We start from the raw sequence: 144,179 nt of genomic DNA on the forward strand, positions 1-144,179 counted from the left end.
AAGCATGAACGGACCATCCCTGATTGCATAGCTGTTACCATGCTAAAAAATAAACGTCTTTTGCCAGACCTGGACTCTATTGTCAAAGTGTATATCCATTTCTCTCGTCAGCTTTTCTCTCTTCCATTGTTTTTTTTTTTTTTTTTTTTTTTTTTTTTTTTTCCCCCAAATTGAACAGGATGGGTGAGAGGTCTTGGATAATGTCCAGTTTGGGCAGTTGCCCTCCAGGTTTCTCCCTCTCTTGGGGTCAGATGTGAGGGGCCAGAGCCTACCTTTTCCCCAGAAGATAGGCAAGCACATGTCTTCACCAATTGAGAGCAGGCCATTCCCAGGACCACAGGTTGCTCACCAGTTTGCTAGATCCCAATCCCCATTCCAGATCCTCAGCAGAGTCTCCAAGCTTAGCTCTTCCTGTTAAGCCTGGAAGCAGAGGGAGTTCTCAATGGCTCCCAACAGAGAGGCCCAGGCTGCATCTTCCCCAGAGGCCCCATCCGGAAGGAGGTTTGAGACCAAATCACAGAATTTAAGCATTGAGCAGTAGACACAAGAAGGCTGCTTGTTTTGGTGTGGTTCAAATAAAGTGAATCCCAGCTTTGGTTTGATGTGAAGTCAGATGGACTGCAGTGAACCAGATGTTGGTTGGCATGGGTAGTTTGGATGAGGACACAAAGGCTGGTGGCCTCTGGGAGAAAAGTCCCCTATGGGAGTAGAAGGGGAGGAGATCTTGAGGAGAAGGGGCATTAAGGAACAAGGAGTATACAAGAAGGGGGCAGAGGATTTAGGGAGTTGGAGAGATTCATTGGTATCACAAATCATAAATGTACATGGAGCCAGCATCGGGTGTATAATTCATGGGGTCTGGTGCACAATGAAAACATAGGGTCTCTTGTTCTACAGGACTGTGAATTTCAAGATGGTGACAGCATAGAGTTAAACCGAGCACATAGTCCTTCTGAGCACAGGGTCCTGTGTAGCAGCACAGGGCACCCTCTGTGAGACTCTAGAAAGAAGTCAAGCATGAGGAGATCATTCTTGAACCTAGAGTGAGCTCACAGCAAAACACTGAAAGAGATCAGTACCCAACATATGTGTGTGCGCGCACACACACACACACACACACACACACACACACCTTATAGCAAAAACAAACAAAAATCTCCATGGGCATCCAGAGCAGGTGCTACTCCAGGTCTCTGCTTGAGGACCAGGGGTGGTTCTGGGTGGTCCCAGGTGGTCCCAGCCCACTTGATGCAAGATACCATTGGGCAGAAGAAACACACAGGGAATTGTCCACTTCCAAATGGGCAAGAGATAGCCACACCTGGCAATAACACTGTATTAGGCAAGGTTCTTTGGCAGCCAGTTTGGTTTACAAAACCAAATGGCAGGAGGCCAGAGAAGGAGGCAGCATTCACGACTGCGAGCTCCGCCAGGTGTTTCTTGTCTGCTTCCCTTTGATTCTGCTTCTTTGATTTTTTTTTTAAATTGTCTCTTTCTAAGCTTTTCTCTACACAATGAGAGTCATTCTGCAGGCAGGATTAAGCACATGTCCTTTCAGCTAAAGATTCAAGAGGCAGCCTTGACAAAATCCTGGGCAAGAGTTCTGATTGACGTGATGTGAGTCTTGTACCTATCCCCAAACCAATCACTGTGGGAGAAGGTGGTAATGGCTCCAGCCCGGACCTTATGCCCACCTCTGGCCAGCACATGGGTATAAATTGTGATTGGTAGTTTCTTTATGAACCTACAGGGTGGTTAGACACTGGAAGGAGGTGAGAAGATTCCTCAAAGATGGAGGACCATTGTCTAGACCGATGAAACACATGTCCATAACTATGTTCAAAGCTGGGGATTGGACCAAGGCTTAGGATGCCCCCAGCTATCTCTTGTCCTACTGGGTGACCCTCACATCTGCTCACCCACAGACAATACAGGCAGGGGGAAGGAGGGAGGTCTCCTGCAACAGAGCTTGGAGTGCTACCCTGGTCATCAAGCCAATTCTGGGATCAGAGCCAGACAAGTGTTTTGGTAGACCACCATTAAAAACCCCTATGGTTGTGGAAAAGGTTCTTTGGAGTCAAAGGCTGACCTCGTTCCCACCAGCTTACGTTCTGAGTTGATTTTTCAGAACTCACAGAATTCTCACTGTCACAGCAGCTAAGTGTGATGGAGATGGGGGAGCAGCTGGAAACGAGGGGCCATGGATCTGACCCCATTGGGTAATGAATTTTTGTTGTGGGTTCCTGGAGACACCTCTCTGTCCTCATGGAGGGATGATACCCAGGCTGATTCTCAGAAGCAGAAAAGGTGCTGAGAAAACAAACCAAAAAGCCATGGGCAAGTGCTCAGAAATCAGCTGAACGCCATGCTGAAGTCTGGCTGATGGGCTGCCATTGTCTGGTGCTGCTTGACAGACAGATTGACAGACACCGAGTCACCACCCCAGTGATCTACTAACTGATGGCTTCTGAAACTGAGAATCACTGACAGAGACAGATTGACATGGATACTATCAGGCACCGACGCCTTGACTAAACTAATGTCAATTCACTGACAGTGACTACCTCATCGACTGGTTGACAATAGGTGCCTGACTGACATTGATGGTGACTGACTGACAGAGAAAGACAGATGGATAGATACCTGTTCTGATTCACTGACTGGCTTATATCAGACGATGACTAACATTGACTGGCTGACATTGATTCATTGATCTGTGGACACTGATTATGACTTTCTGACACTGAGTGACTGACATTGATTATGAATGCCTGGCTGACACTGAGTGACTGACATTGATTATGAATGCCTGGCTGACACTGAGTGACTGACATTGATTGTGAATGCCTGGCTGACACTGAGTGACTGACATTGATTATGAATGCCTGGCTGACACTGAGTGACTGACATTGATTGTGAATGCCTGGCTGACACTGAGTGACTGACATTGATTGTGAATGCCTGGCTGACGCTGACCATGACTTCCTGGCTGGCACTGAATTACTGATGCCGACCATGACCAACGGTCTGATGCTGCCTGACTGGTTAGACAGTCGGCACTCATGGCTATTGAGGATGACTGCTCCAACAGGTCACCTCTTCATGATAATTCTGATTTTTATCTGCAGTCAGATTGACTCTTGAATATGGCATTTGTGTGATTATGATAAGTCACGTCAAGCTCCAAAGTTAGTTCGTTTCTGAGAGAGGCAGTCAGAGCGCGTTTTCTCCACAACGCTTAGGCCGTCGAGGAAAGGAGCAAGACTGTTCTTGCACAGAGGTTTCATCCTTGCGGCCTGCGTCCCCCTCTCTGCCCCGTCCCCATCTCTCATTTCCTCCAGGTCTTGCTTTGCTCAAAACCATCCGCTTGTGAGTCCTCTGGGCTCCATGCTCGGCTTGGCCATGGCTCCTTTGCTCTCCCGCCTTCTTCTGTCTCTCTCCCCTCTTCACATTTCGTGATTCTTCAGAAACCCTCTCCACGATTCCCTGGCTAACCAGCACTGGCATCTCCTCAGACTCTCCTCCAAAGCTAATCTTTTCTGGATAGCTTTCCATTTCTACGTGACCTCACAGCTTCAGGGCACCCCGGATGGCTTTGTTTTGAAAGGCTGCTTTTCTTTCATGGCCTCATCTTTGCAGCTGGGCCGGACTTCCCTGAGTAGGCCATGCACACTCAAAGGGGTGGGTATTGCCTGACCCTGGTCTCCCAAACAGCCTGGTCAGTCAGGAGAAGGAACGCAATGTTCCAGAAAGAACAGAGTTCTGAAGTTCCCTGAAACATTGGCTCTAACTAGTTACACCACTGTACTTCACTTCCTGGGCTGGGACAGGGAGGCCGCTTCTACTGAGCTCGTGGAAGACACACCCAGAGGATGCCATTCCTGACAAGCCACCTGTGACCACAGAGAAATGGCGATGACCTGAAAACTCTGAAGGATGGAAGGCATAATGAAAGCACAGTTCATTCACCGAATGCAATGTGGTGAATCATTAATATTGTTTAAAGGCACTAACGATGGCCAGGGTTACCCATATATTGTGAAGTTAGAAAAGTAGAATCCTTAAAAAAGAAACGTATTACATATGTGTGATGTGTTTCGGGAGGATGGCATTTCCTTTCCCCAGTGTTCTTTGAGCTGATTCAACTCCAGGGAAGTTTTTTTTTTGTTTTTTTTTTTGGTGGGGGCGGGTGGAGTGGGGGAAGGGAGCTGTTTTCAAAATGATTCTTCACGATCTCTTTGTTGCAAAGGCAGTGACTTTTGGTGTTGTAGAACTCTGATATTGGCCAAGCTCTGCCTGGAGCTTGGCTGAGGTTTTTCTTTGCTTGTTTACCAGAGTGATTTAGGAGCTTCTGTGCCAGGAGATTCCATGTTTCTCTCACTAGAGACCTGATTCCCTGAACTCGCCATCAATTCAGGCCCAGGGTGGGGCTCCTGTGACCCATGTAAGAGTCCCCCAAAGAGACCCCCAGGGCTGCTGTTCTCTGTGCCCTGTGTCTTACCCCCTGACTTCTTCCCTCCTTTTAGGCCCCCGCCCCTCTACTGCTGAGTGGCTGCGGGTGAGCGGAATGCATGGTTATTCCTTATCCTAGTTGTTATTTCTACCGATGGATGGATGAGCTTCATTAGAACGCCTGAGCACAGCCAAGGCCTATGGTGCCCTGGAAAGCTGGGCTGGTTTGTGGGGCAAAGGGGTTCATGGGGCAGTGTGGGGAGGGGGAGCTCTGAATAACCCCGGGGCTCCTTCTTTGGGCCTGGAAGGGACTGTGTGACCAAGTACTTTCATGACATGTTGGAGTGGAAGGAAACTCTGAGATCTCAAGGAGACTCCCACCCAGGGAGGCCAAAGCACTTGCTCAAGGCACAGAGGGAGTGTGTGATCCCAGAGCCTTTCCGTTCCTTGGGGCTCTCTAAAGAAACAATCCACCCATTTTTATCTATTTATCCAGGACATGTATCATTCACGATCTCAGCTGTGTGCCTGAGGTTGTTCCTGGCGCAGGGGGAAGTCTTTCCTTCACAAAGCCTCCTTCCAGGTGAAGGCAGAGCTAACGTGCACCACAGAATGGCCAGTCGACCCCTCACGTGCTGGTCAGTGCCAACCCATTTGCCATCACTGTCACCTTTGGGAGGCTTACTGTGAGGAGGAAGTGGAAACACAGAGAAGCAGCTTGCTAAATGCCAACTGTATTGATTTTATAATTGACATCAATTTATAAACATTTTCTTCCTTTAAAAACAATGAAGTGAGCCAGGCTTAGTGGCATATACCTTTAATTCCAGCACTTGGGAAGCAGAGGCAGGAGGATCTCTGTGAATCTGAGGCCAGCCTGGTCGACACAGTGAGACCCTTTGGTTTAGAAACAAACAAAACCCCAAACCCAATTAAGTGTAAATGATAGTACCTGCACATAACCTCACCCAAAGATGGCTGCCTTAGCATGTGAAGGTCTGGTTGGGAATTCTCTCTGCAGAGCTGGCACTTCAGAAGCTTTAATAATGGTCACAGGCACACAAGCCAGGTGTTGTCAACTGTTTTTATTATTTACAGTGGCTGCCCCTTAAGCAATGGTCGTCCTAACCAGAGATTGTAACACCCACTGCTACCAGCAGCAGTTGAGCTGGAAGGGCTGCAGCCTGAGGGGATTCTGTGCCCTCAGGCACCAACTCTTTCAGAGCTACTAAGGGAAACTTTATCCAGATCTCTATCCCTCCGAAGAACTCACGATTCAAAGGTTGAGGTGGAATTCTGTTCACTCAGAGAGGCTGAATAACAAGTAGGTAACCTTCTCCTTTTGCTGGCGTCTTCCAGAAAACCCAACCATCCTTCTGCTCAGCCCCCACTTAAGAACCCTAGCTACATGTGGTTCCTCCCTACCACTTCCTGTCAGCTGGTTGCTGACTCAGCCTCCAGCTTGCAGGTTAATTTTATTAAATCAAACAAGTGCAACATATCTTTGCATTGTTAATAAAGGAAGTAGGAAAAAAAATACAACACCCTTTTAAAATAATATTCCACAACACCAGAGCCATTCAGTCACCAGAGAAGATGTTAGAAACGATTGCTTATTGTCCAAAGTGCTCCGCCCTAGCAAGCCTCAGGCCTCGAGCTGCTTACACAGCCTGCCAGCGATTCTTGGCTCCTTTGCTTTGCTGGGGGCTCAGGAGGCAAGGTGGAGGGCTGCAGCACTTAGATGGATTCTCCCAGATTTCCCTCCCTCAGTAAAACAGAAATCCCTTCCAAGCCCATTTTTTTGCTTTTCTCATGGCGCCATACCTTAGGGCGGTGATTCTCAACCTCCCTGACGCTGCAATCTTTAACGAAGTTCCTCATGTTGTGGTGACCCCTCCAACCATAAGATTATTTTCACTGTCACTTCCTAACTGTAATGTCGCTACTGTTATGAATCATAATATAAATATTTTTTGGAGATAGAGGTTTGCCAAGGGGGTTGTGACCCGTCGGTTGGGAACCACTGCCTTAGGGAACCTAGTACTTTGCAAAACCAGATTCAGCCATGACTGTACTGTGTCCATGTAGAAGCAGATGTGATGTGGAGCTGTGGATGGAGGTTTGTGCTTCTCACAATTTATTTACTTGTTACTGAGACCAAGTAGAGCGTTGCCATCCTCTTCCATCCCCAGCCCCTCTCCTGCCTTCTCTGGAACTTGGTGTGAGGAGGGAGAAGTCAGACAATCCTTGGAGACTTTCTGATTCAATGTATACTCACCTGCTCTAGTTTGCTGTTGATTTTTTTTTTTAAAATTTAACACACTAAAAAAATCTAATCAAAATGGATCGTAGGCCTAAAAGTGAAACCTAACACTACTACAAAAGCTCCAGAAAGGCATAGAATGCAACCTTGAGCTAAAGATTTTAAAATATGACACCAACAGTATAATCTAGTAAACAAAAAAAATGACCTGGCCTGTTCTCTGAAAGACAGTATGAGGAGAATAAGACAAGCTGCCAATGGGAAAAACATTTACAAAGCCTGTATCCATAAGAGGACACACGTGCAGAATACACAGAGCTTGTAGCCACAAGAGGACACATTTAGGCGGAAGTTTTTGTCCTGCTAGCAACTCCAGATACCCAGTAGCTGCTTCCCAAATTACCACACAGAGGCTTATATTAATTATAAATGTTGGCTGGTAGCTCAGCCTTTTTACTACTAGCTCTTACACTTAAATTAACCCATAATTCTTATCTATGTTTAGCCACATGGCTTGGTACATTCTCATCTTACTTCCTCTGCATCTGGCTGGTGACTCTTTGACTCTATCCTCCTTCTTCCCATCATCCTCAGTTTGGATTTCCTGCCTAACTTCCTGCCCAGCTACCTGCCTGTCAGCTTTTTATTAGCCAATGAAAGTAATACATATTCCTAGTATAGAAAAGGATTGTTCCACAGCAGACACACATGCAGAATACACAGAGGACCCCTGAAAACCAATCACTAATAAAAACTAATGACAATATGGACAGCTTTATCTTAAAAGATACTGGAGGAGGGAGGTGGCTCAAGGGTTAAGCTCTTGCTGCTCTTGCAGGGGACCTGGGTTCAGTTCCCAGCACTCACATCAGGTGGCCCACACCTGCCTATAACTCAAACTCCAGGGTGCCCAATGCCCTCTGGCATGTAACCGCACATAAGCACACACATACACACATAAATTTAAAAAAAAAAGGGAGACTTTTAAAAAAGATACGAGGTTGGCAGAATGGCTACCTCAGGGAAAAAGTGCTTTTCATGCAAATCTGGTGTGAGCTTGGTACCTGGAACCCACAGAAAGGAGGAAGGAGATAATTGACTCCACAAAGTTGTCCTCTAACCTCCACAAGTATGCTTGGGTATGCAATTCTCTTCCATAATAATAAATAAAACAAAAAGTGAAAAGCTGTGGGTGATCAGTATGCGTTTGAAAAAGTGCTCAATAGTCTTACTTTCTGATAGGATACAAATGAGCTGTTACTATGTAATGTATCAGCGAACTTAAAATTCCAAAGATAGCTCATATGAAAAGACTGACTTCCTCAGTCTCTACTGTTATTTCTAGGGTGTTGGGGTTGACTCTCACGGCCGAGTCTAGCTGTCTCCAGGCCCTGCTGAAACATCTCACACCAGCAGCCCAAGGCAAGGGAGAGATCTAAGCGGGACACCCGAGTCCCCATAATCTCCACCTAAGCCAAGTCTTCCTCCATATCTGTGCTCAGAGATGTCTGGGGTGGGGTGTGATGGTTTGGGGTGAGAACACCTCTGTGGACTCAGGAGCCAGTTCTGTCTCTCTAGAAGATCACTGGAGCTGGGACCAAGTGAACCCGAGGACTGTTACATGTGTGACACCACAGTGCCCCGTCCTCCCCGGTGATCAGACAGAAGCCGGACTTTTTCAGCACCCGTACAGAAACAAGAGCCAACGTCCGGCTTTTATTCAGAGTTGGACCTATTCAAATCCCCCCCTCCCCCATACGAGAGTGTGAGCAAGCCTGCCACAGTGCGAGTGTGAAGTCAGACAGCTTGGCAGGGCTCAGTTTTGCTCTTTCATGGTATGGGTTCCAGGGAACGAACTCACACTCAGTGTCCAGCACCGTCACCTTCTCAACCATCTCGCCAGCCCTAGTTAATTTTGAAAATATTTTATTAATTTTTATGTGTGTGGGTGTTTTGCTTGTGTGATGGAAGTGCACCACGTGTGTGCACACCCGTGGAGTCCAGAAGATGGCGTTTCTGGAGTTGCAGAGAGTTGTGAGCTGACATCTGGGTGCTGGGCCTGGTACGCAGTTCCTGTGCAAACGCGCTCTTTATCGTTGCTAAGCCGTATCTCCAGAACACTCCTATTTAATTTTTCAGAAGAGAATTTACTGAATATCCTGGTTAATTTTTATTGTCAGCTTGACCCAACCTAGTGTCATCTGGGAAGGGCTGTAGACAGATTTTTCTTTGGGCTGCCAGCTCACACACACACACACACACACACACACACACACACACACACACACACAGATATGGAGCCAGGCAGCGGTGGCACTCGCCTTTAATCCCAGCACTTGGGAGGCAGAGGCAGGCGGACCTTTGTTAGTTCGAAGGCAGCCTGGGCTACCAAGTGAGTTCCAGGAATGGCGCAAAGCTACACAGAGAAACCCTGTCTTGAAAAAACAAAACAAAACAAAAAAAGATATGGAGGCTTATTAATTATGAAAGCTTGGCTTATAGCTTAGCCTTGTCCCACTAGCTCTTATAACTTAAATTGACCCATTTCTATTCATCTATGTGTTGCCACGTGGCTAGTGGCTTTTACCTCTTCTTCTGCATGTCTTGTTTCCTCTATCTGGCTGGCGACTCCTTTCTTTTTCCCAGAGTTCTCTCTGTCCAGAAGTCCTGCCTAGCTATTGGCCATTTAGCTTTTCATTAAACCAATCACAGCGGCATATCGTCACACCGTGTAAAGGATTATTCCACAACGAGGGGCATCTGCACTGATGAACTGCCTCCATCAGACTGGCCTGTGGGCATGTCTGTGGGCCATTGTCTGGATTACTAACTGATGGTGAAGGGCCCAGCCTACTGAGGGCAGCCCCATCCTTAGGCAGGTGGTCCTGGGTGGCATAAGGGAGCCAGCTGACCACAAACCAGTGAGCAAGCCAGTAAGCAGCCTTCCCCCGGGGTTTCTGCTTCAGATCTATAAGCAGTTAATATTTCCTTTGTACAACGTCTAGTTTCCTTTCTGTTTCTCTGATTAAACAGGACCGAAAGCAACCGAGGGAAAGAAAGCGTTTATTCCGGTTTAATTTCCAGGCCACGGTCCGTCTCTGCGGGGAGTTCGTAAGAGGCTGTGGGAGGAGAAAGGCTACTTTGTCACACGCGGTGTTGACTTAGGACACATTTGTCCGGAGCATAGGACTAAAAGTGCTACTTCTAGGTAGGCACGGGTGCTCCTCCAGGGCAGTTCCGGACACCTGATGCCCTGTTGGAGAGCTGGTCACGTGAACACCAGCCCTGACTCAAGCCCCGTTCATTCCCAGAGGGTCCTAGCCATTTCGCTGGAAAATGGAAAAAGGGAAGGATGAGCGTCACCCCATGCAGACTCTTCCTTCAATTCCAGAATTAGTTCCCCCGCTCAGTTCTCACATCAAACGTGGGGTCCAGGACTGTTTTAGAAGGGTCTCAGACCCCACCTTAGTATTGGCAGGGTGCTGGGAGGAACCCCAGCCTAGTACCGACCTCAGCGACCTAACCTTTAGAAGGAAAGAGAAAACCATAGTCTAGAAGCTTCTCTGAAACGATGCTGTTCTTACGGAGTGAGGCAAGTTTGCTATGGCTGAGTAAGAAACCCAGCATCCTGCAGTTCAGGTCCTCGGTCACCAATCTGACTTTTAGCGTTTGGTGGGGTGGTCCCCAGCCCCTTTCCAAAACCCATGCGCGTCCCTCCTGAGACCACTAGGTGTCACTGTTGCAGCGTGACTGATTGACCTGGGGTGCGACAAATTGGGATCTGATCCACTGCTTTAGACTTCCAGCATCTTGGGTCCAGAGGCTCCTGGGGCCAGTGACCACGGGGCGGTTGATGATTGCACACCACAGGTAAAGCTGCATCGGCCATCTGGCAGGTACAGTAACAGTGTGGACATCAAGGACCACTAGAAAGGCGAACTGAAGAGGTTTTCATTTTATATCTTAAAAGTCAAACTACACTATTTCAAACATACAGAGAATATCGTTAAGTGCTTGAATGGAATCTTAATATCTTCCAGGCTTGATTCAGTTATTTCATTTGATAATAATTTATAATTTTCTGTAAACAGATATGGATGCATATTTTAATGAAATGATTCTTGGATACCTTGGCTTTTATGACTATGGTTGTTCGTATCCTTATTATAAATGTGTCCGCTGTCCTTCACACCTTTCCACTGTCTATTGTTCATGCATGATTTTTGTTTGAATGAATCTTGGATTCCAGGCTCAGTTGATCACTGTTGAGACCTCACCCTGGCTGTCAACTCGACCTGCTTGGGGAAAAGGAATAATGCAATTAAGAATTGCCTTTATCAGACTGGCCTGCAGGCATGTCTATGCGGCATTTTCTCAGTTACTGACTGATGAAGAAGGGGCTGGCCCACCGTGGGTGGTGCCACCTCTGGGCAGGTGGTCCTGGGCTGTGTAAGAAAGCAGGGTCAGTAAACAGCATTCTTCCAGGGTCTCTGCTTCAGCTCCGGACTGGCTGCTCTTGATGGGTTAGAAAGATGAAATAAGATGAAATACACTCATTCCTTACCCAAGTTGCTTTTGGGTCATGGTGTTTATCACAGCAACAGAAAGCAAACTAAAACAATCATACTTCTTTCATCCTTTAGGGTGAATTTTATTTCATACATTCATAAACACACACACACACACATTTACTTTTTTTTTTTGGTTTTCATTTTTTCGAGACAGAGTTTCTCTGTGTAACTTTGTGCCTTTCCTAGAACTCACTGTAGCCCAGGCTAGCCTCGAACTCACAGAGATTCGCCTGCCTCTGTCTCCTGAGTGCTGGGATTAAAGGCGTGTGCCACTTTTTTTTTTTTTCTTTTGAGACAGGGTCTCTCTGTCATCATGGCTAGCCTGGACCTTACTACGGAGACCAGATTGTTTTGAACTTGCCGAGACCCTCACCTCTGCCTCCCGAGTGCTTGGATTCCAGGCATACGCCACCACACACGGCCTCACAATTTCGAAGTGCCGAGCCATCTTTGCATATGGAATATGCTGGTTAAGCTCCTCCGTTGGCACAGAAGACAGAAGTTTCTGCAGTGATGGCATGTCCCACCCCATTCCCGGGGGTGGGGGGTGGGAGGGGGACACCATGGCTACATGTGGTTAGTGTGACTGAAGGGCTGAGCTTCAATTGTGATTTAATTTTAATTAATTATACACATCAGCAGCCACATGCAACTCAAGGCTGCCGTGACTGACAGCGAACGTCCCTGCAAAGCCCAGCTGTGTGCTGCACGCCCAGCTGCGTGCCGCGATGCTGGGGATTTTCTCCTAAGTTCTCTCAGGCTCTCTGCTGGTGGTTTACTGAGCCCCCCGCCCCAGGTTTGGTATTTCTGTCTTGGGAAATACAATAAAGAAGTCAAGACTGCATATTCCCCAGGGAAATACAGAAAGTCAGTGGTATTGACACAGCCTTGACCTTGTGAGGATGGCTCAGCCCTCTGTCACATGTTGGGTGTTGGAGCATCGACCATTCCTTGTCTGCTTCCTGTTCCTTTCCTAAGAGAAATTACACCCTCACTGTCTGTGTACCTGGAGCCACACACAGCACACAGTTAACACTCTAATGAAAAGCTCCCAACATTCATTTGTCTTTAGAAAAAAGAAAGCATGCATTTGAATATCAAAGCAATACCATGGCTAGCAAGATTGCTTCATGCGTGAAGGTGTGTGCTACCAAGTGGGATGAGTTCGATCCTCGAGACTCACATGGTGGATGGTAAGAATCAACTCCCGGATACTGTCCTCTGACTTCCACACACATACTGTGTCCTGGGGGATGAGGAGGAGGCTGGACAGACAGAGCCCTGGGCTCTAGGTTTGTCTCACTCATGCTGCTGTATATATTGAAGGCTCAGATCTGTTTGGAAAGAGTTCTGTTGCTAAGAAGATATTGAAAACCGTTGCTGCGCGTCAAAACTGGCTGGCGCCTCTTATCTGGCTTCGTGTGCATTTCTAACCAAAGACACAGTTTACAAATGGGCAGAGTCTTCTCGGCGGGGGCTTCTGCTCCGACTGGTCCAAGTCTGTCAGCCAAGTGGACCTGGAGTTGTTCTCTAGTGGTACAGGAAGTTAATTTACAGAGCTTAAGGAATACTGCCTCACCTTTGGTGGTGGCGCACGCCTTTTAATCCCAGCACTTCGGAGGCAGAGGTAGGCGGATCTCTGTGAGTTCAAGGACAGCCTGGCCTACAGAGCTAGTTCCAGGACAGCCAAGGCTACACAGAGAAACCCTGGGGACCTGCACAGGTTCAAGCCAGACATGGTCCCAGTGCTGAGAGTGAACAGGAGCTCCCATCCCTAATTAAGAAGCTATCTCCAATTGACATCCGATTGCAAAAGAAAAATGAGTTTTCTCCAGTGGAGTCTTACTGGGTGTACAAACCACACTTAAGGTAGAGGTAGATGGCCAACCCAAAACAAACTCAGTGGTATTTTTTGTAGATTTTTTTTGTCTCACGTTGCTTTATTTAGCTGTTAAAAAAACTTATTGGTCTTCTGTTAGTATATTATGGCTTCTGACTTTGTGTTTTTATGGGTATTGTTTTTGTGTGTCTGTGTGTTTCTTGTGCTTTTAAAAAATCTGTTGTTATTATTATTTTTTAAATTTTCCTGTTTTGTTTTTTTAAAGAGACAGAGAAAGAAGGTATGAAGTTGGACAGATGTGGAGGTGGGGAGGACCTGGGAGAAGGGGAAACTATGATCAGGATATAAACAACGCTGTGGCCATCTTGAGTCCTAGTCTCCATGCCTGTTCCCAAGGATGCTGGCTGAGCTTTCTGCCTATGGTTTCTAAGCATATTGTAAAGATAGGCAAAACCATGCGTGGAGCATGGAGCTCTCTGTCGGGACTGTGGTGCTGGCCCTGCCAGATGTGAGCTCCGAGTCTTTGGTGTCGTCAGCTTCCAATAAACCAGGAATTCCAGCTGATGTGGTTTCTTGTGTCCTGAAAGTTCTTGGTGTTGACCCTTCTGCCTTCACTTGCAGGGATGGGCTGGTGTTGATGCTACTAAAGACGCACTTCCGCCAGTAGGTTCCCAGCACCCACATGGTAGCTTAGAACTGTCTGTAACTCCAGTTCCCCTGGGTGGGGTTGGGGTGGGGGGGTGTTCGATGGCTTCTTTTGGTCTCTGTGGGCGCCAGGACATTACTAGTGCATAAACATGCAGCCAAAACACCCATATATCACCACCACCGCCACCTCCATCACCACCTCTTCCTCCTCCACCACCACCATCACCACCACCAATACCAACAACAAGAGTGCTTGTTGCTCTTTCAGAGGACCCGAGTTTGGTTCCCAGCACCCATGGATTTATATGTAGGACACGAAGGTGGAAATGAGGGAAGGCTGTGAGGGGCAGGAGAGACCCAAGGAAAGGGGAGTGGGAGACAGCGGAGGCGATAAGGATGAGTGTCTTGAAAGCAGAAGAAGAATGTGGACACTGATCACGTCCCTCCCCAGAATGCACAAGGGAGCCCACGGCCCTCTCCCCAGGGATCTCTTCCTAGACTCAGCTGATGCTGCCTTTTGGAATGGATCAGCATGGAAACACTCTGCTCTAATGGTTTCTTTTGGACCACGGCAATATCGATCCTGTAAGGCCATCATCGTTCTGGAGGCTAGACTGGGAAGAGCTTGCTCAAGCTCTTTTTCTTTCCGTTTTTCCGGCTGAGCGATGTTTTCAAACATAAAATGTTCCCTTGTAATTATGCTGTCTGTATTTGAAATCCGCCCGCCTCCCGGGTCCTCCCCGACTTCAGTTCCGTTTAGTCAGCAGTTTCGGGGCCCGGCCACAGATCAAGCCACTGACTGAAGACAGCGTCGGGTATGTGTGTGTGAAGCGAGGACTTAGAGTCTGGAGGAAAAACCCAGGCACCATTCCCTCCCCATCACTGAATTTGATGTGGAAGGGGACTGTGTTTTTGAGGTGTCTTCTTCTCCCCATCCCCTGTTCGGGGGCATCCAGACAGCGTGGACGAGAGAGAAACAAGCAGTGACGTCAGCGGTAGGAATCCACTCGACGGAACCAGAAGGAAGGTGAATAGGATCTGGCGAGCAGAGCACAGCTTGAGAGGCAGCCGATGCAGGATCTGGGGCAAAGCTTCCAGCCCTCCGGGTACTGAGACACCCCCAACTTTGCATCTGCTTATGCCTCTTCCCAGCCTATCTCAACTACAGTAACATCAGCAGGAGCTGCTGCAGGAGCATGCAGCTAAATAAAATCAGTACCAAGGTGACTTAAGACCGAATATTTGAGTATTTAGTTATGAGCACAAAAGATAGAAGCCAGAAAAGTATGAAAGAGGTTCCGGGTTTTTTGTTTTTGTTATTGTTAAAAGGACACACACTTAGAATTTTATTTGTCCTCTGAATTTGAACATATGCTACTAAAGAGAGAACCAACATGAAAATATTATGCTTATTTTCTGAGATAGAAACGTATGTAATCTAGAGTGGCCTCAAGCTCCTTAACTAGCAAAGGCTGACTTTGAACTCTTGATCTTCCAGCCTCTATATCTCCAGTGCTGGGATTACAGGCATGTACCACCACGGCTGTGTATACAATGCCATTTTCAAATCTGGCAATACAGAGAGGAGGCATCTCATGAGATAGGCCACGGTGTAACCTCAACCCTGGGCCAAGAGGGGTAAGCCCAGGAAGTGACTTCATGTTTAGTGTCACAGCCCTGGGTCCCCAGATGCTGTAACTCTGAATGAATCTGCAATGCAGGTTCTCAGTGAGAGTTTGACTTAGAATGGGCCCGACCATCCAGTCATGGCTGGGGACCTGCTGGGCAGGGCCTGAGCTACTATTCAGGGAGTGTAGCCAGGGGCATTTTAGCTACAAAAGATTTGCCAGATTTTTGTGTTTGAATGGAAGGCCCTTGGAAGCAGAACAACCAAAGGCAAGGGATGACTTTGTGAAGAGAACGTTCACACCCCAAAATCCAAGCCTGTGCCACAACATCGCTGATGTCCGTATCCCTTAGGAGAACACTCGAGGCTAGCTATGTGGGACTATGAGGCTCCGTCCCCCATTCGAAAGAGAGAGCCCATAGGAGTGGAAGCTTAAGATGCCAGGAGGGCAGGGACCTGGGTATCTGCTGCAATATCCATGTGGACAATTTCAGAACCATGATACAACCTGCAGTGAAATAGAGGAGGGACTGGTTTATATACTGTTATACTGTTATATATTATTAATACAAGTAAAGTAAGATCATGGCTGTTCTCAGACAGGAGGATGGCTGCGTTTTCCAGTTGCCTATGGGATGGGGCCTTATTTTCGATTTGCTGATTGCCATGGGGTCTCTGCTTGGTGACTTGTATGAGTCTGAGCCGCTGCCTCCATGTACCTTTCTCAAGTTTGTTCTGTGTAGTTAACACTTTTTTTTTTGCCAAAGCTTCTTTTTTAAAAAATAACTTTTATGGTTTTAAATCTCTACACATTATAGACTAAATGTTTGTGTTCTCATTAAGTAAGCCAGGCTTTGAAATCTAATCACCAGGGCTCGTTGGGGACCTCTGCAAGGTGACTAGGTCACAAGGGCCCAGGGAACAGGACCATGCCCTTGTAAAGAGGCATGGCCGTGGAAACACATAATCCTAGCACTTGGCAGGCTAAGGATGAAAGTGAATTTGAGGCCAACCTGGGCTATGGAGGAAGACCTACATCAGCAAAGCAAAGCAAAACAACATAAAAGAGGCCCCAGAGGCTGACTTCTCTTCCTCGCTCTGAGGACAAGGCACAAAGAGTTTATGATTCTGGGATGATACTTCCCCAGCTTGGAATCCACTGCTCTATTGATCCTGGGTTTGTCAAGCATCTAGAACTGTGAGAAATTATTGAATATGTTAAGACTGATGGGATGGACTCTCTATATAATGCAATTCATTTAATGCAATGCAATACAGTACCAATGCCAACTGTATGGTTTATATGCAACAGTATGTACCTATCATGAGGTTTAATTTTTTTAAGTTGCACTTTGTGTGTGTGTGTGTGTGTGTGTGTGTGTGTGTGTGTGTGTTTGGTGGTGTGCACCTGTCACAGCGTGTGTATGGAGGTCAGAGGACAACTTTCAGGAGTCAGTTCTCTTCTACTTTGGGTGCTGGAGACAGAGAGCAGGTTGTCAGGAGCGGTGGTAACTACCCTTCCCCACTGAGTCCATGAGTGTTGATAATGATACCCGTTTGTGAGACCTCACCCCGGTGAGCATGTAGCCCATTTCTATGACCCTTAAAGTCTGTATGCTCCCCTTTGCCATGGGCCCTGGTCTACTACCCTCTGCCTGCTGTTACTGCAGATTGCTTCTGCCTTTCCTGTGGATGGTTCTAGACAGGATGGAGTCTTCCGGACCCGACTCCCTCCATCACTGTGATGTCCTGGACACCCAGCCAGGTTCTATCAGCCCCGCCCTTCCCAATGCTGAACTGTATCCCACTCTCCAGATGTTCCAGAGTCCACCTGCCTGTCTCCTGATGGACATTTGGTTCATTTCTAGTTTTTAGCTGTGAGTAAAGCTGCTATTAATGTTTGTGTAAGTCTGTGTCTGAGCTGACCTCTTCCTCTCTTGGGCAGTGTGTTCTCACTTTCACTGAAGGTGGTGTACGCCAGTTGTTGAAAGCAGGACTAGAGGAAGTCACTTGATTGTGAATTCTTACCCAGGTGCTATATTATATATAATATGCATATTCTATATTATATTATGTATGTTATAGCTGTGTGACTGTGGGCCTGTTCCACAACCTTAGCCTTTCTTTGCTTCAGCTCTGTCTATTGTCTGCTCTTTGAGTTCTGAGGCTGCCGTGAGCTCCCATTTGTGAGGCATGTACTTCAGTGCCTGTGGCGGTTTGAAAGAAAATGACCCTCATAGGCCCATGGGAGCAGCACTATTAGGAGGCGTGGCCTTGTTGGAGTAGGTGTGGCCTTGTTGGAAGAAGTGTGTCACTAGGGGGCAGGCTTTGAGGTCTCAAATGTTCAAGCCAGGTGTAGTATGACATTCACTTCCTGCTGCCCACTGATCCGGATGTAGAACTCTCAGCTCCTTCTCCAGCACCATGTCTGCCTGCAGGCCATCGGACTTCCCGCCATGCCTCCTCCATGATGATAACGGACTAACCCTCTGGACCTGTGAACCATCCCCACTTAGGTGTTTTCCTTTGTAAGAGTTGTTGTGGTCATGGTGTCTCTTCACAGCAATAGTAATCATAACTAAGATAGCAGGTGACACAATTCCAGTCAGTGCCGAGCTTACCTGCTGTTGAGATCTTATTAGGCTGATGTGATTGCCTTTGGGGGAGAGAGAGGTGTGTGGGATGTGTGGGGTCACTTCTGCTTGGCATTTTCACTATCAAGCAAATGAGACCGTAGCCACTTAATAAGTGGCCCGCCTCTTGACATGATGTCACCTACGAAGTTCACCTTGAGAACTTCAAAATTGCGTTACCAAAAAAACAAAAACAAAAACAAAAACAAAAAACAAAAAACAACAACAAAAACCACCTAATGCTTTGAGTAACTTTACCATTTTGTGCTGGGCTGCATTCATAGTGATCCTGGGGTTCATGCAGCCTGCAGGCCCAGACTGGACCCACATGCCTTGTGAGCAGCTCCAAAGCGAACTGAGATGCAGAGCTATTGGGCATCAATCTCAAGACTGTGGCTCACTGCCTGTGACACAGGAAGCACCCTCTCTGCTCAGTTCCCGAGGGTGACACTGATAGAGAGGAAATCCACGCTCCAGTAAGTTGAGAAGAACCCCTGCAGGGTGGGATCGTCACACCAGGAAGAACAAAGTTTCATCGAAAACGTTAGGCATATGATTAAATAACCTTGAGGGAAATAGCACTGATAAGAAAAAAAGAAAAAAGGAAACAGGAAAAGAAAACCACTGGACAGGGTAACTGGAAGTCAGCTGGGATCAGAGCACCCCAGTGACAGCCAGCAGGACACTGTTTGATGACCCCTTGGTGGGACTGTTCCAGTGTGTTCTAGCATGGATTCAGAAGCACATGTGTGCAAGTCCACTTCCCCAGTGAACCAGGACACCCCAAATCCCTCTCTGAATGGTACTTTATAAGACATGACAGGGGCACCTGGGCCTTCTTCAGAAATGGAGAGTGGATTGTATTAGAGAAGACAGTTACTTTGTCTAGAGAAGAAAGAGGGAATATGATACCACTAAATTATATTCTTGGAGGATGAAAAGGGATTTTTTTCCTTGGACTCTCAGTATCCTGCCTGTTAGAACCCAAGAGAGCAGCCAATGAGTCATTACATAATAGAACATCCCATTCACCGAATGGTGGATGCTAGGAACCAAAGCTCTGCCCATGTCTGATTCTAGGAGTTGTAGTTTCTGTGCCAGAGAAACGCAGTTGGGTTTTCAGAATCCGAACAGGAAGGCAGCACACTCACTTGCAAGTGTCTTAATGACTAGGGATGGAGAGAGAAGAGAGGCTGTGGATGACAGGGATACAGGAGGGAAGCCTTAAAAGTGGCTGTGTTCTGGCCATTAGAAACTGAGTAACCATTCGGGGTCTTTCAGCACCATTTACAAAATGCACTTGCTCTTCACCGGGGTGAAATGCTTCTCTTTAGCTCGGCAAAGCCTGGCCGGCTGGACTAGCAAGTGTCTAACACATACGTGCTGCTCTGTTCCGAGACAACTCTGGCAGCTTTGCACAAGACCATGGGAAAGACTTATTAAAACCACAAAGGTAGTAATTAAGACTTCAAGCCAACTCCTATAATAGGACGCAGGTCTGTTTCATGTCACTTATTACACGGAGTCTTGGTTACATGGGCTCAATTTACAAATACATGTGAGGTTGCGACTCCCATCTGAAACCTGTCTTTCCGCTTTCCCTGGGACACAGGAAGACAGGATTATCACACACTTGGCATTCAATTTTTCCCTTTCCTCTTTTCTCCACCAATTTTCTTTGGAAAAATATCCTCTCATGTCCCTCTCTGTTCCAGTTCTCTCCCCCTCCTCTTTAAGACCCTTATCGTATCCAAGATCTAAGAAGCCACTCAAAACACATATCCACAAAAAGGGCAAAGTTTCAGCTTTGAAATAAAAATTAGATGTAACAAAAATCAGGGACCTGGATTTCAAACACCAGTTTTTGAGTGTTTTAGAGTATCCACCAGTTCAATCCTCCACCAGAACAAGACCACACATTATTAGGTAACGCCATTGTTACATTTAGGGATCTCAGCAGTATTTCACTTTATTTCAGCATTCCATCAGTGGTCTAGCCTGGGAACCTATCATTTATAAGATTGCTACTATGGGAAAAACATGAAATTCCAAAGGCTGTACTCACTGGTGAGGCTGAATAGATGTTAGAAACATTACTTGGCCTTCAGATGAAGAATCATCACCATCAATAATTACTAATCTCTTTGTCCCCTACCCGATCCATGATGTCAGGGAACAAATCTAGGGTCTTGTGTGTGGTGAGCAAGTGCTCTTATCACTGAGCTACATTTCCAGCTGATCCCTTCTTACCTTGCAAGGGGGAGGGGTGAGTACCCTGTCAGAGTACATGTATATGGAGAGCAGAGTAATAAGGAACCCCAAGTTGGCAAAAAGCATTGAAGGGCTATGAGGGAAGGTGCAGTGTACAAGGGCCTCGCCACCCTTTAGAAAATTAAAGAAATATATTTTATGTGGTGTGTGCGTGCACACACACACACGCACGCACGCACGCACGCACGCACGCACGCACGCACAGGGCATGCATGGCTGTGTGTATGTGGATGTCAGGGGAAAACTTGGGGAGTGGGCCTCTCTTTCAACCATGTGGGTCTCAGGGACTGCGCTTCAGTCATCAGCGTTGGCAGCAGGTGCCTTTACCCACGGAGCCGTCTTGCTAGCCCAAGGCCTTCTTCATCTTGGCCTTTATCCTTGATAGGTTAAACTGAATTAGAGAGACGGGGCAAACGGTGGACAACAGTACACTGGAGGACATGTGCAAAGTCTCTCGGGGAAGCCATCAGGCCAATTCGGATGTCAGAGGTGTCTATGGAATTGATCCCGCAGAGAGAGCAGGGTGAGCACAGTGGATGCCCGAGGACAGGAAGGGCTGCCGGACAGGAGCCCGCAGACCAGGCATTCTCTCCAACGATACTGTGACATACTACAACGCCAGAGCAGAGTAAGAACCAGGAAGTGGAGCTGGGTTCCCAGGTGGGAGTTTTTTTCTAAAAAAGTCCATGGAAAAGATACTAGTGCTTATTTACAGAGCCATGGGGACCGGTGCGCTTTTGGAGCAAAGATCAGTAAGTGGTGATGGAGATGACTGGGTAGCAAGGGGATCGAGAGGAGGAGATCTTCAGAGGGAGGTACTGTGGTGCTCAGAGGGTTTACTTTTATTATTATTATTATTATTTTGGTTTTTCGAGACAGGGTTTCTCTGTGGTAGCTTTGTGCCTTTCCTGGAACTCTCTTTAGAGATCTGCCTGGCTCTGCCTCCCAAGTGTTGGGATTAAAGGCGTGCTGCCGGCACACCCCCCCCACCCCCCCCACCCCCCGCCACCGCCACCACCACCACCACCCGGCAGAGAGGGTTTATTTTAGGCCACACAAAAATGCACATGGGCAGCCACCAGAGTCAGTCTTTTGAACACAGCATTTGTTGTCCTGGAGAAATAATTTGTTACATGCAGTCAGCCTCTGACATTAAAAAAACAAACAAACAAAAAAACCAAAACAAAAAACCCCACTATGTAAAGCAGGCGGAGGTGAGAGTTGATGGTAAGGGTTTCTTTGCAAGTATGAGGCCTCAAATCAGCCTCCCAAACCCCCACCCACAGCTATGGGAGGTGGCCTACGTTTGCACTCACAGTACTAGAGAGGCAGAGGTGGGCGGATCTTTGGGTCTCCATGTGCACGGCCACCTGCACACACGTGTACTCCTCCACATACATGCCTTTGTAAAGCAACCCACCTTTGACACTGAGGGGACTTCAGTCTCCATGACTGAAACACCAAAGTCTGCTCCATGGAGATGTCCTCAGAGCAACTGAGAAAAGAGCATCTCTCCTGCTAATTATGCCGTGGAGATGAAGGCCTTAATATAGCTTAATATAGAAAAAGGTTTGGATCAGTTATACACCCGTGGTGCGAAGCTTTTAATCCTCTACCCTACCCCTCTGAACCAGGCTCACGTAAGGAAGAAAACCTGAAGTAATAAATACCCAGCTAGAAATGTCCCCACCCCCTTTTATGTGTGTTGGTGTTTTGCCTGCATGTGAAGGTGTCAGATCCCTTAAAACTGGAGGTATAGACAGTTGTGAGCTGCCATGTGGGTGCTGGGAATTGAACCTGGGTCCTCTGGAAGAGCAGCCAGTGCTCTTAACCACTGCGCCACGTCTCCAGCCCTCAAATGCTGTTTTCTTGATGAGACTTTTCTTAGTTGCTCAATTGTGTTTTCAGGTGGAAGCAAAAATAAAAATGCAGCAGTATCGCTGCATCTTCAAGTAAAATGGATATAACATTGTAGGTTCAAACAAAACAAAAAGCTGGCATCAGGGCTTCCGCTCAACTCACCTAGCAGGTACCTGGTTGTAACATAAACCCGATAGATGAGCTCCAACCTCAGAAACCATGCTAGGACCAACTCCAGCAAGGGGTCCCCTGCTTACACATATGCTGTGGCGTGCGTTCACACACACACGGTGGTAGTTTGAATGAGCTGTGTCTCCTACAGTCTTGGGGACTTGTAGACTTGGTCCCCAGGAGGTGGCATGGTTTGGGGGAGGTTAGGTGGTGTGGCGTGCTGGAGGAAGTATGTCACAGGGTGAGAGGTGGCTTTGGAGTCTTGTGCCCACTCCAGTTGGCTGTTTCCTGCGTGTGCCACAATGTCTGCTGTTTGCCACTATGCTGGACTCATCCCTCTGGAATGTAAGCCAAAAGAAACTCCTTGCTTAAGCGGCTTTTGGTCATGGTGTTTTATCACAGCAATAGGATAGTAAATACACACACACACACAGGCACACACACACAGACACACAGACACACACACAATAAAGTAGAAACTGGAGCCCAAAGCGTGTTCACTTGTAGAGGAATATATTTTGCATTATAACAGGGAGTTATGCTAACTGTGAGCAGGCATTACTTCTGGAAATGGTCTCTGGTACAAACACTTATTTTCCAGGCTAATTCAGCCATGGACTGATGAGCATTCTTTACCTCTGAAACTTCTATCACTCACTAAAATTTCCCATTAGCATTAAATTGGGGAAGAGGAAACTCACAAAATGTCAGTTAAGTTTGATGTTTATCAAGGCCTTATCAATTTAGAGTTAGGAGCTAAAACAGTTCTGTACTATGCTAATACAATTTTATGCATGATTTCAATTTTTCAGTACAAAATTATTTTTATAGAATAGACTGGCTGCTTGGTCATTAAAAAAAAAAGAGGCTGGAGAGCTGGCTCATCAGTTAAGAGCATGTCCTGTTCTTGCAGAGGGCCATATCAGGGAGCTCACACTGGGGACCTACTACCTCTGGCCTCTGTGGACACTACTCACACACACAAACCCACACCCAGACACACATTACATATAATTTAAAAAAGAAAGTAAATGGCTAGATATGGTGCCAAAAAAACCTATCATCACTGTACCTGGGAGGACAGCCCTGGCTACTACGCAGTTAAGACCAAACACCTAAAAAGTAAAAATGGTGATTAAGAAAAACAAATCTGATTTTCTTCATGAAAACTGGCAACCTGGGTCTGTGTATATACTAGACATAGTGACAGTGACTGGTGTGTTGTGTTTGTACATTTATTTGTGTGCACACATGGCAAACCCATGTACAGCAGGTAAGAGAACTGGGAGGTGGTTGTCTCTTCCCACCATCTGAGTTCTGGGCACTGACCTGCCTGCTGAGCCGTCTCTCTGGCCCTGGCTAAGGTTCCAGAAAGTGTCCCCATGTTCAGTTTATATGACCTGCCCACTGCCATCCCTGAATAGTGTGGTGGTAATCCCTTCTCTGAGGGGTGGCATACCCTTCTCTGAGGCTTTAGTAATTTCTAAAGGTAGTTTCCAGACCACCATCTTGTGTTCAGAACTCCTGTTCTTTGGCAAAAGTTTTTCTCCCACTAGGTCTCGAAAACTCACTGTGAGTGTATCATGCCTTCGTGCACAGACCATGTTAGAGACACTAGCAAACACGGTGTCTTTTACTTTTCAAGCTCAGAAAAACTCTGAGCCTTAATGTTTTGAAAAGTGTGACTGAGAATTTTCTTCAAGAGAAGCACCACAGTACACTCGGCACCAATGCATCATGGGACTTAGCAAACATGGACTGACTAGGCCAAAGAATCCAAGACGTCACATTTCTTTTGAACAATAGGGTAGAATTTTAAAAATTAAAAAGAAACGAATAGTTAAAATACACCATGAGAAGAAGCCACTCTCCACTTCCTTCTCTGGCTGAAATCTGGTTGCTTTGATCAGTTAAAAAGCCTGGCAGCCAGAAACAAGGCATGCCTAGAACCACTGGACGTGGGAGGCTGAGGCAGGAGGATTGCAAATTTGATGCTCGCCTGGATCACATAGTGAGATCCTGTCCACAAAAAACGAACCAGCCAGCCAGCCAATCAAGACACTCCAAAGAAACCGACAAAAATCCACAAACCGAGGGGAAGCTGGGAGCTTCTGAGAAGGCTCAAGATGAGGTGCTGTACTTTCCTGACTCCAGTTAACCAGGGAACATTGTGCAGGGCACAGACTGCCTCACAAACTTCAAAAACAAGTCACAAAATCCACGTTAGAATATAAGTTTTTTAATTTTTATAAATAACTTATCTGTTACAAAGATAGTTTACCCAGCTAAATCACAAAACCATCAACTCAAGATATCCAAATTACGTTTTATTAATAAAACAAGTAAAAACTGATTTACCAATCTTCACATAGAACTGCAGAGGAAGCTGAAAAACAAGGCCTACTTTGAAAACAAAATGCATCAAATGTGCAAGGATTGGGGCCTGCTGTCAGTGACCTAGGATTGCCACATTTCTTTCCATATTCACGAGGCAAAGCCTGGAGCCAAGGCTCTGACCCCTAAAACGCTCATCTGCGAGAATCCTGTTTAGTGAAAACAGCCACTTGTGAACCTTTACAGCGGGACAATCTACATGACTCCCCATCTTTTGCTGTATTTCAGCACTTCCCTAGCCCCATTCTAAGCACTGATAATTTCATAATTCTTTTTAAACGCAGTTATTTCTTGATTTTATTTAGTTATATACATTCCTGATCGTATGAATAGTTACTTTCCTTACAAAAATATATCATCAAGATAAAGAGATGTCTGAGGTTGTTTCAGTGTTCAAGTCTGCTTGTTTTCTTTCTTTTTTCCAGCTTGTCTTCAGTTGTCTAAAGATGACTATGTTTCATAAATACACATGAATGTCACCAAGTCAGGTTAGAAATGGACTGTCCCAACAGTACAGCAGCTACACTTCTTTCCAAGAAGAAAAAAGGCTGCTGCTACTGCTGCTGTGGCTGCTTCTCAAACTACTTTCCCAACGAGAACCTCCCGTGAAGTTCTGGGGACACCACCCACTCGTGGGGCAAGATGTCAGTGGGTGTCAATACTTGTTTGCTTTGGTCACCCAGTGCTGAAGTCGGTGTACAGTGTGACCTACCGACATGCCTGCAGTGTTTTCTGCAACTTCCATGCAGCAGCACCTGCTATCTTCTCAGAGCACTGGCATCCAAGGGGACGAAGGACAGGAGCAGGAGAGGGAAGTTATCTGTGCATAGTTTCATTTCATTAATGCTTTTTTATCTTATGGCATTGCTTTTCTCAGTAAGGCTTAAAAAGGAACATGATTGTGCCTACTAAAAGGGAAAAAGAACATTAGTTAACAAAAGTCTATTACACTATACATATAGAAATATAAGAAAATAATGAAGAGATCCTTAAAGCAGACGCGAGAGATCTGTACAGTAGGGAAGCTTTGGGGCGCTCACTGTGGATTTGTACAGACAATGCACACTGCTTTCCTTTTCATCACCAGACCCTAGATGCTGGCTTCACAGAGACGTCTTCAGAGAAGACAAAGACAAGGCCAAGAGTACCACAGATTGTGACGTTTGCCCGCATCCACTGGCACTATGCGGCAGCAGAATTTTTACATAGTCAAACCTTGTTCCTTCTCTTCGTGTATGTAGTGTTTCACCAAAAGCTTTAAAAACACAAAAAGCTATCATCCTATTCCTTCCTCCTGTCAAGATCAGTAGTGACAGGAGGGAGAAGGACTGGGGACGCCGAGGCACTGGCGGGTTGAGAATGGTCCATTGTGGACAGTGACACTGTACATGGTCAGGCAGCAGGCAGCCCAGTCTCTCGGGTCATCTTTCCCGTGACGAACCTCTACTGCCCATGACGTTAGACTGAGGTATTATTAGCTCTGTGGACTGCCACTGAACACAGCAGGCCACCGTCTTGTCACACCTGCAACTGGACCAAACCCTATGTAGCAGTGAAACGTTTCCCCGACGATGACGACAGATGACTGTCTTGAATTTCAGATGCGGCTGTAGAGGACACGGGGCCTTTGGCTCAGAAATGCCGAGGCATCTCACACTGTTCACAGCGGATTAAGGCCGGGTGATTCAGAAAAGTACAGGCAGTGCAGTTCCACTGGGCGCCCTCCTCATCCTCGGGGTCTTGAGTCTTTGGTGCTTTGATGGTGGGCCTTTGATCTGCAGGGAAGCCAGAGGAAGAGAAGAGTTAGAGAAGCAGGAAAGCCCACCGAGGGCACCAAATCCCTGGTGACTGCCCGAGGTTGCAGGCCAGTGGTGAACTAACTCCCGTGTGCTTTCCCTGCGCTTCCCTCTGGGAAGAGCCACTGGACGAACACCAACACCTCCACAGCCTCACGGAAAACACAGCCCCCCAGTCCTAACGTCTACCAGGAGAAAGGACACTCACTCCTTACAATGTCTGAGTGTCACGGTAGCCCATGAAAAAGGTTCCTGTTGAGAGTAATCATGAGCTCCATTTCCCATTCAAGTAGTGTTGATACTTGTTTTTTACTAGGAAGGGAAGTTTCCATGAAATGCATTTTTTTTTTAATCTACTAAGAAAGTAAGTCTTCAGGAACTGTTTTATTTGAGACTGTGTCTGCCCATGTAGCCCAGGCTAGCCTTAAGTTCCAGCAATCCTCCTGCCATTTTAATCTCCTGGGTGCTGGGGTTTTAAGTATGTGCTATAAACCTTGTTTTTAAACAACAAATTCCTTCCTTCCTTTTTTCTTCTTTGAAACAAGGGTTTCTCTGTGCAGCTTTGGGGCCTGTCCTAGAACTCACTTTGTAGACCAGGCTGGCCTCAAACTCACAGAGATCTGCCTACCTCTGCCTCCCGAGTGCTGGGATTAAAGGTGTGTACCACCATTGCCCGGCCTCAACAACTACTTTCTAAATGTGTGTTTACACTTATGTCAATAACAAATGCCGAAAAAGTAAGCCCGTGTCAAAAAATCATCACATTTTCCTGTTTTATTTTTTTAAAATTAGACATGGTATGGAAGAACACTGAATCTGGATTCAAACAGCAGGGAGCCTTTTACACTGTGTTCAGAGATCCTTTGCTATGCAGCCTTTTAGCTGTCACAACCGAAAGTCACCATCCTCAACAATGACAGGACATTTTTATCTAGCCAGTTTCCTATTATATTTAAATTGTAATCTAGCCGATTGTTTTAACACTTAGGGATTTTGTGTATGTACATGTGTGAGTGTGCACGCATCATAGCATGCGTGTAGAGGGAGTTGGTTCGTTCCTTCTACCACGTGGATCCTCAGGATTGAACACAGGTCATCGAGGCTGGCTAGTACCAAGTGTCCTTACCATCACCACCCTGCCAGCTCCAGCTGAGCTGGTATGTGCGTGTGAAGTAAGGTCGGGGTCAATCCCATTATTTGTATACGGAGCTTTCAGCCTCGCCAGTTTCATTTACTGAAACACTGTTGTGTGTTTCTGGTCCCTTATCGAAAACATGCTGGTTTCTGCTCTGTTCCACGGGTCTGGTGTAAGGCTGTGTCTATATCTGCACTGACTGTTAGGATTACTGGAGCTCTGTCCTCTATTTTGAAAGAAGAGTATGTTATCTCCAGCTCTGTCCTCACTCCAGATCACTCTGGCTACTTAGAATCTTTCCTGTCTGAATTTTAGGATATTTTTCTTATTTTTACATAGAATGACATAGAATTTTGAGAGTGACTACACAGAATCTGTGGACTGGAGCTGAAGATGGCTCAGCAGTTAAAGAACATTGGCTGCTCTTCCACATGACCCTGGTTCAATTCCCAGCACCCACATGACAGCTCCTAACTATCTACCTTTAGTTCCAGGTGATCCGACACTCCCAGATACATGCAGGCAAAACACCAGTGCACATAAAAATATATCTGTAGATCATTTTGGGTATCTTAGATATCTGAACAGTACAATTTTTCCAATCCATGAACATGAATTTTTCTGTTAATTTCCTTCTTTGGTATTTATAATTCTGGTATAAAATTCTTCTGCCTCTTTGGTGAAGTTTATTCCTAAGTATTTTATCTTTTTGATTATCACTGTGAATGAAATTGTTTTCTTGGTATCTATGAGCTTCTTTTACATAATTGTACAAAGAAACATAAGACTGATTTTATATACTACAATATTAGTGAATTCACTAAGTAGTTTTAATAGTGAATGCTTGAAACCATGGCTAATACTGACCTTGATAAATGCTATGTTTTTTCTTTTTCTTTTTGGAGCTGAGGCTCGAACCCAGGGCCTAGCAAGCGCTCTGCCACTGAGCTAAATCCCCAAAAATACAAACACCTATAAAACAACTTATAAACTAGGCACATTAAAAGAGTAATATCTCATAGTAAAACAGATTATAACACTATACTAATAAATTCTATCTAAAATTTATAAATTATTTCTGGAATATTCCACATAGCGTTTTTAGAATGTGATTAACTGGCTAACCAATTAATAAAGAGAAACTGCAGCTGGACATAACCACACGATCATATCTTCTGCAATTAGGGGTAATTCTGTTTCCTCTTTTCTGATTTGGATGCCTTTTTGTTGTTGTTGAAAGAAGTAGAGATGGTGGGCATTCCTGTCTTGTACCACGTTAGACGAAGGCTTTCAAGTTTCCCCCACTATGATATGATCTGTGTGGTTTGGACAAGTGCCCTTCTTATGCTGAGGTTAGGTTCCCCTTTGCTTACTGACTCTCTTTATTAACTTGGTGTGTGTGTGTGTGTGTGTGTGTGTGTGTGTGTGCACGCATACCAGAGCACATGTACACAGGCACAGAGTTCAGAGGACAACTTGAGGAGTACACTCTCTCTACTGTATGGGCTCCAGAGAATGAATCCAGTCCCTGAGATCTCACAGGAAGAACTCTTCCCTGCTGCAGGATCTTGTACTTTATCCTTTAATCTTTGCGGACCGATTTCCATCAAATGCTCTTATGTGCCTATTGACACGGCATGCTTTCTTCTGTTTCTACATGTACACCACGTACTCTAATCTGTCTATGTCGAGCAATTCTTGGATATCAGGGGCAGTTCCCACTTGGCCATGCGATGGACTTCCCAGAGTGTTGCTAACAGTGCAGTCAGAAGCCCCACATCTGTGTTTGCTGGTATCTGGGCCGAGAGCTTCCCTTTACTTGCAGAGTCTCTGCCCAGTCTTGGTCCCATCAAACACCTGCAAGTATTCCTTTTCAATTTTTTTGGGGGGGTTATAATTTTAGTTTTTCAAATGTTTTAATGGATTTCCTATTGTTTTTAAACTCTGATTTATGTTTAACCTTCCTCATTACTTTTCTCCTATTAACTTTGGGCCTACTTTCTTATGCTAGGTCCCTGAGGTATATAATCAGGCCGAGTTACTGGTTTTAATGCAGGCTTTATCTATAAACTGAACATCTATCTGTATTGCTTTTGTTGCCTCTCACAGGTTTTGGTGTTTGGTTTCTGTTTTCTTGCAGATACTTCTGTGTCAAAAGCAGGGTTCTGGCATCAAACCTCAGGCCTTGGACTTGCCTGAGTCCCCTGTCAGTGAGCTACATATCTCTAGCTCATTCTCTCCTCAAAGACCCAGTGAAGAGTGGAGAATGTGTTGCTTACTTTCCATGCATTTTCTGGTTTCAGTGGACTGATTCAAAGATGGCTGAAATGACTCTGATCTTAAATTTGTTAAAACACGTTTTAAGATAGCTCTGTAAATGCTTGTGTCTTCCTATTGAATATATCCTTTTATCATATACATAAAATCACATTCTTTGTCCTTAGAGACAACTTTAGACTTAAAAAAATATCTTGTCTGATTAATACAGCCACTCATGATTTCTATTAATTACCGCTTAAATAAAACACCTTTTTGTATCTCTTGATTTTTAGTCTCTATGTCTAAAATGAGCTTCTTGTAGAGAGAGCGCACTGTTGAATCCCGCTTTAGGATTCACCCATTAGCTCTCTCAGCTGGTGGTGAGTTCACGTATTTCCATGGATGGCGCTCATTTATTGCTAAATGCAGACTTGGCATGGCCTCTGTTCCTTCCTCCTCCTCCTCTCACCTTTCCATCTGTGTGTTTCCTTGTTGTTTGATGATTCTTGTGTTTCCTGTTTTTTAAAGCATCTGTGTACTTGTTAATAGTATGTTTCCCCTACTTTCTGGTTGCATGGATATCTTTCATTACATCTTTCTATTTTAAGTTAGTTGATGACTTAATCTCAATCCCATGCAAAAGCTACACTTTCACCAACTCTACCTTGCCAAATTATGTGTTCTTGTAGTCAAAATTTGCTCCCTTAATGTCTATTTACTCTTTTTTATTTAACTTCTCTTAGGGCTAAAAGAAAATTATGCACCATGAATGATTAACAGTGTTATAGTGACCTAAATGTATGTGCCTACATCTTTTACTGTGGTCAGTCAGATTTATGCATATGATCTTCATTTATATACATATTCTCTTGCCTGGCTCAAATACAGACTTATTTCAACATGTCTCAGCCTGGTGCACACATATCCTGTGACTGTCAATGCTGTAAAATGTTACTAGATGATACGTTCTGAAATTCACCTGGAATTCAGGATATATTACTCAGAATTATACAAAACAATGTTCTCAAAAAACTGAATTTCTCTACAGTGACTTCCTCAGCATTGTTTAAAAATTTAAGGAAAATAACCCTTTGTACTTTCTGTTTTGGGAGTACATAGTGGCCACTAAGGTTTCAAACATGACTCTTAAAAAGTTAAATACATTACATCTTAGCACCCCCACCGACCCCAGAATGTAAATGAAAATAAACAAACACCTTCCTAATGAATCCACTCCGGAATGCCAAAGTTGGAAGCACTTCTAAAGTGGAAGGTTGAAAAAAAAAAAAATTAAAATTTTCTAAGATTTTGCTTTTCAAAATGTAACAGTTTTCACACTTAATGGATACACTAACCTTTGGGTTTTGGTGGCACAGGACCTACAAATCCAATATTGTCATAAAAGTTATGAATAGCGCTGGGGTTAAAATGTGGTCCTGAAATATATAAAAAGTAAATATATCAATATTTATAGCTCAAAAATACTTAATTTTATTTTTAAAGCAAGCATTTCTTTCTAAAAATAAACAGAAATGCTTTAAATTGTACCCTCTTAATTTCAAATTATATGTAAGATTTCAAAAACATATCTCAAAATATAGGTATAAGATAGTATTCATAAACAGGCAAGTGGTAAACTGGGAAGAAATGAAATTAATGCTTGTAAGAAAGAATTAGAAGCAGACCCCTGGCTCTATGTGACAAGTTAAAATGGTAGCTTATTGTCATTTAAAATCAATTTAAGCAAAATCCATCATCTTTCAGTATAATGGATGTTAGACTACACACAGAAGTATAATTTAAGACTTCTTTGTTAAGTTTCCTTTGCCTCTTTTTAAATTTTATATATTTTTGTTATTTCTCCAACTTCAGAATTAGATTTCAGTGATAAAATTTTATTTAGGTTTTCGATGGAACTGAATTAAATATAAGTACTTTTTACTGCAATAAGAAATTATTGCTGGTTACTAACTGCTCAAAAAAGTATAAAACCCTATCATGGTTCTAAGAATATATAACTCTCTTTTTATGTCCTTTTCCATTTTATCAATTAAGACAGTGCCAGTGAAATGAGGACATGCAATTCTTGAAAGGTAAAAGGAAAAAGTTACAGGGATACATCCCTATTAATAAATCCTGTTAACAGACTCTATACGTCTGGAAGCCAAACCTCTGACCATGCAGCTAGACCTACAATCACTGTCTTCCCTTACCACAGGGCTACAGCCGATCTAAAGGCTACTGAGTGTGTCTGGTTTCTTGAACCAACTACATATTTACTGGGGAGGAGTGGGCATTAAAAAGCCAATTGTTCTTTAGCACTACTTGGCTCCAAAGCTGAATACTTTGAGACAGTGACTGGTAAGCCTATTCTCAGTCACGGGAAAAGAGATCAATTCAATAAATTTCAGCTGAGTATGCACTGAACTTTACCTCGGGCTTGAAAAAGGTCAATTTCTTTGGTTAAGCAGTCAATGTCAATCTGGAGTTGTCTATTACAACTTCTCAACTGCTGCATTTCTTCGAGCTGAAAAATAATTCCATGTAAAGAAGGTTTGTATTGAATTCTCATGTCATTAGTTAAGAAAGAATGGAGGTTGGCAGGGGAAGGCAAGGACAGAAAAACAAGTATGGATTAAGAGCATGTGCAGAGAACTAGAGCAAGCCTTTACACTATGGCAGCCAGCCTACTCTCCTGTGCAAGCGCAGAGGTCACAGCAGTTGGGTAAGACTTACTGAAGGTATTTGGGATATGGAATTCGATCTCTTCAGGCGCCTTCGAGTTAGATTGTTTTCCATCTCATTGACCTCAGATTTGAGTTTATCCAGCTTTTTCTTCTGCATCTCGAGCTCTCTTTGAAGCCGCTCCATCCTGGCCTTCTGGTGCACCAGCAGAGCTGCAACAGGACACAAGGGTGAGACCCACCCACTCCAGAGGCCACCCTGAGCAGACACGACAATGGAGACCGCCAAGCATTTCTGTGACAGTCTGCCAAGTATCCCAGGGCTACATTAGAACAAAATATTGTTAAGCACTCAAAATTTCAAAATTCTTACTCTGGAAACTGTCTCAATTATTTAAGCAAATATTCTACACTTAAAATTTTTATGGTTTGGATTAAACCTATGTTCTGGCTGAAGACAGTGTCTGTAGTTCACATTTGACTTTTGGAAAGGACAAGTCTCTCTCCACTTGCATGATACACTGGTCTGTGCACGAGATATTCTAACATGACAATTTTACAGATATTTTATAAGGGAATATGAAATGGAGAAAATACATTTTGATGTATGTAACAAATGAGAAAACCACATGAATATTAGCAAACTGTTCAAGCTGCAAATTAAAACTGCCATTTAGATAAACACTTTTTCTCATTCTCAGACTACATTTTGTGAAACTATTTTAGCAGGGTTTCTAAAAGAAGCAATAAATCTTGCAGCATAAATGCTGAGCGACCCAGAAAAGCTTATCAAGCTGTCAAATATTGGTGTATGTCACTGGGAGCCAGCCCTGGGAAATGGGAACTTTGTCTTTTAGGACACTTGATTAGAAAGACACCTTGGGATGATACTACCCAGAGAAAATAAGCTGATGGGAGAAAGTACCTTAAGCCCGCAGTATTTTTAGTGCTTCCTATGTTTAGAAATGTTTGGATACACAAGTACTTACCATGGTATTCCAACTGCTACATGGTAGTGTCCATGCTACACAGGCTTACAACTTACAGTCAGCAGGCAAACCAGGGTTTAGGCATGAAGTAGCATTACTGTTCAGGTCTGGAAACTCCATGCCGACTGCATGGTGAGTGGGGTGGCTACACGGAACAGTTTCCAGACTGAATCACTTGGTAAATGTTGTATAGCTAGCTGTACATTTAAAAATGAATTCCCCGGGAAGACAGGGAGTATGGAGAAAGGTCAAGATCTGAAGGATAATGGTTAAAAATGTCCACAAATTGAAGAAAATAAAAATATAATTCTAGAAGATAATGGAACAATTTGTTCACCTAACTAAATTATCCAAGAGTGCAGACGAAGAAACACACTTTCAAAGTCTGGGAGACTTTCTCAATGACAGGCAGCTGCTGAAGTCATTAAGAAAATTAAGATGGAATATGATGACAAACAAAAAGCTGAGTCTAAAGCTACAAGACAATTGTGGTGAGTGTGGGAGGATGGCAGGGACTGCTGAAAGCAAAGCGAGACTAACATACCAGGAAATAAAAAGACTTAGGAAGTCCAGAATCTGAAGTATACTATGGTCTTGTATACCAATGCCCCAGAACATCTTCTCCTGTGCTTCTTTGTAAGGGCTTCAATTTACATGAAGACCCATTCTCATATGCCAACACGCTAACTGTTTAGGAATGACCAATGAGAGGAATGAAGGTGCATTTCTAAACAAAATACCCAGTTTCTAAATGAAAATAACGAAGAGAAAAATAAAGAACATGGTTAAACCTAGTAGGCAAGGAAAAACACAAAAGACACAGAAAACAAAAAAATTTGACAAGGATAATTTAAACTATTACTAGTGACCACAATAAGTGCAATCTTAAATAAATGTATTTGTTGAGATAGAGATAAGAAAAAAAAAAGATTCTTAAAAATATCTATTTTAGCCGGGCGGTGGCGGTGGTGCACGCCTTTAATCCCAGCACGCACTTGGGAGGCAGAGGCAGGTAGATCTCTGTGAGTTCGAGGCCAGCCTGTTCTACAGAACGAGATCTAGGTCAGGCACCAAAACTACACAGAGAAACCCTGTCTTGAAATACAAAAAAAACAAAAAACAAAAACAAAAAACAAACAAAAAAATAAAAACAAACAAACAAACAACAACAACAAAACCCCAAAACTATTTTATTTACTATGTATTACTGCTTTGCCTGAATGTATGTGTATTTCTCACGCCTGCAGAGGTCAGGAGAGGGAGGAGGATCCTGTGGAACTGGAGTTATAGATGGTTGTGAGCCTCTCCATGTGGGTGCTAGTAACCGAATCCAAGTCCACCATAAGGGCACTGCTAAGCAATCTCTCCAGTTCGCAAAGTAGATTTAAATAATTCACATTTATGCTCTTTATAATAAAACATTCCACTCATCCATTCTTTTAATGAGCTGAGAGGCTACTACATCGTAGGCAACTTCCTCACCCTGTGGAGTTTACAGTAACAGGGAGATCAGGGCAAGAGAAGACAGCAATATCAGGACTCTTTAGGGAGCCTTCATCAGATGGAAATGGGGAATTACAAAACCTAGCATGTGCCTCTTAAGTCTTCTTTTTGCCAAAATTAAATTAATGGATAAAAGTAATATAACCACGCACCCCTTCTGTTGTGAAGACAACCACAAACTGGAGTGGTTAATTACTAGCACTGCTTCTGGAGTCTAGGCACCTCAGAGAGAATGCTGCCTTGGTTCAACTTCTGCCAGGTTCTGATGGACACACATGTTTCTTAATTTTATTAGAAACTGTAAAAAGAAACTTCAAGTTCTAGATGGTGTTAGTTTTAATATTTTTAGGCACTTTAAATAAAGCCTAGTTCTTCCAGAAACATAAAACTCAAAACTATTAGAAGAGAATCCACTTTAAGACAATCCATTGTAAAATGTACTAGGTATTGATGGATGTAAAGATTTTAGAATTATTGGGAAAAAAGGTATTTTTTGCCACTAAATGTAGTACTCATTTCTCAAGTCTTAAATTTATATGATTTAATGTGCCTAAATTAGGTATATGCCTAAGTCAGCTTTTAAAACAAATCTAAATTCTTCTAGAGTTCAACAGGGCTGGCAGCGCAGGGTGTATCTGTTTTATATATTGCTGTATTACTACTAGACATTTATTTGGTGACTGAATCACAAAAGATTCAAGACAGCAGCTTTTAAAGCATCCTGTTTTCATCTGTTTTGCCATTTTTAAGGCTAGTTGAAATCAGATCTTGCAGCAGGGCCTGTAATTCAAAGAACAGATACAAGAAAACTGAGGCTAATGTGGATCTCTGTACCTCAGACATCCACATCATTCACACTCAGTACTGAAGAGACCTGTGCTGGGCACTACCTAGTTGGCATTCTTTGTACATAACTAAGATTGCATGCAACTTACAGCATTAGGTACAGACACTGTCTAACGCTTACTTCAGACACTAGGATGCTCACAGCTTAGACAGATCTCTCCTTTAAAAGGAGACAGCAATCTTCAAGTTTGTGACGGAATGTCATGAAGCCAGTTCAATGTGGTTTCAAGGAGTATCACCATAACTAAAGAGAAACAGCACAAGATTTCTGCTGTCTGCCTTTCCAAATCATGGAGCTGGAAAAGGTTTTCTAATTATGATACAAACCCCAGAAACCAGAAGGGGAAAAGACCTGCAAATCTGAACACACAAAAGTAAAGCATTCAAAACATTAAGTGAGCATAGTCACTGCATGTCAGCAACGTAGACTCAGCACCCTTCAAAAACAGGCATGTGCCGGGCGGTGGTGGCGCACGCCTTTAATCCCAGCACTCGGGAGGCAGAGGCAGGAGGATCTCTGTGAGTTCGAGGCCAGCCTGGGCTACCAAGTGAGTCCCAGGAAAGGCGCAAAGCTACACAGAGAAACCCTGTCTCGAAAAACAAAAAAAAAAAAAAAAAAAAAAAAAAAAAAAAAAAAAAAACAGGCATGCTCACAAAGTAAGAAATACCAGTGTCTATAAGACACTCATTCATCTTCACTCATAAACTCCAAATGATACATCTGTCTGTCTCAGAACAAAGACATGTTTTCTTTCCAATCACTTATTCACTTGATAGAAGGGCAGAAAAGTTCTTGTGAACACTGTCAAAGTACTCTCTGTTCACAAATGGTGTACACAGATTAGTACAAGAGGCCTAGGAGCCTCTGTGCAGAAAGCAGCCACGTTTACTGTAGCAGGACAGGGTGGGATGCAGAATTGCAGTTTACTCTGACCTGGGTGTGGCTAGAGACCTGCTTTACCCCAAGAACTCCGCCTGCAGAAGCTGGGGGGTGGCTGATCTGCTAGCATCTTTCTTGTCATAGAGCAGAGATGGAACTTGTTCCTATCTGGTTCTTGGGTGGGGATGATACAGAACAGAGCCTACCAGCTAATCTGTAATGACAGAGTATGACGCAGGGAGACCATGAATTCAAACTTATTTAGGGATCACAGAAAGGCCCTATCTCACAAAAAAAAAAAAAAAAAAAATTAGTATTTGCATATAAGCACATCCTATATGTACTTTAACTAGGCTCTGGATTATGTTATAATACCTAATACCATGTAAACATTAACTATATAGCTGTAATGCTAGCTTGTTTAGTGAATAAGAAAGTCTGTATTTGTGCAATACAGATGTAATCCTGACAGGTTCAATTTATCAATATGTGGTTAGATGTGATTATCTAACCGATGTGTTTACAGATATCCATATGCATATAGTATATACTAAAATGTGCTTATATGTACATATATATAGTCATATGTATGTATATTTATATATATGAGTGACTATAATGAGAAAGATTAAAAGGTTAATAAAAATTATATTAAATAGTTAAATGGTTAGAGATGGAGACATATTTATCTTTTTTTTATTTTTATTTTTTGGGTCAGGCCTTTTTAATGATTTACATATAACTTCTATAATGCTCTAAGACACCAGTTGCTAAGCAGAGCTCTCCAAAGATGGGCTGTGCCCCTAGGAGGCAGCTATAGAATGGACTCACAGTTGCTGGAGCTCCTGTATCATGGCGGTGGGTGGGCAAGTGCACTGGATAACCCTGGGTCTGGAATTCAGCATGACTTAAAGAGTCTCTTTTAACTCTAAGATTGAAGCCAAATTAAAAAGTGGTTCCCGTAAAAGAGAGGGAAGAGCCAACAGGTAAGAGACTCATTTGAAAAAAAAAAAAAAAAAAAAAAAACAGAAAAAGTGAACCAGAAAGCAGCTTGGTGTCAATTTGTAATTACTGAGGTAATTTAATAACACGATTATAATAAACAATTTAAAACTAAGTTCTATAGGAGACATTTCTAAACAGCAGCTCACAAAATTAAATCAAGTTCCAATTTAAAAATATAATTAATTTAAATTATATTTCCATTTGAAACAAAATCACTTAATTTGTATCACAACCAGAATTTTATTACATCTCAAATAGAGGTGCTATGATTTGTACTGGTGAAGGATGTACTGATGAAAAATGACAAGGAATGAGAAACACAAAAATCTATAAACTTCTTTTCAACGCATAATTTTTCTAACTTGAATATCTATTTTAGGTTCACAGTTAAGGCTATTGCTTAACAAAATCAAAACTTCTGTTACTATTAATAGGACAATAGACTCACAGGTATAAGCCGAGACAGGATACTAAGTATTATTAAAGTAACATTTTACACATGTATGTTTGTAAACAACGAGAGCAGTCTCCATCTAACCCGCTCTTTGGAGAGGTTTCTGGAGGAGGAAGATGGAGAAATCATCTTGGCAGCTTGACTACTTTGCTGAGCCTGGCTTTTCTGACACATGTCATTTCTTCCACCACGAAACCTGGTCTGAATGAGGAACTATTTGATTCCCTTCATTTATCAGAGTGGCCAGCCTGACTAAGGGCATGCCACTCTGGGGGGAGGACGAGGCGGCGTCTGCTGCTCAGAAGCCGTTCTCTCTGACAGTCTCAACAGGAGGGAAGAAGAGCAGAGTGGGTCCCAGGAACTGGAAAGAGCAGGAAGAGCAGCTAGAGAGGCCCGCGGGATGCCTTTCTTCTTCTATGTAAGGAGCCTAGGAAGGCCGGTGGGGCTGCACACAGCAAGCAAGGTAGTGACTGGAGGGAGAAAGCAGGCCAGCGCGACGGCTCAGTGGGGAAAGCACTTGACACGGAGAACCTGATAACCTGAGACTGATCCCCCAAACCATGTGAAGGGAGAACCTGATAACCTGAGACTGATCCCCCAAACCATGTGAAGGGAGAAGGAGAAAAACCAACTTCGAGTGTGTCCTTGACCTCCACTCAAATGCTGTAGCAATCCATTCCTACCCCCATATGCATGTACACAAGCATGCATGTGTGAACATAAACACACACAAACACGTACTCATACTCTAAATCAATGTAAAAAAACTTCAATAAAAGTAAAGTCAAAAAGTAGACGAGGAGGGCTGGCAGGCACGTACGGCTTGAGAGCTTTTCCTGTGCAGAGACTTCCTCACCAGCTGTTACCTGCACAGGGACAGCATCTGATGCAGTTCTGATCAGCATCCTCCCGGCTGCTGAGCTGCACGGAGACCACAAGGAGGCAAGGGTGAGAGCAGGTGTGCTGCTGCACTCATCTCAGGTGGTGGCGTCAAGAGAACAGGGACTATGTGGATGGAGGGACAGGATTCTGGATATACTTGGAAGGATAACTGACAGGATTTTCTGTCAAATAAGATGTTGCTATGAAATAAAGGAGTCAAGGATATTTTAGAAAAATAAGTTGCCAGTAACTGCCCAAGGGGAGAATAAACTGGTGGGAAGGCCAGAAGCTGTTTTAGGATTTAGTAAGTCTGAGAACCCCATGGAATAGTCCAATACAGGGACCACTGTGCAGATAAAGTGCCTTGAACTCAGGAAAGAAGTCTGTTTAGGGTATCAATTTGGGGTCATGAGTATATATATAAAATGTTATTTAAAATCAAGAGCATGGTCGTAGAGGCCCTTAATTCCAGTACTTGGGAAACTGAGGCAGGAGGATTTTGTCTTGGGCAGAGCTGGACTATAGAGGACTATCTTGTCTAAACAAACAAACAAAATCAAGAGACTAAACGAGACCACTCAAAGAACACACAGCAATAGAAAAGAGGTGAAGAATTGTGCTGGGTGAGAGTCAGAGAGACAGGGAGAACCAGCACAGGAAGACAGTGAGGACACCTGAAGTGAAATGCACAAGGTTCCAGAGAAGGAAGGTAAGGTTCAAAGATGACTACTGAGTGTGTAACAATGCCACCAAAGACCTAGAGAGTAGTTCTGGGTGACTGCACTGGGAAAAACCTGATTGGAGTAGATTCTAGAGAGAATGGGAGGAAAAATAAACACGGAGATAGTGTACTTCAGGAACAGTTTGTTTTCTTCAGTTAAATACAAATAACTTTAATATTTATAATGTCCAGTTAAATAAGAATGAATGTCTACTTTGTTTAAAAAAAATTCCATTATCATATTTTATCTTCATGAAAGTGTTCTTGTACATTTCAGAATCAGCCAATCCTAGCCTGCCATTCTCCAGGAGGGGAGAACAAGACTGCCTGAAGGAGAATCTAGTGTTGGTGGGAAGTTGGTAAATCTACAGAAACTCAGGCACTGCTCCAAGTAAAGAAAACAGCTCCATTAGTCACAGGTAGTGGGATAGCATCAGTCTTCACGTAACTTCTAGTACACGCAGAATCATCTACAGTGCTCGACAATACATGTGTGTATCAGCTCACTACATCAAGATGCTAACTGTGAGTTCAACCCGGGCCCTGGGCATTTGATGTTCTGACATCTCTATAGAACTGGAAAACGCCACAGCCTAGCATAGATAGAGTCACTTAGTATGTATCAGTTTAAAACAATATGAGACCAAAGAGTCAGACCCCCTAAGAAACTTAGTCATAAAGCCAGTGTATCAGCAAAGGATGAGCGGCTAGAGAGATGGCTCAGTGGTTCAGAGCACTCCTTGTTCTTGCAGTGGGCCTGGGTTCAGTTCCCAGCACTCACGTGGTAGCTTACAAGCATCCTTAACTCCAGGTACAGGGGATCTGATGATCTCTATAGGCACCAGGCAAGTACATGCTACAAAGACATACAGGCAGGCAAAACACTATTCATACATATAAAACAAAATACACTTTAAAAAATACTTTAAAACAAACAAGCCTAAGTTGATATTCTGAAGAGCTAATACTACTACTATAAAACTCCAGATTATATGATCATAAAATTGAAATTAAAATTTATATGACTACTTTCAAATATTAAAATAATATTATTTGAGACATCTAAAGATGGAAGTTGGGCCAGGAATACAGCTCCAGTGGAAGAGCACTTAGTTTAACCAGGCTAGTACTGCAAAGAGAAGAGCAGAGCAGAGCATAGCAGGCACAGTGACGCCCATCCCTGTTGTGACACCACATGTCCAATAACGGCAGCATTCACTGAGAAACTGGAAAGGAAGGGATGATCCCTCCTTTAACATTAGCATTACCTTGCGTGTAGGCAGCATCATCAGATCCCATACTCAATTTCCGTGCTTCACTGATTCTATCCACATGTGCTAAAGTAGGGTCCGTGAGGTGCTGAATATTCTCTGTCTCTACATAATGGTCAGGATGATTTAGAAGATTTGTGAGTTCAAAGGTAGGGGACACCACCCCTGGGGAAACTGCAGGGGGTTTGTTGGGAGAAACGGTAATTTTGAAAGTGTATTTTGTGTTGGGCTGAGTGACCACCACTCGAGGAGATGTTGCAGAGTTACTTCCTAATACTCGGCTTTTGGGAGGGTGGTGATGGATGAAGGCAGGGCCCATGCTCACTTGCCCAGACATGTTCCTGGAGGCCGCAGATGGCCCAGAGTTTGTGGATATGAAGAGTGTAGGTTGATTGCGCATGCCCTGCTCATCTCCTGTGGCGGCATTGGCTGAAATATAGACCTTAGGTTGACTACGGGAGAGCATCTCCTCAGTACTCGGAGGACTGGCAGCTATGTAAACAGTGGGCTGATTTCTATTTAAGGTCTGGCTGTTGACCAACGAGGAAGTGCTGGCAGTTCGAGGTCCAGAAGAACGTAATTTTGAAGAACTGTTTCTTTGTGGGGGTTCAAGTTTGATTTCGATCTGGTTTTTTCGAGGTCCTGTTGAAATATTCTGAATGTTATATTGGCTATGGGCAGAAGACTGTGAGCTACCAGATGAATGAATTGTTGGCGGTTGCGGAGTAGTTGGCGAACTGATAGGCATGTAGACATGAGAGGTCTGATGGCCCTGCTGATTTGGCTGCTGGGTTGAGGTATGTGGCAAAGGATTGGACGTAGGATAAGTAGTCCAAGGAGCAGGCTGAGAAGGCTGATAGGCTTGCTGAGAGTTAATGGGATTCAACTGAGATACCCAGCCAGAATGTTGTTGTGTCTGCCGAGCTGTACCACTAGGAGTTGTAATATAAGGCCTAATATAGATAGAATTTCCCTGTGGACTGTTAAGTACAGGCGGAGGTACACCATGTATGTGCAAAGACGTAGGAGTACTACGACCAGTCTGTATGTTTGGGGCTAAAGTTACCATAATAGGATTAAACCTGGGAGTTTGTTGAGAGAGGTTTGACGCTCCTTTGCTGCCTAGGTGAAATCCAAGATGTGGTGTTGAATTTGAAGCACCAGACGTACTGGGCATTCCAAAGACATTAAAGCCTTGAGGAACTTGAGCTGGTGCTGTCTGTGGCTCCTGCTGAAACAGTTCGTTACTGGACTGCCCACCTTGAAGCTGTCCATCACTAACACTGTGTGTTAAAGTCCTACTTCCATTCACTCTACTTCCTTCTCTTCCATGGTGGTAAACATTCTGTGACTGCAAGTCCAAGTTGAGAGAAGTCATGTGATTTCGCAGACCAGAAATTCCAGACTCATCTGAAAAATTCAGGTCTCCTTCACCATAAAGATACCTTGTACTCTCCTGAGAGAGAACAGCGCAGCAGGCATCCAGGTTGTTATTATTCTACAGAGCAAAATGAGAACAGGTCAATCTTAGTCATGAGAAGTGAACACAAACTATCATCACCACAGAAATACTCCACAACTAACAAGTGAATGTGTAACACAATTATAAGAGACTTACATCTTTTGATCTGAGAACTATTTTATATATATGTTTGAATTATTAATTCTCACTATTAGTATAATGGAAAAACTGAGGAGTAACAGATAAATATAAACCCATTTCAGAGGAACAGAACAGAAAAAAGCAAAACCCCAAACAAAGTGTTTTTAAATAAAGTAGCACATCAACAGTCATAAATTATCCACAAATACTTACTGAACATCAACTATATATGAAGCAGTCTTTGAACCTGTGGAAGACTAAGGACAAATAAAAGCAAGTTCTTCCCCTCATAGAGTCTGTCAATCAATCAGGTGGACAGTTTTGGAAAATGGCAGCAGTCAGTTCTCCAGGGCCTACGACCTCTCTAGGCAAGGACAGCTAGCTAGGTTTATAACACCCCAGCTAAATTCTAAATATTTATACTCAGAGCCACAAAGAGGTGCAGCTCTCACCTCTCATCAAAGTAGTTTCTTTTTGCAACAGACAGAGCCCATTACAGAAATCTACAAGTGGTGAAAATGCAGAGAACCATCTACTGAGAGGTGCCCAGCACCAATCTGTACTTCTACAACACAACCCCTCCTTACACCATGGAAGAGGGGATGCTAAGACTGTGAGACTGGGGGGGGGGGGGGGGGGGGGGGGGGCAGGATGTCTGCTGTGAGACGGTGTCTTCTTGACATGACAGGGAAGCTACACCAGGAAATCCTAACAACACGGCTGCCTACCTAAGACGTGCACGATGAGAATACCAGTCAACATGCCAATGTGAACGGGGATACTGCACAAGGCCACTCCTAGATGAGGAGCTATAGGTAACTGATGGTTGTTCAGAGAGGGACAACCAGTCTTCTTCAGAGATGAGCACCCCCAGTTCCAAATGGTCAGCCCAAACACATGTACATTAGAGCAAACCTCAATTAGCAGGTGTACACATCCTCCTAGACACATGAGAATTTATATACATTAATGTACGTGTACACACACACACACACACACACACACACACACACACACACACACACACACACACGAGACTGGACTAACGAGGTAGGTACACTTGGTGATTCACAGGGCACATACAATTTAGAGGAGGAGGAGAACGCTGACAAACAGCCCTCCTCAAACGAAAACAAAGCCATCAGCGATCTCCAGAGGTCTTGGGGAGGAGAACGGCACAACTGTGAGAGTTAGCTGAGCCATGTTCCAAACAAAGTGAATGAAGCAAGTTTAACTGGAGTGAAGATTCACATTTGGAAACTTCGTGAAACACATGGTTACAAGAAGACTGGGATTAAGTAATGGAAGGTTAAAAACAAAAATAAGACACTACAGTTTGTTCTTTATTAAGCAAGTGAGAAAGCCATTGAACACAGACAAACAGAGAAGTAAAGACAAAAGAGTATTTTGGGGCCAGGCAGTGGTAGTACACGCCTTTAACCTTGGCACTAGGGAGGCTGAGACAGGCAGATCTCTGTGAGTTCAAGGCCAGCCTGGTCTACAAAGCTACAGAGAAACCCTGTCTCGAAAAATCAAAAAAAAAAAAAAAAAAAAAAAGAAAGAAAGAAAAAAAAAAAAGAAAAAAAAGAGCACTTTGGGAAGACAATTCTGTTCATACTTAAGAAGCAAGGAGATGAATATTCTTTTGGCAAAGCAGTGAGTGAGAAGACAGGCAATAATAAACATCTGATAATAGAAATGAGTAACAAGAGACCAATGAACACAGCTTAGGGGGTGGTGGAGGGGGGGATCAGAGAACTGGAAGATTAGGAGCCAGAGAAAAATCAACTGTGTTAAAATGTCTCAAGCAGGCTGATGAAAATCCCCCCAGAATCCTTAAGAAATGATAGTCCTTGTGGTGTTTAGTCTTAAACTTAGACTTAAACAAGTCTGCAACTTGATGTGCTGTGTTCTGTAGATACCCATGGGAAACCTGCCCTTTCCTGAACAAAAATAGAGGAGGGAGAGGTAACTACGGCTGGGATGTAAGATAAGGAAGGAAGGAAGGAAGGAAGGAAGGAAGGAAGGGAGGGAGGGAGGGAGGGAGGGAGGGAGGGAGGGAGGGAGGGAGGGAGGGAGGGAGGGAAGGGAGGAAAAGGAAAGAAGGAAGAAAGAAAATAAATAAATAAATAAATGATAGCCTATACTATTTGAACAAAGGAATGGACAAACAAGAAGTGAAAAATGTTTTGTTTTTTTGCCTAGCACTTTGCCTCTGGAATGCTTAGCTTGTTTTCTCAACACATCAAGATTACACTGAAGTATACATTAGAGGTCTTCTTTATCTTGTTCTATAAAATACTTTATATTTCAATCCCAGTTAATAGGTTTTAAAATATCACTGAGCGCTGGGTAGTGGTGGCTCATGCCTTTAATTCCAGTACTTAGGAGGCAGAGGCCAGGTGGACTACACAGAGAAACCTTGTCTCAAAAACAAACAAACAAACAAATCAAAACAAAACAAAAACAAAAACAAACAGGTGTGTGTGTGTATCACTGAGCTATGAATAAGTGTTCTAGATAGTTCTTTCAACATCAAGTCATGAAGTTTGTTAACCTACATTATTTTCCTACTAGTTTTTCAATGACTCTCTGAACACCCTTAGTATAGCTTTATTTTCCTATACAATTCTACCTTCTGCTTTATTTGAAAAGTTAGACTTGGGTTCTAAGGGATGGCTTACACTCCCCCGTGGGGCCCTCCCCCCCCCCCATCTCTGCTCTTTTCCCACCTTCTTAAAACTTTGACACAAACCTAGACATATCTGGGGGAGGGAATCTCAACTGAGGAACTGAATCCATCAGACTGGCCTGTAGGCAAGTCTATGGGGCATTTCTTGATTGAGGACTGATGTTGGTACCAGCCCTGGGAAGGTGGTCAGTCACAGGTGCTTAAGAGAGCAAACTGAACAAGCCAGTTAGCACTTCCCCTCCACGGCTTCTGCTTCATTCCTGCTAGACTTCCTCCCTTGAGTTCCCTCAGTGATGGGCTGTGACCTGGAAGTGTAAGATGAAATTAAATCCTTTCCTCTGCAGGTCACTCTTGGTCTTCACCACAGCCACAGACCTAACTAAGAACTGTTACATTTTCACCTTCCTTTTCCCGTTACAGTCTATATTGATAAATACGAATGGCGGATTCATTTGCCAAAAATCTATAATGGGGAACTTTCACTACTGTTTTTTCTCTTTTAAGAAGTGTGAGTCCTATATCCTACTAGTTAATTTACCTGGATTATACTTTTCTGTGGAGATTTTTATTCTCACTTAACAGTGAAGAAGTAAAAATTAAGGGTCAAAGACGTTATTGTTGGTAATCATCAAAACATGGACTCAAGTTTGTTCTCAGAATCTAAAACTCATGCATGCTTAACCACTGTAACAGGAACCATGTAAATCTGGAGACTTCCATGTACCCAAGGATAATTACAGTGTAGAATATGAGGTAAGACATCAGGATATCGAGTAAACTGGGATTCTAGACCACAGATTATCGTACTCTAGTCAAGACACCCAAAATTTATCTTGAAGAACGTGAGGGGAAAAATTTTAAGGCAAATATATAGCAATCTGTGTTTATACTTATCTTAGCTAAAAGGCCAAGAAACAGAAATATCTTCATCTAGAAAGCAAGATAGATTGGTGGGACCCAAACTAGGTTAAGGCTAGAGGCATATAGACCAATTAAAAATACAGATAAAAGATAAGGGTATGGACAAAATATATGTAGTCACTATGAAATATAGACTTGCTAAAAAACTTCATATATTACCAAATTTTAAAAGTAACTTGTCAAATTCGTAAGTACGTGTGAAGGATCCCCAGAATTCTTTTGATAGAAAGGATTTCCAGGTTAAATAAATGGCCAACTACAACTATTACTAAATATTTAGTAATATTTAGAATTACGGACTTCTAGAATTTTTGTATACAAATAATAATGTAGAAATTGGAGAGATTAATTGGAAAATATATCAGACTTAGAAATATGAAATACTTTTTATATCCTTTACAATTGGGAACTTACGCACTGTTATACAAATTCCTCAAGTCAGAGATAAGGAACCGATATGCAAACAGGGTTTTGACAAATGCCTGAAGTACCAGATCAATAGAAGGACAAGGTTTCTGACTCCTGGATGACTTTTTCCTCATTTTACACAAAGATCTGGGATTTTAGACACCTGACAAGATGAGAAAGGAACAAGGCCATAGCTAGCACACGTCAGTATCTCTACATTCAGCTCTTAGTTCGCTCTCCTGTCTATACAACAGACAATGCCTGTATTCCAGGCAAGTACTGAGGCCCCATTCTGCCCCCAGCCACGTTACTATGAGACACCAAAGATCATTTCTTTTCATTGCAGCACAGTGACAAAGACAAAGAGTTTCCCTCCAATATCTAAAAAAATACCAGATTAATAAATTAAAAAACATAATAATTAATAGATTATAATTAGTACTTTTTATCAATAAATCTAGAAATCATTGGACACTAACCTGTAACATGCACCTGGATACAACAACTTCAGGTACTTCAGGGAATTTCTGTCGCAGGTCATGTAAAACCTGAAAATCAATTTGGTGGCTTCCTTGGGCCATTCGTGTGTCGCCTGCTCAGGACTATCTTAATAGGCAATTCTAGGCCCGAGTGGAATTAGTACTCATCTCTTCTGGCCAAGCATTTTCTGTGAAAGAAAAAAAAAGTTAATGAGAACTGATTTTAGAATGAATACTGCTGTGGATTTATAATTACAGTATGAAAGAATATGTGCCTTAGCACCTAACAATATAACCATGAAAGTGTTATTTAGGCTTAATGATTTCCATATAGCTATAAATAGTACCATCTCTAACAACAAATTTTGAAATGATCTACCTTTTCCATATTAAGGAAAAGCCGGAACCACAGGAGAGCCTTAGGCACCCTAAGAACCTGAAAACGTTACTCTATATAAAAGACTATGTATGGTTTATCTGAAACTGTATTTTGCTTTATAGTTCTTAAATGCACAGTCAACCCTACTACGCAAAGTAAGTCTTTTCTACTTCAGTTTTCTATTGTAGCACTCACACAGGTGTTTTTCTCTCCTTCCATGTTTATCTACCACTAAGTTTGATTGTCTTTATTTGCAAAAATAAAGTATTTTGTGCCTGACAATTCTGTCTCACCTGTATGTCTTTTGTCTGAGTCACCTTAATCCACCTTAGCCATTACTGCAAAAGTCTCCTGATGGTCTCTTCTCCACCTCCACTCTGTTTCACTACCCATGCCTTTCACACCCACAATCTTTCCCTGTAAGCAATCTTCGTGAAAAATACACGAAAGTATCTACCCGCGACCCCTGTGGCTCAAAATGGCACACCACAAGGACTCTTGTTTACTACACCCTCTAAGTTCATTTCCTACCACATTCCTTGTTTCCTCAGTTGCTAATGGGCTTCTAGTATCTTCTCAAGAAGTCAACCATCCTTTTCCTGTAAGGCTTTTGGACTTACTGTTCTTGCCTCTAACATTTTCTCTCTCAAATACTTGAAGGCTCTCTTTACCTCCTTAAAGCCACCCATCAAATGCCACTCACTTAAAGACACTGTCCCTAACTATTCTTCCTATGTTAAAAAAAATCATATACGCATACTACATTTCCCCTCTGTAACATTTATAATTGATATCCAGAGGATTAAGAACTCTAAAGTTGCCGGGCGTTAGTGGCGCACGCCTTTAATCCCAGCACTTGGGAGGCAGAGGCAGGTGGATCTCTGTGAGTTCGAGGCCAGCCTGGGCTACCAAGTGAGCTCCAGGAAAGGCGCAAAGCTACACAGAGAAACCCTGTCTCGAAAAACCAAAAAAAAAAAAAAAAAAAAAAAAAGAACTCTAAAGTTACCTATTGTATTCCCAAGATTAGATCATTCTAGGTTCACAAAACATGCAACATTCATTGGATAAAAGTTTTATTATGAAAATTCTTTCACATTATAGTTTCTAAAACATTTCAAATGATTTAGACTTGGAAAAAAATAATTTACACACAACATTAGAGATAGGCAAATAAACATATAAATGAGAAACACCATTAATTAAAAAGATGAAGAACAAAAACAAACTTTAATTTATTCCATTATTAAAGCATGCACAGCCATGTTACTACTGACCTGCTTTTCTAGATAACGAGGCCACATATGAGAAACATTATTCAAATGCACAACTACACTCTCCAATAGGACAGAGCAGTTCATAGAAAAAGAGGACCGTAAGTCAGCAGCCTAATCTTGTGTACACTCTACATTAGTTAGATCTCTCAACTACACGTATGAGATACACTCTGAGCAGCCAGACTAAGGTTAAAATAACCCATCTGAGATTCCAGGGTTTATAGTTTGGGTTCAGCCAAGTTACCTGTCCCTTAGAGCAAAACAAGCATGCTTATCCACTGGGGGAACACAAAAGAATCCAGACTTTCTACATGTCATTTCTGTCCTTAATCACATCCCAAACGATTAAAACCAAACAGGAAAAACCAATCCATACTCAAGAAAAAAGGCAACCAATGGAGAACAAGCCCAAAATGAGTTGGCTACTGAAATTAGCAACACAGATTTAAAAATAGCTATTTATGCCCATGAATGTAAGGGCAAATATACTCGGACTTCTCAGGAAATACATAGAATTATACCAATGTACTCCTATGTGTGAAATTTGCACATAATACGTTTCTATTGAAGAGCTCGAACATCGGAAACAATTCACTAGACACACTTGTCTACTGTGGGCAGTCAGTGAATGTGACGACAAAGCAGTCTGGAGACAGTGAGAGTGGAGAGTGGGATGGGGGCTCCCAGGACCGCAGGGTCCAGCCGGTGGTAACACAAGCTTTAATGTACTGACAACGAGTGGCCAGAAAACAGGACACATTAGTGGGTGCCTAAAAACAAACCTTGAGGGAATTTTGCCTAAAAATTTCCCAAGTTGAATGGCACCTATAGCCAAAGGAACCGCATATTTATAGACAAGGCTCACTCTCTAGCCCAAGCTGTCTTGAACTTGGGGCAATTCTCCTGCCTCAGCCTTCTGAGTTCTGATATTAAAGGGGTGAGCTACCATGTCCACCTGAGTGCTGACTTATTAGAAACATTGGAGGCCAGTAGATAGATGATACAATGGGCTTTGTTTTAGTTTTTGAGACCCAGGCTGGTGCTGAACTCACTATGGAGCCCCAGGCTGCCCTGAAACTCAAAATCTTCCTGCCTTAAATAAGTAAATAAATAAATACCAGGCAACTAATTTTAATGCCCTTGTAGAGGATTAAACTTAAAAAAAAAAAAAAAAAACCAAACAAATGGCATTCACTTAATTTCAGTATGAAAAACCAAGATACCTTAACAAACTTCTTCTGGAAGATTATTTCTATTCCCTATGGTAGGATGCTAAACTTCCCAGTTCATAGAACTCCACTACAGTGCTTTTGCCGGCACAGCAGTTAGCACGTAGGTTTCTGTGCGTTTCTTTAACTGGTCTCATTTGGACAGCTGATCAAGTGTATCAAAGGTGAACCGTATTAACATCAGTTTCATGGATTCACAGTGGTGACACTATCATGTTTACTGCTGTATAACAAGTACTTTGAAGTGTATGACGGGATGTGGAGACGGCTATTTGTTAAGAATGTGTACTGCTAATTCAGAGGACCCAAGTCCAGTTCCCAGTACTCAAGCTGGGACGGCTCATAACAACCTGTCACTTTAGCTCAAGAGGATGTGACCCCTTTTTGGGTACTGCACTTGCACACACACACACACACACACACACACACACACTTTGCAGTAAATCTCTAAAGAAATCAGTTTGGTTGTACCATCTATTTTGAAGTGACAAGTTTGTCCTAACATCATTGACATGTTAGACAATTATTTGAACATTAAGTGTGTTCTGCTACAATTTCATCTGGGAGACACAGTAGGTAACTAGAACAAAGCCCTCATCTGGCTGAGCTAAGCTGCACACAAGAACACAGAAGGTCCCCGAGAGCACAGCTCCAGTGTTGACCAGCCCTGGCCTCTGGTGCTGTGAACTACAGCAGCCACAGCCTCTGTCAGTGTCCTTTGCTTCCAGAACTCTCGGTTCACCATCTCATAAAGCTCGCTTCCACAGGCAAACTTCAGGTCTTGTTCGAGGGAAAGGTCAATATTTATTATAAGATTTACACACATTCCTTGACTTTTTAACATGAATAAAACGGTACTATGCTTTAAAAAGAATCTTAGCTTTTAAAAATGTTTCTGACTACAGTTTTTGAGAGCTGTATCTCTAATTTCCTTTTTTCCCTACCAGTTCTGTGCTGGTTTAGGAAGGGATACTTTTATAATTCAGAGTGATTTTTAGGAGCATGAACATCAAATGGGAACAGAACTAGATACCTGTCAAAGCTCCTCGGACTTCACCAGCTACTGAAACAGTCACCTCTCCAGGGTGTCCCAAGGGAAGGTAGAAAGCTGCTCTCTCCCTATAGGCAGTTTCATGTAGCTTCTGTGGACTGGCTGACATTAGCAGACTTCAGAGAGTTATTCTGAAATAATGTCTGTAACCATAAGAAAGACTGATGTGCAGTCCGAAGAGTTAGATGAGGTTACCATCCTTTAAAAGTAAAGGATGGTATAAAACCTTTTCATCTCAAAGACTTCCAATGTAAGACAGAAACTTATTATTTAAGCACATCCCCTATTCAAATATACTTTTTACATTGTTGCAATAGCATAGGACAGGTAGGTAACAATTGATATTTATTTTTAAGGAATTTAAAATGCCATTAATCAGCCTAAAAAAGTCAACATTCTTCTTTTATTCAGACAGGTCTCACTATGTCACCCTATATAGAACTCTCTATATAGACCAGGCTGGCCTCCAACTCACTTTACCTGCCTCTGCCTCATGAGTGCTAGGATTAAAGGGGTGAGCCACCATGCCCAGGCCACCAACATTATTTTTTTAACAACTTATTGGAATTTTATTTCTTGAAGTATGAGGTTATAATTTTAACAACAATCTCAAAATATCTGTTAATAGTTTCCTATGATAGAAATAAAGAATTACAGCTATTCAACTAAAAATCTGAAATTAAAATATTATTACCATTTAAGATAAAAATAAGAATTGCCAGGCATGGTAGTGCATGCCTTTAATCCTAGCCCTTGGGAGATAGAGGCAGGCGGATCTTTGTGCGTTGGAGGCCAGCCTGGTCTACGTAGTGAGTTCTATGATAATCAGGGCTATGTAAAGAGAACTTGTCTCAAAACAAAACAAAACAAAACCCAACCAAACAAAAAAATTAACTGCTAAGACAACAAATGTAACAAACCAGTCATCCAAATGCTAATTATTTTAAGTTATCTATTATGGCCTAATCTAGAATATTTAATAACTTGAAGAGCGCAATTAAGTATTACTAAAAACTAGACAACTTTACAAGCCCAGAATAATTAACTTTCCCCCCCAAAAAAACAATACACACTAACAGTCAGTGCAGAATGATTTATACCCTCTCTTTTAAAAAGAAATCTTCCTATAATCCTATCACTTGAAGCAAGAGACAGGCAGATCTGAGTTTGAGGTCAGCCTGATCTACAGAGCAAGTTCCAGAGGAACTTGATCTTGAAAAACATGGGTGGTGGTGGGGGGGTGTGTGGAAAAAGAAAAAAAAAAAAAGGAAGGAAACCTTCCCAATTTCTTCATTTAATGCACTGCCTCCAGGATATAAATGCTGGCCATTTCCTATGCCTCACTAGTTAAGTTACAAGTTCTTCTTAAAGGAATGTGCAAGTCAGCCACACTTGGCAATTATGTTTTGTGGTTTTGTGGTGGATGCTGCCATTTTCTATGGATTTAGAAAAGTGCAATAAATCTGAGACAAACATATTATATAATTGATTACCTTATGTGTATTTTCCACTTCGTATCATATTATTTCCAATACTTTAGCATTTTAGTATGGAAACAAAGTTACTTTCCAGTGTTCCTTTTCACTGTAATCTTTCAGATAATCTATCCTGGTCATAAATACCATCTTTAAAAGAAATGAGCGACTAAGCATGTTAACAAATTCTTATTTATAGCTAAAAAGAGGAGAAAAGAAAACCAAAATATTAGAAAAACTCATGTTCTGGTCTTATAACTATAAACATTTGTAAGAAACAAATTAACTTGATACATGAAAATTATGATAATAAAGTTAAATGCTAGCCGGGCGGTGGTGGTGCACACTTTTAATCCCAGCACTCGGAAGGCAGAGCCAGGTGGATCTCTGTGAGTTCGAGGCCAGCCTGGACTACCAAGTGAGTTCCAGGAAAGGCACAAAGCTACACAGAGAAACCCTGTCTCGAAAAAGCAAAAATAAATAAATAAATATAAAGTTAAATGCTAATTTGTTAATTTTAGGAGTTGGGTTGCTCCTTACACTATGTGGATCTCTGACAAGTGCCTGCCTTTAACTACAGAGCAATCTCAGTTCCCCTCCCCTTCACTCCAAACAACTACCTTCAAGGAGAAATATATTCTTACATAGCCACATTAAGGAAAATCATGAGTCTTTCTCTTAGTGGAATAAGACATCCAAATTACTATATATAAGAAGCTAATGGAAAATATCAAGACACAGAATCCACATATATTATAAAGCCCTCAATATAAAAAGTCAAGCTGGGTGGTGGTGGCGCACGCCTTTAATCCCAGCACTCGGGAGGCAGAGCCAGGTGGATCTCTGTGAGTTCAAGGCCAGCCTGGTCTACAGAGCGAGTTCTAGGAAAGGCACAAAGCTACACCGAGAAACCCTGTCTCGAAAAACCAAAAACCAAACCAAAAAAAGTCAAAATATATACTCTTTAAAGAGATTAAAAAAAATAAATAAATGCATAGGGAAGGTTTTGAAGGCATTTTTAAAAAGATGTAGTTTCAATTTTGTGATCCTTCTTGCTTGCTTGTTTTCATTTTGGGAGATGATGAGTTTCTCCATATAGCCCAGGCTGGCATCAAACTCATGACCCTCCTGTCTCAGTCTCTGAGGGCTGTGATTACAGCATGTGCCGCCATACCCAGCTTCCTAGCTTTGTTTCTTTTTCTCCTTTTCCTCCTCCTCCTCCTCTTTTTTTTTTTTTTAAAGAATATATATTCTCCACTCTTGGGCACACACCCAAAGGATGATTCTACCGCAAGGACACTTGCTCAACCATGTTCATTGCTGCTCTAGGCACAACAGTCAGAAATTGGAAAGAACCTAGATGTCCCTCAACATAAAAACTGATAAAGAAAACATTTACACAATGGAGTGTTACCCAGCTGTTAAAAACGATACCACGCAATTTGTAGGCAAATGGAACGAACTAGAAAAAGAATCATACTGAGTGAGGTAACTCAGACCCTGAAAGGTAAATATGGTATGTATTTGCTTTTATGTGGATATTAGCCATTGAGTAAATGATAATCAGGTTACAATCTATAGACCCAGAGAGGTTAGCTATAGAGGAAGGGTCAGGGGTGGAGCGGGAGCGGGTGAGACAGCGACATGGATCTCCCTGGAAGGGGAAACAAATAGATTTCATGAGTGAACTAGGAGCAGGGAGGCGGGGGACTGGAATGGGAGGTTCAGGGACGGAGGGTGAGGGAATTTGGAAAGAGACACCTAGAACTGAGGGGTATCTGAGGAGTGGTATGGAAACTTCCTAAAATAGGAAGGCCATCTTAATAAAGTCTCCAAATAACAGGGGCGACTCAGTCCCAACTGGCCATCTCGTGTATCTGAATGAGGCTTCAGGAGTTGTTTACTGGGGAACTCTGATTACTCCTTACCTTTCTTTTAGGCAGTTAAACTCACAGGTAGATGAGTACAACTTAGTTTGAGTAAACAGTTCCCCTTGAGTTAGCCTCTGGGTGAAAAACTATGACCTGCCTCTTCTGTGAGTTGTAAACCCCTCGTTTATGGAAAGCTATCCCATGCAAAGGTGGACAAAAGATCACACCTTCCCTGCGCTTATAGTGTAATCACTGTGGCTCAGCATTTACTATGCACCAGGGTCCTACACTGAATGCTAATCGGTCCGTATGATTTTGGTCACTTCTCCTAATACTCCTATGGTGAAGATTAAAGGGAAACCACAAGTAACCCGCATTTCAAGTCCCTGACACAACTATGGATGGTGTTTTTTATTAGGCTATGCATTATGCACAATCTCCAACGTTAACTCAACACTCACTGTACTACAGCCTTTCCAAAGGACTGACTTCCACTCATAGTTAGTTCTAAGAAGTCTTCAATGAATTCCCATCACCTACTAAACCAAATCCAAACCCTGTGCACTTCACATTTGAAACATGTTTCGCATAGCTCTATTTCTCACTAAATCCCAACTATTCTCTAAGCACACTGGACTACTACTTGTAGGTTTTAGAACATATACCTTAAAAAATACTCTTGCTAAAATCTAATCTTTCAATGCTCAGTAGAAAGCCTTCTTCACAAAGGTGATTCCCTCTGGTACTCCCAAACACGTGGGTTTATATCTCTATTATGATATTTTATATTATACTTGTTCCTCAATATCCAAGGAAGGACCCTCCACTCTCATCCCTTCAAGACACTGGAATGAGCAGATGCTCAAGTATCTTATAAAAAAAAAAAAGGCAGGTTTTTGTATATAACCTACCCATACCCTACATTACTTCTAATACTCAAATACAATGTAAATCCTAGGCAAATATACGTTAGGGAATATACTGCTTAGGGAATAATGATCTTCAAGAATCTGTATATGTTAAAAGTACATATGCAACCTGTACAGGTTCAACTACTTTCTGATCTATGGTTGGTACAGTATTTGAGGAGTAGAGGGTCCACTGTATCAGCCTATAAGCTCATTGAAAGCAATGGTCACTTATTTTTATATCCCTACTGGACCTGGCAGTGTCTTATACACAATGTATGCTCAACAGCATAGAAAATTTCACCATTATTAATCACATCTCTGAAAGTAGCAAGACTTGGTATCCATGTACATTTCCTTCCTTAATTTCCCCTTTAGTTCACTTAATAGGGTAATGTCATTCATGTAACTATGGTTGCTCCCTTTCTACTTGTAATGCAACATCACTGAGCCATGATTCTTTCAATACCATAAGTCATGTAGTTATATAATGCTCCTACAGCAACTCATGCATTAACACTGGAGAAGGAACAAGAAGGAACTCTAGGGTCACTGGTTAAATCCTTGGCTAGGATACACAATTCCCTTGTTCAATTTTGGGTCATCTTTGGCTTAGATGAAGTTAAAATCAAAAGATATGCATGGCTATCTACTACCTACTACTAACTGTTTTATAAATACTGTTTCAAATCTATATAAATAGGTGAAAATAATTAATATCCTTAAAAGTCCCAACCCCAACTGACTTGACTTCCTAGTCGATTATTTATGAGTAGCTTTTCTTGGTTAAACTCTAATGCATTAGGAAGCCTCAGCTTTCACCCTTATAGTTACACTCTGGGGCAAGCATTGGAATTCTTCCTATTTGGCTTCTTTCAAGCAATCAAGTAATATATATACCTCAAGTATATATTTTTGCATATATGTAAATATTATATTGCGATACAATTAAATTTAGGTAAATATACCATGTAAATACAGTATGTGGTCTTATCTATAAATAAAACCTATCATTTCCAATGACTGGAGAATGTGCTAACTTTCACATAAATGTATCAGAAATAAAGAAAAGTTAAGGACACTGGAAAGGAGAACCTGCTTCATTTATGTAATTCCCAATATTACTTGTTCCCAATATTACTTGTGAACCTTAGAGAAGGATGGTTGCTGTCAAAGCTTACTTTTCAGTGAAGACCAGAGTACTATTTTGCACATTTTCAGGACTTGACTACATAGCACTTCAGCGTTATTTCTCTTAAAATGCTTTTGCATTAGTTTGGCACTATTAGCAAACAAATTAAACTAGAAATACTCAGGCAAAAGTTAAGCTACAAGTCAGTGCTAGCCACATGTTACTAAATGTTAGGGCAGTTACTAAGTCACTCGGTTTCAAAGCCAGAAAACTTTAAGTTGTGAACTGTGTGCTGTTACAGATCACACAGCCTACGCGTGAGTGCCCCAACTTTTGCATACCTGGAAATAGAAAAATTCAAACTGTAGCTGTTCTTGGTTGGCTAATTGGCAGCTTACAAATGTTTAATTAAGTAACTGCAGTGAGCTCATCTCTACTGGATACTTCTTTTCCAGAGCAGGTCCAGGAACTGGGTCTGGAGCCTTGAAAGCAGAAGAGAAACTACAGTAAACTAGAGATAGGCAGAATAAGGATGTGAGCAGACAACACTCTTGAGGTCTGAAAGCAGGAGGGCTTCCTGAAGGCTCTAGCAGAACAGCTCTCAAGCAGGAAAAGGTATCTTACATACACCCTTATAGGCACACTCTTCACCTGCCCAACTCCTTCTGAAACTCCCAGTTCTGGGTCGTGAACAAGTAGCCTTTATGAAATCTCCAGTGGTTCTGAACAGCAGCCTGCCTGCCAGAGGCCAGTGTGACTGTAACAGAAGCAGCAAGACCTATTTGAGTGATAAAAGTGGAATTACAAACCCTCCACTCTCAGGTCACTTTACCCTCCCTCGCTACCACCTTTTAACTGCTGTCCTTATTTCCTACATCAGACATGCTGCAGAGCCTTCCTAGGACTGTTTTAGATAGATTCAGGCAATAAACTCAAGTCCAAGTTCCAAACAGGGTTACTCTGTGTAGTTCTGGCTGTCCTGGAACTCCCTCTGTAGACCAGGCTGGTCTCAAATGCAGAGAGATCCACCTGCCTCTGCCTCCTGGTGCTGGGATTAAAGGTGTGTGCCACCACATCTGGCTCAAGTTCCAATTACCAAAAACACTTGGTAATGCTTAAAGAAGGTGGCAAAGAACAAGTCATAAGATTGCTTCTTAACCCACTGGAAATTATTTTCCCATTACCAAAACAGATTCACTAAAAAGAATTTCTCAGGCCCATATGAAAACAAAAATAAATTGGCAACTACAAAGTTAGAGAAATGGTAGACAATGCATTAATTAGTTTCTCAGAGACCTCAAGTGATGTCCTTGCACGTGATTCTCAGTAGGCTGGCCCTTTAGGAGTTCCTCTAAGAAATGAATCCCACAGTAGTAAACTGAAATCTCTCTTGTATCAAACATGAGGACTGTAATGGGACAAAGATAGTGTGGATAAAGGCTTAAGAAGTAAACTCCCTGCATTTCTAGTACATACCAACACAACAAAAACACAGTAGACGTCAATTTTTTGGGGGTGGGGTGGGGGTAGAAAATGAAAGCTTTCCATGTTTTGTGATGGCACGTTGTAGAAAAAATCCTGGAAGACAGGAACCTTAGTTCAAATCTCATTTCAATATGGCCTTGAATTAAAATGTTCCCATCCAAAGTCTCCTTTTTATCAAATGGCAGACAGCTGCTCATTTCCCTGGGCTGCCATGCAACTTTGCTTGTGTACGCAAGCACCTCAAGTCTTCGTCGTATCAGGTTTCCAATACATTCTGCTGCATTACTAAAGAATGAAACACACTCTTTCTTGTTTGATTTCTGCTCTGAACATGTAGGTATACTTAAGCTTTCATTTTCACAGATGCTAAAGCAATACCTAGGTTTAATAAGCTGTAGGTGTAATTAAATGCATCACATTCTAAGAGATGTAATTCATTTATTAACACTGGTTTCAGAATAACTACAAGACAGTTCAATTCCAGAGTTGAAGAGAAACAAAGGATGTAAAAATTTACACTTCGGATACCAAGATAGCCTGTAGTAAACAAGAACAAAAGCTTCTTTCCCAGTAAAGTAGAATATAGGTACAACAACAGTATGTTAAAATGTAGCTCTGGGATGCAGAACTTCAAAACCAAAACCACCACCACCAAATCCCCAAAAAAGTAATTATTCCATGATATAACTTGGTTTTTATGCAGTTAAGGCAAAGAAAAGCCTTCTACTACATATGGGCAATAATTTCTCTCTTACTGATAGAACAGTGGGTTCCACAGAAAATCATTATTTACCAAATATGGCTCTAAGATCAGATTACAACTCCTCTGCCACTTACCAAGTATAAAGCAAGTGTCACAAGCCACAAGGAATTTAAGGGGAAAAAAAACCACACAGTTATTCAAAATGTATTCATTACCACAACTTTCTTTCAACATAGTTGAAAAACTTAACATGGAAGTATGCCACTCAAAATGGAGAGATAGGATTTTATTCGTATAGTTCTCAGAAAGCAAAAAAAGGTCTGAAGAGATTCCTGTCACTCTCATGGAGGGCTTTCACTTTCAAGACTACTAAGGAGGGAAAACACCATAGACAAATCAATATTATGTATTTGTTTGTTGGTTTGTTTTTTGAAACAGGATTTCTTTGTCTAACAGCTCTGGCTGTCCTAGAACTCACTTTGTAGACCAGGCTGGCTCTGGACTCACAGAGATCCACCTTCCTTGAGTGCTGGGATTAAAGGCGTGTGCCACCACCTCTCAGCAACATTAGGTATTTTTAATTGTATAACTAGCTGTCATGTTGAAATCATATTACTCATGGTAACATTTTAGTTATTTTCTTTGCTTTTTTCCATGTCTACAATATTAATAGTAAATTTTTCTCCCCCTTTCAATAATACCTGATTTTATTTTATTATTATTATTATTATTATTATTTTAGTCTAACTGTATTATGTAGTATTTCCATAACAATGTTATGTAACAGTAATGTTGGGGCTAAGGAGGATGGCAGGGGGGTTTGGGGCAGTCTCATTATATAGCTCAGGCTAGCCTGAAACTTGTTATTTTACTGCCTCAGCCTCCTGTACAATTATAAGCAACATCTTAATAGGCTTTGATTTGTGACTTTTTACTAGAAATTTAGCATTTTACTAAATACTAGTGGGAATTCTAGCATCTTACTATTTCTAGTAACAAAATGGTGGTTTCTGGTCTGAGATGTGAAAACTTAGGAATCTTTCGGGCTGGAGAGGGGGCTCAGAGGTTAAGAGCACTGCTTGCTCTTCCAAAGTTCATCTTAAACACACTGCTACATGCATACACCAAAGTTGCCAGTTAAGTCTTAAAGTTATTCAGCAAGTATTAATTCACAAAGCTACGTACTAAATTGCTGACGCAGGCCTTGCCCTCTACACCCTAGTCTATCTAGTAAGAAGCCAACAAGAAACCTAGAAACCACAACTGAAACCACACAAATAAGAAACAATATTCACTAAGCTTCTTTCCTGCTCGCCACTCCCACTAAAACCCTACCCCTTCTCCAGTTGGGGTCTCTACATCAGAGGTCATAGACCCTTTGGTTGTCTCAAGGAAGCTGCAGATTCCCAAAGAGTGCTTTTGAAAACGAAGTACTCATGATTATAAAGATAGTCAATTTTATTGAAATATGGTCATATAGCAGTGTGACATGTCCAAACCTGGATGCATGCATAATACTGGAATTGAGAACAGTGATTATTCTCAGAGACTGGGACCAGCAGACCGATGAGAAGATACGGAGTTTGGCCCATGAGTAAAAACAAGGTTTCAAAAGCACAAGATAAATGACCAGTAGGGAAAATGATGTGAAACAACACAGCTACTTTTTTTTTAAGACAGGGTCTCATTGTATGTAGACCAGGCTGGCCTTGAACTCACAAGATCTGTCTCTGATGCCTTATTTATGATTTCTTATTAATGCCTAACACACACACACACACACACACACACACACACACACACACACACACACACACGTTGGAGCAGGAGCCTCCAACAATTACAAATCTAAATTCCAAAGTGGTAATATGTGTAACTGCACAGAGACATCCACACCTAAAGTACAGTGTGAGAACTGTCCCACAGTGCTAAAGAAAGAGGCACTGCTGAGGCTACTGTGGTCTGTGCTTTCGTAAAACCCTACCAGAGGTAGATGTTAATGGCCCATTAGAACTCAGCAAAAACTGAATCCTTTGCACTTCCACACGCACCTCTCGCTCAAATTCTACCCTCGGGTGTCTCTGGGCTCATGTAATTTAGATTAAACCTCTCTACTGAATGTTACTTGAAAAGAAGAGGCAGAGTCTCACACTCTCCAGGTTGGCCCAAACTCTGGTAGCTGACCCTCTTGCCCCCCCCCCCTCCAGTGGCAGGATCCCAGGTGTGCGTCACCACACATGGTTTATGTTGTGCTGTGAGTGAGCTCCAGGCCTCAGGCATGCCAGGTAAGCATTCTACTCACTATGCTAGACACTCAGCCCTAAACTGACCTACTTTCAATCCTTGAGCATATTCCTCATACATGGTCCTGTTAGAGAAGGACATTTTCATACAAGTCCATTCTGAACACTAAGCACACTCCATACCTTTCCTCTTTGTCCTCCCCTCTCACCCACAGAAGAGGAAAACAGCCCCTTTGTTCCCCTACAATGTTCCACATCTACTTTGATGTTACACAGAAATACACCACTTTATATATTTTTATCAAATCTAGGAACTGAAAATAAGAATATATGTAAGACAAATGGTACTTGTCTTTCTGAGACTGGCTTGATTCACTAACTATGACTATTTCCAGTTACATTTTCCTGCAAACCATGGAACTTTGTTTTTTTAGTTTGAAAACATTCCATTTGTGTACATTTACCACATTTTCTTTATCCCTTCCTGTTTGCCTTTGCAACTGTTGACTTGGAGGTCTCTGGACAAATACTGAAGTGGTATGGCTGGATCATATGGTAGATCAATTTTTAGGTTTTTGAGAAGCTTTCGTAGTTGCTAGACTACCTTACATTCCCACTAGCAGTATATAATGGCTTCCTTTTCCTCACATCCTCACCAGCATTTATTAATATTGTTTTCTTAAAATCTATCTACTTTTATTTCCCATCAGTTCCTAAATCCTTAGGAATCTACTCAGACTTTTATGAACATGCTCAACCTCTCTTCCTTCAGTGCCCAGTGTTTTTGCTTAGAATGTAATTTCTCCATATTGACACTTACTAAAACCACTTCTTCAAAACCAACTCTAGTCTGACCTCCTTCCTGACTCCTTTTCCCTTGCTTCAGTCCACACGGGCTCTATACTCAGAATGACTACTGCTCCTGCGGACCAACAAACACTGTGATTCTTCATTTTTCTCTTATTGTTCTGCTCTTCTGGTGACATGGACTATATGTTCAAATATAGGATACTACCTACATGCAATATAGACACAAAGTATACAAAATAAGTAAAATGCTCTCAATAAATCAATACTAAGACTTTTGTTTTGTAACTTCAAATACCAGAAAATATATTGAGAAGGCCAAATGTCCAGTAAGCAGCTAAAATGGATATTTTAACACCCCAACAAGAACCTAGATATCACTACTCATTAAGAATTGACAAGCTTACTTACTGGGCAGTAAGGAACTTCATGAGTTATTAACTAACTTAGTAAGTAAATTAGGGAAGAGATACCTTAAAAGCAGTAATAAAATGCTTCATTCTAAAATGTCTCTAAGTGCCTAGAACATGCACCTAGACTCTATTGACTAAGTTCCCACACAGCTAAGTGGCAGGCCTTGGATCAGAATCTGGGATTCTGATTCATTCTGAAGCTAGGAAGCAAACACTGGTTCTGTCTCCTACAAAAAGATTTAGTATGAAAAGCAGGTACATGTGTATAAGGTTCCCTATTTCAGAAGGCAGAGAAACATGAAATATAAAGAAATAGACTTGGAACTAAAACATTTATTAATATAGGTTTAGATAACACACACGATGTAGATTTTAAAAACTCCATATAAAATCTACAAATGCAGATTGTAAATTAATAATAAAGTTTTAATTACTTTATGCAAACAGTTTTATTGAGTGATAGGAGATAAATGATGTCCTATTTACTGATTACTCTTTGAATTTTAAACATAGCATATAGTTGCAGTTTTCTTCAAACAGCTCTAACAACTTCACTTATTTCACCAACTATAAAAACTAACCTACCTATGGCGTGGAGGTGGGATGAGTTGACAATGGTGACACTGGTGTAGTCTCTAAGTCATCTTCAGGGCACAGACATCTCAAGAGGAGACTAGGAATGAGGGCAGGAAATAAGGAATCTTTCTGCACATGTAAAAGCTCTGCTGCTGGCTATGACTAAAAAGAACATACTTTTTCCTAAAGGGAAGCTCTTAGACTAACGGCAATGGAATTCAGACAGCGAGGGAGAGAAAGGGTGGGTCTGGAACAAGTAAACCAGCATCCCGACAATACACACTACCAGCCTAAACAACTGAACTAAAGCTCTGCCTCCTACCGGATAATGCATTTCTAGTCATTTTAAGTAGTGATAGGCTCTGAAGCCAGGAACCCCAGACTCCTAGCTCTCATTCTTTGCTATCTTCATATATTCAATGGCGAAGTTTCACTAATCACTCCCAAGGTCTTGTATCCATTCCTCTAGTCCCTCCTCAATGTTCTGGCTCAGCTGTACCTTGATAACCCATTAACAACTTCCATCTGATACCTTGTCCTGCTCAACAGCTTTTCCAAGCTGTACTTTACAACTGCAACAGGCCCACTAACTGCCTAAAATACACACTGGATCACATCATATCCTTCCCGTAAGGAACAAGGGATTTTATAGTTGATTGGTACTGAGCGTTTTGACCTAAAAAATGCAAAAGAGGAAAGCTAAGAAGGAAACGCGACAAAGCCGAGGTTAGCTCCATCAGAGCACTGGTGTCAAGCTCACTGTACTGGTTCATGACTGCATTCCAACACTTGTAAAATCCAAGGCTAGCTTAGGCAATATAAGACCTGTTTTGTTTGTTTGTTTTTAAAGTATCAAGAAGGCCAAATGAACAGAGGAAGTTTAAAGCTTTTGACAACAGTAAGTGTCAGGTACTCAGTCAAATGATTTATAATGTGTTTGTTCATTTAATGATCCAAATAATCATGTGAAACAGGTATTTGGTTCAGTTGAGCACATACTGACTCATTCATAGCATAAAATAAATATGAATATACAACTATTTTCTCTTATTCAAGACACTTAAACAAGGTCACTAAATATTATCTTAGTGTCAACAGTGTCAGAGAGTACCTACCATATACATGCTATTAGTCTGTCATGGACTGACTGCTGTCATGGACTGTAATGTGTATACAGATATGTACACATGCACACTATACATCTGCAAATAAAGGTATGTTAGTGGTAGTAGACAGATCAGTTGGAAGGACCCGAGTTTGATCCCCAGTACAGGTATCTTGGAAAAGCCAGGCATGCTGACCTGCCTTTGCAATCCCAGCCTTAAGGAGGCAGAGACAGGTAGATCCCTTGGGCTTTATCTCCAGCCAGCCTAGTTGAATTGGTGAGCTTCAGGCCAGTGAGAAATCTTGTCTCAAAAACAGTGGATAGGCTCCTGAGGAATAAGGATTACTGGAAGTGCTCCTCTGCCTCCACATGCATGTGTAACCATGCATAAATAGTATTTAGAAATTACTTTTCTGTTATTTCAATGTACGATAGTAAAGGGCTCAGGGTTTTTGTCTTATATAGCTCAACATGAGAAAATGTATGGAGTTGTTTTTGTTTTTTTTTCGAGACAGGGTTTCTCTGTATAGCTTTGCGCCTTTCCTGGAACTCACTCTGTAGCCCAGGCTGGCCTCGAACTCACGGAGATCTGCCTACCTCTGCCTTCCGAATGCTGGGATTAAAGGCGTGTGCCACCACCGCCCGGCATGGAGCTGTTTTATAAGCATAATAACGAACAAAGAAAATTTTGTTCTATACTCACTTCTGCCATTTACCTGCAAATGGAGAGAACTAGGTAGGAAATAGATGACAAAAATTTCCTAAAAGACATGCTATTACATATTCAATGAGCCCAGACTATCATCTGCAATGTGTTAATCCATTCAACCGTGTTCTGGACCAAAGAGAAGATGAATCTGCAGAAGGCAAAAATGCACACCTCACTGGCCTTAGGCTGGTGATGGTGTTATCATGGGCACACTCCCCGGCAGTGGGATTTAAAAGCCTCAAGGCCCTACTCAGAAAAGGCAGGCAACTCTAACCTGCAATCTTAAATGCATTTGTTTTCAAAGTCAAGTACATGTACTAGCTTTAAACTTTTGGTAGGCTGTATGCATTATTCATTCACAAATATTTTTCATGATTGTCCATGTGCTAAAGCAGTGTATTAGTGCTAACGGACTACTGGGACAAGTAGCTCCGATACCACCACGCCCACTGTATCCTTGCAGTATACTCAATAAACTTTCCTTTCCCCAAAACATTTAAAACAACTTAGTACAAAATACTGAAAAATTAACAGGTCATTATCAATACAAGTTGGTAAATTCTGCCAATAGGAGTAAATAAAGCAATGCTAGCATTCTATAAATCACCAATAAGAAAATATGCTAGAGCTAATGATCAGTTACAGCAGGAAAAAAATGATGGTGTTTTAAAAATACTGTCCAGAAGTTAAATGTAAAGAGATCTCAGCGGGCCCAGAAGATGTGCCTCTCCTCAGGTCTCTGTGACTGAGGTGTACTCTTTCTCCTCACCAGGTGATGCTGAGCTGCATCTCCTTGTCAGCTGTTTTTCCATCCTAGTTTTCCATCTGACTCTGGATAGTTTTATGTACAAGAACTGCTGTCAGAATGTCATCTGGGGACTTACGAGCAGTGTCAAGCTCTTCACAATATGCATAGGGATACTTCAGTTTACAAAGGCTTAGGACAAAGCTCTGAATTATTAGTAAAAAACTATTAGATGAGCAAGATTACAACCATTCATCTACCAAATAAGTATGGTTCAAGATAAACGCTTCAATATATTCATCCTCAATATTATCTTCTAATGATACAATTTCTGGTGTTTTTAACATCAGCTATTCAACTGTCTGTGGGTAAATAGAACCAATCCACACTTTCATAAAGTTCTTTAGTTTGTCATCAGACTAAGCGTTCTAAACAGAAAGGTATTACAATCCACAACAAATCTATTACCTCAACTGACAAATTTTTATTTCTAGCCAGAATCTCTTGCCTAAATTCCATTTTAAGTATTGAGTGAATTGCCTACTTGATCTTACAAATTCTATGTCTAGAAGGCATTTCAGAGCTCATGTGTTCCAAAGCAAGCTCCTGACTGCCTAGCCCAGTCTAAACTTGCCATTTCCCCACTCTTCCCAACTCAGTCAACAGCACTTCCATGCTTCCAACTGCTTGGGCCAAAACCCTTGGGAGTCATTCCTGGTTTCCCTCTCATGCTTCACATATAATTCATCAGCAATTCTTGCCCACACAGGGCTTGAAACACATCCAAAATCTGACCTTTTCTCACCCTTTACTGTTACTACCCTGGTTTCAGCCACTACTGCCTCTCATTTGGATCACTACAATCATTTTCATTATAGTCTCTTTCCTTACATCTTTGTTTTAGTCTCATGATCTATTCCATACATTGCAAAGTTTAAAAAAGGAAGTCATAATTTAAAGAAAATAGACCATAAAACCAGTTACTGATGTATAAAAAGTATCTGACAATGTCCAAGACCCAGTCATGATAAAAACTTTTAATCAAACTATTAACTAGAAAGGGAACTGATGAACAGCACCTAAAAAACAATGTAGCCAACACATCCTTTGTGGTCAAAGATTGACTATATCCTAAGACTTGAAAAGAGCTAGCCAGAGCTGTAAGGCAAGAAAAGAAATAAAAGGCACACAAACTGAGAAAGAACAAAAATGGTCCGTGCTCAGAAGTACACAGAAAACTCACAGAATCTACTTAAAAACAAACAGTAAGTAGTTTTCAAAAATCTCAGAACACAATGTGTATCCACAGCAATCAACTATACTGATGTTAACAATAATTAAAAGTCAAAATTTAAAACATAATAGCAACTTGCAATTGCTTGTAAAGTCTAGGTATAAATCTAATAAAAATGTGTTTGATTTATATGCTGGAAACTACAAAATGCCGATGAAAGAAATAAAAAAAAAAGGCGAAAGATACTCTATTCATGGATTTGAGTCAATAAAGTGAGAATCTAAATTTTCTCCAAAACTGACCTACAAATGTAGTATAATTCTTAACAAATTCCAAGTGGTGCCTTTTTTTAATATAAAAAGGAAACAGAGCCAAAATAATTTTAAAAAGAATAAAGTTAGAGAAATTTGACAATTTACCACATAGTTACTGCAATCAAGATAGTATACTAATAGGAAGGGCAGATCCAAAGAGCAAAAGAATGGAAAGATCCAGAAAGGGACCCTTGCAATTACAGCCATGTGATTTTTGTCAAAGTTGCAAAAGTAATTCTATGGAAGGATAGTTTTTAAAGCAGATAATGTTGGAACTAGTCATTCAGAAGCACCTCCCCCAAAAAAATACCTCAACTCAACCTAAACATCAGATTTTAATATAAAAATTAAATCAAAATAGATGATATATTTCTATTGTCATATATAAAGCTTTTAGAAAACTTTTGTAATAAGAGAAAATCTTTGAGAACAGATGAGTTCTGAGGGGTGGCAAGAAAAATACAATCCATAAAAGATAAAATGAATAGAAATAATGAATAGCTAGACCATCAAAATAAAAAAATTCTATGTAAAAGACACTGTTAAGAGGATAGAGAGAACTCACATGCTACAAGAAAATATTTGCAAATCACTAACAGGAGACTTGGATAGCATAAAGAAATCTCTAAACTCAGTAAACAATCCAGTTAGAATATAGGCACACTACCACCAAGGATACATAAACAGTAAAGCAGCACATGAAAACATATTTACATCACTAGCTATTAGGGCAAAACAAATTAAGCTATGATGTCATGTCACCTATTAGATTGGCTGAGATGAAAAATACTGACAGTACCAAATGCTGCTGAAAATGCAGAGAAACCAGATCTCTTATGAGGTAAAATGGCACAATCACTCTAGAAAGTTCTGTTTTTTCCTTATAATTGTATTATAAGAAACAATATGTATTTTAACATATTGTTATGTTAAAATGTATTTTCACATAAAAACACATACAAAATTGTTCACAGTAAATCTATCTACCTCCCTACGTACATACATACCATTAACCTATCTTTTCCTTTGGGAACTAAAGGCATGATTTGGAGAGGAGCTTCTACCAAACAGTGGTCAAAGAATAATCCTCTTCTATGCCTTTTCTAATGCCGTTGGTCCAACCAAATTGTTATATACATCAATAGTTCATTCCTTGTTAATGCTGAAAACGATACTGTTGTTGGATGTACCACAGTTTAATCACACACTAATTTGAAGGCCTGAGTTCTCTAATTTGGGGTTATAAAAATTAGGCTGGGAGTTGTGCTCGTATTTCACACAGAAATTCAATGTTAAAGCCTTGAATTGCTACCACCTCATAGTCTTTTTATCCATGTATTCACCAGTCTACTTGCTCTCCCACATATGTGTGAATGCCCTTACCTCTTTCACATATTGCCATATCTCTGACACCTAGCTGGAGCACTGATTTTCTGTGTCATGTTGTTTTCTGACTTATACCAACCATTTGGTACACTTCACTGTCCCCTGATGAGTTCATCTCATTTACTGTTAGGGAAAATATTAGTGCTTCCCCCCTCCCCCTTTTCTGCCTGTCCCATGCATTGTCCTGACCAGCTCACTCAAGTAACTGATCACAATTTGTCTACTTTTGAAGAACTAAACCTTTTCCAATTGTTAGTCGTTTCCACTGAAACAGGCAATGTGTCTTTTGTACAAAGTGGTAATTCTGTCCAACAACACAGAGAACAGTGAGGAAACCTTAGAATCCTCCACACGAATGAGAAAGACCATATTGATTCTCCACTTCCTACCTTGGTACATTCATGTGCACACTCAACACACAACCCCAAGCTTTATTTTTATAATGTCAAATTGGAGGCCCTCAAGTCCTTCAAACTGATAAATGCTTAAGTAAACTGCAGTACATCCCAACAATAGTATGCTTCTCAGCATTAACAAGGAATGACTTATTGATTCATACAACAATTTGCATGGATCAAGGGCACTAGGTAAAGTCAAAATAAAAAGCTAACCTCATATAATTCCACTTATGCATTTTCAGTGATAAAATTACAGTGTTGTTAGCAAACAAACTGGTGTTTGTCAGGGGTTAAGGTTGAAGGAAATGGTTAGACTATAAAGGAACAAAAGAGTTTCTTAGTGATGATTACAAAGTACTCTGACAGTCTTATTATGATGACTACACAAATCTATACACATTATAGAAAGATACATATGCAAATCCCAATTAATAAGCCATATTCTAAGAAATAGGGAAATGCAAATTAAGTTTCATCTTAAGACTGTTAGTTTCCTTGCTCATCTTGAATAAAATCTAAAGTCCTTAGCACAATCAAAAACTACATGGAAAGTACATACTTACATATCATTTCCTATGGCACTGGCCTTCTAGCTCCTAGAAGATAGCAAATAGGATCCCATGCATAGGTTTTTGCATTTGCTACTTATATTTGGGAACACCATTATCATTTCATATATAAAATCTATCATACTAGCTACATAAAAATTCCCATTTTCTTCCATGTAAATAGAAATTATGCCCCTTTTTCCCCTACAAAAGAATCTTAAATCAATACAGAAAACTCAAACAACTTTCAAAATGTGTTGTTCCCCTGGTCTGTTCTGTGCTGGTGAATGCTGTCAGGATTCACCAGGAACTCAACCCAGGCATGTATGTTTACTTCTATTTCCCACTCAGTATTCCCTCCTTGAGTCCATTACGAACTCCCTCCTTAATTTCATAGCCTGAATTGTGATCCCTGTCAGCTCTCCAACAGCATAAGGCCTGCATTTCCTCCTAATCCAGCTCCACTGTAGCCAGTCTTTTCAGAATGTTAAGTATTTGTGTTCCCTCAGTGACAAGATGAAGCCAGTCTTCTTTACAGAGTACACAGAATCTTTATGCTGTTTTCTTCCTAACTTTCTATTTCTAACACCACTAGGGCTCAGTGTATGTGAAACTATTCACAATTTGTAACCTTCCTGCCTCGTGTTTTAGGCGTGCTTCTTTATTTGTGAAATGGCATCTCTTCCTTGTCTTATCCACGCTGAGATTAAGTGCAGTCTTCCTTTTGTTGTGTTGTCTTATTGCTTATTGAATCAGGCAATCCCTCCAGTGGACTCCTGAGGGGCTTTGCTTACCCCAGTTATAGCATTTCTCACAATATACACTTGTCTCTAGAGCAAGAATGACATGTTAGTAATCTGTCCATCCCCTTTACCTAGTAAGTACCTGATGCACAGCAGGAATCCAAAACTTCTGAGTTAGTTGTAATAATAAAGACTAGACAGTCAATAGACTATGCTGTAATCCTGGCATTTTAATCATGTGACACCATGAACACACTGAACTACTCACTAGTACCTAGGTTTAGTTATGATCACTAGCTCAAAGCTCCCATGGACTAGTTGCCTTCCTCAAAAAGTACTTCTTGTTCTACTTTCAAAAGTGCCAACAATGGTACTTGACAGTCACTCTCTGAATGTATGTCATTGTTCATGAGCGGAAAATCTCATGAAGAGAATGAGGATGTCTCACTCGGACCAACCAATCACACAGTCTGAAAATCTCTACGCATGCAAGTACACTTTTATATGGAAGAAAGCAGAATCACTATATGTGGAAGTGGGAATTTTCTTTTGAAATCCCCATTTCCACTTGTGTTTATTTTTCCATTTTCTGGATCATCAGAAAGGTAGCAGAGCAATACTTGACTCCAGTCACAGAGTGAACAGTTACCTCAGTGCAGACATAGAATACTGGTGTTTGGGTTCAGTGGCTTTCAACTGAACATGTAATCTGTCCTGAATTCTGTCTGTAGGCCCCCTCCCTCGCGTGCCCTTTGAAACAGTCTTATGTATTCCAAGCTGGACTCAAACTCAAGGATGGCCTTGAGCTTCTGTATCTTCATGCTTCCAGCCCCAGTACTGGGATTACAGATACTCTGAAATCGTTTTTTAAAATCAAAACTGTTTGTGCCTGCATTGTCTACTTATGATAAGCACCAATAAAAAGCCTATAATCTGTAAAGAGTATAAAGTAAAAGCAAAGACACAGAACGTCAAGAATAAGGAAGGAGGGTTGGAAAGATGGTTCAATCTTTACAGACTAGGCTCACAACCTCCTCTCCTCAAAAAGAAAAGATGGAAGCAAGTAGACATCTATACAAGCAGCTTTGTATGTACAGGTGAATATTATTTTTAAAAGGTATAGGATCCATTTTACATTTTTGGCGCTACTCATTGGTGCCTACTCGGTTCCAGGTAGATACTGTGCTAGGTAAAATAAGAAATACAGAAAATATAGTTAGGATTACTGTGTAAATTGGGTAATACAAATATTCACTTTCTTAAAACAAGTCTTGGCTCAAAAAGTTTGAATGAGGGGCTGGAGAGATGGCTTAAGCCATTTAGAGCACATGTGCTCTTGGAGAGCACGGAGTTTGGTTCCAGACACCTACATCATCAGATGGCTCTCAATGGCTCTAACGCCAGCTCCAAGGCAGCCGACTCACTTGTGTGTACAAACCCACACACATAATTTAAAAGAATATTTTAAAAAGTCTGAATAACAGTTAGCAACTGAACTCCAATGATAATAGAGCAGTCAAACAACAGTTATTTAATAACTCTAAGTAATTTGAAATTGGATTCAAGTGATTTTAAAGCCAAATCTTTCCTTATTAAGCCTCCAATGCACTAAAATTAAGCCAATTAATTGATCTGACAGAGACTGACAATCTGACAAATTAACAAAGAGATTAACTCAAAAGCAATGTTGTCCCAGTTTCTGAGAGAAATTAAATCAGGTGAATTTTCTATACCTGTAACCCCAGTTCATTAGAATTCAGACTTGATTGGAATCTCTCCCTAAAAAACTCCCTGCCTGGTTTTGCAAAATCAAACTGTTCAGATGAAATTTTTATTTGTATTAACAAGTATTTTCTCCGACTGATAATGAGAAATCAAATTGTTCAGATGAAATTTTCATTTGTGTTAACAAGTATTTTCTCTGACTGAAAATGAAAAATCATCCCATTGAGCTGTCACCGGCTCTGCACTGATGTCACCAACAGTATTGCTGGACTACCAGACTTAATCGTCAGGCAGCCACTGTGATGTGCTCCATTCTGCTAACACTATAAAGTTAACATTAATATAGAAAAGGTCAAGTGAAAATTTCATTAATGCAAATAAATGTGAGTAAAATGTTAACACTCAAAATCAGTCATATTTAATAACTCAAATTAACAAGCCGGGAAGTAAAAATTCACTAATCAAAACTAGTCTCTAATGGATTCATGCCTTTTTCTATTAACAATGATCAGCATTCACACCACTTTACTAAAACTCTAATTCTTTCCATTCTCTCCTCCCTTCTTTCTCTCCTCCATGGACCTTTCTACCTCTACATTAGTATTTAGCTTCTGGGACTTCAAGGAGGCATGGACTTCATCCCCTATTTTTCCTTAAGTGAAAAAAGAAGGTCACTTTTTAAAATAAGGCAAATAGAACAGTTCTTCCTTCCATTTCTTCCCTCCCTCCCTCCCTCTCCTGCTGTACCTGTGTGTGAGTCAGACTTTCTTCCTGGAGCCTCAGGAGCTGACTGACACCTCACACTGGTGCTTCTCTCCACAGCTGATTAGCAGACGAGTCACCACGACAGAATCACAGACACTCGGCTGGCACTTGGCTTATTTCCCCACTAATACTGTAGTATGCCAGACTGGAACAGACAGCACTGGGCATATATGTGCTTTGTGAGGGTGGGTTTTGTTGTTTTGTTGTTGTTGTTGGACTACTGGGTGCACGCCCCTGCCGCAGTCCATGTGTGGCGGTCAGAGGACAACACGGAGGACTCAGTTCACCCCACCACGTTGGTCCACGGATCAAACTCGGGTTGTCAGGCTGTCTATGACAATGCGAGCGCTTCCACCTGCTGGGCCATCCCTCCTGCCCAGTGAATTCTTTCCCCTTCTTAATCCAAGAAATGGTTTGCATAAATGGCTCAAGGATATTTGACCTAGACAGCTTTAAATTTTAGGAAATCCAGAATTATTATTCATCAAGCAGAGGATAATTTGCATGAGAACAGGAAAAAGCTGACCAGTGTGAACATTAAACATACGTACAAAGACCGAGCACTGCTAAAGTGCGGGTCGTTTCTCCCCTTTCTTCTGTGGAAACACCATTATCTTACATATCAGGAACTGAAGTACATGACTGGACCTTTTAATTCACAGTCAGTACAGATCAACAGTTCCACTGAAACTGCCTTAAAGGGATTAAATAAACTTCACCTTTAAGTTAGTTAAGGTATATAATTATACGGGAACTATTTTTCTATTTTGCCTTTAAAAGCTGCTATATCCCACACGGTGTGGCAGGTAGACATGCCTCTATCCCAGCTACACCCAAGGCTGGGGCAGAAGTACAAGCTCGAGGCCAGCCTGGACAACTTGGCCAGGCCTTGTCCCAAAATAAAAAATAAAGGAGGATTGGGGCTCAGTCTTAATGGTAGGATGCTTGCATGCACTGGGTTTGGTTCTCCATGCAGCAAGAGGTACTACTACCCCTTTTCATATTCATGTCTATTAACAGCATAGGAATAGTTAATAAACAATCACCTCAATGTAAATCCATTCCTTTAGATTTCCAGGACTCTCCTTTCTCAAAAGTTTTGCTAGACTTAAAAAATATGATTTTACTTAACAATTTAGGCTATGCTTAAGATCAGACGCTCAACCAGGTTTACATCTCTGATCGTAGCACTGGAGAGACAGAAGGATGGTGCTGGGTTCTAGGCCAGCTTGGGGTACATAGCAAACTTCTGCTTCAAAACAAATCTCATACACTCGAAAACTTAAGCCTAGTGTACCGTATAAGCTTTCAAACACAGGAGTTTACCATTAAAAAGCGTAGTGTGGAGCACGCCTTTAATCTCAGCACTCTGGTGGCAGAGGCAGGCAGATCTCTGTGTTCTAGACCAGTCCAATCTACACAGTAAACCCTGTCTCAAAAACACAAAAATAGTAGTGGTGGAACAAAAGATGCCCATTACAAACTACTCAACATATACCCTGCTGGACTCCTAGCTACAGGCCAAGCACTGCCCAGCGTGTGAAGAAGGCTACAAGGAAAAAAAGACAGTCTATCCTCAGGAGTTCAATTTAGTAATCTCCCAGTGTTATAAAGATTTGCAATTTGAATGGCTATTTGGTTTTTCTTTGAAATTTCATTCACAAGTGGCACATTTCACTTTCGTAAATGTTTTAATATTCTGTAAAGTCTTTGAAATACCCTTGTTTATACGATAAAGGAAAAACTGACAGGTGAACATTTTACTAACATTTTCTATGTGCCAGGCATGCACTGTGCTAAACGTCTCAAGTGCACGAACTGGAATTTTATATGGTACTTGCTGCCCATTTGTTAAAGTGTTTAGATCCAGCTTATCAACCTAGATGACAGGCCCACAATGCTCCTCCACCAGAAGGCTGTAATGGTACTCCTGTGTTACTCTGACTAGATGACATACATCAACTCTCCAGAAAACACCAGGGACAGACTGTTCTTTAATTAATAGTAGACCACAGGCAAGGTTGCTTTAAGTGGCCAAGTGAAATGTAGATTTAACAATGTCCCCATAGTGCTGGTAGAGCTTGCTGCAGTCATCAACTCAAACATGTTTATTTTGCAGAGTTCCAGAAAGGTAACAAATAATAATGGTACAATTTACTCACACTCTACTGTATATGACTTGCATATAAAATGTACCACTTAATCATCATAGAAACCTTAGACATTTTATTTTACAGATTAGGGAAGAGAATCTAAGAAATCAAAACTGGCCCTAAATACAGTGGCAAAGTGGTAAGTGGCCAAAGCCAGGGTTCAAAGAAGGATGGTAAATTCCAGAATTTTCTACTGAGTCACAAAGTAGCTTTTTAAAATACTAACAATAGGAAATCCCTACTAATCGAAACTCTGTAACAATTTGTAATCTGAAGCACAAATATAATTTTGTTTCCAAGTTATAAAGGATATTCTTAGTTTCAGTAAGAATATCACTGGATAGCTCTGTTTTCTAAAATCGAGATTGGTACTCACTGCAGATCTCAGATCAAACAAGCAATGTTCACTGCTCAGCTTCCCTGTTTTCATTCTCCAGTGTTGTGCCCCAGAAACAGTTCTCATTTATTATGTCTCTTATCACTAACATGTAAACTATATGAGAACAGAAAATTCTGTCTGTTATTAAGTACTACATCTCCAAGATCTAGAGACTATTAGGGCTTACTAAAAACTCAAAAAGTGAACGAAAACTTGGTACACAGTGGGAATTCAAAGATCATTAGTACCATTCCTTTACTAACCAGGATACCATGTCTGTTGTACCAAATTCTGACATTGAACGGATGACTGAAAATATGATACAGGCCTGGTACACACCTGTAAGCACTGCACTAGGAGGCTGAGGCCAGCTTGGGCTCAAATCAAGACCCGCCCCCCCATCTCAATCAAACCAAATGAATGAGCTCAATAAAGCAGTCACATTCAGCAAAGCCTTACTTATCAAACCCCACTGGAAGACAGGGTTGAGGATCTACGAAAGTTTTGAATTAATGTACTTTTTAACTGGTAAAACCTAAAACTATCTCATAGAAATCTTCAAACATCAATAACTTGTCAGCTAGCAATTCTCATCATGCTCCGGACATGATGGGAAATACGCTGCAAAGAGTCAAGAGAATCTAAGTGAACAACTATGTAACCCCCTCCCATTTCCTTTAAAAAACAAAAACTAGAAGGCTGAAAGTAGGTAAAGCACCACTTATACTAAAAAGGCTTTTGAGAGGTGAAGATACTTAGAAAACGAAAGACAGCACTTTCTTCTTAATACTGATCTCCAGTTACCAAGCTCACCATGAGTTTAGTGATCAACCACAGAGAATGCAGAGTAGAGTACCTAGCAACTCCAAGAGTACTTCCTTGGAGATTGTGCCTTTGACAGTGTGTGTTCTTGATTTTTTTAGGGGTCAGAATAACTAGGACATAAAATATTAAAATATTGGTAAATACTTGGGGAACATAAGCCAGAGGTCAACAATATGAACATACATTTAATGTCAGTTATCTCCAAATTTTTTACCATCTGATTATAGTGGTAAATGAGGACATACACAGCTTGTGAGAGCCCATCAAAGGAAAGAAAGGTCCTTAATGTGGTCCAGCCGTCACTTTCCTGTCCTTGCAGCCACCACCGTCCACATGTCCATACTCCTGCAAACTGTCTATCTAATACTAGCATCTTCCTCCCTATTCCTGCAGGGCACTGATCTTCACACCTGTCTCTATTATAGCATAGCCCTTGATTTAAAGAGCTCTTATTAAAGAAAGATAGCAAAAGCCAATCAAAACAACAACAAAAAAAATCATTGTTGCTGTTCCTGGGGCATGTGAACCTGGCCGGGCAGATATAATGAAACTTGAAACTTTCATCTATGAGCCTTACATATTATAAATATTTCCAGGAACTTAAAAAAATGCAGTAAAGCAAAATTTCTTTTCTAAAGTATCCTGATAGTCATAAAAATAAACATTTAGTGTGTATGTGTATTACTTCAATTTTAGAAAATTCATGCCACAGGGGCTTTTCCAGCATATAACTCATGAAAATCAAGCCATCTATATACCATACACCTATCTCTCAAAATGAAGGCAGCTCACTGGTACGTAACAGCTTTCTAAACAGTTCTCTGGAATTTTCCTTGCATAGAAGTAGAATAAAGCTTTTATTCCTGTCAAGGCACAAACCCAATCATGCTGACTCTTGCTGGAGTATAAAACACTCAATATTGACATAATTAGGGGTCTATGTAGTACCCACCTAACCATGCAGAATTTGCCTCATTTTACTAGGTGTTATAACTACACATCTTACCATACCCTTAGCTAAAGGCAAGGGCTTCTTTCTACAGACTACCAAACACAGGCGGCTCTTTCAATCAAATGGGATTGACTTAAAATTTGCTTTTCAGGAAGTATATCGTTTGCACCTCTGATCATTTCATCCACTTATTAATGAATCACACACAGGTTCTATTATGAGAGTTCACAGAAGGTTTTGGGTAGTGATATTTCATAGTGTCTTTTGGGAACCATTTCTAACTCAGAAAAAGATATTTCATGAAACAAAAAGACAAATGTGATGGCATAATAATTAACATATTCAACTTTCAGTTTGATTCTTTAAGATTGAAAACATAAAGCACTCTCTATTACAAACTGGTGGAGGGGCAAACAGAAGTTCTGAATCACTGGAGTTTTTGTTCTATTTCCTGTGAATACATGGAGAGTGCCACCATTCAACATACTCCTTCCACACACATTTTAAAAGCTACCGAAGCCTCCCTGAACTATCTGGCTGCTAACTCGGCTCGTAGTAACTCATGAATCTGAAAATTCTTCCTAAGGATTCAGCTAAAAATTAGCCAGTTAAAGCATACAGCTAAAGCATAAAAGCAACTCTTCATTTATTAGAAACGCCTATGTTTTCAAAAAAAAGTTTCAAATTGTCAAGTTTTAAAAGTAACCATGGATTCACCTTTACAGAAACATTAAGGGTATTTCTGAAAAGGTGTCAAAACTCTGCTATTGTATGAAAAGTGTGTTAAACAGTGATAACTGAAAGCCAAAAAGTCTAATCTGTACCCACCAAAATTCCCAGCAAAATCTGAAATTGCATAATAAGCAACATCTTTGAGTATGCTAAGACAGAAACTAATTCCTTTTATAAAATGTCAACCAACCTGACCCTAAAATTCGGCACTTTACTAACTTAACGAGAACTGACAAAATGGATGCAAAACTATACTGCCTGGCTGTTGCCTTGAATACAACGTTAGTGCCCAAGAACTTTGCAATGGATAAAAGTCCATCTACCAACAGCCTCCTGTGCTTCGGGAAACCTGAATTTCACAAGACTGGAAGAAAAGCGCTGCGAGGCTGCAAATCCCCTCCACTCTCCTAGAAACCCCTCTTATCAGAAACATTTGAAGAATTCCTCCATAACAATCAAGCTGACTTGAATGGAAACTTAGCATCTCAAATATACTATATATGGAATGAAACTTGGCCAAACACGTAAATACAAACGCACACGCTCCCTGACACTTTGGGTCTACAAGTCTGCAGGAACCCTTCTACAGCATCAGCAGCAGACAGGCCCACCTGTCACCTGTCAGCAACGCCCCGAGACCCTCGCAAAGCCTCCCGGTTTCAACCACAATCTCAACAGTCGGCCTGGTGAATCTAACGGGGGGGGGGCACCTATTCACCGCGGGGCGCGCTCCCCCCTTGGGAGGAGGGCTGAAGAAAAAAGCAAAAATCGGAAAAGGGAGCGATGTGCTTCCTCTTCAACCTACACATAACTTCCCTGGTGCTCCCTTAACTCTGGGGGGGGGGCTAAGTCAACTTTATCCAAGACTGGCTCGTCGTGTCGTCGTCCCCACCACCACCTACCCAAAGTAGTCTGGCTCCCTCCCTCCCCTCCCACTTCCAGATCCCAGGCCCGGGGGCGGGCCGGGGGCAAGGCACCCCCACCCCCGGCTCTTCCCAGCGCTGGGGGCTCCAGGGCAGGCCCGGTCGGTCCCCGTCACCCCCCCACCTCCACATCCCCCGACGCCCCGGAGCCCAGGCCAGGCCGGCCCTAGGCTCCCCGCCCCCACCCGCCCTGCAGGACTTGGGGGGCCCTCCCTGCGCCTCGCCACCGCGGGCAGGACCCAGGCGGAGCGAGGAAGGCGCGGACGCCCCGACCCCGGGCCGGGCCTCGCGCGCGCGCCGGGGGGTGGGTGGGTAGGGGGAATGAAGGGGTTGGGGGGTGGGAGAGCCGGTCCCCGAGCCAGGCTAGGGCAGGCACGGGGCGGGGGGGGGGAGGAAAGCGGGCTGAGGATCCCGCCGAGGCCCGCCCGGCAGCGCCGTCCGCTTACCCTTCTTCGCCTTCGCCGCCGCGGCTTCCCCCTCCTCCTCGTCCGCAGCAGCCGCCGCCGCCGCCTCTCCCACTTGGGCAGCCGTCTCCCCCGCCGCCGCCGCTGCCGCCTCCGCCACCACGGCCGCCGCCAGCGCCGATTCCACCCGGCAGGGGGGACGCCACAGCCCTCCCTCCCTCCCCGCTCAGCCCCCTCCGCCCGGCCGCTGCTGCTGCCGCTGCCGCTGCTGCCGCCGCCAACTCCCTCCGGCCGCCGCCGCCGCCGCTCGCTCGCGGCTGAGGGGGAGGGGAGGGGGTCGGCCTGGGGCGCCCCGCCGCCGCCGCCGGCGCCTGGCGCGGATCAAAGCGATGGCCGGGGCGGCGTCGCCGCGGCCCGCTCTTCGGCTCCGGCTCGCACGGCCGCCCTGCCTCCCTCCTCCTCCTCCTCCGCCCCCACCCCCCGGCCGCTCGCCTGCCCTCCCCCCACCCCCCCCAGCTCGCTCCTCGCTCGCTCTCGCCGCGGCTCCGCCGGCCCCAGTCCGCATCAAAATACGGCCCCCACAATATGGCGGCGCGGCGGCCGGCAAACACCGCGAGATCTGCGGGCCGCGGCCGAGGCCGGAGGCGGCGGCTGTGACGAGGCCTCCCTCCGCCGGGTGGCGGGGGGATGCTCAGCTCTCCCCGCCCCACCTCCTCCTCCTCCTCCTCCTCCTCCTTCTCCGGCACTCGTGGTTCTTCCCCCCCAACACGCCGTCTCGTCCGCCGTGGCTGAGGAGGTGGCGGCGGCGGCGGCGGCGGCGGCGGCGGCAGGGGGCGGGGGGGAGATGACGACGAGGACGAGGAGTCGGGAGGGAGCGCGGGGCTGGGGAGACGAGCGCGGCGGGTCCCTCACCCTCCTGGGCGGGCCGGGGTGGACGGAGAAGGGGAGGCGCGGCCCAGGGGGCTCGGCGGGTCCGGAAGCGGGTGACAGGCCGCCCGGGTCGGCGGCCACGCGCGCGCGGGGGGGGGGGTGCTGGCGGCCGGCGACCCCGCGGGGCAGGTGGGCCCGCGGCGGAGGCGAGCGCCGGGCCTGCGGGGCCTCCTCCGGGGCCTGGGAGCCGGACACACCCCCTTGGAGCCGGGCCGCGCCGCGCCGAGGCCCGCGCGGGTGACCCGGGAGGGACCGCGGGGACGGAGCCCCGGCGCAGCGGCGGTGCGGGGCGCGGCGGGACGCGCGCGTCCTGGAAGCCGCCGAGTTGGGGATCGGGCTCTTGACTTGGTTTACCCTGACCGAGCAGCTGGGTTGAGGCGCGATGGGGGGGAAAAAAAACGAAAAGGATCTCGATATTGCGAGGGAGTTGTTTCGATTTTAATTGCGCGTTCCTAGAAGTCCTAGAAGCAGAGCCAAAGACACTTTAGCTTGGAGGGGAGAGAGAGGGGGACTCTTCAAGCTTCTATCTTCTTAAAGATATATGGGTTTAATTTTCCCTCGGGGGTGGAGGGATGTTTAACGTTCAGATGTTTCTCACAGTGTGAGATATTTATTTAAAAAGCCTGGCGCTTTCATATGTACAACACAAAACAAACAAGACAGCATTTTTTTTTTCCTGACCCTGTCTAAAGTGTACCTATCGCTGCCAGTTTCTTCCTTGAAAAAATTCTTACTCCCCAGAAAAATCCCGAAGGACTGTTTTTATTATTCTGTTTCCAATGGAAGCTCCATGGGTGCGGGAGTTTTAAAAACTTTTTTAAAAACATTTAAATACAACCCACTTTCTTTTAAACACTAACTTAAAAAAAAAAAAAACCTGGGACAGTGATGGCACACGCCTTTCATCCCAGCACTCAGGAGGCAGAGGCAGGAACATCATCTCTGTGAGTTCGAAGACAGCCTGGTCTAGAAAGTGAGTTCCAGTACAGCCAGGGATGTTATACAGAGAAAACCTGTCTCGAAAAACCAAAAAACAAAAACCAAAAAAACCCCTGAAGTATTGGGGTTTAGCTCCAATTCAAAACCTTTAGCCCTTCAGAAGTCAGAAGTGCTAATGTTTTACAACACTGGAACTTTAAATTTTCTCGGTTGGAGATGACGTTAATAAAAGTAAAAATATATACTTTAAAAAATAATTTGTGTGTGTGAAGTAAAAGTAAATGATGACTTACATAAAAGATGATATTTTCATTAATCCACAGTAATGGAAGTCATTGAACACTAATACTTCACAGCAGTTCCCTAAGGAATTATTTCCATATTCAGTATAACTGAAGCAATGATTTTAGATAAATTGAATCAGTTATTAAGTCAATAAGCTAAGGCATAATGCAACATATACTTTTGAAATAATAGAATTAAGTTCTTTAATTAAAACATCGTCTTTAGAGATTTGTTTTATGAAATGCGTGTACACATTTGAATAGAAATTAATGTTATCTATATAAACAAATGTAATAGCTGTGAGTAGGTCCGGTGTAAGAACCAGTAAAGGAAGAGAAGATGTATGTGATATAACAGTACATCCTTGCACAAAGTCTGAAGAGCTTGGACCCCTGTCTGATGATAAGAAAGCCTCAGACAGCTGTGTAGAGGAAAATTCTATGAAAGAACCAACTTATTTTAAAAACATCCACAGTGTTGTAAGAAACAAAGACCTCAGGCTAAAGGAAACTAAAGGAACATGACATCTAAATATGACCAACAAGGACAACAAGGACTGAAAGTTGATCTCTTACCGAAGAGAAAAAGTTACAAGTACATTAATGAGATAATTGGTGAAGTTGAGTATGGACTACAGGTACAACATAAATATTGTGTTTTTGTTAACCTTCCTGAATGTGTTCTGTATGATAATATTCTTAAAGAAACACGTTGAATACTAATGGGGTAAGAAAACGTAATGCATAAAACTTCCTCTTAAGTGGCCCAGAAAAAAATAAGCATATATGTTCTATAAGCACTCTGTATATGAATATATACATTACACAATACAGAAAGAGTGATAATACAATTTAAATCTTGGCCAATCAGAGATATTTTTAAAGTTGAATTCTAGACCATCGGTAATACCTTGTTTTGAAACTTTGCTTGTGAGCCTAGTCTTTAACAGGCAAGCCATCTCTCCAGTCCAAACATCTCTCAAGCCCCCCAAAAACTTGCAATTTTTTAATAGGTTTGACATTATTACAAAATAAGTACTTTTTGAAAAAACTAGTCTGGGCTGGAGATGCATTGCTCAGTGGTAGAGCACATGCCTGTGTGAGGCCCTAGGCTTGGTCTTGAGCACAGCAATGGCAGAAAAAATTAAAAGAAGAACTTGAACTCCTAGGAGTTTCCTTATCTCAGCAAGGGAAGGCATACAGTTAGCTAGCGGGTAGATGGTTGTCCTCTTGTTTTTTCCGCCACTAACACTGGAAGTCTGGGTCATTGGGTATTTCTTTGGTTTTCAACCTGCTTGAATTGGAACATAAATAGCTAGGGATGCTTTTATGTATTTGATAAATGCGATTTCTATGTTTTTTCAGTTGTTAAATAGTCATCTCTATCCACAAGACTGATGAAAATAAGGATAGACTGTCTTCCAGGTATTCTCTGTAGTGGCTACAGGAGACTGGATAAAATCCCAGTTGGCATTCAAGAACACTTTAGCGTAGTTTTGTGCCTTCTGACACAGTAAACACTAACTGCCTGTGATCATTTAAATGAAATTAGCATTCATGCCGTCAGTTGGACCGCCCGAAGTTCAAGTGTGCAATAACCCATATGTTCCGTCTTCCCAGAAAATGCTGTTCAACAGTGCTGGTAGTGGAAGAGATTACACTGTATAAATAGCGTCTGCAAGGTAGACAGTGATAGTCGCCATAGAAGCTGAGGAGAGGAGAGATTACTTTGCAGGGTGTGGAAGTAGGAAAAGCAGGGCACGTCTCAAGAGGAAGATTGCATGTGACGGGTGGAGGTGAAGCAAGAGGGTTCCAGGCAATGACAACCCGAACAAAGCAAGAGAGACTTACGTGAGAGAAACACTTAATTCTGCATCTCCATAGCACAAAAGATGTGAAGGAAGGCAGGGCTGCCTAAAACCACAGACGCCGAGCCTAGCCTGTTCTTCAGGCAATGAGAAGTGACTTGTGTTTGGACAAGAGAAAAGATGAGATTAAATAAATGGTTCTTTAAGAAGGATGCTCTTAAGGCTGTCAAGATGCCTCTGTGGGTAAAGTGCTTGTTGGACAAGTATGAAGACCCAAGTTTGATCCCCAGGCCCCACACAATCAAATCAAGGCAGGATGGCATGTATCATTAATCCCAGCCCTGGGGAGGCAGAGGTAGACTGATGCCTGGGGTTTCCTGGCCAGCTAGTTAAGACGTTGACCTCTGTGTGTTCTCTCTCTCCCCACCCCGCACCTCCAAGGACACTGGATTAGGAGTAGCATATAGCATCGCAGTAGCCCAAATGGGACACACTGAGAAGCTGCTGTAGTGTGGACTATTAGTTTTCAGTGGCATTTGACAAACCTTAACATGGCCTAAGTCATGAGACATGATGCTGTACACCTGTAATCCTAGCACCTATGAGACATAGGCAGATGAGCCAGGTGTTCATCGTCATCCTCAGTTCCGTAGTGAGTTAGAGGACAGTCTAACCTGAAACATCTTATTAAATAATATAAAAATTCACATCTCAGAGCAGACTTCAATCTGAGAGCCTTGAAAGTGCAATAATACAGTCAAGATCTGGGTTCTTTGCATTTGTGCTCTGCTGCTGTGAGCTTCTGAATCATTCTCAGGCCAATAACAAGATGGTCCTAGTAGTTCCGGGCAGCTGGAATGCTAATATCTAGAAGGAGAAGGAAGGAGAGGGGAGAGAGATGTTTTTCAAAGCTGCTTTCCTTACTCCTCCTGGGATTGTCACCTCAATGGGACTGAGAATCACGATGAGACACCTCTGGGCATCTCTATGGGGTGTTCTCAGGTTTGACTGAGGTGGAAACACCTACCTTCATGGGGGTGGCACCATCTCCTGAGCTGGGGTTTCAGACAATCAAAATGAAAAGTTGAGCTGGGTATCAGCATTCATCTCTCTCTGCTTCCTGACTGTGGATGCAACGTGACCAGCTATGCATTGCTTGGGGGTGACGGACTGTACACTCAAGCTTGAACCCAAACCCCCTCCTCCCTTAAGTGGCTTTTGTCAAATACTTTGTATGACACGAAAAATAACTAATATAGCTCCCCTCTCCCAGCTGGTTACCTTTCCCTTCCCCTGGACCATATTTGAACCACATAGTCTCTGGTTCTCATGGTTCATAAGTTTTGAAGAGTAAAGATGGAGAGGTAGGTACGAGTCCAAGATACTCTGAAGCCTTGAGCCAAATGACTCAGAAACATAGAGAAAGGAGTAGATAGGAGAAGAAGTGCAATTCTTTTAACAGTTCTGCTTTGGGGATGGCAGGGATGACTAGCTGGAGATGGGGGTAGGAGGGAGAGAGGATGAAATAATAAGTCTTGACCATCCAAGAGAAATACATAAGAATAACATTGAAGGCACAAAAGGACACTTGACTTTTAGGAGAAGGGATATTTTTTGGAGACAAATGTAAGAGAGGAAGAAAACTGCACAGGGTGTGTGTGTGTGTGCGTGTGTGTGCATGTGCGTGTGTGTGCATGTGCAAACTGAAAGCTCTTCCCAAGATTTATATGAATGTGCAAAGGCCTAGAATAACAAGATGATTCTGAAGAACAAAGCTGGAAGACTTACCCTGCAAAATTTCAAAGTTCATTATGAGGCTCAGTAATTGAGACAGTGTGGTATTGGCAGAGGGCTAGATGAATATACCAAAGGAATATAATAGAGAATCCAGAAATAGAGCTGGGGAGCTTGATTTACAGCGAAGTCGCTGCCACAGCAGAGCGAAGAAAGGATAATATTTTGAACAAATGGTGCTGGAGCAATTGGCCACTCATCTGGAAAAAAGGGATATTTGACTCCTACCTCACTCCATATACACTAATTAATTCAAGATGATCATAGACCTAAGCGGGAAAGTTTTAAAATAAGCTTGTATTCATCAAAAGATATGATCAAGAGAGCGGGCTGGGAAGAGAGACCGTATTTACTACACACGCCTGGATAATGGACTCAGAGAGAATCGGCGAAAGAATCCTGTAAATCAATAAAAGAAACCAAGCAGATCAAATTTGAAAATGAGAAAGGCTGTTGTTGTTACTGGAGGCCCTTCTTTTTCTTTTCTTTTTTTTTTCTTTCTTTCTTTTTTTTTTATTTTTTTTATTTTGAGGCAGGGTGTTATTGTAGTTCAATCTGGCCTTGAAGTACCTATGCAGCCAATGCTATTCCTTGAACTCCTGGACCTTCTTCCTCTCTTTTACATGCTGGGATGCAGATATACATCACCGTGCCTGTCTAAGAGAGACTCCAGAACAAGTGCACTACAAAGATGATTTCTAATTGGCCAACAGATACAGGGGAATATGCTCCATATAACCCCTTGTGAGCAAAATGAAAATCATAATGAAAATGCCAATGAAAGACATAGACCAGACCAGCCTGTTGGTTTTGTTTCTCCAGAGAACTCTAATACATCTGGCTGTCACTTGTGCATTAAGAACACATGCATGAATATTCATAACACATTTATTTATAACAGCAAACCCAAAATGTTCATAACATCCTTACCTGACAAACCATCTTGCCAGCTATATTTTTATTCTTTAAAAAATTGTGTGTGTGTGTGTGTGTGTGTGTGTGTGTGTGTGTGTGTGTGTATACACATGCTACAACACGTGTGATCAGAAGGTAACTTTGGAGAGTTAGTTTTCCGTTTTAACCTTTGCATGAGTTCTGGGGATTGAATTCAGGTCAACAATAGACTTACACAGCGTGCTAGCTAGTTTTGTGTGTCAACTTGACACAAGCTAGAGTCATCAGAGAGGAAGAAGCCTCAGTTGAGGAATTAGTAATCAATGAGGGAGGGCCCAGCCCATGGTGGGTGGTGTCATCCCTGGGCTGGTGGTCTTGGATCCTGTCAGAAGGTGGGCTGAGGAAGCCATGGAGAGCAAGCTAGTAAGCAACTCCCTTCCATGACCTCTGTATCAGCTCCTGCCTCCAGGATCCTGCCCTGCTTAAGTTCCTGTCCTTACTTCCTTCAGTGATGAACAGCAATGTGGGAGTGTAAGCCAAATAAACCCTTTCCTCCCCAACTTGTTTTTTGGTCATGGTGTTTCATCACAGCAATAGAAACCTTAACGAAGACATAGAGGAAGTACTTTAAATACTGCACCATCTTGCCGGCCCAGCATCCTTATTTTTAATCGCCCGAAATCAGCAATGACACAAGTGTTTGTAAAGACAAAGATGAATAAATTGATGTGTTCATTCATACAGTGAAATATTACTTAGCAATGAAACAAAATCAACTAATTCCTTTATAAATGATTAATCGGTCTTTCACAAAGGTTGCCGAGAAATTCAAGGGAGCAGTAGAAAATACTTTTTTTCAGATGTAAAAAGATGCATCTGAAACTACATTATACTAGATAGAAAAATTAACTCGAAATGGGTCATAGACCTAAACATAAGAAATAAAAACATAAAATTCTTATAAAAACATAGAAATAAATCTTGCCTGGACTTAGCAATAGTCTCTTAGCTATAGCATAAAAAACATGAACTGAAAAATAAAGCCAGATAGGTCAAATTTTATCAAAAGCTTTAAAACTTCTTAATAATCAAGATAGCATATATCGATACAAAAATTTGAATACAATTGTTTGCAGTGTATTTACTCATAATGCCAAGAGGTAGAAATAACTAAAAAATTCATCAGCTGATGAGTGGATAACAAAATGTGTCACACCCATCAGTGGACTATTTACTTAATAATAAAGAGAAATGAGGTATTACATCATAAACAAATTTGGATAACACATTCAGCTAATTTAAAAAAGTCAGTCATGTTGAAAATTACATATTGAAAAACATATATCGAATGATTCTATTTACATGAATTGTCCATAATAGGTCAACACACACACACACACACACACACACACACACACACACACACACACACACAATTAGTAGTGACCAGGAACTAGAAGAGAAGGAAAAGCTAATATGACTGTTCACTAGTGCCAATTTTCTTTTTTTGGCCGATGAAAATAGCCTAAAATTATATATTGGATATGGCTTTACAACTCTATATATACTAAAAACCTCTAAATTTTACATTTTAAAATGGTGGTGTTTATCTTACAAGAATTATATATTAAATTATATAATATAATAAATATATTATATATTGTTCCATATTAAAAATATAAATTAGTAAAATATTCAACAAAATAAATGAAATCATTCAGACATCATGATCCCAATACTGTTCTGTTGCTGTGAAGAAACACCATGACCAGGGCAACTCTGAGAAAAGAAAGCATAACTGGGTGCTTGCCTACAGCATCAGAGGGCTAGTCCATCAGCCTCATGGCAGGGGGTGTGGAGGCAGCAGGCAGGTTTGGTGCTAGAGAAGAGGCTGAGAGCTATATCCTGATCTGCAGGCAGCAGGTGGCAGGGGAGGGGGTGTGTGTGTGCCGGGGAGGGGGGCGGGGAGAGGGAGAGAGAGTCTGGACCTGGTGTGGGCTTTTGAAACCTCAACCCCCACCCCCAGTGACATACCTTCTCCAACAAGGCCACACCTCCTTAATCCTTTCTAAACAGTTCATCAACTGAAGACTCAGTGTGAAAAAATATGAGTCTGGGGGGGGGGCAATCTCATTCAAACCACCACAATTCTCTGTTTGAAGTTCAAGGGCAGACCAAATTAATGATGGTTAACATAAGTTAGAATAGTGATCCCGTACACGGGGGAACAGGATGAGCAGTGTGGATCAAGGAGTGTCATGAGGGAGCTAACTGGACTACAGACATGTTCTTTCAGTCCTTCTGACCAGTTATTTATGTTCATACATATGCAAAAGCTTATTGAGTTATACAGACAAATGTAAATGTGCTAAATTTATTTTGTGTTTCAGTAAGAATGATATGGATAGTGACAGAAAAGTTAAACTCAGAAAAAGAGGGATGAGCCAGGCAGTGGTGGTGCATACCTTTAATCCCAGCACTCATGAGGCAGAGGCAGGTGGATCTCTGAGTTTGGGGCCAGCCTCGTCTATAGAGTGAGTTCTAGGACAGCCAGAACTGCACAGAGAAACCCTGTCTTCAACAACAACAACAACAACAACAACAACAACAACAACAACAACAAAACCCACAAAAAATAAGTAAAAAGAATAAAGATCTTGGGGCAGCCATCTTCTCAGATGTATGCAAACAATATCTTCTTCCTAGTCTTAGAAAAGGGATTGGAAATGTGTGGAGAGAAGAAAATGATGTGAAGACAGAGAACTGCCCATTCCTCCCCGACTTACTTCTCTTTAGGATAGATGGGTGACTGGTGTGCACATTCTCTTGTGTGCACACAGTAAGGCTTGTCTTCAGACTTCTGTTGCTGTGGTAGAACACTTGGGGAAGCAAGGGTTAATTTTGTCTGACAGCTTGTAGTCCACAATCCAGGGAAGTCAGGGCAGGAACTCATGGCAGGAACCTGTGTAGAGGCCATGGAGGAACGCTGTTTACTGGCTAACTCCGGTTGTTTTCTTATCCACCCCAGGACTGTCTGCCCCGGGGTGGCACCTACCACAGTGAGCTGTCATCCCTTTGACATCAATTATTAATCAAGAAAATGGCTTGCAGACTTGGGGTATAGGGCAGTCTTATGGAGGCATTTTCTCAAGATTCATCTGTCCATAACTACTGTAGCTTGTGTCAACTTGGCAAAAAAAAAAAAAAAAAGTCAACCAGGACACCGACAGTGTGTGTATATTTTGTGACATCACTATGAGGTAGGGTGCCAGAAGTGGTGCTAAATGAGTTTAAAACTTCTAGAGAATAATAAAAACAGGTCCACCAGAAGTCAATAGTCTCCTTTGCCTGTCAACTACCCTTTGTGTTAGGAGTAGACTTGAAAACAGGCTAGGGCTCTTAGCCTTTCTTCTCCCATATGCCTTAGACAGCATTTGCGATGGTTTCTATTGGTCTAAGCAATGGTTCACAGGTTCTGTCACCTAGCTGTAAGCTGCACTCACACGCTGGATACCTGTGCTTGCATTTGATTGGGCAAGACAACTTCCTGAATATCTGTGCTTGCATCTGATTGGGCAAGACAACTTCCTGAATATCTGTGCTTGCATTTGATTGGGCAAGACAACTTCCTGAATATCTGTGCTTGCATTTGAATGGGCAAAACTATTTTCTGATCTTCGAGATCTTTGGTTTCAGATTGGAAGGGGTTCCCATTATTGACATTAGTGGTAGTAATTGGTCTATAATTTGTAAATATTGCATGCCCTCGGTTCCTTTCATGTTTGTTTATTAAACACAGCACTAGGGGAGCTCAGACAGGAAAGTGGAGAATCTGAGATTAGCCTGGGCTTTATTGTGAGGCCTTGTCTCAAAAAACTACCATTAACAACAACAGCAATTTTGTTTTTGAGGTCCTGTGGATAGCATCCAGGGTCTTGTAGATGCTAAAAAAACACTCTGCTCTATCACTGAGCTACACCCCAGCCCAAGGCTTTGGTCATCGTGTTTTATCACAGCAATAGAGAAGCAACAAACAGACTGTATATTCAAATGAATAAAGTCAACTAAAAAGAACAAAGAACAGATTTTGTTATTGCTGTTGTTTGGAACTTTGTTGTTGTCAGGGTGGTGCTGAGGTTTGGACCTTGTGCATGTTAGGCAAGCACTCCACCACAGAGCCACACTGAGAACAAGCTTTCAAAGGAGGAACATCTGGGGATTGGAGATAGGTTAAGGATTGGTATGACAAACTTTACTAGACAAAAGTTCTGTCAGAAGCATGAAATGAGCAGACGTGCATAAGCGTCACACCTGTTCTTGATGTGGGAAGGATGCTATGAATATCTGTTGCAATTTTGTAACCTTCACATGGTAACTGTATGACCTGATCTGCAATAAGGAATATATTGATAGCGTGATATTAAAAAAAAAAACTTTTGTAAGAGGGAATTTTGTCATTTTTGTTTGTTTTTATATTTGAGACAGGGTCTCACTCTGTAGCCTAAGCTGATCTGGAGCTCATTATGTAGCTCAGGATGGGCCTCAGACTTGCAACAATTTTCACTTCTCAGCTTCCCAAGTATTGAGATTGCAAGCATGAGTCATTATGCTTGTGTGTGTGTGTGTGTGTGTGTGTGTGTGTGTGTGCATGTGCGTGTGCACAGACATACGTGCATGCATACATCTTTAAGAATAAGGTGATATCCAGCAAGATGGCTCAGCAGTTAAGACGTTATCCCCAGGATCCAGGTAAAAGTGGATGGAGGGGACCATTTCCCCAAAGTTGTCCTCTCACTACCACATACACCCCTCTTCCCACACACATTATGCACCCTCACAACAATAATAGCATTAATAATAAATTCAAAATAAGCTTAAGAGATAACACAATGCATGGGGAAAAAATAACACACACAATAGCAGGGTCAACATTCTACACATATTCTGAATATCTTTCTTAGGTTAAGCAGAGCCACAGGGGCTGCATATCAAATATTTAGATTACAATTCATAACAGCAGCAAAATGGCAGTTATGAAGTAGCAATGAAATAACTTTGTGGTTGGGGGCATCACAACATGAGGAACTGTATTAAAGGGTCGCAGTGTTAGGAAGGTTGAGAACCACTGGACTAGATGCTGCCCATGCTGTGATGAAGAAGGTGACTTGGGCCTTTGTGGAAATTATATTTAATGGAGACTGAGTTAGATCCCAAATTATAAAGGTTACTGAAGTAATAACAAAAACGAATTCCCAGACCAACAAGGAAATGAAAGAAAAGAATTGCCAGGCTGGAGAAATGGATTCGTGTTTAAAAATGCTAAGAGTGTTTGCAGAGGACGTGGGTTTGGTTCCCAGCACCCAAACCAGCTGTAACTCCCGCTGCAGGAGTTCTGACATCCTTTTCTGGCCTCTGAGGGCACCATCATGCACATATGTGGTGCACATACAGTCAATCAAACACACACATACACATAAGTAAAAAGTAAATAAAAATTAAGAACAAGTTCACCCCTTGTTGCACGAATCCTAAATGGTCTTACAATAAAAACCTGGAGCTAGATAATGGGGTAAATGCTGAAAGATCAGAGAGATAAAAGAACAAGCCACAGACACTATTCACCTTGCCAACTGGCCAGCCGATCCTGTCTCCATGAATCCTCAGGCTGAATGCCTCTGAGTCCTCAGCTGAAAGGCTCTCTAGTTCCTCTCTCCTCATGCCTTATATGCCTTTCTCTGCCCAGCCACTTCACTTCCTATCTCAACCTTCCTAGTGCTGGGATTAAAGGTGTGTGTGCTTCCCAAATACTGGGATTAAAGGTGTGTGCCACCACTGCCTGGCTCTGTTTCTCTCCTAGACTGGATCAATCTCATGTAGCCCAGTGTGGCCTTGAACTCACAGAGATCCATCTGGATCTCTGTGTCCCGAGTGCTAGGATTAAAGGTGTCTGTCCCCACTGCCTGACCTCTATGTTTAATCCAGTGGCTGGCTCTGTTCTCTGATCTTCAAGCAAATTTTATTAGAGTATAACAAAATATCACCACACTCCCTCATCTCTTAGATTCTAAATCTAATCAGCCGGATTTTTTTTTTTTTTTTTTTTTTTTTTTAGCAAAATTAAAAAAACAAGAAAACATTGCTAATGGTCCATAAACACTGCAGGAATTACTTTCACTGAATTGAGACCAGAGAAGACTTGTTTGTCTGCCTATTAATGGTAAAGACAACTCTTGGTGCTGGCATGGTGGAGACATGGGCATTCTTACATCCTAGTAGTGGGAGTATGATTGGTATCAGCTTCCTGCCGGGCAGTTTAACAACATGCATTGGAATTTAAAATATGCAAACAGTTTGACCTAGCAAATCTATTCCTAAGGAAGGAAAAAAAACAAAAGAAGTAGATATAAGCCTTAATATTGCTTATAATAGTTGAAAAATAAGAAAGATTATGGATCTTATCAGGTTGAGTTACATTAAGGCCCATTCATGTGATGGAATATGATTCAGTGGTTTAAGGATAATGTGGAGTCACACACATTGGCAGGAAAAGATGTCACACTATTATAGTGAGTGAAGAAGCTAGGTAGATTTCATAATAGATGGTAAAAAAAAAAAAATGACATGCTCTGGTCCCCTTAAAGAGGTGACTATGTGTTTGAATGGGAGTATGTATGGAAAAGTCTGAAAAGACAGATTCTAAAACATAAAAAAGATTGTCTTTGGGTAAGGGCATTTTGGGGGTAATTTTTATTTTTATACCTTTTTTGGGGGTGGCATTTTCTCAGTTTTTAGTGGTATATAAGATCATGTATAGGTCAATTAACAGAACAAAACTATCCAAAAGTTGTTTCTTGTTTCCTCCCGGCTCCCTCCACCAACTTCATGGCCTTTGCTTAACCAAGACTGAGAAACTGAATTTTTTTTTTTATTAAGACTCTTGAGATTTGCACATTCATATTTTTTCCTGTCCTAAGTCAGTAGGGAAACCTTTGGAAGTCATAAAATATCCCAAGAATTTGGAGCAAAATGACAATCACAGAGTACTAACCCCATTTCCAAGATGGTTAAAAACGAGCGGAAGGGAAAGAAACCCAGGCAGGGTAGGGGACAAGAATTCTGAGCAAGGCAGGCTTCAAAGTCTGCTCCTTGGAGGGGGTTGGGTGGGAGAACGGAGGAACCGAGGGGATTGCCACCAACGTGTCGTTCCCAGACAGCGGGCATGTCTAAATATACTAGGCTTTAGGGTCCCACAGAGCAGCAACCCTCTTTCCCATCACTTTCCTCACAGTATTGCTAGACCGAACCAGATGTTCTATCTGTAGATGAACTCCTCTCTGATCTACAGCCACTATTGGCAGAAAAATCCCCCAACTCAAATACACGCGCGCGCGCGCGCACACACACACACACACACACACACACACACACACACACACACACACACACACACACCCCGCCCTTTTCTTGTGAGACTCAGGGGCCTAAGTACGTCTATCATATTTTAGACTGAACTGTTCTGTGATCCGCACTCCTGCCAATCTACAAAGGGCTAACAGTTGGGGCTCGGATCTTGGGCCCCACCCCGGGGAGGAGGAACACTCTTACTCTGCGATTTCATGTGGGCCCCAAGCTAAACAGACAATGGTGTAATTGCAGTGTGTGAGGACCGGAGTTTTAAATCATTGTGGATTAAAAGGGAGCTTTTATTCTCAAAAAAATGTTTACAAAGTACAAAATGGAGACAATAAACGTTTCATGACGAATTTCATGCTTTTGTGTGTCTGCGGGTGCCCTTTCTCCCACCGACCCCTACTCTCGCTTGCCTGCCCTGGCAAACCCAGAAGTGTGTGTTCAATAAGACTGTTTAGTTCCAAGTTTATAGACCCGTGGAGTAACCTCCATTCCCCACTCTTCTTATTTCTCTTAGAATAAAATTCCAATGCAAATTTGAAAACAGACTTTGCTGTGGTACTTGGAGGTAGGGTTAAAGGGAGACACTAGATAATTTTCGTGTGTCTAGACCTAATTATTGGTTTACTTACTAGAAAAATTCACAAACTTTTCTAAACATCTTTTTTCCCCCCAAGATAAATGTTGAAATGTTTGCTATTGTAACATGGAAAAGTTTATGAATTCTGAAGAATTTTATAATAATAAGTCTATGCATCTGAACTGGAGGAAAAATGACATGTTATAGAAATACTGGTAGACTCCGGTTTCAGCTACTGTAGCACTTCTTTAAATAAAGTTGAAAAGGATGTTACCTCAGATTTATGAATATCTGTTTTGTCTATGTTTCACTCAAAGTCAGCACCCGAGGGGGATTCTGTGTTCTACGGTTTCATTTTTTCCCTTTGAACAGCTTTTCTTCCCACGTGATAACCTCCCGGGTTTTGATTTCTAACATTTTCTCTGTTAACAGCAAACAACAGGCAGGAGATTTAAGGAAGTGATTAGAGGAGATTTTATATATTTTGTATAGCTCCTGAATCCCAGCAGTCTTGTGAGATTGGATAGGGCCCTCAGAAAAGGAAACATATTCACAGTGACAGCTTATGGCAATATGTGAATTTTCAGGCTGTCATGAGCCAAGTTATATTATGAGTTCATGTAGCTGAATTTGACAGTAGATTAATGTAAGTAATGAATACTCTCATCCCAAGCCTACTCCACTTAAAATCAACATTTCAGAAAGACATTTGAACAAGAAGATATTCTACTTTTCTTCTATCTATCTATCTATCTATCTATCTATCTATCTATCTATCTATCTATCATCTATTTATCTTTCTATCTGCTTCCCTGTGTATCTTTTCTATGTGTGTATATATGCTACAGCATGCCTGTAGAGGTCAGAGGACAATTTTCAGGAAACATCTCCTTCCATTAAGTGGGTTCCAGAAATCAAACTGAGGTTGTTAGGCATGGATGCAAACGGCTTTGCCTGTGAAACCATCGCACTAGCCCCAACACATCCTATTTTTAGTCAAACTTCATTCTCTACATTTCCCAAGCAATGTTTTCAGAATTGCAGAGTGTGTATTAGACAGAGGAGTCTAGCCCTTTAGGCAAAACGAGAGGAGAGTGGGATCATCATAGTGTATACCTGTGCAGATCACGGACCGATCATGTGTATGTTAAATATTTGCAGGATCAGCTTGTCAAGGAAGTCAGAGAGTGTCAAAACCTGTCCCTTCGCTATTTTGCTTGCCGTTCCTTCTTTTGCCTATCAGAATGTGACATATTCCATAATGCACCCTTCCCTGCTGAGCCTGGGCATGCTCCACTTCTGAATCTCCAGAAAGAGATCTGAGCCAACAAACATGGACTCTTCCAGATTGAATGGAAAGGCTTTTGTTACTAGAAGAACAAGGAGAACCTGTGGGAAACTTGGATATCTGGAAAAATAGACTGTGCTCATCAGCAAAAATGGAGCTGCAGTCACTCCAAAAACATCTTTAAAGAGAAAGAAATCTTTGTTCTCAGGAAATAGCACCAGGTTGTCAGAAAAACAAGTTTAGAAACCTTAGATAATATTCCCTTGGCTCAATTCAGGACAGGTAGATAGAAGACCACCATCTTACCTAACACTGATATATGAGGCAGGACATACTTGATAAAGAATAACATATATAATAATACATTATATATGATAGCTAAACAAATTGAATCACAAATTCCTAAGCACTTCCAAACTGGGATCCAAACTGCTAAGGTGTTTAGACAAAGTTCAAAAGGGAAAAAAAACCAACAAAAAACAAAACAAAAACAATGGCAACAATGACAGCAACAGCAACAACAACAACAAAACCCCACTGATTTCTTCAGTCTTTAGCTGTAATAGGTATCATATATACTGGTTTGTTTCCGTTAACTTGACATAGACTAATGTTATCTAGAAACAACTGATGAATTGCTCCCATTAGATTGACCTGAATGCAAGTCTGTGGGGACATTTTCTGGATTAATGATTGATGTGAGAGCACCAAGCTCATTGTGGGTGGTGCCATTCCTGGACTGGTGATCCCGGGTTAGATAAAAAACCAGGCTGAGCAAGCAAGGGAAAGCAAACCAGTAAGCAGCAATCCTCCATGGCCTCTGCATTGGCTCCTGCCTCCAGGATCCTGCCCTGTTTGAGTTCCTGTCCTGACTTCCTTCAGTGATGAACAGCAATGTGGAAGTGTAAGCCAAATAAATCCTTTTCTCCCTGACTTGCTTTTTTGGTCATGGTGTTATGTTGCAGCAATAAAAACTGAAGTATCCATCCCCTCTTATAACAGCACTGACCCTAAAGGGCCAGTTGTGTTGTTGTCTTTTTCTGGGGGCCAGTTTGCTAGGACTGCTGCCCCATATTACCCCACCATCCTATGTTGACTCATGTCTAGCTTCAATCAGACTCTCAGGAAGTACATCCAGTCTGGTAGCCAATCAGGGTCCTACCTGGCCACAAGCAAGAACTGTTCTTGCTATTTTCAGTCAAATAGACCTCTGACACAGCAGACAGAACTCTGACACAGCAGACAGACCCCTGACACAACAGACAGGCCCCTGACACGGCAGACAGACACCTTACATAGCAGACAGACCCCTGACACTGCAACCACAGTTGCTGACCAGATGTCATGAGCCAATCGTAAAATGATTCCTGTACTGGTAAAGGTCTATACCTAATCACTTCAATGTTCACTTAACCATAGCTGGAATTCCCTCTTCTATGCTTAAATGGAGCCCATGTGCTCTTTCTGTGGTCACCATCTTGTCATGTGGCTGACCCCTGCATTCTAGAGTTTTTACTCTTGAGAAATAAACGCTCTTGTTGATTGCGTACACGAATGGTGATCTTTTGCGGGATGACTTGAAGACCCTAACAAAAACCCTAAGACAAGTTGGTATTGGCATAGTGGGTTACTGCTGTGACTAACCTGATCATGTGTTTGGGTGGGTTGTGGAAGGATTTTGGAATTTGGGACTAGAAAAGCCATTGAGCATTGAGAACTCCATGGGATGTTCTGTAGGAGATTGGGAGATAAGAATGTTGACAGCAGTGCAGAAGACAGGCTTGGCTTGTGAAATTTCAGAGGGAATGTCAAAGACTCTATCTGGGCCATTTGCAATTTTGATTTAAGATTATGCAGTTCTGGTTAGCTGGGGCTGAAGAATCAGCTGTGATTAACATGATACCAGAGTTACTGAGGTGAAATCTATCACTGGGACAATTGATGCTGCTGGTTAGTTGGAGCTGAGAAATGAGTGTGATTGAGAAGAGGCCAACATCACCTCAGTGAAATCTGGAAAATGTTTTCTGGGAGCACAGAGAAGTTGTATTCTAGAGGCAGCCAAGATTGTACCTTGTATTGGTAGCCAGACTTGGTAATATGTAAGAGTCACCCAGGTGGTACTGGTTTTGGTGGCATGAAGGGGTCATGGAGAGTAGCTGAGGCTCGGCACTGTGAGAGGCCACTGGTGAAGGTGCAGCCTCAGTGGCAATTGAAGGCCCAGGACTGAAGGGGTCATGCAAAGAAGTTGAGGCTTGGCACCATGAGGAGAGTCTATGAGAGCCTATTGGTGAAAGCGCAGCCCAGTTGCAGCAGAGACCCCAGCGTTTTGGAGAAGCCAGTACCATGGGATGACCACCATGAACAGCAGCAGTGGTAGAGTGGAGCCAGCCAGAGCCTAGAGAACAAGCTGTGTGTGCTGCAGAGGGCAGAGCTGGAGAAGTGACCCAAGCTCTTTGCAGGAGTCCAGAAGATTGTGAGTGAATTCCATATAATTAGACATTGAGTTATTTATACTGTTAGAGTTTGATTTCGCTTTGTTCAGATTGTGATTGTACCCTGGTTCTTACCTCTTGAAGAAGGTATTTAATTTAATTTTGATTTTTAAAGGAGCCCACAAATGAAAGACTTGCACTTTTAAAAGAAATTGAATATTTTTAAAGAGACTGCAAATTTAATGTGTTTGAATTTATTGAGACGGTGGGACTCTAACAATTATTTGATTTTAATGTGAGATCTTTGGGATGAAGAAGAAAGGAAGGGTTGTGGTTCAATAGTGATGTGTTTGTGTGTCAAGCTGACAAGGCATCAGTTGTACTGGCTGGTTTTGTGTGTCAACTTGACACAAGCTAGAGTCGCCAGAGAGGAAGGAGCCTCAGTTGAGGAAATGCCTCCCTGAGACCCAGGCATTGGTGGTGGGTCCAGTCCATGGTGGGCAGTGCCATTCCTGGGCTGATGGTCCTGGGTTCTGTAAGGAAGCAGACTGAGCAAGCCATAGGGAGCAAGCTAGTAAGCAGCTCCCCTCCATGGCCTCTGCATCAGCTCCTGCCTCCAGGATCCTGCCCTGCTTGAGTTCCTATCCTGACTTCCTTTGGTGATGGACAGCAATGCTGAAGTGTAAGCAACTTAAATCATTTCCTCCCCAACTTGCTTTTTGGTCCTGGTGTTTAGTTGCAGCAATAGAAACCCTAACTAAGAGCCTGGGAAGAGAATTTAAGTGAGAGATTGTCTATATCAGCTTGGCATATGGGCATGTTTCTGGAAGATTGTCTTGAATGTCTTAATTGATGTAGTGAGACCCACCCTAAATGAGGGTAGTACTTTCTGATAGCACCCTAGATAAAAGGGCATGACAGAAGGAAAGCTTTTAGCTCTTTTGCTCACTTGGCCTTCACTCTTGCTGGTCAGTTCATCTACTCTGTTGCTGCTGCTGTTCCGGGTGGTGGTTCCTTCACTGATATTAGAACTAGCTTTGGGACTTCATTTATACTAAAATAATTTTTCTTGCTTCTAAAATTAAGCTTAGTTTTTTTATGTCCTCTAGTTAAAACTATTTATAAATAGTTTTGTATTTGTAATGGTCGATATAGTTTCAAATTAGCAAATAAAGGATTGAAGTGGGAAAATCTGCCTAAATTTTTGATGATAACTTCTGTTACCTTAAATGATGCTTCAATAACAACTGAGTCTGTGGTCATACTTTAAAATCATAAAAGTATTTTAAAACATGTAACATGTTTAGCCAATAGTCTTTGTTATCCTTGAATATATAGTATTCTGCATATGTTCATGAGTAAAGATGAAATATAGGGAACATCAAATGAAGATATAATCCTTAGATAACAAATGATTTTCACATGGTGTGATGGCTATTCTCGATTGTCAACTTTATTACATCTGGAATTGACTAAAACCCCAAAATGGAGGGCACACCTGTGAGGTATTTTTGCTTAATTTGAAGTAGGAAGATCTACTTTTAATTCAGATATTTGAGGTAGGCAGAAAGGCCTTTAATCTAGATCTTTTGAGCAGGGAAAAGACAGGACTTTAATCTGGATCTGGAGGTGGGAAGATATATCTTTAATCCAGATCATTTGAGCCGGGAAAACCCACCTCTAATTTGGGCCACATCTTCTGCTGGAAGCCTATACAAGGACATGGACGAGGAAAGCTTTTGCTTTCTGATTGCTTGCCCTCCCCTTGCCAGCACATCCATTCCTTCACTGGCATTAGAGCCTACCTCTTCAGGATTCCAGCATGTACTGAAGATCAGCTGAGACATCCAGACTCATGGACTGAGCAACTACTGGATTCTTGAACTTTCCATTCATAGCTGGCTATGGTTGGAATAGCTGGACTGCAGCCTATAACTCATTCTAATAAAACATATATCTCTATCTCTATCTATCTATCTATCTATCTATCTATCTATCTATCTATCTATCTATCTATCTATCTATCTATAGTGTGTGTGTGTGTGTGTGTGAGAGAGAGAGAGAGAGAGAGAGAGAGAGAGACAGACAGACAGACAGACAGACAGACAGAGACAGACAGAGAGGAGAGAGAGGAGAGAGGGAGGGAGAGGAGAAAGAGAGAGAGAGAACTTGGCAAAATGAACCTATAAGTGAATAGAAATTGCTGTTTCAGGTGCTACAACAGTCTAGGATTGTAGCTAATTGCTATGGGATAATATGGGATAACCAGGGTAGAACATGCATGGTGTTATGGGTCTACCTTCCTTCTTACCCATGGAATCCTCAAGAACTGGGCTCATCAGCAGAGGAACATTCACAGGTTAGTAACTAACTGTAAGTTACTAAGTCCCTGCCATTGCCTCCTTAGGATCTATTCCTACATATTAACAATGAGTCTGTCATTTAATTATAGTGGAGGGTAGTGGCGGTAGATAAAAGATGGTTCCAGAGCCAGATCTGGAAAAAAACAACAACAACAACAACAAACCTCTGCTATGTCAAACTAAGCTAGTCTCAAGGATTAACATGGAGTCAGGAGAACGTTGAAAGGAAGAGAGTAATCCTAATGATCCTCTTAAGGGTTATATTGATTTTTAAAACAGCTACAGAACTGTCCAATCTCATGCCTGGGGGAGATTTCAAGGGCTTTTTCATTAAGTTCCCCTGTTTTACATGTGTGGAGACTGTAGTGCTTGGCTCAAGGCCAGAGTTATTGGTGGACTCAACTGGATAATCAAGACTGACTCCAGCCATACCTGCTCATGCCTGAAAATTGAACAAGCATGTCTTATCTGTGTATTCTTTCTCTTATGCCAAGGAAATAGGACATTTTAGTCCCTAGAATCATATATACACTGTATGAGCTGAAGATTCAACAGGATTCACTATTACTAATAGATGGGCATTTTAGGACAGGCTTATATTTGGGCTCATTAGAAAAAGAAGGTCCATCCTCAATTAACTGTTTCTGCTTTTAACACAATCCAGGTTCCTATTTATTTATGTCTAGATTAAAAACTCCAAAAATAGGAAGAAAAACCTCTGTCTTTTTTTAGAGGCTGAATTTTTATCTAGCCCAGATACCTGGGAGCAGAACACAGCAGAATTATCTTGAGTTTTACACACTCTTGGGCTTACCATATTTTTATTGTGAATTATATAAACTGGGGCTGGCCAGTGCACACTAACATAATTGTTAGAGTCGCTCGACCAGCATCAAATATTTCAAACCAGTGCTAGACTCTCAGATGAAATATTTCCCTTGGAATCAGATTCTTAACATAGTTTTCTCCTCCACTGTAATGCTTTTCATTTTCTGTTAAATATGAAATACATAAAATGTTAACAATTATACAGTTGAGGAATAAAAATAAACCCCATCCTCATTTGGCATGAGATCTGAGATATTTTAATCCAATCCCCAGTAGAAAGTTATGATTGATAGTAATGTAGCAAAGGGCTTTTTTTTCCTTTTCTAAATTAAAAAACAGCATGGCTAAGAGGAATGCACTTAGGCAGTTATGGAATTAATTCCTGTAGCTGGGATTATCTTAAAATTTCTTAAATTTTGTCAGATGGGAGAAAATGATAGTTTATGGTATGTGCTGCTAAAATAAGAAAAATGAACATTTTTATGTGGCCTGGACTTTGTAAAAACATTTTCAATATTTTAATTACTTCTTAGAATAAATAAGGAACTCTCACAACCCTAGTTCATAGATAAAAGGGTTAGGTGACTGGTTCGAGATCACACTCATAGTAAGCAGTGTATTCTTTTGTTGTTGCTGCTTTTTCCTTTGAGGCAGCCTGTGTAGCCCAGGCTGGCCTGGAACTCACTGTGTAAACCAGGATGACCTTGAACTCACAGAGAGCCATCTGCCTCTGCTTACTGAGTGCTGGGATTAAAGGTGTGCACTGCCATGCCTGGCAGGTGGCTCAAGATTTTAAATTTCAAATCAAGAATCTTGATTTCAAATTATGTCCTTCTAACTTTGAAATTGCTTGTTTTACCCCAAAGACAATGTCTTCCTAAGGCATGGCACGCTTATCTCTAGAAAAAAACCTAGAACAGGACCCAACTTATCACAAAATATCAGAGTAACTATGAGCATAATCCTTGGTATATTTTCCTACGGTTTGTCCCTCAGTGATCACACATGCGTGCATGGGTGTTGGTCCTCGGTGTGGCAGGATCAGGGTACAGAATCACTGAGAGGTGGGGCCTAGGAGGAAGCATCGTTGAGGTGGTTGTGGCAGCTGCCCTCTGTGGGGTTAATGTAGTTCTGATGGAATCCAGTTAGTTCTCACAATAGTGGGTTGTGATAAAAGATTGCTCCCTAGCTTCCTTCCTTGCTTTATTATCCATGTGTCCTTGCCTCGATGCTACCTGCCGGGAGGACCTCACTGGAGGCTGAATGATAGGGCCATCCAATCTCAGACTTTCCATTTCTAAAACTATGAGTTAATAATCTTCCTTTGGTTATAAGTACCCAGCTTCAGGACTTTCCATTTTTGTAATTCACTACTGAGAGGTTTGTTAATATCCTTTGTGATTTTATCGTTTGTTTTTTTGTAAGTTTTTTGATTTTGTTATTTGAGAATTTCATACATGTATACAATGTGTTTTGATCAAATTTATTCCCTACTTCTTACTCTTCAGCTTTTTTCTTTACTAAGAAAAGTTTTATTCATTTTGCATACCAACCCCTTCCGTCAGATCCCCCTCTCATCTCTCCTCCTGCTCTCCCCCCCCCAAACCTACCCCACATCCCCTCCTCTGAAAAGGTAAGGCCTTCCATAGGGAGTCAGCAAAGTCTGGTATATTCAGTTGAGGCAGGCCCAAGCCCTTCCCTCCTGCATCAAGGCTGTGCAAGGTGTCCCATCATAGGTAATGGGCTCCAGAAAGCCAGCTCATGCACCAGGGATGGATCCTGACCCCACTGCCAGGGGCAGCAGACAAGATACTCCACCTTCAACAATGTGGAAAGCAAGGACTGACCTGACCTGAAGTTGTCGAATGTCCTCTGTATGTGCACTGTAACATGCATGTGCTTACATTTCCAAACAAACATACAGTACACGTACACACACACAGATATACACACCCTCTGCCTTAGTTAGGGTCTTCATTGTTGTGATGGGACTCTATAACCACAATAACTCTTATAAATGAAGACATCTAATTGAGGTGACTCACAGTTTCAGAGGTTTAGTCCATGATCATGGTGGGGAGTATGGTGTGTGCAGGCAGATGTGATGCTGGCTACATCTTAATATGCAGGTCACAGGAAGTAACTGTGACACTAGCGGTATCCTGAGCATAGGAAACCTCAAAGCCCGCCCCAACAGTGACACACTTCCTCCAACAAGGCCACACCCGCTACAACAAAGCCACACCTCCTAATATTGCCACTCCCTATGAGATTATGGGGGCCAATTACATTCAAACTAACACACACACACACACACACACACACACACACACACACACACACACACAGAAAATGAGGCACCAGGGCTGAGGTAGAGTGCTTGCCTAGCTATTCAAGGTCCTGGGTTTGATCTCCAGCACAACAGAATAGGCAAGCAAGCAAGGGAGAAAAAAAAAATGAAATAAAATAAATAAAACTAAAAAATAAGAAGTCATAGACATGAAAATTAAGAAATATACATAATCCTTGACTGGCTCTTGAATAAAAAAATAAAATTATAGCCACAAAGGCTTTAATGAGACAAGTGAGGATTTAAAATTGATTCTATATTTGATAGTGGTGTTCTAACAGTATTTCCTACTGTGGAAATGAGAAGAATATACTTTTAGGAAATGTGATGAATGGTTAGGGTATGGTAGACTGGAGAGCTGGAAAGGAAAGGGAAGAGAAGGAGAGAGGCAGGAGAGGAACACTGGGGAGAGAGGAGCAGAGGAAACCGAATGGATAAATCTAAATCTGAGTGGGGATCAGAGGCTCAGCGTATTATTCTTGAAGCTTCTTCTCTGACAGTTTGGAATTTTCCAAATGAAAATAGGTGATCAGAATGCATTATGTATAGCATAAATGCCACCATGAAACCCATTATTGCGTATAGTTAATGTATTCTAACAAAGCATTAAAAAGAAAATAGCTTTCGGGTTATAGTTCTGGCTGAGCTGGCAACAGTGCATAATTCCGGGCCCTGTCATTATTTAACAGTCAGATGACCTTGGTCTGGGTTTATTTTGGCTCAAGGATACAGTCCATCATAACAGAGACGTCTAGGCAGGGAAGTTACGAACTTGAAGCAGCTAGCCACATCATATCTACAATCAGGAGGCAGGGTGATGAACATTTGTGTTCACTTTCCAGTCTTGAATCCCAGCCCAGGGAATGGCTGGACCCACAATGGGCCATCTTCCTAAACTTAACTAACCTGATCAAGATGTACCTTCTCTGTTCCCAGAGGCCCATCTCCCAGTGGACTCAAGGTCTCAACTTGAAAATTGGAAAACAATCACAGTTCTTTTTTTTTTTTTTTTTTTTGAGACAGGGTTTCTCTGTGTAGCTTTGCGCCTTTCCTGGAACTCACTTGGTAGACCAGGCTGGCCTTGAACTCACAGAGATCTGGCTCTGCCTCCCGAGTGCTGGGATTAAAGGCGTGCGCCACCACCACCCAGCCAATCACAGTTCTTTAAAGAGGTAAAATTATCATGAGGTCGTTAGGATAGATCCTAATCTGATATCACTGCTGTCCTTGTAAGTTAAAGGGGACATAAAGCACCAGGGGGTAAGGGTGCTTGCTGACAATCTGGAATATCTGTGTTTGAACCCCAGAATCCATATGTTGAAAGGAGAGATCTCACGCCTGAAAACTGTCCTCTGACCTCCACACATGGGCCAGGGCACATGCATGCACAAGCAAACAAATCAATGTAACAAACGAACAAACAAACAACAACAACAGAACTCAAAGAAATTCAAATATAAACAGATAAAGAGGAAAGGTCATGCATTGACAGGGAGATGGTACTCAGTCACCTGCAAGCCTCAGAGAGGCTGAAACAGATCTTCCCTCACAGCCCTCAGAAGGAACTGCTATGTGGACACTGTGATGCTGCACTTTTCCTCTCCAGGACTCTGGGCAAATCACTCTCTGTGGTTCAAGCCAGTGGCTGCTTGGCCAGCCCCAGAAAACTCATAGAGATGAAGGTGAGTGAAGGTGTTGACTCTCAAATCGGATGCTGAGCTTGCAGAGATGCTTAGGATCCACAGCTGGTCACTCACAACTTCATATTTTTTTCTGCTAATTAAAAAAAACCAAACTAACCAAAAACTAATTTTGCTATTGCATGTTTGATACTCTCTTGTCTGTGCCACTGAAACACTTTTAAAAAACTTCCTTGAGTTAACTGTGGCTGTGCAGTATTTAACGTATAATGGTGTGGTGGGATAAACACATCTGTGCTGCTGTAATTACTAAGATAAGGCATGCAAAGTCATATGCTCTATGAGTGATCTGACAACATTTGAAAGAAATTTCTTCTTATGCATTATTTTAATATTTAGGCAATGATAATTTTGAAGGATTGACCTGAGTACTAATTTAGGAACTATTTGAAAAGGAGTGTTGTGTACTTCTCTACCCCGGGTGAACACACCTGGGGCATCTGGGGCTCAGTCACTCACTGAATTCAACACTCCAGAGGAAAATGTTACTGGAATGTGCAAAGATACAGACAAACCTGCATCCGGGGCCACTTTTGTTTCGAAACCAGAAAGCCCGGGCAAATAAACAATAATAGCAGTGCTCAGGAGAACCGAAGTAATGGCATTTTACTGGAAATGAGTCAAAAAGAAAAGAGTGGAGATAGGGATGGCCGGAGAGACGGCTCAGTTGGAAAGTACTTGCTGTGCAAACATCAGGCATAGTGGTTCTGAAGTCCCAGGGTTGGGGATGTGGAGATGGGGGCAGGGTCTGTGTTTGCTGGCCAGTTAGTCTGGCTGAACCATGAGTTCCAGGTTCAGTGAGAGATTTTATCTGAAAAAAATGAAGGGGAAATAAATACAGGAAGATGCTGGACGTTAATCCCCGGCCTTCACATACAACTGCGTACATATGATATGTAAACATGCATGTAACACATGCACAAGACTAAGTTGCTGTTTCCAGTTCTCCATCTAGAATTAAAACAGGTGGATCATTAGTCATCCTGGATGAGATGATAGGTTTATATAAAAATGTTTTATACTCGACTGTAAAGATCAACAAAATTCAGGGCACTTCATACTCAATAACTTCCCTCAAGGAAACAATTCTAAACTAGAAAGGGAATTCTGAAATTCTATAATAGTATATTATTGTCATTATTTCAACCCCTTAGCCAAAGGCCTGTCATCGAGAAGCCTGGCCGGAGAAGGTAGTTTCTGGAGTCAATGCTATTATTTTTAAAAGCAGCATAGCTCATTTGGAACCGCTCAGCCTGTCAACATTTTAGTCAGAGGCGATGTCATGATGTGTACCTGGAAAAATAAATTTATTCACTTCATCGCAAAACTAATTCAGGCTTTGTAAATTGAGAAACAATGAAATCTTCTTAATTAGCTTGGGTTATGTGATTTTTTTTTAATTAAAGAAAAACAAAGGGATTTAATTAAGATCAAAAACATTAAGGAAATAGGTTGTATACTTTGTTATGAAAAGACTCAACTTTTGAATAAGGTCATTGTTGGTTTGTAGAAACTTTAGAGGTGTTTTTGTTTCCAAACCAAAAATTTGCTGGATTTCTTAATACATAACCTTTGTGCCTCTTAATTTACTTATTGGAACACTGTCAGCAGCATAGTTCAGGACAGTTTCAAAATTAGCTTAATGATTGATTCTGCCTCTACTAAAAATGTATACAGTTTCCTTTATCCTCCTTTTCAAAACAGGCAAATATTCTCGCAATGCTTTCTGGAATTGTTTAAACCTGCCGCTTCATTCAACCCGTTTTAGAATTACTCTAATTGCCTCAGTCGCTCATTCTAAACTGGTGCTTAACACTTGTTTCTGTTTAGATTTATTTATTTTGTTTCATGTGGATGAGTGTCTTGCCTACATGTATATATGTATGCCACATGTGTGCCTGGTACCCTTGGAGGTCAGAAGAAGGCATCAGATTTCTTGGAGCTGGAGTTATGAATGGTTTTGAGCCAGAGCTGAAGTTAAACAATCTGTAGAAACATTTAATCTGATTTTTAATTTGGTATCATACTTTAACCAAGCTTTCTTCCTTCCTCCTTCACTCTGCTTCTTTCCCTCCCTCCCTCTCTCCCTCCCTCCCTCCCTCCCTCCCTCCCTCTCTCCTCCCTCCCTCCCTCCCACCTCCTCCCTCCCTCCCTCCCTCCCTTTTTTTCTTTCCCTTCTTTCCCTCTCTTTCTCGCTCCCTCCCTCCCCCACCCCTTTCTCTGACAGGTTCTCATACAGTAGAGGCTGGCCTTGTAAGCCAAGAATAACTTTGCTTCAAATTCCTGATCCTCTTGCCTCTACGTCCTAAGCGCTGGTATTACAGGTATGTGCTGCCATGCTCAGCTCCTAAGCGTTTTTCTCACATGAAGGACTATGAACACGCCAAGCGAAGCAGAGGTTATTCAACTGATTCTCTGTTATATATCTGAGTCTCCAGGCTTCGTTTTCATAATGCAGCTCTGAATATTTTTATGTACATGAGATAGTTTCACTTAACAGTCGCCCATTCTCTTAAGAACTGAATAGGGAGCTGGTGAGATGGCTTAGTAGTGCTTGCCACCAAGCCTGGCAGCCTGAGTTTGATCCCTGGAACCCACATGGTGGAAGGAAGGAACTCATTCTTGTGAGTTGTTCTCTGATCTCTGTGTGTACTCTGTGGTACAGGCACACATGAATGAATAAAAATGTAATAAAAAATTAAAAAGCCCTAGGTAGGGTCCCACAATAACTACATTGATTTCTTCTGAGGAATTTTCCATTAGAGACCAGTCCCTGATGCCTTGATTATAGCATTCTAGGCCTTTTCTAGATTGCTTTTCACATTCATCCAGCCTTGGCTATTACCAACTCCCAAGTGCGTTTCCATATTTTCAGGGAGAGTTGTAGAAGCAGCTCCAACCCTCAATCCCAATTTTCCAGCTTCAGTCTGTTTTATGTTACTATAGCAAAATACTTAGGTTGGATACTTTTAAATGAGAGGTTTGTTTGACTCACAGCTTTTGGAGACTGGGGATCTAAGGCTGGGTGGCGTTATCGGTTCAACCTCTGGGGAAGAGCCTCCAGGCTTCATCACAATTTGGCAAAGGATTGGAAAAAGAAACAGGTGCACGCAGAAGGGCCAGTGTCAGCGATGGTCTTTCAACAACCCACTCTCAAGATAATTGCCTTAATCTTCCAGGGCGCAATGCTCCAATGTGACCCAGTCATCCTCCACTAGACGCCTCCTCTAAACGATTCCACACTAGGGATCAAGCTTTCTAAATAGGAACCTTTGGGGCATACACCCAAAGCACAGCACAGTGGTTTCTCAGCTTTGTGACAACTGACATTTTGAGCCAGGCAAGTCACTGTGATGTAGGACCATTCTGTCGGTTGCAGGATGCTCTGTATTGCTCCAGATCTCTACTCACGGCTGTCAATGGCACCTGCTCCAATTCCACTGAGATGACCAAAATCTGTATCAGACATGGATATATGAACTTGGGAGGAGAAAATTGCACTCCCCGCCCCCTCCCCCCAAGTCAAAACCTACTGGCTATAGGTAGGATTGGCAATTGTGGGAGAGGACACAAGGTGAATAACTCAGAAAAGCCAGGCAAGATGAAATCAGTCAATAGGAAATCAGGTGTGGGGATCCTTACATAAGAAAGGTTCAAATGGAATGATTGGGACAATGCCAGACAGCAGTAGTCTGAGAAATAAGCAAGAAATGAGAAATGGGGAACAAGGAGAGCTTGGCTTGAACTTGGCTTTGAATAGCATGTCCGGGGTTCCCTGTATGTAGAAGGTAGGCAGGCTTCAAGGCAACTGTATTTTTTTTTCATTTCTCATTTCTCCTTTTCCCTTCTGCCCAGCATCCATCTCTTTATGTTCTCACATCCTTTCTTTCTCCATACCTTCTTTCTCCAGTCTTCTCTCTGCTAAAATAGGAGTTTTTAAGTCAGAGGGAAGGGAGTGTGCTCCCACTTCTTAAATGGCCATCATTTACTTTGTGGCTTGTTTGACCTTGATGCCTCACATCTGGCTTAACAGAATCCGTTCTTCAGGGACTATCTCACGGGATACACTTTTGACCAAATTTCTCTGATCTCTTTCAATGGGAGGAGCTTCCTTGTACTTCGGAGTTCCTATGGCAACTCATCCTTCCCCACCCTGAATATTCACACTAAGTATTACTTGTGCGGTTGTTACAACCTAGGGGTCTTGATCAGGTTGATTTTCTTTGCCAGTTAAATAATTAAATGGCAGGAAAATATTGAGCATGTCAGAGAGCAGCAGGGGGAGAAAACTCCAACACCAGATAGGAGCAGACAGAATCAGCCTATAAAAAAAAGGGCTTTTATTAGGGGTGAGGAAACTTGCAGAACAAACACATAGAGAGACAGACACTCCATAAAGTAGAGGTGGGCAGTACAAAGTACAAGAAGAAGCCCCGCCCATCCTTGAGGGCTGGGGGTTTCAAGGGCTTTGAAGGGTCTTCCTCCCTTAATTTAGGGGTAGTCAGTTTGATGAAAGACAGGATGGTTGATTGCCCACAGCTGCTGTGTAGACATGTATGGATCTGGCCTTAAACTTGTTGAGCCAACCCATCAATAGGGGGGTCTGTTGGTGAGAGAAAAGCCCACTTCCAGGCTTTTGTCTCAGGTCAGGAGGGTGAGGAAGTAGTCAGCCATCTTTATTACCTAGTCATGGCCCCTCTCCCTATCAGGGGCCTGTCTAACTCTTCATCCCTCACAGTCACATGGTTTTGCACACAGGGGTGCTACACAGTTCATTTATATATTTTTTACCCTACAACTTTTAGCTTATAGGACCATGATTATGCAAATTCTTACATTTTTAAATAAAATTTGCTCTCTCAGTGTGGACTGGAGTATGGAGGCTGGTGTATTTCAACATTTAAGAAGCTTCATGGGAGAATCATTTTAATTTTTTTCCTCTTAGGCAATGGGCACATTTATTACAAAAGTTACGATGATATGTTGGGTGACATGATAATTATAATAACTTAGGAGTTGAATTATAAATAAGAAGTCTTGTATATTACAAAGAGAAAATATAATGATTAGACAGAGGGGCTTTGAGCTAGCACTCGGAATAGTCTTGATATGTTCCTGCAGGAGATGAATTAACTTCTTTTGAGAAATGAAAAAATACCCCCACCAGATTGGCCTATCGTCAAGGCTGCAGTGTTTTTTTTTAATTTTTTAATTTTTTATTTTTTATGATTGATGATTGATGGGGGAGAGCCCAACCCCGAGTGGGTGGTGCCACTCTAGGGCAGGTACTCTTGAGGTGTATAAGGGAGCAGGCTGAGCAAGGCACTAGGAACAAGCCAGTACGCCGTATTCCTCCATGGCCTCTGCCTGTTTTCCCCCTTCAGGTTCCTGCCTTGAGTTCCTGCCCCGACTTCCCTCAGTAATGGACGGTGACCTGAAACTGTGAGCCAAAATAAACACATTCTTCTGCAAGTTGCCTTTGGTCAGGGTCTTTATCACAGGTGTGGAAACACAACTGAGACACACGAGGTCAAAGTCAAGCTAATATTTCAATGCATTTCTTCTAGAAAGCCAGGCAATCAATGCTCTCAGTTAGAGCTATGAGAAGAAAGAAACAGTTTGCTGAAAGGTAACTGTACAGGTCATGTTGACATACTTTAGCACTGGGGTCCTTTGACAGGGTCACTTGATCTCAACCTGTACCTCAGGTGACTGAAAGTAGAACACTCATCCCTAGAAATTCAAATGCACTGTTACTTATATCCCATGTGTCTTAGGTTTTCTAGTGCTGTGAAGAGACACCATGGCAACTATATAAAAGAAAACATTTAAATTCGGCTGGCTTACAGTTTTAGAAGTTTAGTCCATTATCTTCATGGCGGTGTGCTGGCAAGTAGATACAGTGCTGAGAAGGAGCTGAGAGTTGTACGTCTTTATCCGAAGGCAGCAGAAGCAACTATATGCCATACTGAGTGTGGCTTGAGCAGAGGAGACCCCAAAGCACCCCCCCCACACACACACAGTGACACACTTTCTCCAATAAGACTACACCTACTCCAACAAGGCCACACCTCCTAACAGTGCCACTCCCTATGGGGGGCATTTTCTTTTACACCACCACACCATGGAAGCTGCTGGTCCTGGGCCCAGGTGCCAGACTTTACCACACATTTTTTGCGCTGAGGTCCTTGTATATGCCCAACAACAATGGAATGATTGTATTTTGAATACTTAATTTGGTGAGGTAGAAGAACAAAACTTTTTCTTCACGCACTATTTTTAATGACTCTCTGAACACTCTTGCCCCATCAGGTTAGAAGAAGATCCTTAAGCATCGTGGGCCAGTCCTCTGACTTTTCAATCACAAAGAATTTTCTGAAGTAAGTCTAGTTTAAGCTGTGATCTCACATCACGTTCAAGATTTTTCTCCATTGGCATGGAAGTCAGGCCTTGTGGCCTGAACAATATTGAGCACAGATAGCACACATCCTGCTGCCGGTTTACCTTGCCTGCCTAAGGCACCTGATTGGTCTAAGAAAAAGTTGAATGGCCAATAGCTAGGCAGAAGAGGGATAGGCAGGGCTGGTGGGCAGAGAGAGGAGAGAGGGAAGAGAAATAGGGAGAAAGAGAGAGAGAGATGACGCCTGGGATCAGCCAGGCAGGCAGCGGCCAGCAAGCCAGACACAGAAGCAGCAGGAAAAGTAGGACACACAGAATGAAAGAAAGGTTAAAAAGCCCTGAGGCAAAACATAGATGAAGAGAAAGAGGTTAAGTTAAAAGAGCTGGTGAGACAAGCATGAAATAAGGCCGAGCATTCATAACTAATGATAAGTCTCCATGTCATGATTTGGGAAATGGTTGGTGACCCCAAAGAAAGCTGATCACAATGTCCTGCCCTTCTGCTCCCTTTCTATGTCCCAATTTGAGGAATTAGAGACAAAGAGAGAGGATGCGGACCTGACCCCAATCTCATGTTGATTCTGGCTCTTCCTTTGCTAAGCCCTGTAGCTGAGGCTGACCTTCCTGTGGCAGGTGTCTCGAGGCTGATCGTCCCGTGGAGACGTGAATATGCTCTCAGGAGATCACATGAAGCCTCTGCACTTCTCGATTTCCTTTCTGGAAGGTCTGGCATTGGCTCCACCTCTTTCAGACTCCCCAGCACCCTTCCCCCACCCCTGAAGTCTTCCCCGCTATTTGATGCCACCTCTTGCCTGGCACGTCTTCAGGCTGAGATGCCTGGAAGTCTACTTCCTCTCAACATCCGTACCCAAGAGCTACTCAACTGACAGGAAATGCAGGTGTCCATTTCATGTCAAGAATAAACACCCATGTTTCTCACTCCCTCCTAGCCTCTAAGATGTACCATTTCTGTTTCTCCTGTGCAGATCCACGAAGAGAAAAGCATCCATTTCACCACTTAAGGATGTCATTTCTGCCTCTTGTAGTGCTGCTAATCCTGATTTTTCTCAGTTAGGATCTATTGTCGTTTTGTTCTGGGCACCTTTGTTATGAGCTGTCCGGCAATTACAGGATTCTTAGCTCTCTACCCACTAAAGGAAAATGGTGATGGTCAAAAGACATTTTCAAGTGTTCCAAAGATCTAGTAATAGGGTAACTAACTTTCTGGTGTTAGGGCCTGCACATCTCATACCCTGATATAAAATAATGTAGAAGTCAGCTTCCCTCAGTCTATCAACAACCTGATCAAGCCTGTGACCATGACAAAACTAGCTTTGTAGAGATGACTGAGTATTTCAAAGAGACCATCATCCTGGGTGGTTTAGGTGAGTTTATCTTAATCACAGGCTCCTAAAAGGGTGAGGCAGAAGGGACAGAGTGAGAGAAACAGCAGAGGCCAGAGGGATGCAGTTTCTGGCATGAAGGGAGGATGGAGCCATGAGCCAACGAAGGCAGGAAGCCTCTAGAAGTCATAAAAGCCCAGAAATTGATTCTCCCCTGGAGCCTGCAGAAGGAATGTAATCCTGTCAGCACCTTGGTTTTAGTTTAATGAGACTTGTGACCTCCAGTATAGGAACAGTAAGCGTTCATTGCCTTAAGCCACAAAGTTTGTGCTGATTTCTCATGGCAGCAATTGGAAACTGAGGCATTCAGGAAACTCCTCATCTCAACCCAAACCAGAACTGTTTATCCCGGGCATCTGGGAAGGAATTACTTCTGGGTAAGAAACAGCATCCTCATTTTTAGGGGTGCTCACTCAGCCATGCGAAGGGCTTTGCCCCTTTCCCTCCTACGATGGGGAAGGGACTGTCTCTCATTGCAAAAAACTGAGTTCCTCCCAAAGATATTTACTCAATGGCCTCCTTTTCTTCTGTCTCTGCTAACTCAGTCTTTGGGCGATTTTGAGGTGGGATGGAGGTCAGTCCTACATCTGCATCTGACTCAAAAGTCCAACCTCTTTCAGATTCCAGCCGAGAGCCGTTTTGTCATTCTTGGCCCTTGCTACTTAAGGCAAAGGCGAATCACATTTTTTTCTCAGTTAACCTCAGGAGCAGCTCTGGGAAAAGCCTTTTGTAGCTTGTGACAGGTAAGTGGACTTCTGGTTGTCTGTGAGTCATAAGTACGATGGTCTGGTTGGAACCTGAGATCCTCCTGCCTCAACAAGTGCTGGAGTTGTAGATGTGTGCCCTCGTGTCTGGAAGAGGATCTGATTTTCATTAAGATACCCACGGCCCATCTGTGATGGATTGCCATTGTCTGCTAGTGCTTTAGTGATAGTCTTAAGCAGAGGAAGTGATCACCCAGGTAAAGCCTTCCTAGCATTGGCTGTGGATAAGGGACGGAGATCTGGCCCAAAGGACATTAGTGACCTTTAGGTCATATCCATGAAAGGACATGACTTGTGCTTCCTTCCTCCTTTCTCTTGGGTAGAAATGCAAATGAAGTGATGGTGAATTAGCTCTACCAAGAACACGAGGATGAGAGAGCCACAAGATAGAACCTGTACCCATGGATGACCTGATAGAGCTGGCTCTCCATCCTTAAGTAAGGTTAAGTAATGCATGTGCTGACACACCAATGATATCATTCACATCCCTAAACAGAACCCCTGTCCATGACTTTCTTAACGTTCTGTATGGTTGGGTTCCTGTCCCAGTTAGCTATAACCATCAATTTGTCATAGCCCAGAGTCATCAGAGAAGTGGATCTCTGTTGAGGGATTGTCTAGAACAGATTAATCTGTGAGCATGTCTGTGTGGGATTGTTAATCACTATAAGAGGGCCCATGCTACTGTGGATAGCACCATCCCTAGGTAGATGGTTCTGGGCTGTATGAGAAAGCTGAGCATAGGCCAGTGAGTGAGTGAGTGAGTGAGTGAGTGAGCAAGCCAGCAAGCAGCATCCCTCCATGGTTTCTGCTTCAAGTTCCTGCCCTATGTCCCTCAATAATGGACTGTAATCTATAAGATGAAATAAAACCTTTCCTGCCCTAAGTTGTTTGTGGTCATGGTGTTGGTTACAATAACAGAATAAAATGGGAATTGTTCTTTAAGACTGTGATGATGCTGATGTTTTTGATGACATCTTCCACTTAGTTGCCGTAAAAACATAAGAACAAGGTGGAGAAGGGGGGTGGGCAACACAGCATGGCAAATCCAATGCTATCATTATTATGCCTCCCACAATCCTCTGGCAATTCCGTTCTTTGCAACCGTAGATGGTCAGTGGTACCTCTCATTCTTCAAGACCTGGTTTGGCCAGTACCTCATTCATGCCTTCTTCACACAAGTCCATCTACTGGAGCACTCTCCCTGAAGCTACATGTAGTCTTTCAGTGTTACACGATTCCTCTGGATCCAGAAGAAGAAGCAACTGAGAAGCACAGCAGAAAAATGGGCCACATGTGGATTGGAAATGCTCTCCCTGAGCTCTGCAGTGGCACAGGTCCGCGGTGAGCTGCTAAGGTCTGGATCCTGGGCTACTGCTTTTGAAATGTATATATTTTTAATGATCTGGTCGTCAAGTTTTATATATCTATAGGATACAACTTATGTCTTCATGTATGTGTATATAGCAGATAGTAGCCTAGCTAAAATTAATTCACATATATTATCTCCCATCGTGTGTGTGTGTGTGTGTGTGTGTGTGTGTGTGTTATATGTGTAATAAGAACCATTAAAATCTTTTCAAGTATACAGTGTATTGTTTTAACTATAGTCACCATAACTACAATACATTTTTTTTCAACTGAAAAAGAATAGTTTGGTTAAGAGAATGAGAAGAAAGTCACAGGACAAGACATAATATCTGTGGAGTGTGTGTGTGTGTGTGTGTGTGTGTGTGTGTGTGTGTGAGAGAGAGAGAGAGAGAGAGAGAGAGAGAGAGAGAGAGAGGGGGGGGGAGAATTTGTATGTAGAATAAAGAGCCCTCCAAACCCAGTGACATAAATACCAAACAAGTGAATGAAAGGACAGGCAAAATAAGTGAGCTGTCATTTCACCCAAGAGAGAGATGGATGGCAGAGAAGTCCATGCAAAAGATGTTCAGCATCCATCACTAACCATTCAGGGATTTCAAACAAAAACCACAAATACCATCAAATGCTCATTCTTGGGCCTTTAAAATGAACACAAGTGGACCTAAGCAAGCATTATCTGGGACAGGAAGTGCTCGGGACTTTGGCCTACTGCTGTGAGTGCCAAGGGCACAGTCCTTCAGGAGACAGCGTGGCAACTTCTTACTAAGTTCAGTGCCTATCTGCTGTGCCTCCCGAGTCTGTCCCCTGGGTTTTTACTCAAGTGAAATGAACACCCATGTTCCCACAAGAAAACCTGTGTGTGGATGTTTATAGTGGCTTTGTTCATAATCGCTCCAAACTGGAAACAAACCAAATGTCTTTCACCTGGGTAATGGGCAAACAAAACGTGATACATTTACATAGCGTAATCCTACACTCAGCAATAAAAGGAATGGATTACTGGCGGATGGAGCAACATCACAGAATCCTCAGTGCATCGTTCCCAGTGAAAGCAGTTACAGCACCACGCTGCAAGATTTGATTTTGGGAAATGAATGGCAGGTTAATCTTGCAAAGGCGAGGTAAGGACAAAGCCTTGATCCCTGGGTGCCAGGAGCTGGGGCCGGGGAGAAAGTTGAATTGCAGAGGAAGAGAAAAGATTTGATTAGGGTAATGGGGGGCGTGTTTCACTGAATGAATTTTATTTATTCCGTGGGCATGGTGGTTACAGAACACCATGCCTGTCAGAACTTGAAGAACACTGTATTTGAAAGATTAATATCTGTTATGTGAACTGTATCTCACTGTCAAATGGAAAAAGGAATAGTGTAGTGAGCTTTTAAAAATATCCATTTTAACTGAATGTGTCTGGGTGTTTTGCTTGCATGCATGTCTGTGCACCACACATATGCTTACAGAGACGTTGGGGCCCCTGGGACTGGAGTTATAGACGGTTGTGAGTCACAATGTGGTGCTAGGAACCAAACCTGGGCCCTCTGGGAGAGTAACCAGTGCTCTTCACTGCTGAGTTATCTTTCCAGCCCTTGCAGTAAGCTTTCAGTGAAGCTCTTCTGCTGATACTGTTATATTTTATGCATGTGTTATCAACTGTGATTATAACCAAGCATATCTTCTTCCTACATGTCATCTAAGTGAACTCTAACTTCTGGGACCAAGGACTAATGAAATTTTGATGTTTATGATACATACAAAGTGTTCATCATTTTCTTTTCACAGCAAGAGACTAATGAAAATAACTCATATTGAGATACTATGACTCAAATTTTGTTCATCTTAAATAAAATAGTATTTTATATCCTTAGAGCCAGTCAATAATAACTAGACATCCCAATATTCCTTTATGTTCATTTCTTTTCTGAGAAAGGGTATCTTTATTATGTAGCCCTGGCTGTCCTGGAACTCAGTATGTAGACTAGGCTGGCCTTAAACTTAATACACAATATTCTTCAGCATCCTTTTTTGCTTGCATCTAAAATTTAAAGAGGTTAAAGGAATCGCCAAGACTTTCCAGTGAGTGCTTTGGTAAGGACGTGGAGGATGCAGGCTCCTGGAGGCATGTCCAGTTTACGAGGTCACACTGAAAACTAAGCTTAGATGGAAAAGTTCTAATTATTCTGTAATCGTAAGAATTGGAAACAACCACTAATACAGTGTTTTAAAGTTTTTATTATACAACTGATACATATTTATTCTGTAGAAGTTAGAAAATATGAATAACTTGATTTAAGAAGTTGCATAAAAGACCCAGGATAGCTAAAAGAATCCTATACGATAAAGCAACCCTTGGAGGCATCACCATCCCTGACCTCAAACTCTACTATAGAGCTATAGTAATAAAAACAGCTTGGTACTGGTATAAAAACCGACATACGGACCAATGGAATCGAATTGAAGACCCTGACATTAATCCATGCACATATGAACACCTGGTTTTTGACAAAGGAGCCAAAACTATACAATGGAACAAAGAAAGTATCTTCAACAAATGGTGCTGGCATAACTGGATGTCAATATGTAAAAGATTACAAATAGATCCATATCTGTCACCATGCACAAAACTCAAGTCCAAGTGGATCAAAGACCTAAACATAAATCCAGTTACACTAAACTTAATAGAAAAGAAAATAGGAAGCACTCTTGAACGCATTGGCACTGGAGACCATTTCCTAAATAAAACACCGACAGCACAGACCCTGAGCACAACCATTAATAAATGGGACCTCTCAAAACTGAGAAGCTTTTGCAGGGCAAAAGACACAGTCAATAAGACAAAAAGACAGCCAACAGATTGGGAAAAGATCTTCACCAACCCCACATCTGACAGAGGATTGATCTCCACAATATATAAAGAACTCAAGAAACTAGACATCAAAGCACTGAACAGTCCAATTAAAAAATGGGCTAAAGAGCTAAACAGAGAATTCACAAAACAAGAACTACAAATGGCTGAAAGACATTTAAAGAAATGCTCAACATCCTTAATCATCAGAGAAATGCAAATCAAAACGACTCTGAGATACCACCTTACACCTGTTAGAATGGCTAAGATCAAAAACACCAATGACAACCAATGTTGGAGAGGATGTGGAGCAAAGGGAACACTCCTCCACTGTTGGTGGGAATGTAAACTTGTACAACCACTGTGGAAATCAGTATGGCGGTTTCTCAGAAAATTAGGAATCGAACTACCTCAAGACCCAGCCATCCCACTCTTGGGCATATACCCAAAGAATGCTGATACATACCATAAAGATACATGCTCAGCTATGTTCATAGCAGCACTATTTGTAATAGCCAGAACCTGGAAACAACCTAGATGCCCATCAATGGAAGAATGGATGAAAAAAATGTGGTACATATACACAATGGAGAAAAACAATGAAAGCATGAAATTTGCAGGCAAATGGATGGAACTAGAAAAAATCATCCTGAGTGAGGTAACCCAAACCCAAAAAGACAGTTATGGTATGTACTCACTCATTGGTGGATTCTAGATATAAAATGAACAATCAGACCACAACCCATAGAACCATAAAGGCTATATATATATAGCATGGAGGTCCCTAGGACGACTGTGGCATATAATAAATTTCAGTTTTACTCAATTATTGAAAAAAAATAGCCAAATGAATGGAAACACATGAACTATGAACCAAAGGCTAAGGGGCCCCCAACTGGATCAGGCCCTCTGAATAGGTGAGACAGTTGATTGGCTTGATCAGTTTGGGAGGCATCTAGGCAGTGGGACCAAGTCCTGTGCTCATTGCATGAATTGGCTGTTTGAAACCAGGAACTTATGCAGGGACACTTGGCTTAGTCTGGGAGGAAGGGACTGGACCTCCCTGGACTGAGTCTAACAAGATGACCACAGTCCTCGGGGGAGGACTTGTCCTGGAGGAGGTGGGAATGGAGGGTGGGCTGGGGGTAAGGGGAGGGCGTGGGAGGGGGGGAGAATAGGGGAACCCATGGCTGATATGTAGAACTGAATGGTATTGTAAAATAAAAAATATATATCAAAAAAAAAAAAAAGAAGTTGCATATACAATATGTCTTATTTTAAATGTAGAGGGAAGATCTATTTTCTTCCCTCCCTCCCTCCCTCCCTCCCTTCCTTCTTCCTTCCTTTGCTCCCTTCCTCCCTTCCTCCTTCTCTTCCTTCCTGCCTCTCTTTCTCTTTCTTCATTAAATAATCACTGTGGGTGATTCTCTCCCCACATTCATATCCCTACCAGGAAATTATTTTTGGAGGTGAAGCACCAAACATTTTCTTTTTCTTGCCATACCACTACCTCTCTTCTGGCTCTTTAGAACTGAAGAATTGCTCCTCCATGAGAGGCAGTCAGGGAGACTTGCAGCCTTCATTCTTTCCAATACCTTCACAGAGGTGAACAGAACCATGGCAGAAGCCCGGAGGAGGAGCAGAGATGTCATGGAAAACACGCTTGATGTCTTGGAGGAAGACAGAAGCTGAACTCTTACCTCAATCCAGCACACACAGCTGGGATTCAGTGAACCGATGATTTGGGAAAGATAATGACACATTGCCCTTAGCAGGGCACTCACTGTGACAATCGCATGGGCAAGGACAGGATGGGAGAACATGGTAGATGCACAGGTTAAGAAACTTGTGTCAGGAACACACTGAGTGGGCTACGTGAGCCGAATTTGAACTCAGTCATAACTCCACACCCCATTTCCTTAATGGGGGCTCTGAAGGGACACAATTCTTGGACTTCATTGAGGAAGAATCAGGGGGTGTATATTAGTTACTACTGGCTCCCTGTGGCAAAGTACCAGACATAAACAACCTAAGACCAGAAACATGAATCTGGGCTCATGGCTGTAAAAGGCTCAGTCGGTGGTCACTGGGCTTCATGTTTCTGGAGCCACTGTGAGGTGGATTATCAAAGTAGTGGGGAAACGTGATAAGCAGACAGGGCACATCCTGAGAGACAGTGAGAGCAGCTATATAGCCTTAAGGCCAGACTATAGTGACCTACTTCCTCTAGCGAGGTCCCACCCCTTGAAGTTTTCATACCTCTCAAAATAGTGCCACGAGTTGAGAACCAAGAATTGAAACATCTGATTCTGTCAGGGACATTTTGCACTCAAACTGTAACAGGGCGGTAGGCAGTAATTTCGAAATAATTAAAAGCACAAGAGAGATTATCTATATTCTCGCCAAGTAGAACTGCCGTATCTATTTTCAGGACTTTCTGGGAAAAAAAAGGGAAAACCATGTGTGGAGAGTGTTTTGACATTGGTGACATAACGGAGCAGAAACAAAACCCCAGCTTCTCAGAATTAATGTTGAGTGGAGGAGAAAGACAATAAACAAACATCCAAACACTGCAACATAGTGCCAGTTATTAAGTTATTATCTTAGCTCTGAATCACACTTCTTTCTCTGCTTTGTGATGCTGAAAACCGCTTTTACTGATCTTTGGAGTGATCCCGTAGTGGGTACTAGAAAGAGCCTGGGTGGCAGAGCAATGAAGATGGGACATAGGAGGTCTATGTTGGATGTCTTACAGAACTACATCATCAAATTTCTTAGAAACACCAGCGTCAGCTGCAGGTACCCTTTGGTGACTAAAATCCACCTCTGTAGGAATCCTCTCCTTCACACTCTCCTCAATTTTAATAATATCCAACTCCTTTCCTTTTCTCCCCAGTCTTGGAGTGGGGGAGGCTCTTGGAATGGGGGGGGAGGCTATTTCTTGGAGTGAGGGGGGAGGCTCTTGTAGTGGGAGAGGTTCTTGGAATGGGGGGAGGCTATTTTTTTGAGTTGTTACAGTCATGGAAGCTTGGTATTCTTCTTTTGCACTGTGGTTCTACAAATAATCATGTAACAATTCTCCTTCCTTCCTTCCTTCCTTCCTTCCTTCCTTCCTTCCTTCCTTCCTTCCTTCCTTCCTTCCTTCCTTCTTTTTTCCCCCAGTTCTATCAAGATAACTGGTGTGGGTTCTCATTCCTAACCATACCTCTGCTGTTGAAGGTAAGATTGGGTCTCAGTTGTGGAGAGAGTAGGGGAGACCCCCTAGGGTTTGGGGATGACCTTCCACATATGGCTGATCTGGGAGGCACTATTTCCACGAATCACATGTGCACTCCTTCTCTTGGCTTATTGCTTTATAAACTCAGTTTGGTCCGTGTACCAAGGGTTGGCCATGTTCTTGGCAATAAGCTCAGGCAAAACCAGCTTAGAACAGAGATGTGTAAAGTGTAACCCTAGCAACATCCCTACTTTGATGATGTATGCTTAGTATGTTCATGCTCCTCCTGGTATCCTTTCTCACTCCATGGTCCTGTCTACCGAAGAAACCAGTAATGACTGAAGGATCTTTGATGCATATGAGAACTGGAACAAGGAAAAGAGTGGACAGTCTTATCATCAGGGCAACAGGGCTATGGCAGGGCAGTGTTCATGTCCACTAGGGGACCAGTCTCCCAGTTAGGATGTCTGGATTCCCTCCCAGCCAGACAGTATGGCATGGACATACAGGCAATATAAGCTCTTTGAGAATTTTTTTCTCTAGATCTCATACAAACCATCCCTTTCATTTATTGATTGATTGCCCTCTTTTAGAGTTAATGAACACCAGAGGCTGATTTCTGATCTATTTCTGAACTTGTACAACGGCATCTTCTGAAAGCAGATATCACCTAACATATACTGCTTTTAACTAGGGTCATGACCTTGTTTCTGATGCTTAGTGTGGTAACTCATGGTGACACTCAGGGACCGGTTTCAGATCAATAGTATCTCAGAGGGAAAGACGTGGGCAGCATTGTCGTCAGGCAGGATACTCAGCAAAGTAGGAGCAAGGATGCCTTACTTGGGGGCAAACTCCCAGTTGGCCAGAGAAGAGAATTTATGTGGGACCTGTGGTGGGTGACGGATGCGGGTCAGTTTCAGATTGTGGAAAACTTGGGATTCTAGGGTAAGGAGTCCCTGCCTTATATAGGCATCAGGGAGCTATTGTAGGCCTTTGTGTGTGGCTGGGGTGGGGAGGAGGGTGGTTAGTGTTGAATCTCAGCCTTATGAGCCCAAGTTCAGGGCTCTGCAGCATAGCCCTTGTTATAAACTCTTCATTCCAGTTTTCATAAAACTGTACTTTCAGTAATGATGCTTGGGTGGAACAGTGCTTGAGAGGGCGAGTGGTTGGAGGGGAGATGGAGGGGCTTAGAGAAACGGGAGCAAAAAACACAGACCGCAGAAGAGGAAAGTGAGCTATTGGTTATTATTTCCATTCCTGTGGATATGAAACACTATCCCAATTGTGGGAAGCTGAGAAAGGCCGCAGCAAAATAAGAGAGAAGCGGTCGCCTTAGCAGTGATGCTCAGATGTTGGAAGAGAGCTAAGGTGTAGGCTTACGTTATGGAAATATTCTTAAACCTCAACCAAATTCCAAAGACGTTGTAAAAGGGAACACTGGCAGAGCTGGCTTTGCTTCGCAGGGTCTTCACCATTAGAGACCCACAAAATTGTAAACCTTGGAAACTGCTGTGCTTAGAAGAAAAAAAAAAAAAAACCAGCTTCTGAACCCTTGTCATTTAAAATGCATTTTTCTAGCATCATTTCAAATGAGTCAACACGATTTCCCTCCTCCCCTCCGCTTTAAGGCTCCAACTCAGTGTTTGTCTAAATCAGATTTAGATGTGCTACAATTCTGAACATCAATATGTCCTAAATTCCCAAGTGACTCCAGCTAGCAGGAATGAAAAACGTGTGAGCAAGAATGACCGAAAGGCACCAACTGGGCTTCCCCAGCTCTTCCTCCACCTTGGCCCATCTCTTTCCTGCTGTAGCTCACACTTGCTCCTTAGTCACTAATGGTCCTCTCTGAAGCCAGGCCACTTACACTTGACAGCCCCCTGCCCCCAGAGTGACATGCCTTGCTGTGTGCCTGGCTTATTATTCATTCCATCGTCATTGATGTTGTGATCCCTGCAGGGACCCTGGTGCTCCTTGTTCCCTTGTCTTGTTGGGCACAGCACTGGGGTATGCTTAAGAGCTCTGCTGTTGTGGTTACAGTTCTCTATCAAGGTCCTGGAGAAGGACTAACTCTTTATATTAGGCACAGACAGCCACTAATTATTAGTCATTGAAGGTCAAAGCTCTCACTGAATTTGGCCGTGGAGGTTTCCAAACAATACTTCCATTGAGGTTCTTGCATATTACACTTGGAAGAATTGGAAAGAGAAGGTATTTCTCCTTTAAGGTAGAGTCAGTTCCAGCAACAAACAGGGACACTTTTGAGTTCTGTCTCACTGTGAGATCAAGGAGTTTCTGGGTCTCCAGGCCTGGCATACAGGTCAAATGATAGCCTTGGCCATTCTTCCTTGATTCTGCAGGGTCCTCAGGCCAGTGAGTTCTCCAGCATGCCGCCTTTTTGTTCTGACCCTCCTGGCAAGTCTGAGTGCAGGCGTTGTCTTTAGTAGACCCTGGGACTCACTCCCTGCAGCCTCTGTTGAAGCTGGCAGCAGGCAGGCTGGGAGGATGCCCTGGAAAGAAGAGGGCATCGCTGCCAGACTCTCCAGTTTCCAAAGTGGAGAAGAGATCTGCTGCCCCAGAATGGCCGCCCACCAACCAGCCCGCAGGAGGGATCCTCCTGGGAGGCATGCCTGCCTTGGAGTGCTTGGGTGCTCCTGGGTGCCAGAAGCTGGCCTGCCCCATCATACCTATTAGCAATTTCTTTTAGGGAAATTGAGCTCTTGGGTTGTAGAAACTAAGAACCTTATTAAGTTACTCTGTGTTTTCAGAGTAAGGGAAGGAAGCTGTTTTTTTTCAACTGCTGGAGAAACTTTGTCAATGCCATTCATCTGGGAAGTTCTGTCCATCTCTACCATTTCTGATGACATCCCAGCAGCCATTTCTGGTTGCTTGACATGGTACTTCTTCCCTGAAGCCTTTGCCAAGTTTCCCAACTTACCCCTTCTACACATTGTCTGTACTGGAAATTCCTTCAGGGTGGTGGCTGGTCGAGCTTGGCATGCAAATAGTACATACTACCGTAACATTTTGTACAGAGTTGGCTGCCAAATTAAATTGAGGTTTCTGTGTCTGCATAGTAATGGGAATTTGTTGAATTTAGGTAAAAAATTTTTTTTTGTTTTGATATGGATAACTACTGATTTATTTCTAATGAAAACTATCTGGTTTTCTGTAGTAACCATAAAGTGACTCCTTGTTCCTAACAAGTAGCACTGTTCTAATGGCCCTGTGAAGGAGGTACCACATTATCAGACCATCTCAGCGTTTGTGCTTTGCCTGAATCCAGGAGAAAAAGACATGATTAAAGTGTGATTAATTGAACTCTTTTTCACAAAAGAATATTTAATTAAAAAAAAAAGACTCAAGAGACATTTAAATATGAAATCCATTTTTTTCCCCCACTTGGACTTAATGTATGGGACAAGCCGGTCGTGGGAGGAGCTAAGGTGGATGAAGATGATGGGTAGAGAAGTGAATTTGTTACTTGTTCTAGTGTGGTCATGCATGTGCGTGTGCGTGTGCGTGTGCGTGTGCGTGTGCGTGTGCGTGTGTGTGTGTGTGTGTGTGTGTGTGTGTGCAGGTAGAGGCCAGGTGAGAAGGATATTGGTATCCTGCTCTATCACTCTCCATCTTCTTCCTTTGAGACAGGGTCTATGACTGAACTTAGAGTATACTGGGGACCAGCAAGCCACAGAGTCTCCAGTCTCCATTTACCATGACACTGGTAAATGTAGGAGCATGCTAGGCTACACCCAGCATTTTACTAGTGGGTGCTAAGGATTTGAACTCAGGTCTTACATTTGTGTACCACATGCTCTCATGCACTGAGCCATCTCTCCGTTCCCTAGACTTGATACTTGATGTCTGGTGGTTCTCCTTAAATGACAAGGAGTTTTATCCAGCCAAGGAACAGTCTTCTCAAGGACCCCCCTCCATTAACTCAGGATTTGTTTTGCCAGGTGACAAGTCAAGCATCTGGAATTTTTATGCAGAAAAGCAGATCTTGTCATTGTTGATTCTGATGTTTCCCATATGAGTGAGGCCACCATCGAGAGTCCAATAATATTCTTCACTTATAATATATGAAACTTCCTGTTTAAAATGCAGACTTCAAGCTTCCATCAGGCGTGGTGATTTTAGTTCACAACTGCCTGGCAAAGAGGACATTTTTCAAGGAATAAGGGTTGTTGCTGAGTTTCACCCAATACCACATTTAATGGCCATTGACAGACCAAGTCCCAGCCGCTTAAAGACAAGAATCCTCATTTGAACTGGGGTCTGTGCAATCGGGATCTGGATCTGCTGTTGGGTGCTGAGGTTTTTCCCTAGACCCAGATTAAACAGCTGGGATTGTGCATGCAAGGAAGGGCTGGGCTTGGTCCATGGAGCTGAAGCTACTGTGTCTCAGCTGGGTCAGGTTAGCTCAGCTGTTCCCGGGGGAGACTTGGTCTCTCCTTTCTCTTTTTCCTTTTTTTCATCAACAGTTCGGATATCCCCAGACACAAGTCAGCTGTCATTAAATGTAGCTTAGGGCTTGAACAATGCTTTTGCTATGGTATTCCTCTAGCACTCGGCCACTGCTCACAGTCTGTCTTGCTGAGGGAGAGTTTGCTTCCGTTCATCTTTGTGGTTGCAAGACTTGAAATTTGTTTTTCTGTTTAATAGAAACCCTAGAATTGTTGGTAGAAAGTAGGCTATGAAAAACACATGCTTTTGAAAATAGCTCTTTCGTCTTTAAAAAGGAAAGTACGGTGCTTCCATTTGTTCTATTACCAGTAAAGGCAGTTTACAGCCTCTCCTTTAAACTCTTCAATGAGACATTTAAAAATGTTTCGAATGTCACAATCAACTTGCCAGACTGCTTTTGTATGCTCCTTCATTTCTCCTTTAAATGGAGGAGCCTGCAGGGCGTCTTTACACCACAAAGAGGACACTGGAAAAATTTTGAATGTCAGCAAAGATTCTGAATTTCTGTTTGTTAGTGTTGAGACAGCATCTCACTATGTAACTCTTGCTATCCTGGAACTTGCTATGTGGACCAGGGTGGCCTTGAACTCTCAGAGATCCTCCTACCTCTGCTTCTAGAATGCTGGGATTAAAGGCATGGGCCACCATACCTGGTAAGATTTTGAATTTCTGAAAATAAAAATCCAGTCAGTCTTCTAAGAGTCTTACACTCACTTTGGCTTGGCCTCTTTGGGAAAGTGAATGAGAAAGGGCTATTGAGCTTTTTTAATTAGAAGGAAAAGTTAAGTTTGGAGCCATAAATGTGAAGGGCCTGGGGTGTGGCTTGGCATAGAGTTCTTGCCTAGAGTATACCAGGGCCCGTGAGCGGTCCCCAGCATTAGAAACATAAAACCCAACAGATGAGTTGAATACAAGGGTTTCTACTTTATCAAAGCAAATATATTATAGCCTCTACATATCTACCTATTAAGAATTTCATAGTTATAAGAATATAAGAAACATATGCTGTCTTTTACAAGGCTCTTTGGAATTATGCATTCAACCATGATTTTCAGTATGGAGCAGCATACATATAATAAGCTCACAAATCTTAAGCACAGGACAGTGCATGGCCTCCACATTTTTACCCCTGTGCAGCTGCTATTCAGATCCAGAGAGTACATTCCTGCTTCTCAGAGTTCCTTGGGCCTCCTCTCAGTCCATATAACATCACTCTGGTCCTTGACTCTCTTCCCAGGCTGTGACTGCTTTGACATCTGTCACCACATGTGACTTTTACTTGTTCTTGTTTGTCATATGCCTGGAAATACCAAATGCATACTCTTGAGCCTGGACAATTTCAGTTAACATAATATGTGTAGAAGTATCAGTCCATGATGTGTACAGGCACAGGTCACTTTTTCTTTTCCTTGCGCTTTTCCAAAAAGAAAGTTTGTACAACATGCCTTCTCCCAAGAAGTGAAGGAAAAAATAAAAACAAGAAAAAGAAGCAAAAAAAAAAAAAAGTCAGTTTTTTTTGAAGAAAATTTTGGCATGTGTATGTATGTGTATGCCTGTGCGTGTGTGTGTGTGTGTGTGCGCGCGCGCGCGCGTGTGTGTGTGCCAGATGTCAACCTTGGGTGTTGTCTTCAGACACCATCCATTTTGCTTTTGTGTTTTAAATTTTTATTATTAAAATTTATTTATGTGTGTCTACCACATATTTGTGGGTGTTCTCAGAGGCAGTGGATCTCCTGGAGCTGGAGTCGTAGATGGTTATGAGCTGCCTGAAGGAGGTATTGGAAGTAGAACTCAAGATCTTCTGGAGGAGCGGAAAGTGCTTCTAACCACCTACCCGTCTCTTTAGTTCCCATTTCCTTTTTTGGAGGCAGAGTCTATCATTAGCCCGGAGCTCCCCAAGCAGGCTAGGCTGCTTGGCCATCAAGTCCAGGGATTCACTTGTCTCCATCTCCCAAGTGCTGGAATTACAAGCACAATCGACCATCCCCAGCTTTTCATATGGGTTCTGGAGTTCAGTTCAGGTTCCTGTGTGCATGGCAAACACAGTAGCAGCTGCACCATCTCCCAGTCCCCAACTTTACTTTTTTCCCTCCTTTTATTGAAAAGAGATTTTTTTAATCTCACATAGTATATCCTGACTATAGTTTCCTCTCCCTCTACAGGATCCTCCTAGTTCCTGCCCACCTCCCCTCCTATCCAGATCTACCCCCTTCTGTCTCTCATCAGAAAATAAGCAGGCTTCTAAGGGATAATAATATAATATACTGTAGTATAATAAGATAAAACAAAAACTAGCATTTTGAAATAGAAGAGAAGGAAAAGAGCCCAAGAGAGGGCACAAGAAACAGAGATCCGCCTATTCTCACAGTCAGGAATTCCATAAAAACACTAAGCTGGGATTGATAATACACACACAAAGAACCTGTAGAGTAAAAAAGAGAGAAGAAAAAATATAAAAATAAAATAAAAACAAGATTAAAAAAAGGAAAAGCCCTGATATGGCATTAGGAGACAAGGAGCTTCCAAAGCTCTGTTGAGTTCATTTTCTGTTAACCGTCTACTGTTGGGTTTGTAACATACCCTTAGCTGTGGTTTGTTTCCCTGGGGAGACTAAACACTTAAAGATATGGTCAACATCCTTAGTTATCAGGAAAATGCAAGTCAAAACTGCTTTGAGATTTCATCTTATACCAATTAGAATGGCTAATATCAATAAAACAAGTGACAGCTCATGCTGATAAGGATGTGGAGAAAGGGGAACACTCATCCGTTGCAAGTGGGAGTGCAAACTTGTACAGCCACTATGGAAATCAGCGTGGCAGTTCCTCAGAAAGACAGGAATTGATCTATCTCAAGATTCAGCTATATCACACTTGGGCATATATCCAAATGACACTTTATTCTACCACAGAGATACTTGTTCAACCATATCCATTGCTTCTCTAGTCATAATAGCCAGAACTTGGAAACAACTTAGATGTCCCTCAGCAAATGAATGGATAAAGAAAATGTGGAACATTTACACAATGGAATATTATTCAGCTGTTAAAAAGAATAAAATTCGAAGATAAAAGGATGAAACTAGAAAAAAAATCATCTTGTGTGAGATAACTTAGAACCAGAAAGAGAAATATGGTATGCATTCACTTATATGTAGATATTAGCTGTTAAGTCAATGATATCCAAGCTACAATCCATAGAACCACAGAGTTAGGTATAGAGTAAGGGACTTGGGGAGGATACAGATCTCCCTAGGAAAGGGAAATAGAATAGTTATGGATGTGGGGAACCAGACCGGGGAGCAGGGAGGAGAGAGGGGGATGAGGGATGGAGCATGGGAAGAGATAGCTAAAATTAAGGCCCATTTGAGGGGTAGTATGGTGTAGCTAGAGTTTTCCTGCCTTGCCCACAGTCAGGACAAATCTTTGTCACCTGTCAGTCCCACAGCCACTCGGACCCAACCAAGTAAACACAGAGACTTATATTGCTTACAAACTATATGGCCGTGGCAGGCTTCTTGCTAACTGTTCTTATAGCTTAAATTAATCCATTTCCATAAATTTATACCCCACCATGCGGCTCGTGGCTTACCGGAGTCTTTTCATGCTGCTTGCCAGGGTGGTGGCTGGCAGTGACTCCTTCTGCCTTCCTGTTTTTTCTTTTCTCCTCTCTGTTAGTCCCGCCTATACTTCCTGCCTAGCCACTGGCCAGTCAGTGTTTTATTTATTGACCAATCAGAGCAATTTGACATACAGACCATCCCCCAGCACAGCCAAGTGCAGACCATCTCAGACACCTGCACTCAGGCCCGAGGTCCTAATCATCCTCTATGTAAACCTGCTGGGTAAAGCCATGAGGAACCCGAGAACGGGCTCCCACAGCACATACAGAACATCCCACAGCATTATGGAAACCTAATACAGCAGAAGCTTCCTAAAATATATACATATATGGAGGTGATCTAAATGAAATCACCAAATACTAGGGGAGAAAGAGCCCCAGCTGGCCATCTCTTGTCATCAAATGAAACTTCTAGTTCTGGGATTGGGTTACATCTAATTGGGATGTTGGCTAAAGGGGTCCCATGGGAACCTCCAAACAACCCAGGCTGTTGCCAAGACTGTAGGTTGCTCTCCAGAAGCTGATAGCAAGGCCCCATTGCTGAATAGAAGACCTTCACAACTCATTAAATATGGAGATGTCAAGCAGGTTCCTACAAAGAGCTTTCACCCCTACCTGCTGAAGACTTTGATACAGGAAGGCACTCCCACACTACCAAAAGAGAAAGATGAACACCAAATCAGCCATAAACCCTTTGATCTATAATTCATCCTGCTGCCGGATGTACTCTTGCAATGGTGGCACAAAGCTTGCAGGGGTAACCAGCCACTATCTGATTTGACTTAAGACCCGCTCTATGAGACAGAACCCACACCTATTGGGTTATCAAGAACCAAAGACTGGATAGCCCAGGGACCGAATACTACTGGTCTTAAAACAGAAACGAAAACAGAAATGTAGTGATAAAATGATTCCTAATGATGTTCTGCTATACTCATCGATCAGTGCCTTGCTCAGCCATCATCAGAGAAGCTTCCTCCTGCAGCAGATGGGACCAAATAAAGACCCACAGCCAGACATTATGCAGAGAGTGAAAGACCTTGGAATACTCAGCCCTAAAAGGGATGTCTCCATCAAATCACTCCCCTCTAGGCTCAGGGAACCCTGTTGAAGAGGAGGTGGAAAAGAGTGTAAGAACCAGAGGGGGTGGAAGACACCAAGAAAAAAAAAGCCCTCTGAATCAAGAAGATCAACACACATGAACTCACAGAGACTGAGGCAGCACGCACAGGGTTGCACCCAATGGGGTTCTGGAGCTGATAGGAGAAATGGACACATGCTCTCATCCCTAGCCCAGAAGCAATCTCCAGTTGATAAACACTTGCAAATGAAAATGTAGTTTCCCCAAGCTTCATTTTTTAATGAGTCGATTAAATGTCAGCTAAGATGTCTTACCCCATATCCAGACTCCCAAGGAGACCTCTGAGAAATCTGACCGCAGCACATGGCTGGTGGGCCTTCTCTCTCACATCTCTCCTCCTATTACAAACGCGTATCTTGAGTTTTATGACCAATCAGTTAGATATGTGGTATCTAGTATGCTCAGGCAGAACAGGGCAACCCTGAAGAAGTGGGTCCTGGGTCAATTATCTGTCCCTTTATGTGGAAATAGAAGCATGTTAGAAAATAACTTGGTGTGATATTTTACGACCCAGTGTTGCCTCTCCAGAGCAAATGTAGCCTGTTCTACAGTTTCATTTGAGAGCTGTCTTCGTATTTTGTCTTGGAGAAGACTGAGAAGGAGATAGGTATGTTTGTACGTTGTCTGTTGCCACAACAAATTGTTGGGCAACTTAGGAAGTTTAGATCTTTATTTAGTGCATGGTGCTGGAGGCTGAGGGTGTTCAAGATCCTCCTCATTGCAGGGTGGTAGAGAGTGACATGACCCAAAGGAGCAAGCTGACCAGAAAGAGTTCCTCCGATACCAAAGCTGCTCAAGTCATGGCTCTTGGTCCATAGACCCACAGACTCACACATGGACTGGCTGCTCCATGAACCTCCCAGGGATCCCATTTCTTTATGCAATTGGAAATCAAGTATCTAACACATGAAGTTTTTAGGAGCATATTCAAACCATAGCAGGAGGTCAGAAGGAGAAAGGAAGGAGACTGGGAGCTCAGCCCTATCTTTCCCAATCCTATAAAATTCACATGGCTTTTCAAAACTGCCAGTATCTAGTTTTTTTTGACTCTTTAATATATAATTAAGTCTCATCTTTCACAGAATCCAGGTCGCGGGCTGTAGAGGGAGAACCAAGTCTTGAGCAAAGAGGTCAGATTGAAGCCTTGGTTCTGATAATAATGAGCAGAAAGGGTGATCCGGGCTGCCTGCTTCATCTTTCTGTCTCTGTAAAACGTGTGTAAGTTTCACTACTGGGCCTCCTAACACTGTGGTGAAGTTTCAAAGGCAGAAAATTATAGACTCTATGAGACAGCTTATTTTATATCTCAAGGCTCTCCACGCCCTTTTATTAATAAGCACTTGTAAGACAGGCTGTCTAATTCTTCTGGAGATTTCTGAATATCCTGTTTTGCTTAGGTGGGGCCACGCCAAGTGCCACTTTTGACTGTTGAGGTTCATGTTCCCTTTGCACTAAGCATCTTGTCTTAAGGCATCCTGATGAGGTAATGCAGAACCGAGATCCTAAGAGAGGACAAGGTAAAATGGCAGGCTTAAGCCTCCTACCAATCTAATACATTCCTTGGGGGAGGTAAACATGCTTCCTTAGGTTTAGAACACCTATCCATCTGTGTGTGTGTGCAAGTGTACATGCCTGTCTGTCTATGTACATACAAGGGTACCTCTTCCCCCTCATCTCTGTCCCCCCTCACTCTGTGTGTGTGTGTGTGTGTGTGTGTGTGTGTGTGTGTGTGTGTGTGTGTTTGTGTCTAGGGGGAGCATCATGGATAGGCTTTTCCTGTCTGCACTGGAGGCAAATGGGATTAACACTTCTAGGACAGTTTATGGTTCTTTAGTTATACATTTTTTCTTGTTTTGGTAACTTTCTGAAAACAAACTGTATCAGAATCCAATTGCTGCTGTCAAAAATGACCACAAACTTAAGAGTCCACGAGCCTGTTTTCTACAATGCTGGAAGTCAGGATCCAAAACAGATCTCCCTGTTTTATGTCCACAGCATTGTGTTTCTTTGTAGTGTTGTTGGCGGTCTTTTTCCTGTTCTTTCCAGAATCTACTGTCTACCTTTATACTTTGGTCACAGCCTTTACTCCATCTTGAAAACTGGCAATGGACCCTGAGTCACATCACTTGGACGTTGACTCTTCTGTCTTCCTCTCTACTTCTCAGGACCTTTTGTGGCAACACTGGTTCCACCCACAGTCAGGATAACCTCCCTATTGTCAAGTCAGATGTTCGCACCCTTGCCTTCACCTGTGATCTTAATTCCTCTTTGCGATGTCACATGATGTATTCATGTTCTGAAAATTAGGCCGTCAACACCTTTTGGGTGTGTGTGATTAATCTGCATATTCCCTGCATAAGCATATAACAATTTTTTTCAGATGAAAAACAAGACAGGTTAACCATGATTAACATTTTCTGTTGCAAAACTTGACTTAATTGGGGGGGGAAAACCAGCACCTTTTGTATAAAAAATTCACACTGCTGAACATTAGTTCATGAGGAGCAGTGACATTCAATTATAGACAGGATGGACTCTACTTTTCCTATGTACGGGCATGTGAGAATGATGAATTGTATGAGAGTGATGCGTATTTACGTGGGAACTGTATGGTGCAGTGTGTGTGTGTGTGTGTGTGTGTGTGTGTGTGTGTGTGTGTGTATACGTACAGTTGTGTGCTGGAGCTGGAGCCCCCTAGCTTGGGAGAGCCGTTGTGTGCCTATATTTTTCAAAAATTCATATTCCGTGAGCTCATGTTCAGTGGTTTCAATGTAGCCACAGTGGGAGTATTTACACTGCAGAAATCGGCCAGGGCTTATTATAGGTTTGTTTTCCCGGGAGAGCCCATTGTTAAATGCTAGCCAGAACACCGTGGGTATAGAGACTCTCTGTTTTCAGTCAGTGTTCACAGAGACACTGTAGGTTATTACGGCACTTACAGCCAGAGGAGGGGCGATCCCCAGGACGAGGCAGGGCAAACTTACCTATGACCTATGACGGCTGTCACAGTGTCCCAGCGCTCCCTAAACTGTTCTAGTTATTAGAGCAGAGCAGCATGGGGCTGATGAGGAGCTCATATGGACTGTTTGAACTCTTCTTTGTTCGTAGAGTTTCTCATGCTTGGAGTTCATCCTTGATGTGGCTCCATCTGTTTGCATCTCTTTCCCTCTCCCAGAATTACCTTGCCCCTGCCCCTGCTCGGGCTTGCCTTGCTCCTCTGGTAGCTGTGAGATCGCTTCTACCCAAATATCAGGGAACTGCTAAAACGCAGGTTCCAAGGCCCTGACACCAGAGATTCCAACTGAGAAGGTCTGGGGTGAGCCCCTGTATCCGGCATTATGCACAACCATGCTGTTAGTATTATTTGCTAATTCTTGTCCTAGTTAGCTTTAACTGCCAAACTTGATACAGGCTGGAGTCACCTGAAAAGGCAGTCTCAGCTGAGGGATTTCGAGGATCAGATTGGTTTACATGCATGTCTGTAGGGACTGTCTTGATTGTTCATTGATGTAGGAGAGTCCAGCCCACTTTGGATGGCACCATTCCCTGGGCAAGCGGTCCTGACCTGTATATAAAGCTAGGTAAGCATGGGTCTGCAAACAGGCCAGTAAACAGCATTCCTCCACAGTTTCTGCTTCAAGTCCCTGATTGAGTTTCTGCCTTGATTTCCCTTAATGATGGACTATGACCTATAAGCTGAAATAACCCTATTTCTCTTCAAAGCTGGTTTTGGTCACAGTGTTCTATCACAGCAGTAGGATGGAACTTCTGAAGCCATCTGCCAACACCAACCTTTTTCCTCTTGTAAGTTGATTTCCCTTAGGTATTTGTCACAGCAACAGAAATTATTACTACTAAATAGTTATTACTAAAATTCTGAGGTTAGAGCTTCATGGGTCATGCTTGACTAATCCATCCTGGGAACTTCTTGAAGGCCCTACACAAATATCTGTTGCGTTTTGTCTGTGTTCTGTGAGTTTTCAGTGGGAAGAAAGCAGAATAACAAGAGAGAAACATGGATCCTAGTCTCCAGAGCAGTGGTCCTCAACCTTCCTGATGCTGCAACTCTTTAATACAATTTTTCATGTTGTAGTGACCCCCAGCTATACAATTATTTTTATTGCTACTTCATAACTATAATTTTGCTACTGTTATGAATTGTAATGTAAAAATCCTATATGCAGGGTATCTGACATGTGACCCTTGTGAAAGGGTCATTTGATCCCCAAAGAGGTCATGACACATGGGTTGAGAACCACTGCTCTAGGGGGTTTTCCCATTTCCATCTGGCAGTCAAAGTTTATGATGAGTTTGTACCCAGGCAGGTGCAGATGACCATGCTCCCAAGTGCCAAGTGCCAAGAGGGAAGGAAGTTCCCGCTGCAAACGTTCGTTATTGGGTGGAAATGTGAAAATTCACAGATAGTGAGTCCCCTTGGGCGCTACAGTCTCCCAAGTGTCTGGACCCTCAGGAGGAACTTCACCCGCCATGACCGCGCTTCCTGGTTGTTGTCCAGAACCAAACCCCACAGACACAGACAGTATCTGCTGAGAGGAGGATTTGGTCTTTAATGAGCCCAACCCAGCTTGTTTTTCAGCTGTAGACCACTTGCACTGTGGCAATTTTCTTAGCAGGAAAATTTTTAGTTGGCCATGTGGTTTCTAGCTCTGTTCCTTCATTTCACACACGGAATATTTGGAATCAGCTTGCTTTTTCTTTAAAACTATGGTCCAAATTAATTTATACTGACTTGATTCAAAGGAGAGAGAAATTGCTACCTTTAAGAGTTTTTGACCTCAAATTCTCTGATATTTGAGACATTCAGAAAAAAATTTCCTAGGATACAATTCTTCAGTAGCATGGAGGTAAATTTCAAGTAAAGGAAAAGAGTAATGAAAAATTTAATATAAAGGCTGTAATTTTCTAAATATGTCTGTTCCTTATTAAGATCAAGTGTGTGTCAATCATCTCATATTTCTGGAATATCCATGGGCTTGGGGGACTATCCTCGGGTTGTGGGAAGTGTACTGAGTTTCTTCCCATGAGTAAAAACTTTTCCCGAGTGCAATCATTTTTTCTAGTCCAATAAACATATTACAAATGAGGCAAATGAAGTATTTCCTATATCTCATTAACATAATTAATACGGCTTATTTAATTTAAAAACTCCCCCATTTCATAGAAGTTAGGCTTGCTTGCTCCCTAGCCCAGTCTGCGCATGTCACTGCTTTTTCCGCGTAGAGACTAAGAGGATTTGTCTTCAGTACTACATACAGAGTTACGAGAGTCAAATGCAATGCTCGGTGCGAAAGAGTTTCGTCGGAGAGTAAGATCAAAATTCATAGAGTTTGCGTCAATAATCGCACAATGACGGAATTCCCTATCCTAGTACAACAGTCCCGTCTTCTGCTTCAGACTGAGTTTCTTTCGTTCCAACCCCCTCCAAACGTTCTCGCTGGAATTGTGGGGCAGCTCTTTGAGAACGCTCTGGATCCGTTTGGAGAGCAACCACAGTGTCCTTGTTTGGAGATGAAGATTGTCAAAATGTTCCCTCTCCTTTCACTTAGCATTTTTCTGAGCGTTGTGGAAGCCTCGCAGCCCGATGTGGGTTTTCAGAGACAGAGCTGAAGGAACAGCTGAGGGCTCCCTGCGCGCTGAGGTGGAGGCGTTAGTCACGCTGGCCCTTGAACAGCCACAGAAAGGGCTTCATGGTGTTCCATTTTCCCTCCCCTTTCTCTTCTTTTTTTGTTTTCCTTTGAAGTGAACCCAGATTTTTTTTGGGGGGGCGGTGGGACTCAGAAATAAGCATGGTCTCAAGTAACAGTTGTCCAGAGTCCTTTTCCAAATTTCAGCTCTGACATGAAGAGAGGCAATCCTAAATATGGAGACGGATTTCTGGGTCCCTTAACAAACCTTTTGTCTCTCGCTCACTTCCACAGTAACTTTGCATAGATGTGTTACAGCCCAGGAGTCACAGAAAGAAGAAAGACATCGCATAATTGTATTATCTAATAAATCTAAAACACAAGCACTTCAAGACAAGTAGGCTTATTAAAAGTATATCACTTCATATTGTGTAATTTTTTTTCTTGTTCACAGAGGCGAGAGATGTGATAAATGTGGAGAAGCATCAAGGTGCAAAGTACACAACATCACACCAGAGACAGCCTCCATTAAAACCTTTCCTTAGTTTTTCTTAGGTCTGAATATGCACGCACACACACTCACAAATCTGAGTATTCTACAATCACCTTAAAAAAAGAACCCAAAATCCCAAAACTTATTTCTCATGCTTTTGGAGGCTGGGAAATCCTAGGTCAAGGTGCAGGTGGATTTGGTTCCTGCTGAAAAGTGTCTGAGCTTGCAGAGGCAGAGCATTCGGGTGTCTCTCTTCTCACAAGGACACCAATCTCATGATGGGGCCTCATCCTCGTGACTTCCCTTAGCCTAATTACCTCTCAAAGTCCCATCTCCAAATACCAGCAGATTAGGGATTAGGGGGTGGGGAGCAATGTGTTAAGTCCATAACATCCTGTCCCTGAACTCATAAACGTCATGTTATTCTTACATGCAAAATAGATTAATTCTATTTCAACAGGACTGAAAGTCTCTACTCATTCTAGTTTCAACTTTAAAATCTAAAGTTCAAAGTTCATCTGAGCACTCTCTCAAAACCAGACACCATAACAAGGTTTTGTAGACTTGATTCTTGCACAACTTATACTTGACATCTTATCAAGTATTCTTCCACAGTACAGTGCCCAGACTAAAGTAGGTATTGAATAAATATTTGCTGAATTAACAAGTTACTTTTATTGGAGATATAATGTTCTAACTTATGAAAATGCTGTAATCAGTCACAATAATTCTTTCTCTTGTTCATGCTGAAATAGAACTATCATGGTGGGGGAGTAAGAGGTTGTTCATGTTAGTTTGATTATACCAAGGAACGGAGAGGCTTGAAGAATATAGGAAACCATGTGGGACAAAGGGGAGGCCAGAAGAAAGTGGTGTGGAACTTTTGGTAATGACTATAACTTTTATGTCACCAAAAGTCTCACCCATGGCACCTGGAAGAACACAAAGAGTCCCGAACTGAGTTCAGAAATGCTCCTGTTCCAGGTTAGCTGCTGAGAATGCACAAAAGACAAGAAACAGAAACCAACTCAACCTGGTCAAGATGTGCAGCAAATTGTGTTAGTGAGAAATCTAGAGGCTGTTACTCACAAATTGATAGAAAATTCTGTGTCGCACGCTGCTGTCGTGGACTGCCTTTGTTCTCAGACTAGCTTGACTGGAGACCTTTGAGCAGCTGCTATTGATCATCAGAGCTTAGTGCTTTCTTGGTCACCAAGAAGCAAGGAAAAGAACGAGAGAGGATTTGGCAGAGCTCTGAAGATAAAGGAGGACTTTGTCTTGAAGTCTCCGTCAAATCCTCCCCCCCCCCCAAGTCCCCAATGGAACTAGACATTCTTATTCCTCAATCTACTTACTGACAGGATGAATGGGATTACCATGATTAACTCACACCAGCCTAGCCAAGGGGAAAGAGTTGTTGATATGTGTAATAACATTTCTAAGTACCAAGCAACGGCAAAACTCCAGCGATAGCATGGACTGAGCTCACAGTCTGTGTCTTGTCTAGATTAGGCTCGACTGGGGTGCCTTCATTCCATGTTTCTGTCCTCGGTTCCATACAGCTTCTCTTCCTAGGACCAAAGGCCACTTCTCACTGTCACAGTGACAGAGTCTTGGAGCAAGTGAAAGCCTGGCAGCCCAGTTAAGACTTAATGATGGGACCCGGGTGTGGTGGCGCATGCCTTTAATCCCAGCACTCGGATGGTAGAGGCAGGAGGATCTCTGTGAGTTCAAGGCCAGCCTGGTCTACAGAGCGAGCTCTGGACAAAAAGAAGACCTGATCTGGGGAGAGACACACCATTATTTTTTCTGTCGCCTCCTGTCGGTCCAAGCAAGTTACATGGCAAACTTTGTGGTGAAGGTGAGGTGAAACAGATTCTGTCTGTGTTGTGGTGAAACTTTGAAGTGATACTGTACAGCAAAGAATCAGGAGGTGCACACACAGATGGGAGCCAGCGGAGCAAACACTGTCCAGATTCTTAATCAAGATAAATACTAATGAAATATTTTAAAACCTTATATGTTGTATGATGTAGGTACATATGTGTGTAAACGTGGCTGTTGCATGTGCCACTACACACACACACAACCATAGGTGGTCCTCTAAAAGAAACAGGGTCTCCCTTTCTTTGTTTGTTACTGCATAAACTAAGCTAGCTGGCTCCTCCAGGGAGTCTCTTGTCGTCCTGCCCCCCCCCACTCCATCTCATAGTAGGAGAACTGGGATTAGAGATGTGCACAGCTAGGCCCAGATTTACATGACTCCTCAGGATTCGAACGTAGGTCCTCTCGCTTGCATGGCGAGCATGACTCCCTGAGCCATCTCTCCACTCTAAAATGGAATCTTTTAAAAAATCAAAAGCCGTGCAGGAATTGTCATGAGTATTTAAAAATAAATTAAAAAAATTAAAAGAATTAGTCCACCATGGTTGGCCAACTCCATGTCCATTTCCCAGGACTGCCATGTTCAGGTTTAGGAGAAACAGCAAGAAGACTGTTTGGTTTGCTGTTCGTGTTCCCTTACATCTACAGTTCAGGTATCTGGTTGTCCTGGAAGTCTCTGCAAAATATTACAAGAACAATCTCAGGCAAACGCCATCACGAGTGAGTGCAGCTTCCTTGAGATGTTTTCAGAAAGAGGAAAGAAAGAAAAAGAAAAAATAAATAAAACAAGAAAATTGAGTCCCATCCAATGGTTAGCTTAAGAATAGGCACACATTTCCAGGAATAGTAGAGTTTGTAAGGTAGTACAATTGTTTTCACAACAGTGAGGCTGAGTTTCATAATGCTTTTAGATTTTTCTTTTTTAATCCAGTACTTGTTTTGACAAAGTCCAGTGAAAGTCTTTTTGGAGCAGCCACAAGTTATGCCATGGGTGCTTAACTTTTTATAAATGAGATCGGCTTAGGAATTCAAGAGCATGTGTTCGTGTCGGGAGACAGTTCTCCTGTCTCATTTGGTGAGTGATGTGCTAATCCCAGTACTGAGGATGTTGGCGGCAAGAAAGACTTCGAAGTTCACAGGACTCATGTGTGGAACTGCCCTAGCTCTTGTGGAATTAGACCCAGAATAATATTCAAGCAGACCAAGAGGAAACCATGAGTGGATCCCAAATTCGGTCATGGTTTCATTTAAAGTGAGAATCCCTTCTTTAGTGTGAAATGCTTGAGCCTAGAGTTAGTTCTCCAACTGGGACCCATTCTGAGTCATGTGGGGGTGAAAACGACCTTCTACTTCGTTGGACAGTCTTCCCTCAACCCCTGCAACCAGAGGCATATAGGAAGCAGGGATAGGGTGGATACGAGCAACAAACCAAGCAGAGACCTGTGTCCTGTAGTGCATGGTGAGATGTAACCAATGGCCAGGGAACTGCTGGCTTTAGAGGGCTTCCTATCATGGTCGGCTGTGGAGTCAGCAATGCACCCACTTACAGGGTCATTTGGAGTTGAGTAAGGGATAGAAAGATCAGCATGCCAATAGGAAGTGTTAGTTCAGTAAGGGATTGACTCACAGTGATATCTCTATCCAGAGGGATGGTCTCACAGTGATACCTGCATCCTGAGGGATCGACTCACATGGACAACGTCTGCATCCAGTAGAATCAGTATGGAAACAGGAAGAGAAATCTAAACATCAGAAAAACTGTTGAGAACTGGGGACCAGTGCCATTTGAACATTGGTTTGAGCAAATGAGTTTACTCAAGAGAGTTAGAAACACAGCAGCTGAGGTTTTTTTTTTTTATTTTTTTTTTATTTTTAAGTGTACTGTAGAGCACTGTGACCAAAAACTTGGCAAGAAATGTTTAAGTGGTTTAAGGGAGGACTTGCTTTGGCTCACAGTTTGAAGGTCCAATCCATCATGGTGTAGAAGGCTCAGGGGCAGGAATGGATCCTGGTTGTGGCAGTGGATTGGGGAGGCTGCCTGTGCACATTTCAACAGGGCAGGAAGCAGAACACAGGGAATGCTGGCATCCATGTGGCTTTCCTTTCTCTTTTTCCCTTTATTCCATCCACGCCCCCAGCCCATGGAAGGACGCCACTCAGGAGCAGGGTATGCCTGCCCTTCCTTCTGCAGTAACTTCTCTCTGGAAATACCCACATGGACATACCCAGAACTATGCTGTGGGATGGTTCTTCTGTAGGCTGTGAATGTGTGTTGCTCTCATTGGTTGATAATAAAGCTGTGTTGGCCTATGGCAAGGCAGGATAAACTCAAGCAGAACAATCAAACTGAAGACTTGGAGGAAGAGGGATGGAGTCAGGAGAGACCCAGACAGCTGCTCAAGAAACAAGATACCAGAGGACCTAAAGGCACATCCATGTGGCAATACATAGATTAATGGAAATGGGTTAATTTAAATGTAAGAGCTAGTTAGTAATAAGCCTGAGCTACCAGCCAAGCATTTATAATTAATATAAGTCTCAGTGTGCTATTTGGGGAATGGCTGCTGGGTATTTGGGGTCAGGTGGACAGGACAAAAGGCTCCACCTCTGTTTACAGAGCTGTGACTTTTACGTATTTCCAAGTGGTTGACAAAGATCAGCCGTCACTGGTGGGGAATATGGTTTCCTGAGAATAATCAAGACTAGAGCAAAATACAGCACTAGAAGGGAAATGTCAAACAAAGTCCATCAGACCAGTTAGAAACTTGAGGCAATGCTCTATTTCTTCACAAATGTCCCCCTTGAAACCTGTGTTATATAGTCTTCAGAGATATAATTATGCCATTTCCTTGATTTAAGAAAGTTTGATGAGTTCTTACTGGTGACAAACAAAAGTTTAGACTTCTCAGCATGCCATAAAATGTCCCTTGAAACCTGGCTCCACCCACCCCCACTCAACATTCATAATAAATATTTCCTGAGGATCTTGTCTTTCCGCTTCTGGATCTGAATACAATAGTACATGAAAGCCTCCCCCCCCCCATACTGTGACTTGTCAGGTCCTTTATCATTCCCATGTCATCTCTTCCCCTTGTGCATTGAATATGGCATCTCTGCCTACAGTGTCCTTCCTGACTTTTGCTAGAGAACTTATCCTTCAAGACCCTGCTCATGCTAGCTCTGCCCAAAGCCTTCCCTCAGCATCCAAGCAGAGAGAATGACCCCTTTCTCTGTACAAATAGCTCATAGTGTATATTTCAGAGAGAGGACCTAAACACTTATTCTCATTCTTTAAAAAATAAAATAAGATTACTCCCCCCCCCCACTTTTGTATGCAGGGGTGCGTGGGTGAGGGAGAGTGGGCGGAGGGTTATCATATGCCTGAAGCTGCATAGGACAGTGGCTGGCAGGTGGGGTATACTACTGCTCCTTTGACAAGGGAGAGAAGATGGTAGAGAGCCCCAGACACATCACAACACAGACACATAGCCGAAGTACAGCTGTGAGGGTAGCTAGTCGTGCCGAGTCTCATCAGGATGTCCCACCGTTTACAGCAGGTCTCCAGAAAATTCCTCACATAAGCTCACCGACGGTCTTCATTTCCCAGGGGTCACAGAAGGAACTGGAGAAACTGCAGCCTTCTGTAAATTTTAACGAGCAAGGTGGAATTTGTGTGAGCGCAGTGCGCCTTACGGGCATCTTGGGAGAAAGTCTGTGATGGCTGGTGAGGGAAACTCAGACATAGGCAAATTTTATGAACTCTAAATATTCGGAATGCTGAATTTAAAATACAGGGAAAGGCAGACAGGATTTGGGGGCTCGGGATTTGAGAAGAGAAAGCCTCCACACGGCCTGGCACCCTCGGTACCGTGGAATTGTGACTTTGTAAGTTCAGCAGGTCTGACTGAGCATGAGATATCCCTAACCCAGAACTGCTCTCCTGATAAGCTCTACACCTAAAGCAAGTCCCGGAACTGGTGACAGGAGTATGTGACCAAGATGAAGATGAGTACAGAGCTTGGAGAGCTTAAGAATCTGTACCCAGAAGCAGATACCCAAAATGCACTGGGATACCCAGAGTGCACTGGGGCAGGAAAAAGTAGGCAAAGAGCATAGTTACAGTCCTATTCAGCCAGATCAAAGAAGTATGTTTATGTTTGAGTGACCAGAGAGCCCAGGGGTCGTAAATAGGAGCTCTTGCCTCTCATCTCCCATATTCAGGAAAGGGTCATCTGCAGCCTACCATTCAGGGCTGGTTGGAGAGATAAATGAAGTGATGTGTGGGAATCACTTGGAACAGAATCTGGGGAGGGCCTGGCATGTCCCATATCACCCGCGTCCTCCAGTCTGGGCAAGGCAAGTCCTGTCCAGGTCATAGGGAAATGATGCTGAAGCAAAGGATGAAGTCCCCTCCCCTTGGGGGTTCACACTGAGGAGGGAGAGGTCAAGGTCATTGTGAGAGTGAGGAACCTTGCGGTATGAGCTAGGGGGTACTGATTAGAGACTAGAAGAGGGTCCGTGGGGAAGGCCAAGGAGCAGGAAGAGGATGACGGGAAATAAGCTGATTTGATACAGGCCACTGAGAGTGAAGGCAGGCAGGGCAGAGAACACAGAACCCAGTACTTTCTGCTATTTTAATCTTGCTAGTCCATCAGAGAGGTTGAAGTGGTAAAAGGTACAGTGATTTGAGAAAGGAAAAATCAAAAGAGCAACCTGTTCTCCCATAGCAGAACTGGCCACCTTGCCGGGGCCACCAGCCCTAGGCTTCCCGTGCTTGGTAATCCGCAACTATTACCACTTAAAGGCCCAGGAGCACTTGTTGTGAGCTTGGATTATTCTGACATCTACTTTACTTTTAGAACACCATGGTCAAGCAGAAGGCAACAGGAGATATCTCAGTTAGGGCTTTTAGGGAAAGCCTTTGCAGGCTGGCGAGATGGCTCTGTGGGTAAAGGCAATTGCTGTTGAACCTAACCTGAATTCAATCCCCGGACCCCATAGGGTGGAAAGAAAGAACCAACTCTCACAGACTGTCCTCTGACTTCCACATGCTTCCATGGTATGCCCACATACATACATGTGCACGCCACAAATAAATAAATAAATGTCAAAAATTTGTATATATGTGTTTTGCTTTAGTGGTGCCAAGTAGGTTGAAGAAGGCACCCAGGAACATTAACACTTTCGTTAGCTATCAATTGTTAAATGCCACCCACCCAAGAAACACTGTCCTGTAAGTAGACTCTGAAACACAACTGACATTTTGGACCTGGTCTTTGGCTTCAGGGAGCAAATTTTCAGAAGCCTTCTCTAGAAGGTAGGAGTAGGGATTTGGTCTAAGAGATCATTGTATAATTTCTGAAGCCTAAAGGACAGGCAGAGGATGAATAAGCTGAGATGGTTGTGTTAGTGTTGCTTGGAGAGGCGCAGAACTGGGAACCCTCCATGCCACCCACATTTCTCATTGCGTCATCGCAGTTCCAGACAAACTCACCTTAAAAGAGAAAGGCTTTATTCCAGCTCATGATTTCAGAGGTTTCAGCCCATGCTTGTTTAGACTCGCGACACTTTGAAGATCATGGCAGTGTGTGGTGGAGAGCTGCTCACATCATGACCAACCAGGAAGCAGAGAGAGAGAGAGAGGTGGGGATGCTGGGGCTCTTCTGGCTTTCTCCTTGCTCCCTTCATTCTGACCAGTCCCGAAGGCCATGTGATAGTGCCATTCATGTTCAGAGTGGGCATCTCACCCTCAGCTGGCCATTCCTGGAAACATCCTCATGGACACATCCAGAGGTGTACTTCACTAGAGTCTTTGTTTGTTTGTTTTATTTTTATTTTATTTTATTTATTTATTTATTGTTTTTTTGAGACAGGGCTTCTCTGTATAGCACTGGCTGTTCTGGAACTAGCTCTGTAGACCAGGCTGGCCTCAAACTCACAGAGATCCACCTGCCTCTGCCTCCCAAGTGTGTGCCACCACCACTGGACTCTTTGATGCTTGTAAATGCACTCAGATTGACAATGAAGTTTAACCATCTTCTTTTAAAACCACAGGGGGATTATGGAACACTGATGGTACAGAATACTCTGTGACTATTAACAGAAGGAGTTAGAGTGTCATCTTGTGATATATTCCTGAGTGGGTGAAGCAAGCTGTGGAAGAGAGCCTGCACATTTGTAAAGAACACCTTAATTTTACTTACAAGCAACACTCAATCATATAAGCATGGAGAGTGGTAGCAGTACTACCCCAAGAGAACAAGAAGAGAGATGTAAGAAGGAAAATAGCTTGTATATAGTTTTCCATTTAAATGATTAAAAATTTAAAATTATATATATATGTATATATATATATATATATTTAAATCTGGCTACATGTTTATGGGTCACTTTGATTTAAAAAATAAATTTTAGATTTTTAAAAAATTGTATGCATTGGTGTGTGTGTGTGTGTGTGTGTGTGTGTGTGTGTGCGCGCGCATGCACGC

At 42.6% G+C, this 144,179-nt stretch overlaps 1 protein-coding gene across 4 annotated transcripts; it reads right to left on the reverse strand.

The window, feature by feature from the left end:
• Positions 1–24,555: 24,555 nt before the first annotated feature.
• Positions 24,556–78,977, reverse strand: Tab2 (TGF-beta activated kinase 1 (MAP3K7) binding protein 2). Of its 4 annotated transcripts, XM_028861058.2 has the most exons (8): positions 78,887–78,902; positions 56,919–57,059; positions 47,259–47,446; positions 41,153–42,653; positions 32,657–32,817; positions 32,354–32,447; positions 31,276–31,356; positions 24,556–26,505 (listed from the first exon to the last, which is right to left on the reverse strand). In XM_028861058.2, the coding sequence occupies exons 3-8, from the start codon at positions 47,358–47,360 to the stop codon at positions 26,363–26,365; spliced, it is 2,082 nt and encodes a 693-aa protein (XP_028716891.1). In that variant the 5' UTR covers positions 47,361–47,446; positions 56,919–57,059; positions 78,887–78,902; the 3' UTR covers positions 24,556–26,362. The 4 variants fall into 4 exon arrangements, with proteins under 4 accessions (XP_028716891.1, XP_028716896.1, XP_037056293.1 ...); XM_028861063.2 differs by lacking the exon at positions 56,919–57,059 and having other exon boundaries at positions 78,887–78,977; XM_037200398.1 differs by lacking the exons at positions 56,919–57,059; positions 78,887–78,902 and adding an exon at positions 62,814–64,458.
• Positions 78,978–144,179: the final 65,202 nt, after the last annotated feature.

This window comes from Peromyscus leucopus, chromosome 8a (genome assembly GCF_004664715.2).
Source record: "Peromyscus leucopus breed LL Stock chromosome 8a, UCI_PerLeu_2.1, whole genome shotgun sequence".
NCBI lineage: Eukaryota > Metazoa > Chordata > Mammalia > Rodentia > Cricetidae > Peromyscus > Peromyscus leucopus.

Bases quoted from the DNA above. Each gene is read 5' to 3' on its own strand.
- Tab2 (XM_028861063.2), bottom strand. From the start codon at position 47,360: ATGGCCCAAGGAAGCCACCAAATTGATTTTCAGGTTTTACATGACCTG. The intron at 32,448-32,656 runs GTAAGTCTTACC...ATTATTTTTCAG, and splicing joins CCATATCCCAAATACCTTCA to CTCGAAGAAATGCAGCAGTT. The intron at 26,506-31,275 runs GTTAGTGTATCC...GCTTCCCTGCAG, and splicing joins TGTGCCACCAAAACCCAAAG to ATCAAAGGCCCACCATCAAA.